At 46.1% G+C, this 139216-nt stretch overlaps 8 protein-coding genes across 16 annotated transcripts; 4 read left to right on the top strand and 4 right to left on the bottom strand.

Annotated features, from left to right (window-relative positions):
• The first annotated feature begins 11071 nt into the window (after positions 1 to 11071).
• On the top strand, positions 11072 to 20400 carry ZNF394 (zinc finger protein 394). Its single transcript, XM_090276678.1, has 3 exons — positions 11072 to 11764; positions 14067 to 14187; positions 19315 to 20400. Exons 1-3 carry the CDS (start codon positions 11312 to 11314, stop codon positions 20388 to 20390), a joined length of 1650 nt encoding a protein of 549 aa, XP_090132804.1. The 5' UTR covers positions 11072 to 11311; the 3' UTR covers positions 20391 to 20400.
• A 12970-nt stretch (positions 20401 to 33370) lies between these two features.
• Positions 33371 to 53161, bottom strand: ZNF789 (zinc finger protein 789). Of its 4 annotated transcripts, XM_090276660.1 has the most exons (4): positions 52907 to 53161; positions 43833 to 43959; positions 35599 to 35712; positions 33371 to 34467 (listed from the first exon to the last, which is right to left on the bottom strand). In XM_090276660.1, the coding sequence occupies exons 1-4, from the start codon at positions 52955 to 52957 to the stop codon at positions 33455 to 33457; spliced, it is 1305 nt and encodes a 434-aa protein (XP_090132786.1). In that variant the 5' UTR covers positions 52958 to 53161; the 3' UTR covers positions 33371 to 33454. The 4 variants fall into 4 exon arrangements, with proteins under 4 accessions (XP_090132786.1, XP_090132787.1, XP_090132789.1 ...); XM_090276661.1 differs by lacking the exon at positions 35599 to 35712; XM_090276663.1 differs by lacking the exon at positions 52907 to 53161.
• Positions 53162 to 55416: 2255 nt separating this feature from the next.
• ATP5MF (ATP synthase membrane subunit f) lies at positions 55417 to 64501 on the top strand. Of its 2 annotated transcripts, XM_090276670.1 has the most exons (4): positions 55417 to 55501; positions 62155 to 62262; positions 63528 to 63644; positions 64359 to 64501. In XM_090276670.1, exons 1-4 carry the CDS (start codon positions 55489 to 55491, stop codon positions 64385 to 64387), a joined length of 267 nt encoding a protein of 88 aa, XP_090132796.1. In that variant the 5' UTR covers positions 55417 to 55488; the 3' UTR covers positions 64388 to 64501. The 2 variants fall into 2 exon arrangements, with proteins under 2 accessions (XP_090132796.1, XP_090132797.1); XM_090276671.1 differs by lacking the exon at positions 63528 to 63644.
• Positions 64502 to 65948: 1447 nt separating this feature from the next.
• On the bottom strand, positions 65949 to 78486 carry CPSF4 (cleavage and polyadenylation specific factor 4). Of its 3 annotated transcripts, none has more exons than XM_090276666.1 (8): positions 78179 to 78486; positions 76745 to 76795; positions 74956 to 75108; positions 72491 to 72586; positions 72019 to 72112; positions 70769 to 70841; positions 69078 to 69248; positions 65949 to 66232 (listed from the first exon to the last, which is right to left on the bottom strand). In XM_090276666.1, the coding sequence occupies exons 1-8, from the start codon at positions 78279 to 78281 to the stop codon at positions 66164 to 66166; spliced, it is 810 nt and encodes a 269-aa protein (XP_090132792.1). In that variant the 5' UTR covers positions 78282 to 78486; the 3' UTR covers positions 65949 to 66163. The 3 variants fall into 3 exon arrangements, with proteins under 3 accessions (XP_090132792.1, XP_090132793.1, XP_090132794.1); XM_090276667.1 differs by having other exon boundaries at positions 69078 to 69173; positions 78179 to 78483; XM_090276668.1 differs by having other exon boundaries at positions 69078 to 69170; positions 78179 to 78483.
• An 86-nt stretch (positions 78487 to 78572) lies between these two features.
• PTCD1 (pentatricopeptide repeat domain 1) lies at positions 78573 to 98406 on the top strand. Of its 3 annotated transcripts, none has more exons than XM_090276657.1 (8): positions 78575 to 78757; positions 80625 to 81123; positions 88807 to 89025; positions 91154 to 91255; positions 93234 to 93941; positions 95040 to 95156; positions 95889 to 96071; positions 97758 to 98406. In XM_090276657.1, exons 2-8 carry the CDS (start codon positions 80647 to 80649, stop codon positions 97938 to 97940), a joined length of 1989 nt encoding a protein of 662 aa, XP_090132783.1. In that variant the 5' UTR covers positions 78575 to 78757; positions 80625 to 80646; the 3' UTR covers positions 97941 to 98406. The 3 variants fall into 3 exon arrangements, with proteins under 3 accessions (XP_090132784.1, XP_090132783.1, XP_090132785.1); XM_090276659.1 differs by lacking the exon at positions 78575 to 78757 and adding an exon at positions 85982 to 86122 and having other exon boundaries at positions 80635 to 81123; XM_090276658.1 differs by lacking the exon at positions 95889 to 96071 and having other exon boundaries at positions 78573 to 78757.
• Positions 98407 to 98408: 2 nt separating this feature from the next.
• BUD31 (BUD31 spliceosome associated protein) lies at positions 98409 to 109654 on the bottom strand. Its single transcript, XM_090276669.1, has 6 exons — positions 109563 to 109654; positions 108356 to 108488; positions 107831 to 107953; positions 100486 to 100608; positions 100087 to 100253; positions 98409 to 98611 (listed from the first exon to the last, which is right to left on the bottom strand). Exons 3-6 carry the CDS (start codon positions 107922 to 107924, stop codon positions 98561 to 98563), a joined length of 435 nt encoding a protein of 144 aa, XP_090132795.1. The 5' UTR covers positions 107925 to 107953; positions 108356 to 108488; positions 109563 to 109654; the 3' UTR covers positions 98409 to 98560.
• Positions 109655 to 110057: 403 nt separating this feature from the next.
• On the top strand, positions 110058 to 120597 carry PDAP1 (PDGFA associated protein 1). Its single transcript, XM_090276672.1, has 6 exons — positions 110058 to 110163; positions 113625 to 113716; positions 114982 to 115092; positions 117029 to 117150; positions 119125 to 119276; positions 120364 to 120597. The coding sequence occupies exons 1-6, from the start codon at positions 110151 to 110153 to the stop codon at positions 120420 to 120422; spliced, it is 549 nt and encodes a 182-aa protein (XP_090132798.1). The 5' UTR covers positions 110058 to 110150; the 3' UTR covers positions 120423 to 120597.
• A 1606-nt stretch (positions 120598 to 122203) lies between these two features.
• On the bottom strand, positions 122204 to 134722 carry ARPC1B (actin related protein 2/3 complex subunit 1B). Its single transcript, XM_090276664.1, has 10 exons — positions 134641 to 134722; positions 128814 to 128890; positions 127952 to 128056; positions 127281 to 127503; positions 126435 to 126542; positions 125124 to 125330; positions 124964 to 125039; positions 123849 to 124051; positions 122816 to 122906; positions 122204 to 122502 (listed from the first exon to the last, which is right to left on the bottom strand). The coding sequence occupies exons 2-10, from the start codon at positions 128875 to 128877 to the stop codon at positions 122464 to 122466; spliced, it is 1116 nt and encodes a 371-aa protein (XP_090132790.1). The 5' UTR covers positions 128878 to 128890; positions 134641 to 134722; the 3' UTR covers positions 122204 to 122463.
• Between the last annotated feature and the right edge of the window lie 4494 nt (positions 134723 to 139216).

The following is a 139216-nucleotide window of genomic DNA, read 5'->3' as shown; positions in this document are numbered from 1 at the left end:
CGGGAGCTCATATAATGCCTGTGTAAGCTGCTGAGCCAGATGCAGAGCCCAGGATGGACAGATACAACGTGTGCCTGTGCATGGCTGGGAAACTCTTGCCCTTACTAAAAATGGCAGCGAAAAGAAGGTCAAAGTCACTGGGGAGCTGACAAAAATGGTGGACACTGATGCACCATAGGAAAAACTGGGCACTCCCACTGGTGTCCTGCCCATGTGGGATTTTTGGAGGGCCTTTTTAAAAAGAAAAAGAGAAGAGAAGCTGGCTCACTCTCGCTCTCATGGTTCGTATGGGTGCTTGGTATGGAGAAGTCACTCTCTTGCTTTGGAGCCTGGTGCAGGCTCTCTCTGAGCTTTTGGCATTTGGACATTCTGGGCCTCTGACTCTGCTCCCCACACAGACATGAACACTTGTGGGACCAGGAGATGCCAGGTCCTCCAGGGTCTGCAGAAGATGGGAGCCCACTCCTGGAGGCAGGGTTCCACACTGGAATGTGTGCCTGCCTACATGGGCTCCAGGATCTGGGACACCATGGTCCAGTGTAGCCTGGCACATGTTTCCAAGACTGCTACACGGAGACTGAGAGCCGTGCAGACCAGATCCTGAAAAAGAGAGCTGCTGTGAGAAGGTGGCAACTCTGAAACCCATAAGTGCACATTTCAGAGTGCATGGAGATCTGTTTGCATGACTGGCTTAAGGACAGATAAGGAAATGGGGAACTTCTGGGCATGCTTTTGGCCTGTAGTCTTTTGGGGAGAAAGAGAAGTTCTGGGTCTTGTGGGAGAGAGGAGGGCTCAGAGCAGGAGTGCTCTCAGCACCCCCAGTATTGGAATACTGTTAATACCTTCAATATTGAGCGTCGGCCTGCGAGCTAAGTGTCGCTGGTTCGATCTTCCAGTCAGGGCACATCAGAGAAGGAAAACTCTGATTCCAAAAAACCTCCGCTGCCTTGCGGCATACCTCTTCAGGGGAAAGGCTAAGGGAGTAAACCCCGACAGAAAATCCGGAGCCAGAGTCCCTAAGGCGGTTTGACGTTGTAGTCAAACACCGGCAACTCCTGCGGCGCACCTGAAGCCAAGCTGTATTGACTCCGTCTTTCCCTTGGATCCTTCAGCTGCGAAGAGGGGGGGGGGTCTGCTGCATGGGCAACAGCAGACCCTCCATATCACCCTGCCCAGGCTCTGTAGCTTCAGCTTCACTGGAGAGGACACTCCAGCGTCATCGCAAGATGTCGATTCAACACGGGAGGAGACAGATGCCGTGTCACTCCCGAGTCGGACTGCACAGCCATTCTCGGCGGTGCAGATAGACTCTTAAGAAGCTACACCATCGTCTCTCGAGGCTTTGTAGCTTCAGCTTCACTGGAGAGGACACTCCAGCGTCATCGCAAGATGTCGATTCAACACGGGAGGAGACAGATACCGTGTCACTCCCGAGTCGGACTGCACAACCATTCTCGGCGGTGCAGATACTCTTAAGAAGCTACACCATCGTCTCTCGAGATGGACGGCTGCCGACAACGACGACGACATCACTGAGTCATATATAAAGGTGCCAAGCAGTCAAAATGCAATTTGCATGGTTACACTACAGATAAAGGGAAAAGGGAAAAGCTACATTATAGGAGAAAGGGAAATAAGAGCTGAGAAAAACAGTATATCATGATTAGAGTATATAACACAACCCAGCAACAGACTGATAAGCAGCTGGTGAGCAGACAGAATCAACAGCTTCTCGTGCTGGGAGGAAATGAAAAATGCATGTACTGCCCTCAGTATTTGGTATACTCTCCTAGATTCTGTAATTATTTATACAGGCAGGTATTTTCTGGATTTAGGTTTGTCTGTACTGTGAAAGTTTCTCTTATTTATGGATGTTCATTCTGCCTTTAATTTCTTTGCCTGTTCTTGACCACTTAGTTGAAGCCTTGTGCAGTACAAGAAAAATAACTTGTCCTGCCAAATTATGATAGCATCACCACACAGATGAATAAGTAGACCTCTGCTAAGTTTCTGCCCTCCAGGGACTTTCAAGCCACTTGGAGAGATCAGATATAAACATATGACAAGATATGTCATTAAATTATTACATGTTGCTCCACATTTTTAGAATGACAAATATGAGCCTTGAGAATTGTGAATTTGTTTCTCTGGAAGTTTATTTGCCACAAAAAAAAAAAAAATGAATCCTGAAAAAATCTGCCTTGGCCTATTTCATGTTTTGTTGATGTCTAATTAAAACAGATCAAAACTCTTCCGGCCAAGATGGAGGCCTAGATAGACACGCTGTGCCTCCCTCCACAACTAAGAAGGAATACAACTACCTCAAAACTATAAACAACCAGATGTTCCAGAAAATCAAACTGCATGGAAGTCCAGCAAACAAAGATATAAAGAAGAAATATTCATCCAGACAAGTAGGAGGGGAAGAATTGGGGCAGAAAGAATTCGGTGTGGTGGGGGCAGCTGTGGGCCAGCGAAAAGCACAGTCACACATTTTAAAAAGTAGGGAGGGGCATCTGGGGAGCGCTCCCAGCACCAGACCACACGCACAGCTTATGGTTCCAGCACAGGGGAAAATAAAGCCTCATTGCTTCTGACTGTGAAAGCCAGTGGGGGTTGGGGAAGAGGAAGAAACTGCTGGTCTCTCTGTAGAGTCTGCTTGTTTAAAAACTCCCACACACACCCCGGTCCCAGAACGTCCACAGACCAACCTACTCTGGGAATGACAGCCAGGGCAACAACTAGAGAGATGCCAGTCCCATAAAGAAGTGGGAGAAGTGCTGGAAAAGGGACAAATGCTGAACAAGCGGCATTGTTCTCCCTCAGACCCCTCCCCCACATACAGCACCACAACATGGTGAAACAGGTCCCATACTGACGAATACCTAAGGCTCTGCCCCTTACAACATAGCAGGTGTTACAGCTCTACCTAAGACATAGAGGCAAACAAACACAGGAGCCTGTCATGATGAGGAGACAGAGAAGTATGGCCCAAAAGAGGAAACAGATCTAGGCTCCAGTGGGAGAACTAAGTGACAAGGAGATAGCTAGCCTAACAAACATGGAGTTCAAAACACTGGTGATAAAGGTGCTCACAGGCTTTACAAATATGCTTAAGTATGACAAATGCATAGGGGAAGAAGTGAAGGCTATGCTAAATAAAATGAAGGAAAATCCACACAAAACCAATATTGAAGGGAAGGAAACCAACCTTCAAATCAAGGAAGAAAAAACCTGTTGACCAGTACAAAATGAGGCAACAAGAATTGAAAAAAATGAGGAGAGGCTTAGGAATCTCTGGGACAACTTTACACGTGCCAACATCCAAATTATAGTGGTGCCAGAAGGAAAAGAGGAAGGGCAAGAAATTGAAAAATTATTTGAAGAAATAATGAAGGAAATTTTCCTAATTTGGTGAAGAAAATAAACATATAAGTTCAGAAAGCACAGAGTCCCAAACAAGGTGGACCCAAAGAGGATCCCACCAAGACACATCATAATTAAAATGTCAAAGGTGCAAGATAAAGAGGGAATCTTAAAAGCAGCAAGAGAAAAGCAGAGAATTACCTACAAAGGGCTACCTACAGGACCATCAGGTGATTTCTCAAAAGAAACTTTTTTAAAATATGCTTTATTGATTATGTTGTTACAGTTGTCCCAATTTCTTTTCCCTTTGTTCCCCACCACACAGTGACTCCCCTTCCTCCAGTTGTCCTCCCCACTTAGTTCATGCCCATTGGCTGTGCATATAGTTCTTCTCAATATCTTCCTGTCTACTCCACACCCTCCTACTATGCTTCTTAATTCTTGTACCATCTCTCTCCCTCCCCCACTCTTCCCCACTGACCTCTACCCAAAATGTTCCCCATACCTATAATTCATTTCCCACTCTCGTTGCCTTCTTAGTTTGCCTTTTTTTGATTCCCTAGCTTCTGTTGTTGGTGGTTGTGATATAGTTTTCATTTTAATGTTCATAGTTTTGATCCTCTTTCTCCTAAACAAGTCCTTTTAACATTTCATATAACAGCGGTTTGGATCTAATGAACTCCTTCAGTTTTACTTTGTCCTGGAAGCACTTTCTCTGCCCTTCTTTTCTGAGTGACAGCTTTGCTGGGTAGAGTATTTGTGGTTGTAGGTTTTTGCTTTTCATAACTTTGAATATTTCTTGCCAGTCCTTCCTTGCCTGCAGAGTTTTTTTTGAGAAATCAGCTGATAGTCTAATTGGGACCCCTTTGTACGTAATTCCCTTCTTCTCTCTTGCTGCTTTTAAGATTCTCTCTTTATCCTTAATTTTTGACATTTTGATTATAATGTGTCTTGGTGTGGTTCTCTCGGGGTCCAGTTTTTTTGGAACTCTCTGCACTTCCTGGACCTGTAACTCTATTTCCTTCCCCAAGTTAGGGAGGTTCTGCTTCATTATTTTTTCACATAATTTGTCAATTTCCAGTTCTTCTTCTTCACCTTCTGGCAACCCTATAATTTGGATGTTCAAGCTCTTATTGCTGTCCCAGAGGTTTCTGAGCCTCTCCTCATTTTCCTCACTTTTCATTTCCTCTTTCTGCACTGGTTGACTGTTTGTTCCTTCCCTGTGTTCCGATTTGTTGATTTGATCCCCGGTTTTCTTTCCCTCACCACCAGTTTCATATGTGTTTTCAATCATTTCAGCAGGACTAGCCTTCATTCCTTCTCTGTCTTGTTTAAGATCTGCTGTTAGGTCTGTAAGCACTCGTATAAGCAAAGCTTTGAACTGTGCCTCAAAGATTTCCTACCTGCTGATAGGTTAAATTAGATATTTGCTGTCTGGTCAGCTGCATCACTGGGATCTCTATCATGATCTGTGTCATCCTAACAGTTTTGTGTTTACGTTTACTTCCTGTGCAGGGCTGTCACACCACCTACACTACAGGGGGTGGAGCACCATGCACTCATCACTACTGGGCGACCCTTCTCACCACACTGTAGCATTTTGTGTGTGGGGGCAGGGGTCCAAGATGGATTCCTGCTGTTCACTCTCCATTAAGAGACCGGGAGCCTCCTCCTCCGTCCCCACCCCCTGTGGCTCTCACAGTCTGAGGCAATGGGAATCTGCCTTCCCTGGCATTGGAATCGTGAGCTGACGGGTCTGGTCTGCAGCCAGGGGTGCTCCCCAGGCACTTCTCACCTCCCTTCAAATACAGGTGTCTGCGCTCACCGCCGTCCTGCCGCCGCCACTGCAGCTGCCTCTGCCAGCACAGCTTGACGTCTCCGCCCCAGCTTCACTTCTCCTATCTGTCTGGATGAGCACCACTTCTTTATAACTTCATATGTTGGACTTCCATGTAGCTTTATTTTCTGGAACTTCTGGTTATTTTTGGTTTTGCGGTAATTGTATTCCTTCTTAGTTGTGGAGGGAGACAGAACGTGTCAGGCTAGGCCTCCATCTTGGCCGGAAGTTTCAAAGAAACTTTTCAGGCAAGAAGTGACTGGCAAGAAGTATTCAATGTGATGAAAAGCAAGGACTTACAACCAAGATTATTCTATCCAACAAAGCTATCATTTAGAATGGAAGTGCAGATAAAGTGCTTCCCAGACAAGGTAAAGCTAAAGGAGTTCATCATCACCAATCCATTATTATATGAAATGTTAAAGGGACTTATTTAAGAAAAAGATCAGCCCTGGCTGGTGTGGCTCAGTGGTTGAGCATAGGCCTGCAAACTGAAAGCTTGCAGGTTCGATGCCCAGTCAGTCACATACCTGGGTTGCAGACAAGGTCCCCAGTAGGGGGCGCATGAGAGACAACCAAACCATGTATCTCTGGCACATTGATGTTTCTCTCCATCCCTTCCCTCTCTCTAAAAATAAAACTTAAAAAAAACTTAAAAAAAAAAAAAAGACAAAGAAGATCAATACTATGAACATTAAAGTGATAGCAAACTCACAAATATCAACAACTGAACCTAAAAAATAAAAACAAAATTCAGCTAAGTAAACCAGAACAGGAACAGAATCATAGGTATGGGGATCATTTGGAGGATTATCAGCTGGTAGGGAAAATGGGGAGAAAGGGGGAAATGGTGCAGGGATTATGAAGCATAATAGGTTGGTACAAAATAGACAGGGGGGAGTTCAGAATACTATAAGAAAGGGTGAAGCCAAAGAACTTATATGCATGACCGATGGACATGAACTAAGGGGGGTGGGATTGCTGGAGGGAAGGGGGGTATTGGGTGGAGAGGAGCAAAAGGCAAAATAAGTGGGACTACTGTAACAACATAATCAATAAAATGTACTTTAAAAAATGAAAGGAAAACAGATCACAACAAAGTAGTACAACACTTAGCTGCTAAAACCTAAAGTAAGGTTGACTACCTGTGGTTTTGCACAACTTTTGGATAAATCATTAGTTTATAAGTTAAAGTTTAGGCCGTAAAGATGTCATATGGAATTCTTACCCTGCCTGAGACTTTGCATTTATAAATCATGACATTAATTTTACTCATTTAAATAAATAAATTTTAAAAATGAATTTATCTATAACAAATCACTTTGATAACTCTTGTTAAGTCATCGTCGGCAGCCGTCCGTCTCGAGAGACGATGGTGTAGCTTTTTTTTTTTTTTTTTAAATGATTTAATGTGTTTTATTGATTAAATTATTACATTTGTGCCAATTTCCCTTCCCTCTGGGTGTAGCTTCTTAAGAGTCTATCTGCACCGCCGAGAATGGCTGTGCAGTCTGACTCGGGAGTGACACGGTATCTGTCTCCTCCCGTGTTGAATCGACATCTTGCGATGACGCTGGAGTGTCCTCTCCAGTGGAGCTGAAGCTACAGAGCCTGGGCAGGGTGATATGGAGGGTCTGCTGTTGCCCATGCAGCAGACCCCCCCTCTCTTCGCAGCTGAAGGATCCAAGGGAAAGACGGAGTCAATACAGCTTGGCTTCAGGTGCGCCGCAGGAGTTGCCGGTGTTGACTACAACGTCAAACCGCCTTAGGGACTCCGGCTCCGGATTTTCTGTCGGGGTTTACTCCCTTAGCCTTTCCCCTGAAGAGGTATGCCGCAAGGCAGCGGAGGTTTTTTGGAATCAGAGTTTTCCTTCTCTGTCTTGTTAAGTAATGTAGGTGATTTAATGTAAATGTTAAATTAATGGAAAGTATTCTTCATTTCAACTACATGATTTGTTTTTCTGAACATTCTTGTATACAAATGAATCTAAAACATGTAAATGATTATTGTACTTTTATTATGTATTCTGGTTCTTGAAGCAAGGGAAAAAACACTGAAAAAATCTTTCACTATTAGCTAGATTATTATCTGCTGACTTTTATGACTAAATGGGATCCAAAGGTTCACTTATTTCCATGATACTTAAAATAAGTATTTGGTATTTTGTATACTTTCAACCATCTTATAATTAAGAGTTTTAGTCATGTATAATAGTGTCCTAGGGTTAAAACCAAACCATCATAATTATTTTTTTAATTTATTGATATTTAGAGGGAAGGAGAAACATAAATTTATTGTTACACTTGTTTTTGCATTCATTGGTTTCTTCTTATATGAGCTTTTATTTTATCCTCGCCCGAAGATATTTTTTTTTATTGCTTTTAAAGAGAGAGGACGAGAGGGAGGGAAAGAGGGAAAGAGGGAGAGAAACATAGATGTAAGAGAGAAACATCGATCAGTTGTCTCCATACATGCCTTGACTGAGAATCAAACCTGAAACTTTTCAGTGTATGGGACAAGGCTCCAACCAACAGAGACACACTGGCCAGGGCAGAATGCAACTTTTTAAATATTTTATTTTACTTTTCAATTACAGTTCACAGTCAATGTTATTTTGTATTTTAGTTTCAGGTGTACAGCATAATACCTTACAAAGTATTCCCCTCAATATTTCCAGTATTCACCTGGTACCATACTGAGTTATTACAATATTATTGACTATATTCTCTATGCTGTACCTTATATCCCTGTGACTATTGTGTAACTGCCATTTTGCTTCTTAATCCTTTCACTTTTTTCATTCAGTTCCCCAACTCCCCTACCCTTGGGCATCCATAGGGATGTAAATTTTTAAAAGAATAAACTATTATTTGAAACAAAATGTTATAACACAAAATAATCTGGATGTTTTTCCTATCTGCTTTTTACCTCCAAGTTCTTCAGATAGTGATTTATTTGTATATTCAAGCTTAGGCTACAAAAAAATGTAATATTGGGTTGACCAAAAAGTTTGTTTTTTTCTGTAATATGGCTCTAATAGTGCTTAGTTGTCTTTAACTTCATTTGAAGTAATTTTGTTTGATGGTATTGTGACAGCTGTCATATCGGCGAGCATTTTTAAAAAACTTATCAAAATTGGGGAATTTTTGTGTAGCCATTTTTTATATGTTCAAACCTGTAGAGAATTTTTTAAAAAAGATTTTATGTATTTGCTGAGAGGGTGAAGGGAGGGAAAGAAACATTGATGTGAGAGAGGAACATCAGTTGGCTACCTCTCGCAGGCCCCCAACCAGAGACCTGGCCCGCAACCCAGGCATGTGCCCTGACTGGGAATTGAACTAGTGACCTTTCAGTTCACAGTCGAGCACTCCATCCACTGAGCCACACCAGCCAGGGCTAGCCATTTTAATATTGAAGATGGAAGAAAATATGCAACATTTTTGGCATATTATGCTTTATTATTTCAAGAAAGGTAAAAATGGAACTGAAATGCAAAAAAAAAAATTGTGCAGTGTATGGAGAAGGTGCTGTGACTGATCAAATGTATCAAAAATAGTTTGCAAAGTTTCATGCTGGAGATTTATTACTGGATGATGGTCCATTGTCAGGTAGACCAGTTGAAGTTGATAGCGATCAAATCAAGACACTAATTGAGAACAATCAATGTTATACCACACAAGAAATAGCTGACATACTGAAAATATCCAAATCAATAAAGTTATTGATGAAAATAAAAAATATGTCTTTTATTTTATGGAAAAAACTAAACAGACTTCTTGCCAACCCAATAGAAACCATGGAAGCATAGAAAGGAGGAAAGAGGTGGGATGGCAGTGTCCATATTGATAATTAAACATGAGGGTGAGGGAGCTCTTTTTTGTGGTGAGTTGGAGGTGGCTGGCTACTTTGGGATGAAACTAAACATTTCTTTCCCAGCCACTGGCTTCCAGAAACTCATTGAAGTGGATGATGAATGAAAGCTTCTACTTTTTATGAAAAGTTTATGGCCACGGAAGTTGTGCTGATGATCTGGGTGAAGAATGGATGGGTTATGTGGTTTGAATCAGTGGTGGAAACAACAAACAAGGTTTCCCCATGAAGCAGGGTGTCTTGACCTATGGCCATGTCCTCCTGTTACTGAGTAAGGGGGCATTCCTGTTATAGACCAAGGAAAACTGCAGAAAGAAAATGCAAATTTGTTCCAGGTTTCATTGTGGATGCCAATCTGAATATTCTCAACTTGGTCATTTTTTAAAAATGGAAGAAAGATATTTTTATTTCACTGATACTACTTACTGTTTCGTTGCCTGGGAACCAAAAGGGCTGTCAGAATCTGCAAGCTACTCAATCTCTCTAAAGCAGATGATGTTTGTCAGTATGTTGTGAGAAAGCCCCTAAACAAAGCAGGTAAGAAACCTAGGAGCAAAGCTCCTAAGATTCAGTGTCTTGTTACTCCACAAATCCTCCCAAACAAAAGGTGGTGTATTGCTTTGAAGAAAGAGCATACTAAGAAAAATAAGGAATAGGCTGCAGAATATGCTAAATTTTTGGCCAAGAGAATGAAGGAGGTCAAAGAAAAAAATGCCAGGAACAGATTGCCAAGAGAGATAGGCTGTTCTCTCTAAGAGCTACCATCTCTAAGTCTGAGTCTAGTCAAAAATGAGATTTTCTAAGTAACAAATAAATAAGATCAAATATATATTTTAATGCAGGAGAGGGAGTAAATGATAAAACAAGGAGTTGAGCTTAGACTAGCAAAAAATCTTTGGCAGCTATGATGCTGAGTGTGAAGGACTGCAAAGGAGCTGGTAGAGACTAATGCCGGGTGCTATGGATTTGTTGCCTATAAATTTATCTACACCATGTTTTAATTTAAATATGTTTTCAGTCCACTTAGACTTTTTAAGCTTTAATCTCACCTGTGAAGTTTTTCACTGTACTCAACACCCTCCCCCCAACCAGATATGGTGTATTATATCTACCTCTGGTTGTACAAATGTACACTTGAAAGTATTGCATTTACCACACTCTCCTGTAAAGATTAAAGTGTCTGTCTCAGGACACTGAGCAACTTGAGGACAAGGACTTTGTCTTCACCAGTTCTGTAATAATATCCATGGTGCCAAAATGGTGCCTTGGTATGTATTGGTAAAAGATACTCTACAAACCTTCCTTGTATAAACGAAGACCACATGCTTCAATGATTTGTTATCCAGTCATTGTACAGCTGGATCTTTAACTTTTCCTAATGTTAGGTTCAGCAGAGTGAGAGGAGACAGGACAGGAGAACAGGAAATAAGTTTATAAGATTTATTTGGCCAGCTGCAAACAGGTGGGCTGAGATCAAAAAGGTGTCAGTCCCCAACAGCAGCAAAGTAGGGGGTTCTTAAATGGGCGCAGGAGTTGGGGGACCTCCTGCAGATGGTCCAATGGGGGAGTTGATTAAGAGCAGGGTTGGTTCTGAGAACAGAGAAGTTGCTAAATTACTGTCTGCAGATAAGGATATCTTTGAAGGACATAGGCAGTCACTGGTGAAAACAGGTACTGCGGGGGCAGCAGATTTATTCAGGGGTAGCCTAAATATTCACCTGAATTCCTGGAACCCAGGTCTTATGCCTAAGACCTAAAACAAAACTTACAAACTTTATTCACAATGTGTTAAAGAATAACATTCAAGCTTTAAAAGAAGCATATCATTTAGTTCTGGACCCTGAAGGACTATAATTTCCCAAAAGTAAGGTACGTATACGTGCCTGGAAGGTGCGAGAGGGCAAACAACAAAGACTCATGTAAGTCCTCCAGGGCTCCTAGAGAGCCCCCGGAAATGAAAGGGCGGTTCGTGCCCCGCCGGATGTCGGTGGCGCACTTCCGGCTTGGGTTACTAGGTTTGCGGATGTTTTTGTTATGTTTTTAAACCTTTTTTTGTCACGAGACGAGGCGGGTACTAGGTGGCATAGCTGCAGGTAGGAGCACTCCTGCAGAGGACCGGGTGGGGTGAGCCCCTGTTTAAGGAGGGACTATGAGTTACATGGTTTTTTGCAGGGTTTGATCTTTTCTCGCCTGAAGGCAAAACTACAGGAAAGTGGGCACCTGCGGTCTGGAGAACTATGAGTTCGAACTCAGTCGCAAGTCAAGGCAGTGACGCTGAGACGGGGGCCCGGACGGTGGCTGCGGGGGCCAGGGTCGCCGCGCTTCCCCAGCATGATGGACTTTTGATAGTGAAAGTGGAGGAAGACTCACCCGGAGGTCGGGAATCCAACCCGCCCGTGGAGTGTCTGGATGCCGAAACTTGTGGACAGCGTTTTTGGCGGTTCCGTTATCAGGAAGAGGCCGGACCTGAAGAAGCGCTGAGACGGCTCAGGGAACTTTGTCGTCGTTGGCTGAGGCCTGAGATGCACTCCAAGGAGCAGATCCTGGAGCTGCTGGTGCTGGAGCAGTTCCTGACCGTCCTGCCCCCGGAGCTCCAAGACGGTGTGCGGAAGCACCACCCCGAGAGCGGGGATGAGGCTGCAGCCCTAGTGCGGGCTCTTCAGAGAGCGCTGGATGGGACCTCATTCCAGGTGAGGAGTGAGTGTGCTGGTGGGTGGAAGTGTAGGGAATGGGGTGTATAGGGTGCTGTGAATTTCAGAAGTGTTTTTCTTCCTTATTACGTTTTGTATAAGCTTAAGATGTATAAAACTTTTTTTTTCGGGTGTGGAACTGGCAAGCTAGGTATGTGTCCAGACCGGGAATCGAACCCTAACCCTTTCATATAAAGGGAGAAGCACCAACCAACTGAGCCTCCTGGCCGGGTTGCATAAAACTTTTTCCCTTCCGTAGGAAAAAGTGACAAATCCATTCAAGAAACGATCCTTGAGTTTATAAGACCTCCCAGCACAAAACCTGCATGGGAGTATTGTTTACCCCTTGTGAGATAGGTTTTGTCTAACTAGATTATTGGGGAAAGAAAGATGTCAGGATACTAGAAGAACAATTCCCCACCACTTTGAATGTTAAGATCCCTTTTTACTTTTTAACGGTTTGGTGACTCCCTCCTCTAAACAATTGATAATAGTACTCCAGAGAGGAGAGAGAGGTTGGAAGTGGAGTTAATTTTTTATCATACCTATGTGATTAAGCCTCCATAAAATTTCCAATTTTATGGGGTTCAAGGAGCTTCCAGGTTGGTAAGCACACCCACTTGTTGGGAGAGCAACACATCCCAGTGCCATGGCGACAGAAGCATGTGAGCGTGGGACCTTCCCAGACCTTGCCCCGTGCATTGCTTCCATCTCTTTGTTTCTGACTTATAACCTTTTATAATAGACTGGTACTGTAGTAGGTAGATTGTTCTCCTGAGTTCTGTTCTGGAGCTGCTCTAGGAAATTAATTTTGAACTCAAAGAGGGTCGATGGAACCTCTGATCTAAAGCTGGTCAGAAGTAGGTCATGGACTTGCAGTTCGCGGCTGAAGTTGGGGAGGGGGCAGTCTTGTAGGACTGGCCCCTTAACCTGTGAGATCAGGGCCCATCTCCAGGTAGGTAGCTTCAGAATTGAGTTAAACCGTAGGATGCAGCTGGTGTTGGAGAATTGCTTGACGTGTGGAAACACACATATCTGGTATTAGAAGTGAAGTAGAGTTAGAGTGAAGTATTATTCAGAGTATTAAGAGTAGAGGAGACATACAGGAGTGTGGTTTTTCTTTATATAAAGACAGAGGAGTGGCTCCGGGGGAGGGGGGGTGTACTACAATCAGGTGGTGGAGACAGGAGGCACAGAACCTCATGAGAAAGTCCCCAGGGTCGTCAGGAGGCAGATCACAGAAGCTAGGGGAAAGTTTCAGCCAGACCCTAAATTGGAGTTTCAAAGGAAAAGGAAAGGCTTGGCAAGGTAAACAATAGGATTGGTTAGTTTAAATAATTTCAGTCAGCTGTAAATTAGAGCATTGGTTCCTAGTTGCCTGGTACCGAGCCTTGGGATGATTAAGGCGAAGGAATCTTGCCTCCTGGAATGCACAGGCCAGACAGGGAAGGTATGGGTCTGGTTTAACCAGTCTCAGCAGAGCCTTTTGCTCTCAGAATTGGGTGGCTCCATGAGGGGCAGTCTCCCCAGACAGGAAGTTTATTTTGTTTGTTTGTTTTTTAAGATGTCAAAACATGGCAAAATATAACAAAACATAACTGGAAAAAAAAAACAAAACATTTCCCTTCCCTGTTATTAAGTGAGGGATAGTTGGAGTCTCATTGTGAGTCATCCCTGGAACCTAGACAACCATCTCCCTGCACCAGTTTTAGATCCTTCCCTTTCTAAGAACTGTAGCTTTACCTTCTGTGAATAGTCAACTTACATTTAGATAGGCCATCTCAAAAGATCATCTTGTTGGGTAATCATCTTATTGTACAGTGGTCAAGGAAGGAAAAGGAAATTTTACTGAGTACCTGCTGTTGGCGAAGTACCTTCATCTTCTTAAGACAAATGTTTGTATCCATTTTACACACGAGGAAACTGTTTCAGAGCCAGCATTGGAATTTAGGACTTTGGTTATCTGTACATTTTTAATCTGTATAAGATTTCCATTTTGAAAAATCATAGTGATGAAACTCAAGTGAATGTTTTGCTCTCATCCCAAATAGTGTAGACAGCCCGCAGAATGGCTTTTTGGGATTACAAGGGAACGGCAGCCTCTGTCTTGGTCACTTTTAAACTCCCCCATCTGTACAAAATTTACTGGTAAAGACTTAACGGGCTATGTTTGTTACTTCGTTCTCAGGGCTTCCTCCTCAGTACTAGCTAACTCCTCTCTGGAGTCTGACCTCATCCTAAGACTAGTGGTAAGGCTCTCCCTGGACAGCAGGTGCTGATGGGAGGTCTCCTTTTGTTTCAGGACTTGGTGAAGGTGAAGGATGTGTCTCTAACCTTGGAGGAGTGGGAGCATTTGGACCCAGTTCAGAGGGACTTCTACAGGGAGAACATGCTGAAGGATTATGGGAACACTGTCTCACCAAGTAAGTGTTGTGATTTTGCTTGCTTCTAGCAGTGTGTCATTTGTTAAAGACTTACTTCGGTCTGATCACTGAGCCAGTCTGCCACTCACAGACATGGGTTGAGAGCCTTAGAGTCTCCTTTGTGACTTAACAATGCCTTCTTTTTTAAAAAAGATTTTATGTGTTTACTTTTAAAGAGAAGGGAAGGGTGGGAGAAAGGGAGAGAAACATCAGTGTGAGAGAGAAACATTGATGGATTGCCTCTACACCCCTAACCAGGGACCTGGCCTGCAACCCAGGCATATGCCCTAACTGGGAACTGAACTGGCATCCTTTTGGTTCATAGGCCTGAGCTCATTTCACTGAGCCACACCAGCCAGTGCAAGACCTTTCTTTTCTGTATTGTTAGGTGATAGATTTGGCTTCTTGTTTTGATTCATTTTTTAATAAAATACATCGAGAAAAGTATAAAAAAAATTAATGGGAAGCTGTGTGTCTGTGACCCAGGTTTATCAGATTTTAATATCAGACATATTGGCTTCATATTTTTAAAAATAAATACTATGTTATAGCTATAGGTGAAGCCCTGTTTACCCTCCATGAAAGCTGTTTCCCTCACTCCTTCCAGAGGTAACCAATATCCTGCTGCGGTATTTATCATATCCATGCATGTTTTATATTCTTTTATATGTTTATGTAGTCTATATATGTATGCAAACATGTATATAAAAACTATATAAACATGTGAACATATAAACATGAACATACATATTATTTTTACAAATTTTATGGTATATAAATTGTATCACTGTATGATTCTTTTGCACCTTGCCTTTTCCCCATTACATTTTTGAGATTCATCCATGTTGATACATGTCATTCTAGTTTATTTATTTTAACATCCATATAGTCATTGTAGGATATTCCAAAATTAATTTATCCATTCTCCTGTCATTGGACATTAAGGCTTCTAATTTTTCACCATTACATACAGTATTATACTGAACATTCTTGTATCTTCTTTCCTATGGTCATATGTAGGAGTTTCTGAAGAGAATGTACTTAGAGATATTTGCCTATCTTGCTGTCTAAAAGTATACCAGCAGTGTAATAAGAATTCTTCTTTCTCCTCATCCTTGTCAACATTTGGTGTCCAGTTGATGGCATGATGTCTTAACACAGTAGTCCAAGTATTCCTTTTAAAACAAGAAGAAAAAAATTAAAAATATGGACAGTAAAATGGCAAAAAATATATATCAACAACGAATCTAAAAAAACAAATGAACAAGCAAAACAGAAACAGACTTATAGGTACAGAGAACATTTTGACAGTTGTCAGATGGGAGAGGTGGTTGGAGGAGTCGGTGAAAAAGGTGAAGGGATTAGGAAACAGGTTGGTTGTTACAGAATAGTCATGGATGTAAAGTACAGCACAGGGAATATAGTCAGTAACATAGGGACTATAGTCAGTAACATTCCTGTAACTGTAGGATATCAGATGGGTCCGAGATACTGGGATGATCACTTAGAAGTTATAAAATGTCTAATCACTGGGGTGTACACCTGAAACTAATGTAATATTGTATGTCAGCTGTAATTGAAAAATAAAAAATGATTTTATATTTAAAGAAATTTTTAGATTATGTCATACCTCTGCTCCTCATTTCACACAGAGTAAAAGCCTGTGATGCCTAATGTGACATAATGTGACATGGCTCTGTGACCTTGCCAGCCCATCTCCTACTCTCTCCTTCACTGTTCCAGCTCCACTAACCTTGCTGCTCTTTGATCGTGGCTGGCAGCCTGCTTCATGGTCTTTGCTCTAATTTATTGCTCTGCATGGAATATTCTTCCTCCAGATCTCCACTAAGAAAATTCCTCAACCTGTTTCAAGCTTTGCCCAAAGTGCACTTTTCATGGGGAGGTCTGACCTGACCATCATGTTTAATACTGCAGTTTGCCTACCACTGTCGTCTCCCACACTGCTGACTGATCCCTTGCTTTGCTTGACTTTATTTGTAACATTTATTACCCTGTAACATCCTATATAATTTACTTTATTGTCTGACCACCCTATTTGGAATGTAAACTCAACAAAAGGAAAGATTTTTGACTGTTTCGTTTATATTAACTCCCAGTGCCTAGAATAGTGCCCGGCATAGAGTAAGGTGCTCAATAATACAATTTAGATTAATTAATGAGTGGTATCCAGTGGTTTTAACTTGCCTTATGCTGATTTCTACTGGGTTAAATACTTTTCAGCTATATTTCGGACTCTCTGGTTTCCTCTCCTGTGAGTTGCCTATTTATATCCTTATCTCCACTCCTTCCCTCGATTATTTTTTTAAAAAATTGCTTTCTGGTTGTTCTGTGTATATTTTGATATGAATCCTTTGTTATTTTTATTGGTTATATAGGTGGCTTGTATTTTCATCATTGCATTTTTTGATATATAAATTTGAAAAAAAATTTTTTCAGTTTTTTTAAATCTTTTATGATTTATGTTTTTCAGATCTTAGGAAAATATCAGGCCCTTCTCAATCCTCTTTCCAATTTTGCAGACACAACAACTTAAAAATTTTTTAAACTCTTTCCAGTGGTGTTTATTTTTATATTTCTAAATGAGATACTTATTCTGTTATTTCCCCCAGTTTCAATTATTATCTCTTAACTGCCTACCAGGGAAGACAAGAGTTCTGTCCCCTCAACATGCACACAAATAGCAATTCGAAATTCTCTCATTATAGATAAATCAGTCTTTTGTTCATTAATATAGTTTCGGTATTATGCCTATATAAATACTATCTATATTCACCAATATATTGAGTAACTTTCTTTTATAGCTTCTATACTTTTTTAAAAATAGTTTTCCCTGGAATTAAAAAGTGCCTCATTCTGTGTGTGCCTACTTTTCTAACTCCTGAACACTAGTTCATCCACAAGCTTTCTGTTAGAAATGTAAAACTCCTCTCAGTGTGTTCATACATATCAGATACGCCATCATTTTCCTATGTCCTTGTAGAGATTCCCCTGAAGCTTTCCCTGCTCAGTGTGAACAGGCTTCTTCTCCAGACCTATTACACAACTGTTGTCCTACAACTTTCCTTCACTATCACCTTGGGAATTTCTTTTTTCTTTCCTGGATCCCATACCATTTTCTTCCTTGATTTTACCTCTACGATTTGATGGAAAACATCTTCTTGTGTGTTCCAGAGAATGTATACTTAGGAGCTAAGTTTTTTTAAACTTTGTGAATGTCAAAAAATATATCCTCTCTCACATTTGTATTATAGTGTGGCTGGATAATAGCATTCCATGTTATAAATAATTTTGCCTTTGAATTTGGAAGACAATTTTCTAGCTAGCTTGCCATGTTGCTATTGAGAAATCTGATGTTACTGTGATATTTTATCCTTGTACAATCTGTTTGTTCTATTAGAAGCCTTTAGAAGCTTCTCTTTAGTTTTGCTAATGTGAAATTTCACAATGATATGGCTTAGTATGAGGTTTTTTCCTCTTTTTTATTCATTGTTGTGAGTAGTTGGTAGGCCCTTATAGTATAGACATTCATATCTTTTGAGTTGCAAGGCATTTTTGTAGTATTATTTTATCTATCTATTTTTATCTTATTTTTACTATGTTGTTCTTGTGATTTCTTTCAGTTGGATGTTGGAACTCATGCACTGATTCTATAAAGTTTCCCAATCCCCTTCCCATTTCTTTATCTTTTGCTTCACTTTCTGTATCTTAGCTTTATTTTCCAACTCTTACACTGAAATATTTTTGCTCTCATTAATATTTTCAAGACCTTTTTTTTCTTTAAATATTCCTTTTCTCATAGCCTTCTTGTTCCTTGTATGCAGTATCTTGTTTATCTGAGTATTAATTATAGGTTCTTAAATTTTTTCATTTTATTCATTGCATGTTTCACTGGCATTTCTATTAGATTTCTTGAAATTTGGTAATCTTTCACTTTCTGTTTGTATTTAATAGTCAAACATAAGAATTCTGACTGGACTCTGTTGGGGTAGGACTTATGAACTGGGGTGGCCTTCAGTATAGGGTTGGCCATCTAGGTGCTGTTATACTTGAGAATTCCCTTACGTCAGTGTCTCTAGGTCTTTTGACGTGGGCTGGTAAGTTTTACTATAGAGAGATTATTCACTGTCTGCAGTAAGGCAGGTGCTATTCTAGATGTGGATATAGCCTGTGAAATCCGATATAAAAATTTCTGCCCTTGCTGAAAGCCTGGAGTATATTAGCTTTGGAACCAATAGTTTGAGCCTGAGAAGAGGACAGTACATTGAGCTTCTCAACCAATTAGTGTGTCAGTTTATGCTTGATTGTCTTGATATGATACTGGTACCTGTCACCTGTTCTTAGCTGTGCGTGATGTGCCTGATGCAGAATTTATCTGGTTTAGCCTTCCTGGAGAGTTAAACTGTAAGAATTTTGGATTGGGGGTGGGAGTGGAATCCAGTGTCTTGACTGTTTGTTCCTTTATAGGCTTTTATTTTAAGTCAGTCCTAGATTTATCTCCCCCATGGACCCTTGTCTTCAGACATTGGAGGCACTTGGTATATTTACTACTGTAACTCATCACTTGAATAGAATTTCTCCTGTTTTCTTGTTCTGATTTTTTAAAAAATTTATTGACTTGAAAGAGAAACATTGATTTGTTGTTCCACTTATTTATGCAGTCATTGGTTGATTCTTGTATGCGTCCTGACTGAAGATCAAACCCTCAACGTTGGTGTATCAGGACAATGCTCTAACCAACTGAGTTACCAAGCCAAGACCTAGAATTTTTTTTGTTAAACCATCCATCAGACATAGGATAAAAGCTATACCACCTCTACTGACAACCCTTCCGAATTTGCCTGTTATAATATGATGATTCATACAACAATGGAGTGGGGCGGCGGATAAGAGACAGATTGGTGGGTGCAGGTGCAATTATAAAAGCAAAAAAATAGGGATTGTACAGGAAAGTGTGAGCATATCTGACAGGTTAACTAAGGCAATTTAACTTTAGGAATGGTTTAATGGATATTTAAAAGGTTATTGGGGACTGTTTTTCTGCTAGTACTTATTTATTTCACTCTTGCACAGGATGAAATGCCAGCAATTTGTATTTTAATGTTTCAGGTTTGGAAACCAGAACTGAGAACAAAGAGTTGATTCCAAAGCAAGAAATTCTAGAAGTAGAGCCACAGATGCAGCTACAAGAAGAGTTCCAGGGGAAGGCTCCCCTGTTATCCAAATGTGGTGATACCCATGAGGACAGGGTAGAAAAGCAGTCAGGAAACCCCTCATTGCTGAAACTTGAATATTCTGAAGAGCAAGGACTCACCAGCATCTCAGATCTCAAGAACGGTCCCACAGAAAAGGGAGACTCCAAAAATAATGAATTTGGGAATAGTGCCAGAAGTTCAACCTTGGTTCTTCATCAGCATGGCCTGGCAGTAGAGAGGTCCATTAATAGTGATAAAGGTGGCAACAAGTGCAGGCAGAGTTTAGATATGGTGAAAATTCAAGTGGTGAAACCTCACAAATCTGTTGACAGTGAAAAAAAGTTCCATACTTCAGGCCCTTTTAAGAACCAGAGGCAGCTCCGTGAAGAAAGACCTTATAAATGTGATAACTGTGAGAAGAGTTTCAAGCAGCGTTCTGACCTCTTGAAACACCAGAGAATCCACACTGGTGAGAAACCCTATGAATGCCAAGAATGTGGGAAGAGCTTCAGTCAGAGTGCTGCCCTAATTAAACACCAGTGGACACATACAGGGGAAAAGCCATACACATGTCCCAAATGTGGGGACAGCTTCAGACAGAGCTCACATCTCAATCGGCATCAACAAATCCACATAGGAGAGAAACACTATAAATGTACTGAGTGTGGGGAAACCTGCCGTATATCCAACCGTTTTAGACATCAGAGAATCCATAAAGGGGAGAGACCCTATACGTGTGAAGAATGTGAGAAGAGTTTCAAACGATGCTCTGACCTCTCTAAACATCAGAGAATCCACACCGGGGAGAAGCCGTATGGATGTTCTGTCTGTGGGAAACGCTTCAGTCAGAGTACAACCCTCATTATACACCAGAGAACTCACACTGGAGAAAAACCTTATAAATGTCTTGAATGTGGGGAAAGCTTTAGACAGAGTTCACACCTTATCCGACACCAAAGGATCCATAGAAATAAAATTCCATCATTTTGACAAGCTTCTACATGAGCTGTTTTATTTCTTTTTCTTCTTCCAGTGCCCGGAAACTACATTTTCTGGCTTTGGAGTATTTCACTCATATGCGGATTGTATTTCCTTGGTCATCACACCCAACATAGATTTGGTCTGACTTAAGTCTCAAGACATATATGTTCATAGAGTATTGCTATGAAGGAGAAAGATGTAAGTTGGGAACCCCTTCTGCAGAGGAGGCTTCTGAAAAGCATGAGGGCTGACATGTGACAGAGTTCTGTTCTTATCTCTTTACTCTTCCTGCCTTTGCTGCTCTTGAACCAAATCTTGTGCACTCCAATTACTTCCCTAAGAATTCGTTTTAGTCAGTTAGAATTGACTTTCTATTTAGATGATAAGAGGGTATTTCAAATACTTTATCATTCAAAACACCTTATACAGTTCGGTGCATACAAGACCCACCCTGTATTTTGACTTCTAAAATACTTAATTTTACAGACTCCCTCTCCTTTCCCACTTTTTTCCCTATTGTGTTAAACTGTAGGCACAACTAAAAACTTCGATTAGAGCCTAAATCTTATTTTTCTCTGCTTTTCTGTACACTGGTAACATGTATTGCATCTAAATTCTTTCTGAACCATTTTTTAAATTGAGATATAAGCACATTATTGGATATTTGGGAAAACAATGAGAAAGAAAATCACCCATACTTCCACACTTGATCTGTTATTGGCATTTATAGTTGACCTTTGAACAATGTGGTGGTGAGGAGCGCCAACACCCTGCGCAGTCGAAAATCCATGCAGTATTCCCTCACTTATCGTGGGTATTACATTCTAGATGCCCCTGCAAAGTAGGAACCTTCCATTTATTCTATACTCTTAAACCTACGTAACTTTAACAACATACATGTACAGTACCACAAAATCCTGCGATATAGCGAAAAATCAGCGATAAATAAATATATTTTAAAAAATCCTGCGATACAGTGAGGCTGCGATAAGTGAACTGCAATATAGAAGGACTACTGTATAACTTTTGACTCACCCAATATTTAGGTCATCCCTAGGTATCTGTGGGGATTGGTTTCAGGACCCCTGCAGATATGAAAATCTGCATATGCGGAAGTGTGCCTTACATAAAATGGTGTAGAAAAATGCATATGCTCAGCCTTCTATGTTCGCAGCTTTCCAACCATAGGTTGAAAATACTGTCTTCGTCCGCAGTTGGTTGAATCCACGGATGTGAGACCTATGGATACAGAGGGCCAACTATAGATCTATTGAAAAAAACCCTGTGTGTAAGTGGACTTGCACAGTTTAAACCTGTGCTGTTCAAGGGTCAACTGTATTCCCTTCTGATCTTTTTCTCTGCGTATTTTTGTGTAATTGCAGCTTTTATATTTCATATATTTAAAATTAGGTATTAAGGATTTTATATGGTTTTCATAATCTTTATGCTTAATGGCTGCATCATATTCTGTCAAGTGGATGTAAAATTGAGCCTTTTTTCTTTTACTGGAAGTGGCAGGCATTTCTTATTTTTTATTGTTACAGGCAGTACTATAGTGAATATCAATGTAATTTTAGTATAATTTGTATTAATATTTAGAATCTAAGACTATGTTCTTGGGTGGAATTCTCTGGTCAATGTGTGTGCTCTTTTTGGCTTTTAATTCCCAGTTATATTCTGAGAATTCTACTCTAGCCTTGTTACCTTACCTTGCATCAATTTTTTCCTTAAGTGTACAAATACTGAAACCCAATGAATCACCTTTCAGAACCCACCTCCTTTACCTTGGATGTGGTTGAATAGTATTGCATGCTTTCTTCTTTGACGCTCATTGTAACCATTGGAGGGACTCTGAGGGCTGGCCTAGGTGCCTTCAGATTGTTGGGGTGTCATGTGGAGTATTTAATTTTTATTTAAATGAGATGTAATACTAAGAGAACTGGGCCGAGGGTGAGGTGATGGTAAAAGTTGAAGCAGGCCATGAGCTGTATCACACTGGTTTTTTTCTGAGCTTATTAAGGTTATTACATAGCTAGTAAGTCATGTACAGGGTGGGGCAAAATAGATTTACAGTTGTGAATAAGCAAAACAGTTTATTTTTGTATTATTTTAATTATTTTCCACATGAACAACTGAAAACCTACTTTTGTCCACCCTATATATAACCTGGTACAGGTTCTAATTCTAGTGTTCTTTTTACTATAGAAAATCTACAGATTTAAAATAGACTGTCCTCTCTCCAGCTGTAGTTTTCTTCCATTCTTTTCTATCTTCTAGAGACATTTACTGCTACCTATATGTTAAAGGGTATTTCTTAGATGTCCAGCCAGTAGGGTAATTAGCTGAACTTGGGTCCCAGGAACCAGACCCCTGCGGTTGCATGCTCTGACCAAGCAGAACAAGGAACTTGACCTAACTGTTATTCCTTTGAGCAGCAACCTATTCCTTTGAGCAATGACTTGGGGAATAGCAGTGACCTATTCCTTTGAGCAATGACCTGGGGAATAGTGGAAAATTTTTGTCTATACAAGCTGTATTTCTGTCCCAAGTTTTTGCCCCTGCAGGAACAGAAATGCACCTGAAATGCTTTATAAACCCCCCAATCCCTAAGGTTGGGGCTGTCCACCTAAGTCCGGCTTGTGGACAGGTGTGCAGTCGTTGGCCAGCTAATAAAGGCTCCTTAAATTCTAATTTAGTTGTCTCCGACCGTTTGGTTCTCGCACTTGGTCCACAACATTTGGAGGCCCCAGCGAGATACCCAGCCTTGGCTGGGCACGGGTCGTGAGACGGGCCAGCCACCAGACCCATCTCAGGGGGAGATCTCCGAGAGACGTTCCTCAGTCCCGAGTGGGACACTGGCTGGCGGGTGCCCTCCCTATCCTGATTGACTACATAGAGCCATTCGGATTCCTACCGGTAAGAACTCAGGTAGGGCCTCATACATAGAGGGAAAGGTATATGTGGATGGGCCCAGGGCAGGTGCACCAGGGAGCCCACGGGAAGGCTGGACTCAGCATTACTTCCAGGGCTCGGGCGAACTACACGATGGTGGGTTCGGCCCATAGGTTTTGTGTTCTGTGTTCTGTGTCTTGTTTAGTGTCTGTCTTGTTGTATGTCTTTTCCTAAGTGGCATGAGGTAGTCGTCGTCGTCGTCTTTGTCGTGTTTGCCCCTTCAATGTTTTCTTAAGAATTTCCAGGATTTCTGGAGGCGGGCCTCCTTCTATGGGATGCCTGTCACTCCCGGACAGTTGTTTTTGTGAATTGGAATGGCCGACCTTCCCAGGGGTCTTTTGGCCCTCTGATGGGTCTTTTGATCTTCGAACAGCCTACGGGGTCCGCCAGGTTTGTACCAGGAGGCCTGGGCACCCCGACCAAATTCCATACATTCAAGTTTGGATTGACATTTTGGAAGACAAACCTAAGTAGTTAAAAACCTGTCAGAAGAAGGCTGCTGTTTTAGTGGCCTCCAAACCAAAGGATGGCCCCACTTCAGGCCCCCCTCCGGTTCTCCTGGACTCACAGGAAAGTCCCCTTCCTGTGAGACCCCCCACCGTATCCCCATGCCTCCCAAGATTCGTCTGGGACTGGCAGAGATCCGCCTTTCAGTTCCCCTCATACCTGCTCGGGTGGGGACTACCATCCCCCTCCTGACTCGGGATGGGCCTACACCTCTTTTGCCCTTGCGGGAGGCTTCAGCCCCCGCCGAGGAAACTGGGCGCCCCTTCATGGTATATATCCCTTTCTCCACCAGTGATTTATATTATTGGAAGAATCAGAACCCCTCCTTCTCCCAAAACACCACTGGCATGATTTCTTTGTTAGAATCTATCTTCTTGACCCACTGTAATGCCTTTATAAAGCAGTGCTGCCTTCGGTTAACCCCTGGGGTTTCGTGCGGTCCCTTGTGTCTAGCTGATGTGTGGCAGGACAGTGGCCGCAAGTTCCAGTTCGGAGCAATTCCCTGCACCATCTGGGGACACTTGGGAACTGCTGGAAGCCCTGACGGCCCAGTCTGGAGTAAGCAAAAGACAGCGGACAGCCTCGGCGGCAGGTGAGTGGCAACCCATTTAGGCAGTGGGCTTGGGCCACTTACCATTGAGACTTGGTAAAGCTCTTCTGGTTTGGTTCTGGGTTGTGCTGCCTGTAGCCGATGCTGTTCATCTAATCTCAGAGGCCTAGGTGGGGTTTTGGTGGAATTATTTAACCTCTGAGTGAATGTGTAAGTGAATGTTATTTCCTCCTTTTGTGTGACTCCACGGACTTTGGTCTATGGAGTCTGGGTGGGCTTTAGCCTCTCAAGAGGAAAGGCCAAGTGGGTATTTGTTTGGCCTCCTTTGGGAGCTCCCAGCCCGTGTTTGTCTGCACCATGAGGGGGACATTGCTCCCATGCCCTGTGTTCCCGCCCCTGATTGTAATCCAAATTAAGTGCATGTTTGTAGCAATCACCTTAGCCAACATAAGGGAACATGAAAACCAAGGCTACCAATATAGGCAGTACACTTCATTGTCACAGAAAAGCCTAGGACCCTCTGTGCTGTCTCCTGCCGCCTTGTAGCCCTGGCCAGCCGGTGACCAACCGGGCAGAGGCACTGGGAACAGACAGTACAGAGGGATCAGGCCACTTAAAATTTTTCCCAGAGAAATTTTTTGCTGCATTTCTTTCCACCCCAGGTAACTTCTAGCAATTTAATTTGCATCTGAATACTCCCTGCTGGAGCTGCAAGGAGAGGCAATATTAAATTTGCTAGCCAGACAGCCGTCTAATCCCCTTGCTAAAGGTTACAGAAACAGCAGGGTGTCTGTCTCTCCAACAGGGAAAGAGAAAAAAAAGTGACACTTTTAAAACTCAGGCCGCTTTTCTTCAAAATGGTGCAAGCGGCAGCAGTGGCATCTTGGCTGCCAATCAACAACACCTCTAAAGCTGTAACTAAAGGGCCCTCAATCTCCTTGCTACTTCAGCAAGGGGGAACATGCCTATAGCTTAAGGAAAAGTGTTGTTACACATGAATAAAACTAATGTCCATTCTAAACATCCTTTTCAATAGGAAAGGAAAAGAAATAATCATGTAGGCTGCTATAAAAATATGAAAAAAGCAGAAATCCTCCCTGTCAGGGAATTGTACTGGCCTAACAAAAGTTTCCCAGAATAGACCTTGAATAACAGGCCGAAGAATAGGGCTCAAATAAGAAACCTTAAAAGTCTCATCATCAGGGGAATCAAGGAGTCCTTCCCCAAGCACAGAATGTCTCCAAGGCATTCAAAATACAGCTCCATCAGCATTCTTACAGAAACTTGGGACCGAATAAGAAAGTATTCTGGTCTAAATTCAAAGAATACTGTAGGACAGGGACTCTTAAAAGTCACTGTTGTAACAGAAACTGCCCAAATATATGTAAGAAATTGCAAAAGGTAAATAAATGGGCCAAATAGAACAATTGAAAAACTCCTCAGGAAAGCTCAAAAGTGTAAGTTAAAAAAAGCAGGAACTTCAAAAAGCTATAAAATAATCTGCAAATCTAGGAACTTTTAGCTGCCAAATCCTAAGTTTAAGTATAGTCCTTCACCGTATAGAAAAGAACAAATATTAAAAGCATATTATAGTTAAATCTAAAAGTGTAAAGGGTATTTAAAAAGTTTATAAATGTTGCAGAAGGTCTATAAAAAGTCATAATAATAAAATGGAAAGTTATGGAAGTTTTAAACCTAGGAAAAGGAAACCTCAGCTGCTTGTGTTCTGATTTTATAAAGGTGTACTTTCGTCTATTTTGCTGTGGAATTCTCTGTATCTGTTTTTGACCAATAAGACCTAGAAAAAGGTTGTCTGTAAACCAGTTGGCAAAAATCCCTTTTGCCACACAGGACCCAGGAAGGGTCATTCAGGGCTGCTAAGTGCTCCAGCCTGGGCAAGTGAATATGTCTCTGCCAAGGGCATGTCTCTCTAGGAGTCCAGTGGACATACTGAAAAGAGAAGGCCTAGCTATCTGTGTTTTAAATTATTGCTCTGTTTAAGCTCTGAAAGGAAATATTGAGGTTTCCCAGGGAAATTTAAAACTTCACATAAAAAGGGAACCAGAAAAAAATGGAAAACATAAAAATAAAGATTTGTGAAAACTATATACAAAGTTTGTTAAAAGTTTGTAAAAGTTCTAAATATTGTATAGTTTTAATAACAAAAAGTATAATAAATAAAAATGCAGTTTTAAAGGACAAGGATTTTCCTTCACACTTTTATATTTTTCTCCTTACCTGAACTCTCCAGTATTTATAATTCTAAAGAAGTAAAAAGTGATATAAGGTTCCTTTGCATAAAACTAATAAGACCAGTTGCTAATAGTGGTTTTGTCAGCCGAGGCTTTGACTAGGATGTCATACCTGAAGAAGGCATGCTTAGGCTCTGGTTGTTACCAGAAAGCCCTAAGGAACTAAACTTGACTTTTAAAGCTAAGAAAAGCCAAGAAAGAAAAAGCCTGGCACCTTGGTTAGTTGTGCAGTTCATAACAATCTTTCCAGGGAAGAAACGAAGGTTGCTTTCCTGAAAGATACCTAGTAGGAGCCTTAAGACACAATGAAAAATCCAGAAGACTTGGAAAAGCAGGTGTTTACAGGCAAGGCTGAATGGCAGGTATGTGGCTCAGCTTCTGTGCCCTGATGGGCAGACTAACAGTCAACATGAAAGTTCCTTCTGTTAGTTCCAGCAAAGCAGACTTAAAAGATCATATATAATCAATCACTGCCCTTGTTGTGTTTATGCAAATAAACAGGCTAAATTAACAAGGAGGGGTAATCTTGAGAAAAATCATGACTCAAGGAAAATCACAATGCTCAGTAATAAATTATAAACTAGTACAGCTAACTGTCTATAAAGTTTGTTTTCATTTAAAAGTTAAACCAGGTCTGTGACATTATCAGAAATGCTTAATTTACAGGCAAGAAAAATGTCAAGTGCCTTACAACTAAATATCTTCCCAATAAGACAGCATCTTAAATTTAGAGACTGGTTTGTGAGTTGTGTTGTATAAATTAACATGTGTGTTCTTTCTGTTTTCATAGGGTGTAAGCCTATGATCTCATTACCCGAGTAATTGTCTGTACATATAGGCCTCACTCAAGAAGCCCATCTGCATTGCCACCTCCTAAGACTCAACAGTTTGGCTGAACTAAGTGGTTGGGTTGGTAAAGTATGGGGTGGTCTACAGGCTTCACTTTAAAACTGGTCTCTCTTTTCTATCCCAATAGCTTAGACAAAAAGGGCCCAAAGGTCTGAGAGGGGGGAAGTCCTAAAATATTCCCCTCAGCCCTAGCTAAGTATAGTAGGTAAAAGGGTTTTGGACAGGTGTGACATGCCCTGCACACCTTCCTCCAAAGAAGCCATTTCTTTTCCTAATGTGGGACATTAAAAAATTAATCCCTGCCTTTTGTCATGGTGGTTGTAGGTTAAATTATGCCTTTTAATTCTGTTGCCAAATCTGTTGCCCCCAGAATACGACAAGGATGCCAGCTTGTCCAACAGTGCCAGCCCTTGGAAACCGAGCATGCTACTGCCCGGGGACGGCCAACTGACCTGGACTCTGCAAAATCCTTCCCCATGAGGGAGGGCCACACTCCCCTCCACACCCACTCTTATTCGAAATTCCTAGACCCAAGGGTAGGTAGGACAACGACCATGTTCAGCTTGAAGCAGCTAGAAAAGCATGAGACCTTCACCGATTGTCCTCTATAAAATTAAGGGTCTTAAGTCTGAGAAGGGGAGTTATACAGGGGCTTCATTTCATAAGGGCCTAGAAATTTTTGGTCCTAAGGTCACAATATTGCCCTTTAAACACCCAGGACTCAAGGATTTGAATCCCCAAATAAAACCAGTGGGGAATGTTAAAGGGTATTTCTTAGATGTCCAGCCAGTAGGGTAATCAGCTGAACTTGGGTCCCAGGAACCAGACCCCCGCGGTTGCATGCTCTGACCAAGCAGAACAAGGAACTTGACCTAACTGTTCCTCCTTTGAGCAGCAACCTATTCCTTTGAGCAATGACTTGGGGAATAGCAGTGACTTATTCCTTTGAGCAATGACCTGGGGAATAGTGGAAATTTTTTGTCTATACAAGCTGTATTTCTGTCCAAGTTTTTGCCCCTGCAGGAACAGGAATGCACCTGAAATGCTTTATAAACCCCCCAATCCCTAAGGTTGGGGCTGTCTACCTAAGTCTGGCTTGTGGACGGGTATGCAGTCGTTGGCCAGCTAATAAAGGCTCTTTAAATTCTAATTTGGTTGTCTCCGACTGCTTGGTTCTCGCACTTGCTCCACAACACTGTATGCTACTTGAATTGCCCACATGTGTGTCTTTGGTCAAGATACTTCCTCTGCTTTTAATCCCAGCTCCCTTTTCTCAGCCCCTAAATCATAATTAACAAAGAAAAAACTCCACTCTCATAAAACAATTTAAAAATTTTGCTTCTTAATGATCCTTTCCCCAAGTATTTCCCTAATACTACCTGTAGGTTTTATTTGTCATTTACCATGCAAACTACTATATATACAGTAAGTTAATGTGTATATGCCATCTCTGATCCCTAGATGATAAAGGGTGAGTGTCTCAGTCTGCTCTGATGCCATAAGAAAATACCAGTCTGGGTTGATAAATAACAAATTTATTTTCTCACAGTTCTAGAGGATGGAAGTCCAAGATCAAGGTGCCCTCAGGGTTGGTATTTTTTGATGCCTCTTCCTGTCTTGTAAACAGGTGCCTTCTCATTGTGTCCTCACATGACCTTTCCTCTCTGTGGTGGGCAGAAACAACCCTGCTATCTGTTCCTCATATAAAGACACTAGTCCTATCAATTGGAGCCTCACACCTATGATCTCACCTTAATTGGCTTCTTCAAGGCCCTATCTCCAAATATGGTGACATTAAGGGTTAGGACTTAAGCACACCAGTGAGGAACCATCTGAATCCTCTGTATTCTCCCATAGCAATGAGCACAGCATTCACCAAAATGGTAAATCTAGATTTTTGCTAACAAAGTAATAGAAGATATGATTGAAGCTGGGAGTTATAAAGTCATTAAAATCTATGTTCTTAACAATGTCTTTGTTTTAACATACTCAAATTCTGTTCTGAAAGGTCCTGTGCCCTGCTTGGGATTTAAGGGGTCTCCAGGGCAGTGGAAGAGTTAAAAGGGAAGCTCTCGGAGCCCCCTGGCGGGAACTTCAGGAACAGGGCTCTGACCTGAGTGAGGTACCAGTGTCTGAAAGCACCCTGGGTTTCCAGAGGATGCACAGGGCAGAGCTACCAGGCACATGCATTGGGGCATGCCAAGGCTAAGCAGGTGAGTCCCTGCATCGCACATCTGGCAGGATTCTGCAGTCTTTAGCAACCATTGTTAACTCAGCATATGTCATAATGGAATATGGGGTCATTGGATGATCACAGCATGGCTTGGGGGACTCTGGCTACCCATCTTGACTGCCCAGAGTCACATTGTCACTTAAGCTGATTAGACTACAGAATTTATTTTGGTGCTCCTATTCCCTTTAGAATCCAATGCTGGATTCTTTTGGTGGGCAAAAGGGCTTATAATGTTGATTATTTTTAATTGTCCAAGGCTCACTTGCTAGACTAGGTTTAGCTGTTGGCATGTCCCTAGCTCTTCTATAGCTAAATGTACCGCTTGCAATGAAGTCTTCTGTCAGGCTGTACTGCTGATTTGCACATCAGTTCTCATCCACACAACCAAGAGCTGCCATCAGGAAACCAAATTGCCAATTTTTCCTTTATCAGAGAGTTTTATGGCTTCTGCTTGGCAGAAGGGGAAAGTCCTTGGAGGGGGTAATTGTCAGTCTAATATTAGTGCTGCTGCTCTTTACTGATTTGAAATGCATCCCTCTAAAGGACTTTGTTTTGGAGGTGGATGGGAGGTAAATGTTAGCTCCAAGATCTCCACTATGCATAGGTCCAAAATCCTTGATCTAAAGCCCTGGGGCCGACTACAGGTTTTTTAAACTGAATTATTCAGTTTTTAGAAAGGTATGGTATTTACATAATATCACATAGGGGTTTGAGTCAATACTCCATAATCTAACATTAATATTTCTGGAACAAAATGTGTGAATACAAATATGCCAATTGGGACTATATGTAGTCTCTTTTGCCACCAGATGAGTTCAGGTAAGGTCAGGCTTGGTAACTAAATGGATCATGACAAAATAGGCATCGGATATTTATATCAGTCTACATAAAATTTTAGGTACAAATTTAGAAAAACACAAGGCCCAACTGTAAGGACAAAGGGTCCTTACCAGCAAGACCTGTTGGCTTAATTCTCCAGCATTAGGTCTCTGTAGCTAGCCTTCTAAGCCAAGTTCAAGTCCTGCCACTTCTCTCTAGTGGAATACACAGCCACTTCCTCAAATGACAGCAACTCCTGAAGAATTAGGAAATAATTAAAATTCTTGTTAAGTACTAAAATTAAAGGCTACAGGCATCTTAAAAGATTGTAATCTTTGGAAGTGTTTTACATTGCATCACTAGACTCTTCAGATTTTTAAAAAATTTTTAATGAGGTACAATTTACAAAATAAAAGAATCAGGTGAATTTTCATGAACTTAACATACCATTAACAAGTATCCAGATCAATAAACTAAATATTACCAGCCCCCATAAGTCCCTCCACCTTGTGCTTCATTCTAATCAGTCTCCTAACCAAAGGCATTATCTTGTCTTTAAGCAACATAGATTAGTTTTACCTGTTTTTGTAGTTTATATAAATGGAATCACCCAGTATACACATATTTTTAAATTTTATCCATATTATTGATATAGGTGTAGGCACTTGTTATTGACTAAAGTTTTGTGTCCCCCTAAAATTCATATACTGAAGCCCTAACTCTCTGTGTAGCTGTGTTTGGAGATGGAGTCTCTAAAGTTAAGTGAGATTATAAATTGGGGTCCTGACGCAATGGGAATATTGTTCTTCTAAGAAGAGACACCAGAAAGCTTGCTCTCTCCCCACACATACAGCAAGGAAAGACCATGTGAGGACACAGCAGCTGTCTGTTAGCCAGGCCACTGGAGTCCTCACCAGAAACCAAATAAGCTGGAACAGAAATTTATTTTCTCACAATTTGAAACTCCCAGATCAGGATGTTGGCAGGGTTGGTTCCTTCTGAGACCTCTTTCCTTGGATTATAAATGGCTGTTGTCTCCCTGTGTTTTCACATGGTCTTCCTTTTGTATAATAGATCTGTATCCAAATTTCCTCTTTTTATAAGGACACCAGTCAGATTAGATTGCAGCCCACCTTAGTGACTTCATTTTAACTTAATCACCTCCCTAAAGGCCCTTTCTCCAAATACATTCACATTCTGGGGCACTGGGGTCTAGGACTTCAATATATATTTTGGGGGTGAATACACAACTAAACCCATAACAGATGGAAACTCCTAAAAGATGAAGCTTAGTTATTTGTTCAAGAATTCATTTGGTTTTTGTTTTTTTTTTTACAATAGTAACACAAGTAATTAGCCATAAATTTATTTTTACAAATCCAAGAACTTAACCTGGAAATTTATTTTGCCACGAAGTCATCTATTTCTATTTATTTTAAAATTTATTTTAGAATTTTATGTAGTATTTTTGCTTTATATTTGCTTGCATCTGGTTTCCCCTCTTAATTCCCACCAGCTTATAAATGAGAAATGGAGAAGCCACTTTGATGAAGCTACAGCTGAGAATAAACATGAAAAAAGTAATTACTATAAAAAAAAGAAACATTTGTACATTCTTAGACTTGAATTTTGATAAAAGCCCCTTTTCATGATTGGCTAGGTTTCTCCTGTTTTACACAATTTGGAATTGATAAACTTTTTTTTTTCCCTACAAAAAAGAATGTGCTTGGAATAATGGAATAAAAAGGATATGGCTCCTCAAGAACTGTAGTCAACACTTTCTGAGAACAAGCCATTTTACTTGTGAGTAGAGGTGCCAAAACACTGGTAGGGGAGTGAAGAGACACAGGGAAGGAAGACAGCTAATAAAACAGCTGCCATGATGAATGTGTGTAATCCCTTGGAAACATCTGAAAACAGTGTTCGCATATGCTTCAGAGATACTCTACCCAAAGAGGAGAGAGATCTGGTTTATATCACATACCCATCAAGCACTGGGTAAGGCCTGCTCCCAGGATGTTACAGTTAGCCCTGAAGAGCAGTGGCCTTTCACGGTTTTAGAAAAAGCCCGCAGGGCAAGAGATGAAGATAGTGCAAGGCAGGTGAAACACATAGAAGGGGTAAGGCCAGAGGGGCAGAAGCAGGGCACCAAAGCATCTGCTATAAACATTGACTTAGAACTCCCAGTAGAATGTAGGAGCGCAGCGATTTTCAACCCGTGTGCTGTGGCACACTGCTGTGCTGCAAGTATTTTTAAAACATGCAATACCTGACTATTAGGGGCACAAGCCTCATTTCCCTTAGACTGCCAATTTAACACAACACAATACCTGTCTAGTGTGACTACATCAAAAGTTATACCTATTTTTTGTCAAATCAGCAAAAACCAATTTTTGGTGTGCCACAAAATTTTAGTAATTAGTTTATGTGTGTCATGAAATGAATAAGGTTGAAAATTGCTGTAGTAGCACACTAATTTTATAAATAAGTTTTAGTAATTCTTAATACTGTACTTCACTAGCTACTAGGAAGTAGCACTTACTTTTAAACAGCCTATCAATATCAGATAATTTTTGTATGTGAAACCAAGAAAGGCATTCTTAACTCATTCAAGATCTATTAAATGGTATCCAGCCTGGGGGACCACAGAGCAGCTACTACACCTCCCTTCTGCCTTGACTTGAGGGGACAGAAGTATAGAGACCCAATGCAAACTGGATACAACAAGGTATCACATTTTCTATTAAGTAATTCATTTTGTAGGCTTGTTTTGTAGGCTACAAAATGAGGGCCCCAAAGGAAAAAAAAAACAAAAACAGTTCGGCTATTAATTTTCATAAAATAATCTAATTATACATATTTGCAATAGTGGTAAGTTCTGGTCTTTAAATGACAGCTGTTCTGACGAGTATCACATAGATACCTGCTCTCTGTGAGTACCCTGATGCTTAATAAAACTTGTGTGCCAACTGAAAGATTTCCCACATTTGTCACATCTATAGGGTCTCTCTCCATTATGAATGACCTCATGTCGATGAAGATTTGACTTAAAACTAAAAGTTTTTCCACATTCTCTACATTCAAATAATTTTCCCTTAGTATGGGTCCTTTGATGCTGAATGAAATCTCTATTCCGACCAAAGGACTCTCCACATTCATTGCATTTGTGAGTGTTCTGTTTATTGTGCATCTGTTGATGGCTCTTAAGGGTTGAATTCCGAACAAAGGCTTTTCCACATTCAAGGCATTTATGGGGTTTTTCTCCACTGTGGATTACCTGATGTCGAATTAGGGTTGAATTCTGACTAAATGTTCTTTCACATTCACTACATTTATAGGGTTTTTCTTTGGTATGAATCCTTTTATGTTCCACAAGATATGCCATCTGACGAAAAAATTTTCCACACTCATGACATTTATATGGTTTTTCTTGAGGGTGACACTGTTTATGGACAGTAAGAGCAGACTTCTGTTTAAAAGCTTGTCCACATATGTTACACTCAAAGGGATCCTCTGAGGTGTGAATTCTCTGATGTCGAACAAAATTTGCCTGACGCTTGAAGACTCTTCCACATTCACTGCATTCATAAGATTTTACATCTGTAAGAATTTGCTTATGCCTCAAAAGCAATGATCTCTGATTGAAGAGTTTTCCATACTCATCATGTTTGCCCTGCTTCTCACTTGTTTGAGCATTCTGTTCTTGAAAAAGGTTGAGGTTTTGAAGGAAGTCCTGGTTGCATTCATTACCAACAGTAGGGAGTGCAACTCTGTAAATGTCCATAAATTTGTTACATTTAAGTAACTTTTCTGATGGTGTCATGGCTATCTTCTGCTTTACCACTGATATCTTATATGACTCTAAATCTTCAGAAATTTTCTGCTTTAAAGTTCGCTTTATCATCTGGTGTCTGGTTTCAGAACCTAGTGAAATAAAAAGAAAATATATAAATGACTTGTCAATCACAGAAGGAAAAGGGAAAAGAAGCCAACTGTTTGTGATGTAAAACACTCAAATGAAGCTAAGAAATGTTCACTTAGTTACATCATCATACTATAGAAGTCAAAATTTTGGTTTTCATAGCACTCAGTTTTTATAACTCCTGAAAGAGCTCTGGACATCAACTAACCAACTGAAAAACGCACAAGAGTGTTAGAGAATGTGAGAACTGAATGAACCCATTACCATTACTGAAAAAAACAACTTACTATAGGTACTCAGTAGTATCACATAAATGTGAGAGAGACTCTTATACCATCTAGATAAGCATGCTTGTAATAATTCTGGGAGAAATAGCTCCTTAAAAATGGAGAACATATAAGATAAGAATAGAAAAGTAGGTATAAAAGCCAACAAAATGAAGTAGTTCTCAACCAGGGGTGGTTTTATTTCCTAAGGGACATTTGACAATATCTGGAGACATTTTTGGTTGTCACAACTGAGTGGTGCTATTGGAATCTAATGGGTAGAAACCAAGAATGCTGCTCAACATCCTACAATGCATAGGACAGCTCTCCTACCACAAAGAATTACTAGCCCAAAATGTCAGAATGCCTCAACTGAGAAACCTTGAAGTAGAGGGATGTGGAAAAGGGTAGAAGCAACAACAGAACACAGTAAGTAGGAAAAATGAGGTATATCAAGAGACACCAAGAAACATGAAAAACAAAATGAAAGCAAGGGAACAAGAGAAAGTAGAGAGAAAGGATAAGTAATGAGGGTAGAATAAAGCAGTAGCTAGGATGGCATAAGAGCTGTCAGAAAACACCAGACCAGTTGCTTCAGAAAGTACTTTATTGCAAAAGAGAATGAGCTTTGCCAACTTGAAATCAAATCCCAACTAGCAATCTTCTGTGTGATAGATATCTTAATCTATTAGTTTCTTCATCTGGAAAGTGGGGCTGATGGTATTACTACCACCTTCAGAGAGCAGTAGGGATAAAGAAGTGGGAAAATATATGCTACATGCCTGGTTCTATATTTGGGACACAAGGGGGTTCATTAATATGACTTCCCTTCCTATGAATTCTGCTTGACTGGGTCTTCTCACCCACCTGGGCAAACACTACTAGAAGCCCTCCTGGTCCCAGCTCTTGGTCGATCCAGGATCCATGGGTCTTCCCATTGCTCCAGCTGACTGATCACCTCAGGTTTAGGAATCTGAAATCCTACTCATGGGGAAGTAAATGGGATGTGGTGGTTAGTGAGTTACAGAGAGATGTCCTAGAGCTCAGTTTAATACCTCTGGGTCTATGGTGGCAAGGAGAGACAGGGACCATAGTCAAAAGGGTGCCCTGACTGGCTTAGTTGGCTGGATATTGTTTTGCAAAAGCTAAAGGTTGCTGGTTCAATTCCCTGTCAGGACACATGCCTGGGTTGTGGGTTTGGTCCCCAGATGGGGCACATATGAAAGGCAACCAATTGCTGTATTAATGTTTCTCTCTCACCATCAATGTTTCTCTTCCTTTCCTTCTTGCTCCCTTCCCCTCTAAAAATAAATAAATAGAATCTTTAAAAAAAAAAAAAAAAGCTCCCAAGAATAGAAGTCCGCACAATCTTTGTGAAAATATAGCAATCTCTGTTGATGGCCTAAATGATAGTCACATCCTTAGATGTGGTAATATCACTCTTAGAAATATAGCCTAAGGAAAAATTAATGTTCCAGAGATGTTCAGCAGAACTGTAACAATGCAAGACTAGAAACAAGTTAAATGTTAATAGGGGAATAATTAAAGTATAGCGCATTAATATAATGAAGGAAAAAAGTATTAGGCACATATGAAAAATCCACATGTTCAAAAACAGCAAAGTGCTCCCTCTGCATTTTTAAAGAATACAAAACTCATGTAAACTATGATCCAAATTTTGTGTTTTAAAACTCTATATATATAAGTATATGCATACGTGGAAAGACTAGGAAAAAGTAAACCAAAATGTTAACAAGTTATTTCTGAGCAGTGGGCCTGCAGATGACTTATTTTCTACTCTATTATTGAAAAATCATTAAATAAGAAGTATATATTAAGAGATTTAAAAGTGCCATAACCTTTAACTCCAAAATTCCAGTCCTAGGAATATATCTTGGGGAATAATCAGAAATTCACATAAAGATTTATAGTTAGAAATATTCATTGGAATCTTTATAAAAAATGATAAACACATAAGTGTAAGAACAGTGTCGCTCAGAGTACCACGAGGAGGCAATGAGCAGACACAAAGAAGTTAATTGAGGGAATTAGTAAGCAGGGAGGAAGCCCTGCTGCGAATGGCCCGACTCTGGGGTCCTAGGGAAGGAGGGGCTGTTTTATAGAGGGGAGAAAAAAGAAACTATTGAATTCAGTCGTTATCTCGCAGCTGTGAGTCTAGGGCTCATCAAGGCCAAACGGAGCTCGGGTTGATGTGCCCCAGTATCATGGGAAACTCCCAGGCAGCTGCAGGGGGGCGGGGAGTGGGGGTGGGGTGGGGGGGATGGCTTGGGAACCAAGGTTGTCTGTCATTCTAGCCTTTTTGTTTTAATAAAAAGAGGTGAGAGGTGGGTTGTGTTTTTTGGGGGGTGGCAGAGAGCGGTTGGGAGAGGGGTTGTCGAATCTCTGTTCTTCTATAATGAGTCCTGCTGAGTTAGGGGTGATGAGAGGAGATTGATTGCCAGCTTGGGGTTATTTCTTGCCAGGGGTTGATATCTGAAAGATCTTAATAAGAGTATATTATGGACGGTAGAGGGTGTTATGGATTGGACCGTTTTCTGAATAAAGTTAACTAGCAATTTGAGGAAGCAAGGGCCAAGGGCAAGGAATAATAGGCGGAGAAGCAGTGGGGTTATGAGAGGCATTAGGATCACTTTGAAGGGAGAGAAGTATGAGAGGTAGTTTTTAAATTAGGATTTTTCATATGCCTGTTTCCTAGCTTGGGCAACAATGTTAATGTGCTTTTTATGTGTAAATGTATGGTGTGATGGGTATATTTGGAGTTAGTGTATATAGCGATATGATGATTTTTTGTAAGGGCCAAGGCCTACATTAGGGTAATAAGTTATGCCTGTTGGGAAGAGGTATTGGAGGGCAAGTGTCCCGACTTAATGATGGAGGTGAGGGTAGTGATGGCATATTGTGCTCCTTTTGGGTCAACCTTGTAGGAGCTTTCTATCTATAAACGAGGATTTTACCTGGAGTAGAGGGGTGTCTTGTATGTTGGGGAAGGGGTGTGAAAGGAGGAGAGATGTTGAGTGCAGTCGTGGGTATGGGTGTGGGAGTTGGGGAGGGGAAGTGATGAGGCAGGGTTGAGGGGGAGAGCCGATTTATGTAGGGAGATTTTGAGGATTTTGAAGTAGCTGGGCGTGTAAGAACTGAATTCTGAAAGAGGAGGTTGCAGCGATGGCCTGATGGGTTAGTAGCCCAGAAATAGTATGAGAGGAGTGGACTGTTACCTGGGCAAAGGGAACTAACTTAAGGGTTTTTTTTGAGTGAGAATTGCTGCTGCTGCTAAGGTGCAGAAGCAGGCTGGCTACCCTAAGAAGGGGGAATCAAGTGGTTTGGAAAAATAGGCTATAACCCGTTGGTCTGGTTTATATTGCTGTGCTAACAGCTCGAGAGTAGAGCTATTTTTTGTGTCAGTGGAAAGGTTTTTGTGGGTTTGGAAGGGTTAAGGCTGGGGCTTGACCAAGTGCTATTTTGAGTGTGGTGATAGGTTTTAAGGAGGGCTTGAGAGTTTTCTAGGAGTTTAGACAAGTCTCCAGCTGTTGCCTGATATAAAGGTTTGGCTAGGGATTTAAAATTAGGTATCCAAGTTTTGAAAAGTTGGTGAGGCCTAAAAATGATAGGAGTTCCTGTTTAGTATGGGGCAGGGGGAAGGTAGTTATTAGGTTTTGTCTTTCTGGAGTTAGGTGATTAAAGTGGGGGTGATGGAGAGTCCGAGATATGTGACCTGAGTTCGAGAGAATTGGCCTTTGCCTTGTGACACGCGGTTTCTCCAACTGACAAGAAAGTTTAGGAGCTGGGCAGTGTGGAGATGAGAAAGGTTTTCAGATGGACTACAGAGGAGGAGATCGTCCATGTACTGTAAGAGGACGCTTGGGGAAAGGTTAAGCTGCTGTAAGTCGGCTGCTAGGGCTTGACTGAAGAGGTGGGGACTATTTTGAAACCCTTGAGGCAGGACCGTTTGCGTTAGTTGCTGGGTTATTTTTGTGGTTGGGTTGGTCCAGGTGAAGGTAAAGAGGTCTTGGGAGGCTGGGGAGAGTGGGATAGTGAAGAAGGCATCTTTGAGGTCTAGGATGGTAAAAGGGGACGTTTGGGGTGGGGTGAGCAGCAAGAGGGAATAAGGGCTGGGGACGATGGGATTGATAGAGATGATGGCCTTATTGATTGTACATAGATTTTGGACAAGACGGTGAGTTCCATTGGGTTTTTTACTGCTAGGATGGGGGAATTGGTGGGAGAGGTGGCAGGTCAGAGCAGACCTGTTTCTAGTAGGCGGTTTATAATAGGCTTCAGACCGTTTATGGCCAAGGCTTGTTGGAAATAGTGTGAAGGGACTGCTTTAAAATCAGAAGAAGAATGAGAGGGGTGGGATTATCTGGTGGGGATATAGAGTCAAAACAACTAAGAGACATAGATGTGTGCAGTTTGGTTAGAATATCGTGTCCGAGAAGTGGGGTTGGGCAGTGCAGCAGAACTAGAAAGGCGTGGGTGTGTGCCTGATGGCCAATGATACAGGTTGGGGAGGGGTATTTATGGGTTGAGTCGCCTTGTCATCTATTCCTACAACCGATATGGCAGAGGGAGTCAGGAGCCCTAAATATTTGGGCAGGACAGAATACATAGGTCCATATCAAGGATAAAGGAGACAAGCTTACCTGCCACCAATGTTTACCCTGGGTTCTGCAGCCATGATGGTAAAAGGCGCGGCTCTGGAACCCGGGCCCCATCAGGCGGTGGAAAGTCCGAGGAGGTCTGGGACTGAGAGGCCCACGTCCAGATCCACTGCCAGGGTATAGGCGGGCTAGTCCCCCGGTTAGACCTGTCTTTTGACAAGGGCAGGGACCGAGAGGGGGTAAGCGGGGGTTTGGACAGAGCTTTGTCCAATGTCTCTCCTGACTGCACTGGAAACAGGGACCCAGAGGCTGCCTGACGGTGGAGGCTTTGCTTTTAGGCTTATTTTAATTTTTTTCCTTGGAGGAATTTTTTAGGGCATTAGCTAGGAAAAGACAGTGCTTCTATTTCCGTTTTCGTGGCTCCTTTTCCCTATTTTATTGCTGGTTTTATGTTTGGAAGGCGATTTGAATAAGTGTATTTTGTGGGGGCTGGTTAGGAGGACTAGATGTGGGCCGCACCACCAGGGAGTGAGAGCTTTAGGTGTAAGGGTTTTAAGATAGATATAGTCTTCTGGTGTAACGGGGAATTCCTGATGATTAGTCGATGGGGTGGGTAGGACTGAATGGGTCTGGCTTTGGAGGGTGGATCTCAGGTGTGAGAGGGGAGGTAGAAAATTTGAAGTGTTGGTATGATTGTGAATTTGGGCTAATATGTAAGGATGAATAAGAATTTTTGGTCGACTGTTACAGTGTATGAAGGCCAGGTCTAGGGTATGGTTGTAGAGAAGGGAAGGGTTGAATGCGCCTAAGGAGCAAGGCTGAAAGTGGGTGTCGTTGACATGTCTGAAGCAGATGCAGAGAGCGGCAGGACCTATAGTATGAGTGACGGTGGCTATAGTGGGGAGTGGAGACTAGAGGGTAGAGGGGCGATGTTTATCGGAGGGTGGGAGGAACTTCGGGAAGGGGAGGCAGGAATGGGCCTGGGGGATTGGCTGCAGAAGGTGGTAGCCGCGGTGTCTGCGGCCGCAGGGAGGGTGACCTGGCTGCCTGTGGGATGGGGAGTCCCAGGCCCCCAGCCTCTGGCAGTGGGGCCTGACCTTGATTTCCATTGGCCTAGCAGGTCCAATCTGGCAACGGTGGCGGGGGCCGCAGGGGGCCGAGGAGCCCGGTGAGATGGAGCGGAAGAGGTGGGAGGTGGGAGTGCTTAGCGCTTCCGCAGGGCTGGGAGAGGGAAGAACTGTCCAGAAGGTCAGGGCTGCCCGCTGGCTATAGGGATGTGTTTTATTATAGGTAAATGAATGTGCAGGCCGGATGGGGCCCTAATGAGCGCGTTCCAGTGGCCTCCGTGGCAGCCTGGGCCCCGCGCGCTTGTGCGTCCTGCATGTGTACCGGCGCACGGAGGGGCATGGGTGGGAGCTGTGAGGAGTTCGGAGACAGGTTTTGAAGGCGGTGGAAGGAGGTTTTCTCCGTGGGCTGGGGCCGGACACCCAGGGGGCCTGTGGCGCGCTGCGGGTAGCCCAGCAGATGCAGGCATGCATGCACGCTCAGGGGCCGGCAGGGTGCGTCACTGGGAGATTTGGCACCAGTGGCCCGAGAAGCACGCGGGGATGGAAGGCGAACCGGAAGGGGCTCTCGTTTCTGGTGGCAAGCGCCTGGTGGCCCTGGTGCGGGTCGGGCAGTGCAGGAGCGAGAGCGAAAGTGTTTAAATGTAAGAAGCTTTTAGACTAGTGGAAAAATATTTAGCAGTAAAGGGCAAATGTAATTAGAGGGGCTTCTTTGAGCCAGAGTTAACAATATTAGCATTAGAAAAGGGGCTTTCCACGTCTCAATACAAATGCCTCTGAGAACAGGACATCCGATTGAAGGAGAGGATGTTCATTACTAAATCTTGGGAAATGAGAAAGTGCAGCTAGGCAGCTCCCTTGGTCCTTGGCTGTGTCCAGAGCTGCTGGTTTGTGAATAAATGTTTTGGTTTTTGCTAAAGATCTGTGTTTTGGTGTTTTATTGTAATTAATTGTGTGTGTGTGTGTGTGTGTGTGTGTGTAAGGGAGAAGGAGTTAAAGGGGGTGCAGAAGGTCGACAGGAAGGTGGTTTTTTTCAGATAAGGAAAGTTTGGTGGACAGTGAGCTGTTTGCAGAGAGTGGTCTGAAGCGTTTAGAAAGCCTGAGCACAGGGAAATTTTTTGACCGCCTGTCCAACTGCCAGAGAAAGTTATGGAAGTCTGTGAGAACTCTGAAGTGACGTTTTTTAATTTTTGGCTACTGACTTTGGTTATTTAGGGGATATTGGGGTTACGCGACAGTGCCTTGACCTCTCCATTTAGTTGGCGAGGTCTGAGATTATAGGCAAAACACTCCAGAGGGGTATTTTTGGGTGGGAGGGACTGGCTGAGTCCCATGGCGACGGTTACAATTATCGTGGGTCCGCGAAGGAAGGAGAGGTGGAGGGCGAGTTCAGGCCGTTTCTGGCTCTGCATTCTATTGAGACGAGCGTCCCCGTTTCGACCAGAGTGTGGAGGACCAAAGGCCCAGAGAAGGGGCGCTGATTTATTCCAGGCGTCCCTGGGATTATCAGGCTCTGGAGAGAGGAGTCCAGACTGACACCAAGGAGTTAGACTCCGAGAGTGGTTCCAACTGAGTGGTCAGATTTAGGGCTGGACTGCCTGGAATGGCCTCGGATTAGACCAGGAAATAGAATCACGGAGGAAACGGAGGCAGAGAACTCACCCATAAATCCAAGGGCTGGTGTTGACTGGAAGTAGATGACAGTTGGGGAAGGGGCCAGCAAGCCAGAGGGGAAGCTCCAGCCATAAGCCAGAGGGGGAGCTCGAGCTGCTGACCTATGGAGATCTGAGCCACTCCAGGTCCAAGGATTGGGGCCGGCTGGGGCACGAGTTCGACTCGGGAGTCCTGATTGAGCCGGTGTCCCAATCCCAGGTTTCAGCACCATAATGTAAGAACAGTGTCGCTCAGAGAACCATGAGGAGGCAGCAAGCAGACACAAAGAAGTTTATTGAGGGAACTAGCAAGCGCGGAGGAAGCCATGCCGCGAATAGCCCGACTCCAGGGTCCTAGGAAAGGAGGGGCTGTTCTATAGGGGGAAGAAAAAAAAACTATTGAATTCAGTCATTATCTCTCAGCTGTGAGTCTAGGGCTCATTGAGGCCAAACGGAGCTCAGATTGATGTGCCCCACTATCATGGGAAGCTCCCGGACAGCTGCAGGCAGGCGTGGAGCGGGGGTGGTGGTTTGGGAACAAAGGCTGTCAATAAGCAAACCAACAAGCAAAAACAAAGCCAAGCTTAACATCCCTAAATGGGAAAATGATTAAATATTATGGATTATACAATAGATTTACATTAAGATCACTTACTGTATTTATGGGGGCTTTTAATAACATAAGAAAAATGCTGATGCTATAAGGCTAAGTTTTAAAGAGACTACAGAATTATACAAGGAACATGCTCAGCTACATTTTCAAAAGCATAGTGGATAAAAAAGAAAACTGAAAGGAAGTACTCCAAAATATTAAGTGTTGTCCTTGAGTGTTATCCCCTTCCCTTCATACTCTCCTATACCTTCCATGTATTCAAGTATGCTCTTGTAATTTTTAAAAGAAATATAAACAAACAAAAAGATGTCCTCATTACAATATTAGAAACCTAAAATAAATTTTAAAAAACATTAAAAAATCTAGAGTTGGATAGGTAATCCTATGACACGTACTGTGCCAAGAGTGTCAGTTTGGGAGTCAGACATGTATACCCAAAAAGAAAACTACCCAGGAAACAAACACCCACAGTGGGATACTTTGCATTGGGTTAAGAGAAAGGCTGGCTCCTGGGAAGAAAAAAGCAGTGAAGGTTCAGAAATGAAGTCAGTTAAGAATCATTTCCTGGGCAACTAATGATGTTGCAAACAAGGAAGGAACCCATTTCCACAGAAAAGAAATAGGATATTTTAAGAGAGTCAGAAGCTAACCTTTGGGATCCAATCGCCCACAACTTTTCAATTCCAATAAGGTTTATAGCTGTGGAGGAGGCCAGTGGTGGTGGGAAATTAACTCAAACTAAAGAAAACTTCCGCATCCACAATACCTTATCTGAATGAAACCTTGAGGCCAGATGAGTTTTCGGACTCAGAATTTTTACAGATTTTAGAAAGGTTTGCTTTCTATTGTCTACTACCCCAAACTGCAACAGGGTTTGGAGTTGTACCTTTAATCAAACGCATGGATATTTCTGATACTAAATATACAGATACAAATTTCAAATGGAAAAAATAAGGATGATAAATAGCTTCCTGTAGGAGTAAGTCAGATTTGGCTACCAGATGACTTCAAGTTGGATCATGTAGCCAAATGAGTTATAAAAACATTTCTGGTTTTCAGAGCTTTTTCTGATTTTGGAATTGCAGAAAAGGGATTGAGGATTTGTGTAGACATGCAAAGCACTCAAAGGCAAATCTTTAAGCTGAGTCATTACCCAACAAAATCATGTTTCTGTAATTCTCCAGCATCACATCTCTGTAGAGGTCCTTTTGAACCCAGTCAAGTTTGTTCCACTCTTCTCTGGTGAAGTACATAGCCACATCCTCAAAGGACAGCAACTCCTGAAAACACAATGACTAATTATAGCTTCAATTCTGACAATAATTTTGCGAGCTATTACTATTACTCTATAGGTCAGATGTGATGAGATAAAGTGACTTGGCCAACCTCATTCAATTAGTAAGTAGATCCAGGGGTAAACATTAGTCTTCCCACCCTCAAACCAGACATGTCCTTTTTTTTTTTCTCCCTATACTAGAGTCAACAAACTTTTTCTTTAGAGAACCAGATGGTAAATATTTGAGGCTTCTCAGGCCCTTTGTTCTCTGCTGCAATTATTCAGCTCTGCTACTGTAGCACAAAAGAAAGCCATGGAAAACAAATGGGCATGACTGTGTTCTAATAAAACTTTACTACCAGGTATAGGTCAGCTTTTGCTGACCCCTGCTCTATACAGCACTACTGTTTACAAATGATATATTTCTTCTGCCTGGGTTCACAAAGGGAAGAGATAGCCCACGCAAATGAGGTCATTAAGGATAGCTTAGTGTGCAGACTACTCACAAAAGAATGAACAGGCTTCCAACAGAGCCTGCTGAAGCATGGAGGGGCTGGCTATGCTAGGGAACCATTACCCACTAGGTCTGAGGGGAAAGGCAGGGGAGGGGTTATTAGAGTTCAGAAAGTTGTTGGAAACAAGGCTCAAACCAGGGCCTTAAAGAAATGCAACCACTGTCACCTGTAGCCCAGCATCAAGGAAGCTGTGGGAATAAGAACCCAACATTAATTTCCTCCAAGACCCTGGTCCCCTGACTCCCAGCATCCCATTGCCAAAAGCCAGCCAGAAGCCAGAGGGCAAAGGAGCCCACTGATGGTAAATATAAAGGTCAGCCTTCCAGGGCACAAACCAAAGTGGGAAAGAGGGGAGAGTATATCCAAAGGGATAGTGTTTGACACCACATAAAATGCATTAGAAGTTTCTATTTGCAAATATGTGTTCAGTTCATGTGTGCCAAGAACAGAAGGCATCTCTCCTATGCTGTTGCAGTCCTTGTAGCAGAGGTCTGGTTGTCTGCCCACCACACTCTTACAAGCCACTGTGTGGGTTCAGGGGCTATCTGTGTAGAACAAAGGTTCTCAGTAATAGGTAATATCCACCCCCATCCTGGGAAGCTTCCATAGCCCACCTTTGGAGACAGACATCAGAATCTCCCAAATTACATGACCTTCCTTACCTCCCTATCAAACCTTACCCCATAAAGCCCTCTCTCACCACCATCCTGAATCTCCCTCCTTTTGTGGTCTCCTCAATCTGACCAACTCAGCCATCCACATTCTCTGCATCTATGTGAAGGTTAACAACACTGGAGGATGAAACAGTTTAATCTCCCATGGCCCCTAATGATCCTCAGCGGCTCTTGCTCTCATATTCCCCACCAGTGGTACTCTACATCACTCTTTTTCCTTCAAGAAACATTTACTGAGCACCAATAAGTTGTTAGCCTTCATGCCAGTAATACAAAAAAAGGCTACAATTCAGGCTGTGTACTGCTCAACTCTAAGGACACCACTCACATCACAGCTGTGTGAGGGGTCCCCCTACAGTTGCTAAGTGCACAACTGTACAACCGCAAAGCAGCCCTGGTCCCTGCTTCAAGGTAAATAATCTAGTGGCAGAAGATGGAGAAATCAACATGGTAATGATCCAGTGGTCAACACCCCGTGGGAGGCAGACAGAGGGGGCTGTGAGGACAGGTAGCTCACCTTCCCTTTCAGAAGGTGCTGCCAGTTATGTCCCAGAAAACAGCCCATGGGGCACATCCTCTTTAACTCCTCTCACACCCCATCAACTCCCCCAGACATTACCTACATTTTAAAAAATAGTTCATTTTTTATTTTATTTTTTCCATTATCATTTATCCCCTCCATACCCTCTTCCATCTTCACCCACCCCATTCCCCCGTAATCATCACACTATCGTTCGTGTCCATGAGTTCTTTTTCTGTTTTGCTTGATCCTTCCACCCCTCTGCAACTACATTTTTACTCATCCCTCTTCTCCCTCAGAGGAAGAGGTTGCCCTTCTAGTAACCCCACATCCTCTGCTGTTGACTCGATTCTCTCTTATTTTCTCCAGGGTCTGAATCCAATGATAATGGGTCTTCTTTTTTGGATATCTTTGCCTTCTTTGCCCTTGTGATATTGTGATTTACAATTTAAAAATGTGTATTTGGCCCTGGCTGGTGTGGCTCAATGGATTGAGTTCCAGCCTGTGAACCAGAAGGTCACTGGTTTCAGTCCCAGTCAGGGCACATGCCTGAACTGCAGGCCAGGTCCCCAGTTGGGGGTGTGCGAGAGGCAACCACACATCGATGTTTCTCTCCCTCTCTTTCTCCCTCCCTCCCTCCCTCTTTCTCTAAAAATGAATAAATAAAACCTTTAAACAAAAACAAAAAATGTGTATTTGGTTTTCATTTCTGTTTATCACACAGAACTCCTAAATCCCTGGAACTTCCTAAAGGAATAAGAGCAATGAGCATCTTTTAATATTTTGTCTTTTGTCCTTGGTTTCTGAGACAGCCATAAAAGTGAAAGGAATGTTGTTACTCATAATAAATTTCTTCCATCACGCCTGAACTTATGTTAATGAGATGACCTTCAGAAAGCCCCTAAAAAATGTGAGAACCAAGGAATTAAAGGGTTAGAAATTTCAGTCCCCTCCTGTCCCCAGCTAAGAGAAGGAAGGAGCTGAAGACTGAACCTATCATCAAAAACCAATGAGTTAATCAATAAAACTTACATAATGAACCTCCATTAAACACCCCCAAATAGGTTGTTGAAACTCCTGGAGATGCTTGGGAGGGTGGTATGCCTGGAGAGAGTACAGAAGTTCTGCACCTCTTCCCACATATGCCCTGTGCTCTCTTCTATCTGACCATTCCTAACTTATATTCTTTTAGAATAGACGAGTAATCTAGGTAAACTGTTTTCCTGAGTCTTTGAGCCACTGCAGCATATTAATGCTACGCAAGGAGGGGGTCATGGGAACCTCCAATTTATAACCAGTTGTTCAGAAGCACAGGTGACAAACTAGTGATTAGTGTCTGAAGTAGAGGGCAGTCTTGTGGGACTGAGGTCTTAACCTGTAAGGTCCTATGCTAAGTCCAAGTAGGATGTCAGAATTTAATTACATTGCAGGGCTCTTAGCTGGTGTCACAAACTGTTTGATATGTAGAAAACCCCCACATGTCTGGTATCAGAAGTGAAGCATGAAAGTAGAGAAACACAGGAGTGTTCTTTCCTAAACACTCACTCCTCTACTAACTTCTTCCTCTTAGCCAACAAAAACACTAAAATCTCTCCTATCCTGGAAAAGATGTGCCTTGTGCCTTGCTTTCCCTCTGATTTCCACTCTTTCTCATTCCCTACTGGACCAGCCTCTGTAAGAAAAAACTCTACACACTCACCTGCAATCACTCCACAACCCACCATCTGGATTAGGCCTCCGCAGCTCCTCTGAAAACGTTCTTCTACACTGCCACCTTCCCCACCCCAGCTCCTGCCCATGAGTGCTTACTCGGAAACACAGGGAAGAGGATGTAGTTAATGTAGGAAGCCAGAGAGGTTTTCGCAGACAAGATGACTTTTTTTTTCTCTTATCCTCACCCAAGGACATGCTTATTGGCTTATGATTTTTTTTTTTTTTTTTTAGAGGCAAAGGGAGGGAGACAGAGAGGGAGAGAAATCAATGTGAGACAGAAATATCGATCAGTTGCCTATTGTCCCTCTTGTACATGCCACGATCAGGATCAAACCCGAAACCTAGGCATGTACCCTGACCAAGAATCAAACCTGTGACTTTTTGGTTTATGCAACGATGCCCAACCAACTAAGCCACACTGGCTAGGGTGAGAAGATGATTTCTGAGTTGACTTTTAAAATATGAATAAGTGAATTAGCCTGTGGACAGTGAGAACAGAAAATACAAAAGAATGGAGGAACAGAAGAGCACTTGTGTACAGATTCTCTGGTTGTGGGGGAAGGCTGGAGTTAAAGCTGAGAAGGCAGGCAGAGTTTCAAGATCCCTTAGAAAATGCAGACACAATGGAGCAATATTGTCCATCTGCTATAACTTGGACTCCCGCCCTCCTGATGAAGACTTCTTCCAACTTGTTGCAATGGCTTCTCACCGTGTCCCTTATTTTAAACTCAGTTTCTTATAATCACCAGCCATAATGTTACAAATTCAATAACTAAGCTTCCATTACATCCTTTAATACTAACAGATCAGAATTTACCCTTGTGTTATGAAAATTTACATATTCACCTTTCCAAATATAATATCTGGTATACAATAGGTATACAATAATGCTCATTAACAAGAACAATAAACAACTTTAGTAACAATAACTAAAACTTACAGAGTACTTAAAATGTAATTAGATACTATGCAAAGTATTCCACATGTCTCATTTCATTTAATCCTCACAATTCTTTGCTATAGGTACTACATTATTCCATTTTACACATAAAGAAACTGGCCCAGAGAGCTTATGTAACTTGCTGAAAGTAACACATCTAAAACAGAACATGGATTTGAATCTGTCTGAACTCCAGAGTTTAAAGTCTTTACATCACCTTCCAAGAAGGAAAAATCCCCAAACTGATAAAGATGGCTCAACTTGAACAAAGGAGTTAGAGCCATGTCAAAGCACATCTCCTAGCTGCAGGGATTATATTGAGGATATGGAGGAGAACCCAGCTCACCTTCCATGGGGCTGCCAGGAACACAGCTTCCATGGCCTGGTTTCTATAATGGGGCAGGATCCTGGCCACCAGGCTAGGCTGAAGGAGAAAAAAAGATAACGAATAAGGCCAGCCCAAATTTGAACCTCTCTCACTAGGCAAATCTGGGACAGGGAATTCCAACAGAGCCAACACACCTCAGCTAATATGAAGTCACACTCTGTTTGATGTTGGAATATGTGATAAAATGAAAGCCAATAGAATAGTATTTTTAGCAATTTCTGAGGCTACATCATTTTCAAAGCAATAGCCAATAGAACCTGTGGCCCTGCCCTCCTCTTTTCCCTAGAATATGTTCTGCGGTACCTCATTATAAAAATAGCACTTTGAAGACTTCCAGCCAAGATGGAGGCCCAGACTGACACGCTCTATCTCTCTCCACAACTAAGAAGGACTACAACTACCACAAAACCAGAAATAACCAGAAGTTCCAGAAAATAAAGCTACATAGAGGTCCAACGTATGAACTTATAAACAAGTGGTGCTCATCCGGATGGGTAGGAGGGGTGAAGCCAGGGTGGAGAGATCAAGCTGTGCTGGAGGTGACAGCTGCAGCGACGAGCGGCGGGACAGCAGTAAGCACAGACACCGTATTTAAGGGGAGGCGAAAGCACCTGGGGAGCACCCCTAGCTGCAGACCAAACCTGTCAGCTTGCAATTCCAACGCCGGGAAGGCAGATCCCCATTGTCTCGAACTGTGAGGGCCGGAGGATGTGGGGCCGGAGGAGGAGGCTCCCATTCTCTCAGTGGAAAGTGAATGGTAGAAATCCATCTTAGACCCCCACCCCCACACAAAGTGCCACAGTGTGGTGAGAAAGGTCACCTGGTAGTGATTAGTGCATGGGACTCCACTCCCTATAGCGTAGGGGGTGTGATAGCCCCGCCCAAGAAGGAAAGGTAAACTGAAAACTGCCAGGATGGCAGAAATAATGAAAGAGATCCCAATCACGCAGCTGACCAGAAAGCAAATACACGAATTAACGGGTGAAGAGATAGATAATCTTTCTGAGGCTCAGTTCAGAGCTATAGTTGTAAGACAGCATACAGAAATAACAGCGGGACTTAATCAAGACTAGGAAGGAATGAAGACTAGTCCTACTGAAACAAATGAAAACACATATGAAACAAGTGGTGAGGGAAGGAAAACCAGGGATCAAATCAACAAATCGGAACATAGGGAAGGAACAAATAGTCAACCAGTGCAGAAAGAGGAAACAAAAAGTGAGGAAAATGAGGAGAGGCTCAGAAACCTCTGGGACAGCAATAAGAGCTTGAACATCCGAATTATAGGGTTGCCAGAAGGTGAAGAAGAACTAAAAATTGAAAAATTATGTGAAAAAATAATGAAGCAGAACTTCCCTAACTTGGGGAAGGAAATAGACTTACAGGTCCAGGAAGCACAGAGAGTTCCAATGAAACTGGACCCAGGGAGAACCACACCAAGACACATTATAATCAAAATGTCAAAAATTAGAGATAAAGAGAGAATCTTAAACGCAGCAAGAGAGAAGAAGAGAATTATGTACAAAGGAGTCCCAATTAGACTATCAGCTGATTTCTCAAAGGAGACTCTGCAGGCAAGAAGGAACTGGCAAGAAATATTCAAAGTAATGAAAAGCAAAAACCTACACCCACAATTACTCTATCCAGTGAAGCTGTCATTCAGAAAAGAAGGGCAGAGAAAGTGCTTCCAGGACAAAGTAAAACTGAAGGAGTTCATCAGATCCAAACCACTGTTATATGAGAAGTTAAAGGGAGTGGTTTAGAAGAAGGAGGATCAAAACTATGAACATTAAAATGAAAACTATCACAACAACCAACAACAGAAGCTAGGGAATCAAAACAAAGGCAAACTAAGTAGGCAACGAAAGTGGAAAAAAAATTATAGGTATGGGGAACATATAGGGGGGAGGTCGGCAGGAAGGGGGTTAGGGTGGAAAGGGAGGGAGATGGTACAGGAATTAAGAAGCATAGTAGGAGGGAGTGGAGTAGACAGGAAGATGTTGAGAAGAACTATATGCACAACCAGTGGGCATGGACTAAGGGGGGGACAACTGGAGGGAGGGCGGCCACTGGGTGGAGGGGAGCAGAGGGAAAAGAAATTGGGACAACTGTAATAGCATAATCAATAAAACATATAAAAAATAAAAATATACACATACAAAGAAAAAAAAAATAGCACTTTGACCTGTAACCTGCAACAACCAGCCCAGAACTCAAACCACAATCAATGCAGCAACAGGCCCCAAATCAGAACTTGGTCAACAACTGCCACCATATCCCTAATATTTACGCCCCTCCGTCAACAGAGAAGGACAAAGAGAAAGCCAAACATGCTTCCTGCTGCGCAATCACATAGGGTGTCCCACTTCTATTAATTTAATCTACTTCCAGTTTCTCAAGCCCAAAACCTCCAGACTGGATATATTTCAGCTTTCCCTTTTTTCGATTATTAAGTGGTGGTGGCTGACTCCCTTGCTATAGCATGCTCTGAATAAAAAGCCTTTGCTTGTTCTCATTTGGGTTGTCTTTGTTTATTTCTACATGATACAGAATCAGCTCAGAGAGTATGAAAATTATTTTAGGGCAATTATCAGAGATTTCAGGTTACATATTACATACGAAGAGGTAATTATTGTCAAAAAGAAATTCAGCTTTACTTGATATGGATATTTTATTGAACAAAAAACAAGCTGCAAACAAGGATACTCCAAAACCCAAAGTGTTAAGAAACTGGACTCTCGGCAGTTACTGCTCAGTTTATAAAGCATGTGAGAAGTAGAATATACCACCCCAAAATATGCTCCTTTGAAATATTATTTTGAGCTGCAGGCACTTTAAAAACAGCAAATGCAGAGAGGCTATCTATGAACTCCCTTAATCTGCCTAAAAACAGATTCTCCCAAAGGAACAAAACTGTCATAAATCCCTCCCAGGGAGTTTCATTAACCAGGGAAGATTGACCCTCATCACAGACCAGACTAGAAGTTAATACCACACCCAGAAAAACTTTGACACAAACCATCAGATCTCCCATCTATTCTTCTAAGCATCCATTCATCTTTCCTAAAGATTTTTTTACTCTCCTCTAAGAGGCCTACATCCTGAATTCTGGAACAGTCCAGGAGTTGCTCATTTTTCCCTGGGTATCTCCTGTATATTCATGAGGTACTCATGTTAATAAACTTGTCTTTTTTTAAATATCTTTTATTGCAGTGGTTTCAGCTAAGAATTCAGAAAGTTAGAGAGAAAATTATTTTTCTACCCGCCCCAGACATGAAGTACCTTGTTTTCTATTGTGATTGGTTACTAGAAACTTACATTACTTTTATAGTAGTAGTAATGTACAGGTTTACTTCTTTGTAGCTGACTGACTAAGAAGATGCAAGGTCACCCCAACATGAAGAAAGCAAACTTTCATTTAAGGGCAGAGTTAGCATTTTGGGGAAAATTAGGACAGTTTAAATTTGGGTTCCCCAGTTTGGGTGGTTGGCCTAGGGTTATACCCAAACTGTGGCCTCCATTTTAGCTTTTCTTTAACATTATAAATTCAATATTGTTACTCTCAGCAAGTACACATGCGATGGGGTACATGTGATTTTCATTTTTTTCTTGTGCTTTTCTGACTGCCGGTGAATCTTGCTTTTTGCGTGTTTATTTTGAAGAAAGCCCCTCACACACCATTCACGGTCTCTAAAAACATTGTGCAAGAAGATTCTCTGCAAGAAGGCACTCCAAAAAATGTCCTGATAATCGATCCAACGTTGGGGAAGGGGCCTCAACCTTTTCATTATCTACTGTGAACATTGTATATCTGGAACTCAGAATCTAACACGCCACTTCACAATAATGTGAGCCCCTTAAAACTTTTAATCATATCTCACTTTCCCGTATAACAAAACCAGACTGAACAGTATCAACCAGGCAATCAATCACCAGACTTAATGCTGAAGAAGTGACAACGCGGAACACACTCAAAAGCCGGCGTCTTGAACACACTCAAAAGCCGGCGTCTTCAAGAAGACGCTCGGTAAATGCCCTGTGACTTTCCCAGAAGGCCAAAAGACGAGGAGGTGGTGGCTGGGGGTGTGGGGGTGGGGTGTTGGAGAGACTCCCGAGCCCGGACACTCCGTGGTGGAGGAGCCACCGTGGCTTCCTCGCGGCACCCAACCCTCCCATCCCACTAGCTTCTTCCTTCCCAAACCTGCTCGGGGCCTGCTCCAGGAAGTCCTAAGTGTTCCTGAGCAGCGACCATGTGGACACGGCGGGCCTCCTGAGATTCCGGGTCAGCCCTGGGAGCTGCTCTGCCACTCCATTAATCCTCTGTTGAGGGCGCTAAAGCGGAATATCCTGCACCTCTCTCTTGCCCACTCTCTTGTGTGTATCTTCTGGGAACCGCGGAGGCTTTGCAACTCTATTGTCTGGTTAATTGTGCAGCAGGCTCGTCACAGATACTGTCTGGCCGGGCCAATCAACTTGACTTTTAGGCCCCGCCCCTAGGCCGTCAGGAAACTCTAAGCACAATCAGCTGAGGGGGCTCATAAAATTCGAAGACCCACCCCTTTCACATCACTTGTATAAGAATGATCTAGGCATGGGCCCTTGTGCAACTGGTATTTTTAAAAGCTCTTCTTGTGAGTCTAATGTAGAGTCACTATTTATTTGAGTTTTAGAGAAGGGAAGGAGAAAGAGAGGGAGATAAACATCACTGTGTGGTTGCCTCTCACGGGCCCCCAATTGGGGACCTAACGTGCAACCTAGTCATGTGCCCTGACTGGGAAGCTAACCAGCGACACTTGGTTCGCAGGCCTACACTCAATCCACTGAGCCACAGCAGCCAGGGCTCCCTTCTTTTCTTGATGGACATTTGTATTATTTCTGTGTTTTTGCTGTTATGAATTAAGAACAAATGTTTCTTGCAGCATGTGTCTTAATTTCTATTGTAAATACTTAGGAATGAAATTGCTGGGTCAAAGGGCACGTGTGTAAATTTATTTAAAATATGACCAACCCTGACTGGTGTGGCTCAGTTGGTTGGGTGTTGTTATGCAAAGCAAAAGGCCGCTAGTTCGATTCCCAGTCAGGACACATGCCTGGGTTGTGGGTTTGGTCCTTGGTAGGGGCGCATATGAGGCAACTGATCGATGTTTCTCTCTCACATCAATGTTTCTCTCCCTCTTCCTCCCTCCCTCCCCCTCTAAAAATAAGTAAAATCTTTTCTTAAAAAAAAGACCAAACAGTTTTTCAAAATGCTGTACTACTTTATACTCACCAGCAATATGTAAGACTACCAGTTTTTCTTCAACCTTACCAACATTTGTATTTTTAAAACTATTTTATTGTTTATGCTATTATAGTTGTCCCAATTTTCCCCTTTGCCCCTTCCACCCAGGGCCCCCAAGATTTGTATTTTTAATTTTACTTTTTATTTTTTTAATTGTTGAGGTGTGTATGTGTATCTCAATGTGATTTTAATTTGCATCTCCTTGATGACTAATACTGCTGAGCACTTCTTCATGGACTTCTTAAATGTTTATATATTTTCTTCTGTGAAACTCTACTCTCTTGCTCATTCTCTTAATGGCTTAAAAGAAAAGCAAACATTTTAAAGCTGCATTAGGTCTAATTGGTTATTGCTTCTTTGTTCTATGAAATCTTTGTATATCACCAGGTCATAATGGCAATCCCCTATGCTTGGTGTGCCCTTGGACACTTGGTTCACTTAACAACTTCCTCTTCATTTTTTCAAAAGCCAGCCCAAATAAGCTCCTCTTCTCTGAAGTACTCCCAGACGTTCCCCTCACTAAGAAGTCCATATAGCCTCTTGCTGTGCACACATCTATAGCTGTGCTCACACCAGTCTACACATGTATTTTCTGCACAATACCCGATCCTAGAGCTCAGAGACCATATCTGATTGATTTTTATGTCCCTAGTGCCCAGTAATACCAGTATGGGTTTGGTGAGTGAATAAATGGCTGATAAAAATTTTCGAACTCCCCCATGTCACTTTCGCAATGAAGCTATCTGTTTACTGGTCCAATTCCTACTATCCACCCAGTTTAGTCCTTTATTTTCACACACATTGTTTCATTTAACTCCTACCACAAAGATGCCAGGTAAGCATTACATCCCTATTTTACAGAGAAGGAAACTGAGATTCAGGGAATCAAAGCATCATGCCCAAGTCAGTATTGCTTAACCAGCAATGGTTAACGTAGCCTTTCCACAGAAAATAAGAATGTGGTCAGGTGTCATTGTTCCTGAAAAAGAACTGGCAAAAAGAAGGGCTGAAATTGTGAACGCCTAGGGTCTTGCATACCTCTGTACTTAGAACCCAGCCCAGAGCTGGGACACATAGGTACTCTTGAATCGAACCTACTTGGAACCTAAGCCTGGGCACAGCTTTTCCTGGTGGCTGTGAATTCCTTGAGAGAAGGAATTAACCTCCCATCCAGCACAGTTGGGTGGAAGGATCTTGACGTGCTCCTGCAAGTTTTTAGAACAAATTTAAGGTGACAGAGTAAGAAAGCCAGTATACTTTTTCCTTCTTAGAATGGGGAACCCAGGCTGAACCCTACTCCTACCCCTGTCCCCAACTGAGAGGGACCCGGGATTTTCTCCTCTAGAGACTTCGCTCTTCGCCTTGTTCACCTGCAGCCCCAGGTGAGAGCAACAGACGCGACCTGCTTCCCGTGAGCCTCTGCTCTTCGCGACCTCGGGGCGCGTGCGCCCTACCCAGCAGTCCTAGCGCGACCCTGCAGAAGGGACACCCCGGACTCCAAGATGGCGTCAGTCGGTGAGTACCGAGAACCGCTTAGAGCCGGTGAGGTTAGAAGCAGGAACCGGGTTAGGGCTCAGAGACGCAGTGGGAGGGGAGGGAGCTGCGGAGCTGCCTGTCTTTCGTTGAAGACTCGCCGCCACCTCACCCAAGTCGCACCGAACCCTTTGCCAAATGTCCTGCGCCTGCCGATCTTTTTCTGCACTCCAGGCCCCTCCGCGGGCTTGGGACTGCGCCGCTTCGGGACTCCCACCCTCTTCCCGCTCAGGAATAGCTGCTCTCGTCCCCGCCGCGACCCAGGAGCTTTGCACTAGAACCATACGTGCAGATTGTGCCCTTTCCAAAGTTGAAGTTCAAATTAAGCTTCAGGAGAAGTGTAATGCCTAGGACAGTGCCTGAGACAACGAAAGGACGCATGTATGTTGACTGCGCCGAATAGGCAGGCTTTGAGAGGTGAAGTGACCTATTCAAGGTCACACTAGTGAGAGGGCCGAGCTGGGATTCAAAGCTAGGAGTTTGCGGCCCTGTGGTAAACAATTGGAATTACAAGGATGATCTTAGGACTAGCAGGCGTTTTGGTGACATGTCTGTATAAATCTCTACAGTCATCGAACTGTACACAGTGACTTATTTAAAAATATGATTTTTATTTATTTTTTTTACTTTTAGAGAGAGGATAAGGGAGGGAAAAAGGGAGAGAAACATCGATCGGTTGACCCTCTCACACCTCCAACCCGCGGACCTGGACTGCAACCCAGGCATGTGCCCTATGGGGATCAAACCGGTGACCTTTCGGTTTGCAGGCTAGCACTCAAATCTACTGAGCCACACCAGCCAGGGCTGACTTGAATTTAATTTAATTTTTTTTATATACAATGCGGAAACCACGTATAACACCCAGATCCTCAGTAGCCTTGTCAAGAAGTCAGTACCGCTTGTTGATCCCATAATAAAGATGAGGAAAATAACGTTTGGCGATGTGGTGTGGTCTGCCTGAGATCACCCAGCATGATAGTGGCAGAGTTTTGATTAACCTAAGGTGTGTCTTACACCAATTTTTGTATTCTTAATTTCAGCCTGGATAAGTGAAAAGGGGAATAGAAAAGATGAGAATGGTGCTGTTCCCCTCTGTAAAAATGGGCATGAGACTATCCATAGGTGGTTGTGTTTAAATAAGAAAACGTGAAAAGGAAGCATTGAGACTTGGCATCTTATTTAAGCAGAGGGCTGTGAAGAGCACTATGGACTAAGGATTTAACACCTTAGTACAAGTAAGGTACTTGGAATGCTGCCTTACGCTTAAACTCTGACCTTTGGGCATGGTCATGTCACATTGGCACATACAGCATCATTCAAGGAGAGGGAATAGGAGTCCAAGTCTCTTAAGTACTGCTGATCTTGTAGATGATGTCTGTTGCCAGAGCATAACGCCAGTAGTTATTAGTAAATAGTGTGATGAAAATATGAACTAATAGCAATAGGTTAGTTAGATCAGGGGTTGGCAGACTATGGTCAATAGGCTGGATTTCCTGAGGCCTATTTTGTCTGTGAGCTAAGGATAGTTTTTATGTTTTTATAAAAAATTGCCCAGAAAAAAAAGACTATTACAGAGGCCTTGTGTGGCCTGCAAATCCTAAACTCTTTACTATCTGGCAAACTGCTGGGTTGCATATGCTTCTTGAGGTCATAAAATGAGACCATACTTGTGGTATTTCCACAATCTTCACTGAAAGTCTGCCATGACCAGGAATTGTGTATGTGGGTGTACCTACCTTCAGATATCTCATAGAAAGACAAATAATAGTAATTCCCATTTATACAGTACCTGAAGCTAAGTACCAAAGTGGGTACTATTCTTACCTTTATTTTACAAAGGAGAAAACTGAGGCACAGAGAGGGCAGTAACTTGCCCAAGGGCACACAGCTACAAAGTAGCACAAAACTCAGAATACTGGACTCTAGAGACTGCTCTGTTATCACTGCACTCCACTGGTGTGAACCAGAGACTTGCAGAGGGCTGTGCAGCACTGGAGGAGTGCTGAGGGAGGGTTCCAGTATGGCTGTCAAGCACTGAGTTCTTTGTCTTCCACTAAAAGAGAAATTCTGGAATAAATGTAGAAGTATCTCTAATGGATCTGATTGCCCCTTGGAGTTTTGTGATGGTGTTGTACTTGTTCTTCTTAAAACTAATGTGATTTTTTTCTGTGCTCATAAATTTCTTAATTTTGATTAAGGAAACTTCTCTTCATAGTACAGAGATACAAATGTATAGAAAATGATTGTTGGCTTTTTCTCCTCTGATATGCCAAGCCACACCATGCCATCTTCTGAATGTGATCATGAGAATGCAAAATATGTTTTTATAGTTTTTGTGAATGTGAAAAAGCTTCAGCGGACCCAGAAGTGGCCTGATTTTTTTTTTTTTTTTTTGACTCACCCGCCTTATATCAGTCAAAAATATTTTGATATAAACTACTGTTCTCGTTTTGCATATTTCCTCCAATATAGTTCTGTTTTCAAAAGCACTTTAAAACTTTTATTATGGAAGATTTAAAATAACAAGGAAACAGAATAATGTAATGAGTGCTTTGTACTTATTACCCAATGTCAGCAGTTAGCAACATTGTGCTATTCTAGTTCCATCTATTCCTTCATAACCACTCCCCACCACAATGCCATATTTAAAGCCAGAGTTGGTTTTAGAATGACATGTTTGCCCTCCTTACAGCATGCAAGAAGGTTTTGAGAGTGTAGCAAAGGTATTACTATATATGTTCTTATTCAAGAATAAATGTGGCGCCCTGGCTGGTGTGGCTCAGTGGATCAAACCAAAGGGTCACCCGTTCGATTACCAGTCAGGGCACATGCCTGGGTTGTGGGCCGGGTCCTCAGTTGGGTGGGCGCCTGAGGCAACCACATATTGATGTTTCTCTCCCTCTCTTTCTCCCTCCCTTTCCCTCTCTCTAAAAATAAATAAATAAAATCTTTAAAAAAAAGGAATAAATGTGGTGTACTAATCCTTGGACTAAAAGTCTGCTGATTCAAATGAAGACAAACCTGGAATATAAAATATGTACTTATTAAATAAAATTAACAAATGGCATGGGCAACGTGATAGAGAAGGTATAGGTCATTTTCGGAGGACACTGTTTGGTGTTGAGCTTAATATCGTTTGACACTAAGCTCTCCAACAGAGAGATTTTGAACATATCTTAAAATTCATTTGAGAATATCTGACATTTCAGAAATATTACCAGTCACAGATTTCTGTTTGTAAAAGAACTAAAGGGTGAGATTAATCCCTGAAGTCCTATGTGGTTAAAATGTCCTAAAGTATGGTTTATGTGCTCCCCTCCCCCTCTGCACTTTACTCCTTAAAAAAGTTTCACATAAACCTTAATGAAATTTCAATAATAATAATAGCAGTTTACAATTCTGAGTACTGTTCCAAATGCTTTTAACAAATTCTCATTCAAGCCTTGGAATAAACCATTTTACAGAAAAAGAAATGAGCTCACAGGTTCTATAGAAGGGAGTGCAGGCACGCACTTCAGAAGGGAAGGAGGCCTTTTAGGAGATGATGTCAAAGTTGAGATAATCTTATGAGGAACCTGGGGCACTCAGGTGAAAATAATTCTGTTGCATATGAGAAACAGAAAGGTTTTTGGCTCAACTGTGGTGAACCCAGGAGGATGAGTGGATATGTTGTCTTCCCTGATAGAATGTTGGCTTCTGAAAGCAAGGTTCCCATTTGCAGTCACTGCTGTATCCACAGTTCTTGGCGTTCTGCTTGGCACACAGTAGGTGCTCCATATTTGTTGGATGAATCTAGATGGAAGGTTGGGGCAGTTTGTTTGGGACAGGCAGCCTAAACCATGACCCTTAAACCATGTATGCAAGTCATAGGCTTATGCCTCCACCTGTCACTTGTGGCCTGCTGTGACAAGCACTCAGTCTGGTTCATCAAGGCCAGGGGTCTGGCTTTTCAGACAAGGTGTAGCAGATTAGAAGCTGCTGTTAGTCTTGCATTTCTCTTTATGGCTTGACAGTCCTTGCCCTTAAGGGTTGGGAGATGTCAGGAAACCTTTGGGGTTTCCCTTAGTGGATTCTTGAGACTAGTCTTCAGGGGGATAGTGTTTCCTTGGATCCCCAAAATGGAAAAGAAATCTTGGGGTGAGTCAGTCTGGTTCCTCCTGTGGCTGGTCATCTTTAAGAAGGGACTTTAGGCCTTGATTTCTTGCCCTGAAGAGGGTACCTGCTAAGCAGCTTTTTAATGTTGACCTCTTGGGGAGGACAGGGGAAGGGAGACCATTCTCTCATGAGCATCTGGATACTCACAGCTCTACCCCTACTCAGGCTCTCCTTCCTGTTTTATGCCCAGAGATGAGTACAGTATGGCCTCAACTAGGAGCCCTTCCTCTTCAGCCCTCAGACTTTCATTGAAATATAATCTGGGGCCCACTGAGTCATTTGGAGTAGTTTTTACTGTCATTTGACATCTGTTGTCCCAGTAGGATTCTTTTTTTTTTAAGTATATTTTATTGATTCTGTTGTTACAGTAGTCCCAACTTTTTTCCCTTTGCTCCCTTCTGCCCAGTACCCCGCTTCTCTCTAGCAGCCCCCCCCCCCCTTAGTTCATGTCCATGGGTTGTGCATATAAGTTCTATGGCTTCACCTTTCCTATATTATTCTTAACTTTCCCCTGTCTATTTTGTACCAAACAATTAAGCTTCTTAAATTCCTGCACCATTTCCTCATTTCTCCCCCTTCCCCCTCCCAGCTGATAACCTTCCAAATGATCCCCTACCTGTGATTCTGTTCCTATTCTGGTTTGCTTAGTTGGGTTTTGTTTTTATTTTTTAGATTCAGTTGTTGATAGTTGTGAGTTTGTTGTCATTTTAAAGTTTGTAATTTTGATCTTTTAAGTAAGTCCCTTTGACATTTCATATAATAGTAGCTTGGTGATGATGAGCTTTACCTTGTCTGGAAAACACTTTATCTGCCCTTCCGTTCTAAATGAAAGCTTTGCTGAATAGAGTAATCTTGGTTGTTGGTCCTTGCTTTTCATCATATTGAATACTTCTTGCCAGTCCCTTCTTGCCTGCAAAGTTTCTTTTGAGAAATCAGCTGACAGTCTCATAGGCACCCCTTTTTAGGTAACTCCCTGCTTTTCTCTTGCTGCTTTTAAGATTCTCTCTTTGTCTTTAACCTTTGGCATTTTAATTATGATGTGTCTTGGTGTGTTCCTTTTTGGATCTAGATTGTTTGGGACTCTCTCTGCTTCCTGGACTTGTATGTCTATTTCCTTCGCAAAATTTGGGGAGTTTTCCTTCATTATTTTTTCACATAAATTTTCAATTTCTTGCTCTTCCTCTTTTCTTTCTGGCTCCCTTATGGTTTGGATGTTGGCACATTTAAAGTTGTCCCAGAGGTTCCTAATCCTCTCCTCATTTTTTTCAAGTCCTGTTTCCTCATTCTTTAGTGGTTATTTCTTCCTTATGTTCCAAATCATTGATTTGAACCCTAGTTTCCTTCCCTTCACCATTGGTTTTGTGTGGATTTTCCTTCGTTATTTTTTAGCATAGCCTTCACTTCTTCCCTTATGCGTTGTCTGTACTTAAGCATATCTGTCAGCCAGTGAGCATCTTTATCACCAGTGTTTTGAACTCTGCGTCTGTGAGGTTCACTATCTCCTTGTCGCTTAGTTCTCCCACTGGAACCTTGATCCGTTTCCCCTTTTGGGCCATACTTCTCTGTCTCCTCATCTTGATGGCTCCAGTGTTTGTTTGCCTCTGTGTCTTAGATAGTAGAGCTCTCGCACCTGTTATGTTGTAAGAGGCAGAACCTTACGTATTTGTCAGTATAGGGCAACCTGTTTCACCACCAGTAGGATTCTTGAAGTAGAAATCAGATTGGCTTCAGGAGCATGGGGACCAGACCTGAGGTTGAATCCTGCCTCCACTGCCTGCGTGCTGTGTGACTTTGGCCAAGTTGTCCAACTTCTGTGAGCCTACCCGCCCCCTTATAAAGGCATCAACTACTTGCTTCAAAGATTAAATAAAATGGGGGCGGGGGGGAATGGGACAACTGTAATAGAATAGCAATAAAAAAAAATTGAAGGCAAAAAAGATTAAATGAGCTAATATATGTAAATACTAGTTTTGCAGTAATCTGTTCTGCCCTCCACTTTATTACTTTCTTCTTCATGGCCCTTAGTTCTCTTTTTAGTTATTTTCAGCAAGCTGTTAATTAAAATCCTGTTTTTAACTAATCTGTCACTACAGCAGTTCTACCATTATAGAGACTCTGGATTAAAATAGTGAATTAGCTACACCTGGCAGGTGTAGCTCGTTTGGAGCGTCGTCCTGTACACCGAAAGGTTGTGGGTTCGATTCCCCAGTTGGTGTGTGTTCGAGAGGCAACCAATTGATGTTCCCCTACGCCTACTTCCTCTCTAAAAGCAATAAAAAATGTCCTCTGGTGAGCATTAAAAAATAGTGAATTTGGTATGACATATTTATTCATGTTGCTTATGTCCAGCTTCTTTGTAGTGATGTTATTGAATGCCTCCTTATTGAATGAAATGAATGACACAAAACGATGCCATTTGTTATTGGGAGATTTTTCAATGTGTGTTTTTTTTTGTTTTTGTTTTTGCTTTTCCTAATCAGTACCATTGAAGGAGAAGAGACTCATGGATGTCAAACTAGGGGAGCTGCCAAGCTGGATACTGATGCGGGATTTCACTCCTAAAGGCATTGCTGGAGCATTTCAAAGAGGTCAGAGCCTTATGGATATGTGTAAACAAAAACAGATCTCTGGTTCTTCAGGTTTCTTTTTTTCTCTGAGTTACTTTGTGTAGTAAAGGCCTTGTCTCAGACCAGTAAGTTATATAGAGGACAGGGAGAGTTTGTTAGCTCTTGAATTTCCATTTGTGGTCCTTTCAAAGACTGGCTGTGAGATACTTTAGCCAAGAAAGTGTATTCTGTTGTTTGGAATCAGTAGTTTCCTTGATCTTAGAGAAGTATCTATGAGCACTTTCACATCATAAGACTTCTTTAGGAGAAAAATGAGTGAAGCATAGTAGATATCAGACTAAAGTATAACGCTCATCTTCCTACCAGGCAAAACATCCACAATGAATATTTGAAATGACCTGTCCTTTAGGTCCGTGCATTTTAAAGTTCAGGGCTAGTCAGATAGTCCTGTGGAACCTATGTTATGTTCAAAGAATAAAGACCCACCTCCTCCCTTGGGGGCCCGCATGGTCTCCAGCCTCCTCAGGGCTCCCCTCCTGTGTGTTCTAATTCTGGCCTCCCTGTGGCTCTCTTGTGTGCCATCTTTCCTCCTGCTCTGAGTGTCTTCAGATTAGACTTTTCCCCACACTTGGTTACATTAGTCCCTGACTCAGTGGAGATGAAAGTGGCTTGTTCATACCCACAGCTCCCTGCAGTGCTCCTTCAAGGCATCCCTCACTATTGTAAACTATGTCCTTCTATGACTATTTCATTCTTTTTCTATCTACTAGCCATTGAGCCCCAAGAGGGCAGACATTGTTTTCTCACTGGTGGGGATACCTAACAAAAACGCACAAAGCCTTCCTCCTCACCGAGTGGCCCTTATTGAGGTTTGGATTCTGTCGGATTTAGAGTAAGCTGCTGGCAGACAGGTTCTGGGTCATTTCATGAATGGAATTCTCAGGATGGCTTTATGTAATTTTAGCCTGATGTTCTCCCTCTCAACCTTTCCCAGGCTGGAGGTGCGGGTGAGGTAGAAACAAAGACTGAGGAGCTGAGCCAAGTCTACAAGATCAAGGCCAAAGGGTGGGGGCAGAATCAATGTGGGCTCAAGATGGGGCTTCACCTGGGCTTGTGGGGACACAAGATGCTATGGGGCATTTGTACTTTAACCTTTATCAGTGTTTGAATGTAGGATCATTGGCCTAAAGAGCCAGAGCAAGACTGGTTCTCTGAATGTAAGCCAGACTCGACCTTGTGAAGCATTCACAGCAAAGCAGGACAGTGACCTCCTCTCTTGTTTGCAGGTTACTACCGGTATTACAACAAGTATATCAATGTGAAGAAAGGGGGTGTTGCTGGGATTTCTATGGTGCTGGCAGCTTATGTGCTTTTTAACTACTGCCGTTCTTATAAGGAACTCAGTAAGTGTCCCTTGCATTTCCTTGCTTTCAGTAGGGTTTCTCATGGGAGGGTGGCATTGGTTCACTGTCAGATTTAGAAGTTCATCATTTTACTGACAGCTGAAGAAGTGGAGGGACTTGTCAGAATATAGTATTTAGGATATTAAGTGAGAAAATTGTGGCAAAGAGAACAAACAGGAAAAATAAGACGAGGCTGGGGTAAAGATAATACTTAGTAAGCATTCTCTAAGATATTGCAAGCTTTGCCAAAGGCTGATGGAAGTTTTGGCTTCATTTTCTTAGCAGCCCTTGCAAAGAGGGAAGTGGTATAGTCTGGTGTCTGTGCAGTGCTCTGGAAAAGCATAACTGTTTCTGTCCTGAGACCCAGGAGGAGCTTGTCCAATAGGTTCCAGAAAGTGTCATTAGTGGCCACTGACTGGGTTTATGGCTGTTTCTGACAGCACCCAGCCCTGCCATCCTGTGGCATTTGGTGTGATGCAGGTTCTTGGGAGCTATTTGTCTGAGTGAGTGTGTGTTCTTTCTGGGAAGGAATAGGCTGACCAGGGGATAGATGAGCACCTCAGGTGCCTACTTGTCCCCACGTCAGCGATTGGGTTCTGGGTAATTTCCTGAAAGGAATTCTCAGGATGGCTTTATGTGATTGTAGCCTGTTCTTCTCTCATCTTGTGCTTTCACTGTACATTTTAACTTACCATTTTGCCTTTCTAACTTCAGAACATGAGCGGCGGCGCAAGTACCACTGAAGAGGACCCAGTGTGGATTCCGTATCCCTGACCATTATCTTTGCACAGTACCCCTGAATCCTTTCATATTGTAATTAACACCTAATAAAAGATGGCTGGTACTGGGTCGCTTCACTGGTTTGGCCTTTTCCCTGTACTCCAGGAGGTCCCCTTGCACAAGGTTGGATGAGACTGCTTTCCCACTCCCAAAGGGGGACTGTTCAACAGCCCTGGGTTTTAAGCCATGAAGCCTTGGGCACCTGCATTACTTGTCAGCTCAGTGGGTGGGTGGTCACTTAGCACTACCCTTTCAGGTGTTTTCCTGCCCTTTGCCTTGAGTGTCCTAAACACTTTTGGCCTTTTGTCACCTGACACTATTACTGTATAAAACAGAAGCCCTGACTTCCAGTACCTTTCCCAGCATCTTCTACATTACCCCGGAGTATATGTCTGAGGGAAGCTCAATGGAATGATCCAGGGGAGGAAAAGCACAGGTCCTGATAGCTCTATCTGGTACTCTTACCTGCCTCCATCAAAGGAAGGTCTTTAGTGAAGTGACATGAAGGCCAGAACTGGTTTCTTATTGATGGGTGTATGGTGAGCCTATATCACACTTGGAGTATAAGAGGGTGAGAAGCTATGACTAATCATCTTCTAGAACAGATGAATTTGAGTAAATATCCAACATTTGAGATAAGACCTGTGAGGTGGCTATTACTAAATCCAAGCTTCCAGACTTTTCTGTCAGTAAAAGGCCTTTCACTGGCAGTATCACTTCCCTTCCGGAGATTCATTTGCTGAAAGGGAACAAGCAGGCACCAACATCAAAGTTTTGTGCCAGGCAGCTAGTGCAGCCACTAGCAAGAGATCCTCTTCTTGGCACAGAGTGTCTTAAGTAATGAGACCCAGCTTAAAAAACAAGCTTTAATCAATCTCATAAAAATGTTCTTATAATTGAACTTGGATGGGCCCCCTTGCCCAGCAGGTTCCAGGTGGTTTCACATTTCCAGGCTCAGGGTGGTCTCCATAAGCCAAAGGTGTCCAAGTGACAGTACCAACACTTGATGGGGCAGGAGGTAGGTGCAAAGGTGGACTGTGTCATCTATTTAAAGACTTGTCTGCAGTTCCAGTTTAAGATACCTTAAACACTGTCAAGCATGTGTCCCAAGAAAATAAGCCCAGAGGAAAAAGACCCTCACTTTTGAGAGCCCTGCACCCCTCCTCTCAATTGCTCCCACCTTGGAACAGGACCAGACTGAGGCAACAAGCCCACTTGAGTTTGCCCTGAAGGGCTGCCTCATTCAAATCACATTGATAGGCACAGCTTCTGATTTCAGCAGGACATGGAGGAAGCAGGCATGACCTAGCTGCAGTTTTAATGATTCACCAGTCCCTGGGGTCGCCAAGAACTGGTGTTTAATGAGGCCCAAGGGGAAGGGCCGTCTTTCATACAGAACTGCTTAGCACAAGCTCTTCCCTGCCACTTCCTCCCCTCTCCAGAGGGCAGTGTTCAGGAAGTCCCAGACAGGAGGTGTTGATGCCTAGACAAACATGATTCTGACTTGAGGGACAGAAATGGAGCACATGTCCCCCTTTAAAAAAAATACAGCAAAATGATAGGGAAACTGACAGACATAGTCCCTTATACTGATAATCCCTAGTGTGCCTGCCTGCCAGCTCCAGCCAGAGTTGCACTAACACTGGCATTGAACAGTTAAATGCACACTCCCAAGGATGGCCCAGAGTGGTCCCCAAAATGGGGCTCCTTGGGCTGTTCTGAGCTGTCTCCAGCTGCTGTCACTGTCCACTGAGAAAGGCCAAATGCCCTTTGGTGCATCTGTTGGCGTAGTGTCCTTTTTCACCACACTGGGAATAGCAAGAAGGGAAGAAAACAAAACAAAGTCTCAAATGCATTTTCAAGTAAGGCAGCACCCACCAAATACCAAGTTGGGAACGGGGACTCTGAAATTCTCAGTGGTACGGATTTTCATTCAAATACAAGGGAAGGGGAACTACAGAAGGTATGTGGATCAGAGACTGCAGCCAAAAACTTGTCAGGTGAAGAGAGATTTCTGCAGCCAGAGGATGATCTGAGAGCACATAGGGAGCTCTTTCAGCCAGCTGGGCACATGCGGCCTGCCCACAGAAGGGCTCTCATGGTGGGTGGCAGGATGAAGAGAAGCCCACGGCTCCAGAGCTCCTGCACCTGTCCGGGAATCAAGCTCTTCTGCATGGCTGATCAGTCACTTACCTCTGAGGCACCATTCCGGGGCTCCCTGGAGATGGGAAGGAACAAGGAGAGAAGCCACCTGGCTCCTCCCCCAGTGCAGGGAGGGATTCATTGCTGTGGACATTGAGTGTGGGCTGCACCCAGATTTTCCTTCCTAACATCAGCCTAAGCTACCCACGGGGACAGGCTTTGGTCACAGGATCAGAGATGGGACAATGATCAGACTTGGGTGAACAAACCTGGTAAAATCATCTCAAAAGTCTAGCAGGGACCCTGATTTGTCCCAGCTCTAATGATCTAGTCCCTGCCTTAAAACTTCCCTTCATTCAATCTTGTTGCTCCTCAAAAGCAGAATTCTAAGAAAGGAAGTGAATGGCAGACTCAAGCTGCAAATAAGGAAGGGGTGCAGAGGTGGTAGGGGGATCCACTCTGCACTAACCTAACCAGGGCCCTTCCAGTCCCTGCTTCCTCAGCTTGGATTGTGAAGCTGTACTTGGTCATCACTACTACCCAGAATTCTTGGCTGCTCTATTCCCCTGAGCCCATCATCTTCATGTTTTTTAAGTCTGTCTTATCTACATATGACCTGTGTGGTAGAGTGGCCTATGCAGCTGCCAGTTACTCCTTTGGCTGATGAGATGACAAGACCAGAGGGAGGGAATACGTGGGCCCATTCATAGCACTTAGCATGTCTATCGGCTTCTGCAGCTGATCCTGGGTAATCTAGGATTCCCACATGGTGTCTTTAATATTACTTGCAAAGTGCCCCTAGTAAGAAGTTGGCAGGTCCCCACCCCAGCTTTCTCAGATTCTAGGACTTAGGAGACCTTGCTTCATAGAAGCTCTGCTGAAGAGTCCTGCAGAGAGGCAAGATGACAGCTACACTGCTTCAGGACACCTGAGTTTCCTCACTATACTTGATAACTGACTGGTGGAAGCCACTCCACACAGGGCAGGGGCCCCCATTCACCTCACCTTCACATCCTCCTCTGTACTCTCCTCACCTGTTAGGGCTCAGAATCAGAAATCTAAGGCCTTCCTCTCCCCTGAGAACAAAAACCCCTCCTGGGAAAGAGCAGTCTTTGTTTCCTCAGCAGAGCTGGCACAGAGCAAGTGCTCAGTGAGCGTCTGATGGCTGTGAGAAGTGCCCAGGAGCTGGCTTTTCTATGAACATTTTAAATTTATGCCTTTTGACTTGGGCCTTCTACTTACAGGCATGGATGCTCCTGACATCATCAGACAAGAGCTCACAAATATCTAAGTATCATATTCACTGTTTTTAGCTGCAAAAATTGTAACAATTGTCTACCAACAGAAAACTGGTAAATTATGGTTATGTTATACAGTCACTGAAAAAGATAAGATTTACATATACTGATATAGATCTACAATATAATATAAAGAAACAACAACAAAAAAGAGTATAGAACATTATACATATTAGGGCCCCATTTATATTAAAATACATACTATCCTGGTGCTTGTGGGAATAAAAGTTTAGAAGGGAAGATCTCCAGGTGGGGTCCAGGGGTCACTGGTGAGAGTCCCCCTCATGAGTTTTGGGATGTAAAGGGATACCAAAGCCAAAAAACACAAGAACAGAATATACTGAATAAAATGGCTGTTTTAGAAAAGGTGGGAATAAGGGACAACACTCACTCTGTATCCTAAACACTTCTATGTCATCAATAGGTTTTGTAAAAAAGCTTGTATTAACTTTGTATTTCTTCTAACAATTCCCACTCTTTGTAAGTCTGGTTCAATTATTGGTTGTTTTTACTGATGCCTTTTTTCCTTCTATGTTTTGTGATTTTTAATTGTAAACTCATTCTTTGTAACTCCAGTTGTGGTAATTCTGTGTGGCCTGGGTTGAGAATAAATTCCTCAAAGAGCCAAGTGCCAGAAGCCAATCTGGGGCTGTTTTAGATTAGAAAATTAGCTTTTTAGCTCTCACCAGTGACTATAAACTCTCAAAGGACTCCCCCGAACCCCTTTCCATTCAGAGACAAGAATGACAAGTTTCCTATTGGGGTTTTAAAAAGTTTACTCTTTCCCCGAGTGTCCTATTTTATGCATGTGTGTGTATGTAGGGGGTGAGAAGGGGGTGCTGATTTCTCTGTGTGGGCCTAAAGTTTTGAACCATTCTCTTGAACATACCCATGTGGGATGAGTACAGCCTGAGGCTCCAGGGCTCATTCTCATCCCTGAATTCCTGCTTCTACTTTGTTCCTAGCCTCTGAGAGATTTCTCTCCTATTTTTACAAGTACATGCCATTCATTGAACAGTGTCCGTTTAATCATTCAACTAGTCTTGGTGTGTTGTGGAAGTAGGATGGCCTACAGCCCACCACAGTGGCCTACTTTTACTTTTATAGTGAGCAAAAACAAAGATTTCTCATTTCTCAAAATTAACTATTTGGGGAGTGAGGGAATGGCCACTGACTGTGAAGCCCCTCCCTGTCCCCCAAACCCAAGACTCACCTTGTAACAGGTGACCTGCTCCAACGGCCGGGGTCCCCGGTTGCCTGCACTGCTGTTTTGACTCTGCATGACCCCGATGACCTGTGGGGCTCGCTGCTGATTGGGAGAAGAGTTCTGACTCGTTAACTGGATCAAGGAGGACGACCTTTGTAATGGCGGATTGTTACTTTGCTGGAAAGAGTTACACAACACGGTTTTACTGCGGAAAACACGTGCACGCAGACTACCAATGGGGACAGGAAAAAAAGAGGGCGGGACTGCTCCCGCATGACCAGCTTCTGTAGTGGCCCCGCTCAGGAGAGCAGGCAGAAAAGAAACATCTGGTGATGATGGCAGGAGCTGCTGCCCGAAAAATACCATGCAGACACACAGAAACGAAAAATAAAAGTAGAAAACAAAACACCAAAGAGACGAGGTCTCTGGGGCAGTGGGGCGAGGGCATGAGCAGGCCTTACTTTTGTTTCTGAGGTTCTAGCTTCAGGTCAGGATGAACGCTTGGTTCAGCCAGATGTTTAGCAGCCTACACGGCGAGCGACAGTCACAGAAAAACAGTTGGAGGCTGACATGCTGACCTGCGGTCTAGGGGCTGAGAGGGCCCTCCACTAGGGAGTCACGTGAGCAAGAGGCATGAGGACTCCTGGGGTGGGGACTGGACAGCAAGGCCACTTTCCAACCAAGTGGTTTCTGGCTCTGGCCTTCAGAAATGCAGGAACCCAGAGCTATAACACCCAGGCTGTCAAGGCTGCACCCACATGAAGGAATTCCCACCTTTGCTGATAAGGAATTCTATCTGATCTTCCCCATAACCTCTTGAGGGTGGGGGGTCAGTGTAGCAAGTGCAGATGTTTCTTCTGGCTGCTCACCCTCCAGCACTGAGGAGGACCTGGTGGGACTTTGGCAAGTTTCAGAGTCCAGCCAGGTAAGAGGTAAGCCTCAAGATTGGTGGGTGGGTTTACTCAGCCTGTTGAGACCCTGCCTAGCGCACTGGCCAACCCTTCCTCTGGGTTCCCACCTCCCCCACTCCAGGAACAAAACCCAGGGTGCCCCTGGTTTGGGGGAGGCTGCTGCAGGTCCCATTTGGCCATGGCAGTTTCCCTCTTTCCTTCTGCTTGAGCGGAATCAGCCAACTGCTGGGTTATAGGACCCTCCCTTTCCTAGACAACTGGAGTCAGCTGGTCCTTCGGCCCTCTATTTCCAACCTTCCCCGTAGTTGGGAACATCCACACAGAGGGATCACAGCACTGGCCAGAGAACTAGCCAGCCTTGGTTCTGCTCCCAGATCTGCTCCTGCCCAGCTGTGGTACCTCAGGCAAGCCCCTCCCTCTACTGCAAGAGTGGCAGACATGTGGCGTTCATGCTGCCTTCCACTCTGGCTCCCAAGGCAGGCTCAAGGAGGGTACTGCTGAGCCGCCAGCTGTCAGGCAAGGGAAGAGAAACCAAGTGGGCATTCAGCTCCAGCAGACAACCCTCCATCTCTACAGGCAGATGCAAACTGCTTTGCTCACCGAATTTTCTGCTGGAACTCAGGGTGACCCCCCGCTCCTGTCCTATCTCCTCTTAAACCCTCTCACAAAATCTCCAGCTGGGTCTGTGACAGACCGTGCATCGATGCAGGCACCAAGTTCTCTGCTGCAAGAGCACTACTAGGGCCCGCAGTGCCACAGGGCCGAGGAGGGGCCAGGACACGGTACCTTTGTTGGAGGCTGCGTCTGCTGCGGCAGTGGGGGCTGCTCGGTGGTTCCCATTGGCAGTTCAAATCGAGGGCTAGTCACCCAACAGCCAGAGGGGACGAGAACAAGAAAAGAAGAGATGGAAGAGGAGCTAGGTCAGGCATTGTTCTTAAATTCTGGCCAAGGGGCTATCCTGGTCACTCTCTACCCAAGCACAGAACACAAACCACTTGGACTCAGCTCTGCCCCTGAGGCCACAGGGCATTGAAAAGAACAGCGTTGAGTGCCTGGGCCCAGACCCAGCTCTGCTTATACTTGGCTGAGACCTGGGGTAAGTGCTGCTCAGAGAAATGAATGAAATAGCTGTTGGTATCATCAGAAGGCACTAGCCTGCTCCATGAGGAGCTGTGAGCATGGGAACCCGTTCTAATACATACCCTTCGCTGCAGGGTCTTTCTCTGACAACACTGGCTCCTGGGGGGACATGCCTGCCTGACCCACAAGCAGGAACCCCTGGATGACCTGTGGGCTCCTGGGCTCGCATCTAAGGAGTAGGACCAAATCAACAGCACTGGCCACCTGCCCACCATGTGGCAGCAAACAGGACACAGCTCCTGCACAGGTGGCAGTTGTGCAGATGGAGGCAGCACAGGAGGGGGAGACTAATCTGTATCCCCTCAACCACTGAAAGTGATAGGTGCACTGAGGCCCAGTAGAGGAGCACTGAGCCTGCTGGGCAAGAACTTGGCTTTGGAGGCCTGCACACCTGCCTTTGAGCAGGCACCACCTCCTACCATGCAACTCTGGCCAATGGCTGAGCTGCCTCAGTGTTCTCATGTGTGAAATAGGACATTCTCTTTCACACTTGTGAGAGTTACATGAACTAGTGTATGTGAAACCCTAAGCTCAGTATCTCCATACATAGGCCCTGACACTGTAAAGTTCCCTTCCTCTAGGGCACAGGCTCTTAACCTGAGGGCCCTAAATAACATGCAAGGCTATGTGTGCATAAGTTCTTTTGGAGCACAGGGCCCATAGCTTTCATCAGATTCCCTGATGGCTGTGACCAATAAAGGTTAAGTGCTGATCTAGGCAGAGCCAATTCTGGGCTCAGGAAGAAGCAAGGGTCCCTCCCCAACCTCCCACCCCTGTCCCAGGCAGGCACTGTGCTAACACCACCCAGTGACCAAAGCCCAGCTGAATCCAGGAAAGATGTACAGGGCAGCACAAGAGCAGTGCGGGAGTTAGGGGAACAGGGGCTGGCTACTCACTGCATGAATTTACACGAGGGCCCCTCTGGGCAGAATCCCACGAGGTAATTCACACAGATAACTCTCCGTGTGTGCCGGTGCCTACACAGGGGACCTGTGGAGCCAAGCGTCAGGTCACTCAGAGCATCCCCTCCTTAGGGGACACCCTCATGCCCCTCTGCCAGTCAGAGCCCTGCCCAGACCACCATGTGGGGTGCAGAGAGCAAGAGCAGGGATTCGAATGCCAGCTTTGCCTCTCATTCATAGGGGACAGTGGGCAGGACAAGCAACCTCCCAAACAGTAGTTTCCTTATCGAAAAAGCAGTCCGCATAGGAGCTCTGGGAGGTTCAAGTAAGCTGAGGGTGTAAAAAAGCGTCACTAGCCCCTAAATGCCTAACACTGTATTTTGCTGGAATAGGCAGGAAAGGTCATGTGAGCAGAAGAAAAGATGACTAGCCTCTTGCGAGGGGGCCCAGCCACTCCGACACCTACCATGCTTGCAGAAGCCACGGTCGTACCAAGGGCAGTCCTTGATCTTGGACTCAGGGTCGATGTGCAGAAAGGGGCACTCCTTGTTGCTACACTCCCCTGCAGGGAAATCCAGACATGCGTCCACCCGGGGCAGCCCTGGGAGAGCTGGACCCAAACCCACCTTGGTTTCTCCCAAGGCCAGGGCCCACTGTGTGACAGAGGGACAGGTGGTTCTGGAGTCTGGTCCCAGCCTGGTGAACCTTTAGACTTGGGAGAGTGCCTCAGCACCTCAGTTTCCTGACCCCTATGTGTGCTGTGAAGGTCCTCCCATCGTATGTGTCCATGCTGCCACAAGGGTCAATGACATTGACAGAGCTGGGCACAGGGTATACACTTATCAAGTCAAATAACTCATGGCTCCATCCCTTACCCAAAGCGGGTGTCCTGGGCACTGTTGTGTGCCCAGATATGCAAACGTGTCAGTTGAGGCCAGGAAATTACTGTTTTACTCTGATCAGCTTTTCACATGTACTAGCTGGAACAGGGGGAAGGTCTGAGTCGTCTATCTTTTAGGATAAACGTAGGGAAGATTTGGAAACTAAAGGCTGGGTCCCTGTGGTAAAAGGCAATGAAGCCTTTATGAGAAGAGCTATCTCAGGAGTAATTCGCTGACTACCACCAGCATCTTTCACCCAGCTATGGTTCAGCCAACTCCATGCTTACCCTTCCTTTCCAATCTATGTTACACATGAAAGGCCAATCCGGAAAAATGCTACTCCTTCCCAGACTCACAAGTCCCGAAGTGGTTTCGCCCACCCCTCCCGTCTCCTCTTCCTCTCCAGCCATACTGGCCCCCTGGCTGGTCTAAGAGAGTCCTCTGCCAGGACTGGCTCCTGCTTAGCCTTCAGATCCCAGCTCAGGTCTCACTTCCTCAGAAAGGCCTTCCTGGCCATTCTACCTAAAGGAAATTCATCCTGTGGTTCCACCCATGTTTATTTCCTTCAGAGCACTTATTGTGCACAATTCTCTTCTTCATCTGTCATAATGGCATAAAAGCTGCCTCTTCCCTGGGCTACTAGAGCAAAAGCACCATGGGCTAGGGAATGGGCCTGTCTTCTTCACCACTGTCTCTTCAGGAATTAGAAGGGGGACCCTCACCTGTGTCACAGGTGAAAGGAGCTGCAGACAATATGTCTGCACCAGGTCAGGCTCTGCAGGGGAATGGTGGGCAGGGATTTGTTATGGAGGTGGGCACTTGGAGGGGTGCTGGGCTCAGGATCATCAGCAGGGAAGTAGGGAACCCAGGCCAGCCTGCAGAGGCACCCTTGAGAGTCTGCCCATGAGGGCTGGCTCCTGCCTTTGGGGCCGGATGAGAGAAGGCTCCCATGGAGAAGCCGCTGCTTCCTTCCATGCTGGTTCCAGTGCTGCTGGGAAGGGAAGGCAGGGGGAGGGGGTGAGCTGGGAAGCCTGAGTCCTATTTCTGTCTGTTTGTGCTTTGACTTTTCAGCTTGTGCTGCCTCTTAAAAAAAAAAAAAGCAGCCACAATTGTAATTACTAAGCCAGTAGGCCAAGCCTATTGGGCTGCTGAAATAATTAGCGCCTCACCTGACGACAGTGCTTTGAAAGCATGATCTAGCACACTTCCTGGCCCACCACAAAGAGTATAAGAGGCTCCCAGCCTCCCACCGGGCCACTGCACAGGGCCTGGGGCTGGCAGTGCTGAGGCCAGAACTAGCTCTTGTCCTGACCAGCAAGGCCTTTTCCTGGTCAACATCGCACAGAGCAGAGAGCCAGGAGATCCTAGTTCCATCAGAGAGCACAAAAGCCTTGGCGAGCCCTATGCCAACCCCACCCCTCCATGGATTTCACCCAGGACAGCTTAGGCCACATGTTCTCTAAGCAGGGATATCAAGGCAATCTCAGTTTCAAGATGAAGAGTAGGGCTCTTTGCCACCAGATTATAATCCTCCCAAACTTGCTATTCTTAAGGGGCATTTAGGATAGACAAGCTACTCCTTGGGGCCACATGCCCAGAGAGAAAACAAACTTTGGCCTGGCGGCGCCACAAAGAATCTGTTCCCACACAGTAAGAAGCAGCTGATTTAAAGGAGAAGGTTGACTTGAGCAGAAACAAGGCTTTCAGCCAGCTGCACTGTTCACCCACCCACCGGGAGACCCTGATTAGTCTCAAATTCCCAAAGTACCTGAAAGTGCTCAAAAAACAGAAGCACTTCAAAGACATAGGGCTTATTAGAGAATAGTAACTTCCCATGACTAACAGGCCAACTCAGGTTGGAAGGCAGTACCTAAGGTTCTTATCTGAAACTGGAAAGATGGGACACGGTAGATACTGTGGGTTCCTAAGCAGCTGCTTAAGTCCTCTGGGTCTTGGTTCTTGGTGGAGCCTCCCCAGGGCTACCGATGCTGGGCGGGGGTGTTTGGGTGGAGGGAGGGGCCTGGCCACACACCTCACAGGGCTGCCTTACCAAACTTCGAGTAGAAGTAGCACTCAGGCATCTTGGTCATGTCATACTCATGCAGGAACTCACACTGGTCCCCCTTCTTGCACAGCCCCCGAAGCCAGTGTTTGCATACCACTGTCTTCTCGCCACTGATGTGGCGAAATGGGCACATGCCCCCTGTGGAGAAAGACAGAGAGATGTGGCCCTGAGCCCAGGTGTACTGGGTCTGGGGGAGCCAAGGTGCCTTCTCACCATACCTCCCTGAAGCACCTGAAAGCAGCATGTCCCAGAAGGTGCTGGTTGCCCCTGGCAGAAGGTAATGTGATTTTAGGCAGTACATGGGCACACACTTTAAGTTTAAATAGTAATGTATCTTATTTTAGTGTGTTTCAATAAAACCTAACTAAAACATCATGATTTCACAGAGTTTACTGTAAGATGGAGACTTGACAAGCCCAATAGTGGTATGGGGGAGGAGTGAGTTGATTTCTTTATTTAATTAAAGGATAGTTCCATGATACACGAACATGGCAAAAATTGTAGGGGTAGTGAAAGAAAGACTGGGGTTTGGGAAACACAGCCCTAAAAGATAGAAGGTAAAGAGGACCATGAGCAGGTAGCCCGAACTTCACGCTCCATCTTTGGTTAAAATTGCATCCAATAACTAAGATTAAGTACAGAATTGAAGAAAAGCACTGCATAGAAGCTGAGGGAGGTCTGTTTTCTGTAGTAGGACTGAAGCGATCATCCAGACAGGACAAAGCCATACCCTGAGAAAGTCAGAATTCTAAATAGTGGCCTGGTAGGACTACTGGGAAGGCCGAACCAGAATGAGGCTGTGACTAGGAAAGATCTAGGCCAGCCCTATTAGAAAGAACTTTCTGCAATGATGGGAGTGTTCTATATTTATGCTGTCCAATATGGCAGTCAGTAGCCCCATGTGGCTATTAAACACTTGAAATAATACTAGTATCATTGAGGAACTGCATTTAAAAATTTTAACTGGTTTAAATTTGAATAGCTGCATGTGGCTAGTGGCCACTGTATTAGTTAACAGAGACAGTCATAGTGCTAACAGATGGTGGCAGGTCCAAAAGACAAAAGTACTGAGCAAGGACATGGGAATAAGTCCAGGAGCAATGATGTTCCAACTAGCTAGCTGGAGTGGTAAATGACTGAGTTATAGAGCCAAAACTTGCCAAAATCAGTCATTAAAACCAACCTTGCTCTAATTGTGTGCTCCCTATTCAAGCTTGTGATTAAAATTTACTTTCCAAGTAGATTTGCCTATAGAAAGAAAAATGGCCAGACCTACCCATAGTATGTAAGGTCCCGCCCAGCCAAGGTATCTCCTTATGAACTGTCTGGCTCAGGTAGCAGCTGTGGGGGCCGGGCTAGTATGAACAAGACTCCATGAGACAGACTACTGTGGGGTTTTTTTGATGCGAGGACACAGAGGACAGTGAGCCTGTGCAGACTTTAGTGGGCTCAGCCACTCACTAACTCTTTGACCTTGAGAAAGTTCCCAGACATCTCAGTGCTTAGAGCCTCTGTTCATGTCAGGTGTCAGCTTGTGGCCTCAAGGAAAACGAGGTAAGAAGGCTGATTCAGAGCTTGGTTAAGTCCAGTGTTTTAGATTTTAGGCAGAACACCCCATCATGTTTCTAGCCTATTCAAACCAGTTTCATCTTGGGACACTGTTAATGTGAAGAAAGCAATGTAACTCAGAGACCTGATGGCCTACAAGTCTTCTAGGGGGCAGAATGGTGGAAGTCACTTCAGGAGGAACATAAAGGAACCAGCAGTCTCTTACCTTTGCCACAGGCAGCTTTCAAAAAGAATTCACAGACAGCAGCCCCTGACTCTGTAGAAGGAGAGAAAAGGAGAGGGGTCAAACACAGCAAGGTACAATTGCTACTGGTGACTTTTGAAGACAGAGAGGAAATGCTCCTGGCCTTTGACCTCTGAAGGGTTCATGATACAGGAAATATGAGTGGCAAAAAATTGCAAAACCAGAGGAAGCAAAGAAAAAAGAAAGTTGCTTATTTCAGTCATTCCCTGCAAAAGAGACATATATGTTGAGACCAGTCATTATTCAGGGCTTTCTGAGAGCCTCCTTTAATAAAGATGCTCTTAAAGAGTTAGGAGTCAGTGGGGGAAGGAAGAATGGAGCACAAGAACCACCAAAATTAATTACCTGGTGCTTGGGCCTTTGAAAGGGCTAATGTGAGGCAGAGAGAGGGAACAACCTCATAGGAAACACAAGTGAATGGGGAATCTAAGGAGGAGCAGACTCCAGAGAGAGAGGCTATAGGGAGAGGAAAGCATAATTAAAGACACAGAAGCAGGATTGCTCTTAATATGCAACGCCAACACAATTATTAAAGGAGCAGTCTTTTGCTTCTACATATGCAGCTGGTTCAGGTGAAGGGAGCAAGAGAAGATAGGCTGAGTGCATGCGGTATAAGTCAGCTGGCTTAGAATAAGCTGTTCTAATGAGGCCAGTAATTCACCGGCCATGGCTACGAGAATAAATCTCCTGATTTCACAAAGTTTTCTCTATTAGCATGCATTCGGAATTGCTGAAAACCCACAGACAGCATCTCTGAAGGCCACTTTCGTGCCACTACTTGCTAACTTGCAAGGGATTCCCTGGCTTCTGGGGAGCAGGCAGATTTTGCTAGGACAGACTTAAAGTGGTTAAACTGGGAATCCCAACGGTGTCAGTCGTTTGCGTTTCAAAAAGTCTGAAAAGGGAGCTCAGGCAGATGCCTGGGTGTGTGGAAAAGATCCAGAGCTGGAGTTCAAAAACAAGTGAGAGACAGGCTCCCAGGAGTGTGAATCCTAGAAGAATGGAGCTTGAAAGTCTAATTGGGGGTCTTCTGAGCGGGAAGTGGTCCTTTTCTCGGCCAGACTCCTCCAACGGCTCAGTTTTGATGAAAGCAAGAAAAGGAGATCGCAGTGGGGGCTGGATGTGGGGAAGGGGGTTATATAGCACTTTCCTGTAGTTGGGGAGTGTGTAGGGGTGGGGGTAGGTTTTTCAACCCAGGATACCCGCCTTCATTCAATAATTACTTGGACAGCCGGACATGGTCTTGACCTCCTGAAGATTGTCCTAAATTAGACCCAGGGGATCAAAGATCCGAGGAAGGTGGGTTCCCGAGTCTCAGTCCCAGGACCGAGGGAGAGGGGTCCCGGGTCTGAGTCGGTTGCGCCCCTCGCCCGCCGACCCCGGCCCCACGCTCACTGTCCATGCCGGGGAAGGGCAGCGGCTGTGCCCCGAGCTGCTGCTCCACCGCGATCTCCAAGTCGAACTTGATGTGGTCCACGCTGGCGATGATTTCCTGCATGGCGGCGGCGGCGGCCCCACCGGCCAGGCTACCCCTCAGTATCTTGCCACCCTCACACCTCTACCTGCCACCTTCCGCCGCACACAGCACTTCTCCGCCTCGCCTCGCTTAACCTGGCCGCCGCCGCCGCCGCCGCCACCGTTGCCCCCGCCACCGTTGGCCCTGCCGCCGCCGCCACCGCGCGAAGTATGCCGGGAGCTCCCGGAGCCCGCGCCAGCCTTCCGCCTGTTCAGACCCAGGCAATCGAACGCGGAGTACGGGACGCTCCGCCAGGCCCAGCTATCTGCCAGCCGAGCGTCAGTCTAACTTGCAATCACGCGCGGGGAGTTTGCGACGCAGACTGCATCTGCACGAGGTCGACTGGGGCGCGCTCGGGGAGGGTGGAGGGGAAGGAAAGCTGGGTTCACGGCGCTGCGAGGCGAGGCGGACGCGGGCCCGGGCGGGATCGACGCGGGCACCCACTGGCTGGACTCGGAGTGAGTTTCTGTTTGACCCTCACAGGAGTCTGGGATCCGAGTGGGGACAGGCCAGAGGGACAGCGAAGGTCGCAGCCAGCGTCGAGTCGGGGACGTGCGGCGAGGAAACCGAGGCTTTAAAGGCCCGTGTGGAGGGGTCGGGTTGGTTTAAGGCCCTGGAGGAGCGTCTGTGGAGGAGGGGTGGTTCCTCCGAGAGAACACAGAGACTGTGTATTTATAATTCAGGAGTTATTAGCCTGGGCAGGTTAAAGAACTTGGGTAGGAAGAAAAGTACACCTTTATTGCCGCTGTGAAATTGAGCATTTCCTTCCCTGACTGACGAGTAGCGTTAGCACTGCCCAAAACTAAGTCGTGATTTCAAGTGGGGATGAGTGTAAATGATAAAGTATCTGCAACTACTACAAGTCACCATTTCCACACATCACTCTTTGACATGATGACAGGATCTTGTTTTTAGTGTGTTGAAAAGAAGCATATATACTAGTATAGCATAAGTTTGGTTTTAAAATATTTGATACCTATTTTTTTATATATTTTTGTAATCCCATGTATTTCATTGGATGTAGGTAAACACTTTATTTAATGTGGCCACTTGAAAATTTAAAATTACCTATGTGCTCACGTTTTGTTTCTGTTGGAGTTGCAGGCTTTACCAGACACGGAATGGTAAAGGTCCTCTGCACTAATGTCACTAGCATGCTGGTCAAGAGAGGCTATCCGTGGCCTGGCATCAACTCCAGCCCATTTCCACAGCTGACCAGTCTGGCCCACAGCACTGCTGCAGGGCCTCCAGCAAGTCACTCTCCTCCCTGGGCCTCCATTATTAATCTGTTCAATCTGTCATCACCTCTGAGGTCTTTCTGACAGTCATCTGGTATAACTAGACCTTAAAATATTTTTATGGTGGTTATTCTGATTTTTTTTATGAAAGGGTTTCAAGTATGCAGAGCAGGACTTCTGGCCTAGCACTATCCAATGGCAGTATAGTGAGAGCATGTTTGTAATTTTAAATTTTCAAGTAGCCTCATTAAGTAAAGAGAAATTGTGAAATTAATGTTAAGTTTTCTTTAGCTCATAGTATCTAAAATGTTATCATTTCAGCATGTAAAATAATTGTGTATTTTACATTTTTTTGTATGAGGTCTAATCTGGTGTGATTTCCACATTTCACGTGCTCAGCAGCAACATGTGGCCAGCGGCTACTGTATTGGACACCACAGCTCTAGCGCATTTGTGCACAGCTTTTTGCAGAAAAGATGTGCTTGAATTAGCTTTCCTGGGCAGAGGCCCAATATACCAACATTTTTTCCTAATAATAAATTATAATAGCTGCAATATTTGAATACCTATTAAATACCAGGCATTGAGCTAAAACACCTCATTTAATCCTTATAACACTCTGGTGAGGTGAGTGGGATTACCCTCATTTTAAGCTGAAGAAATTCATGCACAGAAAGGTCTAGTAATGGTTATGTTCACACATCTCCGGTCAAGTCTCAAACTCGGCTCTCATTTCAGCACCCCGGCTTTTAGATGATGGCCTGATAATATCACTAGCTTATATCTATTGAGTGCCTACTGTTCCAGTACTGTACTGCACGCTATATATCTGAGACCTCATTCAATCATTGCTTCATTAAAACAGTGCTGTGTGGGTGATGTTATTTTAGCCCCAGTTTACAGGTGAGGAGATCGAGGCCAGAGCAGTGAGTGCCCAGGGACAGGTGGATGGTTGTTTGGCAGAGCTGAAGTCAGACCTAGGCTTTCTAACCTAAGGGCTCATGCTTGTAACCACCTCTCTGTCTTCTTTTTGCCTTTTTGGACTATGAACATAAGTTGACTTCATTATTTTTCTGACCTATGCCAGGCCTTGGAAGTAAAAGCCAGAGATGGACCTGGTGAGACTTGCCCGGCTCTTTTCCAGCCCCCGCCCCCTGGGACTGTCCATCCTGCAACACCTTGACCCTCTCAGAGCCAGGAGGGCAGGAGGTATGGAGGGGCCTGCATGGCCGAGGTCCATGGGACTGACTAGGCCAACACCAGCAGCCATCAGCAGCTCCCTCTCTCAGCTGCCTCTCTGGCAGGGGACCCAGAAGAACACACGCAGCCTTAGCTCTGACCCGAGCAAGCTTAGCCCCATGGCCAAACAGGAGGAAGAGGAGGAAGAGAACTTTGGGACTTTCTCTGATAAATACTCCTCCCGGAGAGTGTACCGCAAATCGACGGCCCAGTTGTACAACCTACGGCTCAAGGAACAAGATGAAGAAGATGAGGAAAGGGAGCTGGAGCCAAAATCATGGCAGGGCCAGAGAAACAGCCCTTACTGGTACTTCTTCCAGTGCAAACACCTGATCAAGGAAGGAAAGGTGAGAGAACCTTTGGGTTCTGCTGTTCCTGGCTCCTACATCCCTGGTAGCTCAGTACTTTGTGAGGGGCTGCCCTACCTTTTTAGTGTCTAAAGATGGGGATGCTCAGGGCTCTTCCCAGTCTTCACTCACCCTGGGTGCTATACTCGGTGACCTGCCAGCCTCCTGGCTTTCAGTGCCCCTTCCTCACTGTAGCTCGTATTTGAATCTCCAGCCTGGACTTCCTGTGGTCTCCTGATCTGTTATGTCCAGCTCTCTTGCATTTAATATTTGTGGGAAGAGCCACTGAGATTAAGTCCAGCAAGCAGGATGAGTGGCCAGCAACGAACAGAGGGCTATAACTCTTTCTGGTTATCAGCGATTGTTCACAGCCCTACCATTCCTTTTATTGAGTTGCAGAAAAGATTTTTTTAAAGTAAAACTAAATAGAAACTAAAAAAGCTTACATAGTAACAAACATTCTTTCCACTAAAAGGGATATACATTAACCTATAGAGCTACAGAACTAAAAAGCTTCCGTGATCCCACTAAGAGGGATAAACATTAACCTATAGGGCTACAAAGCTAAAAGGCTTACATGATTCCACTAAGAGGGACAAACATTAACCTATAGGGCTACAGAGCAAAGCGGTAAATCACAAAAAGTCCAAGGGTCTGTTCCACATCCGATATAGTTGCTATGAGAGAGGAAACACTAATTTTCAAGCTTCTTTGTTTTTAGAGACTTGTAAACCGGCCCCCAAGAATTGTGTGCAGGTAAGGGTCCAAGGGTCTGCACCATTCGATGTTATCACTATGGGAAAGAGGCTTAGGTCTTCAGCCCGCTTTGTTCCCTGGCTTCCGTGACTCAGTCACCGGGAGCTGCGTGCAGCTGCTGGCATCAGCAAGACTTGCTTGCAAGTTCTTGCAGGCTGAGATCACAGGACACCTGGGTAGGGGGGCCTGCTTGCAGGCCCCCCAGCAGAGGGCTTGTGACTTTTGCCTACACAGCTCCTTGCTCACCATTTCCCATATACTTACTTACATGGACTTGAAATTTTTGTTCCCAACTTTGCCTACTTTCTTCATCTCATTAAATGGCAACCCCATTATTTCATCTGCCCAGGCCAAAGGCCTTCAGATCATTCCTAACTCTTCTCTTCCTCTTACCAGCTCTAACTTCAAAATATTGTCAGCCCTAACACTTCTCAAACCCCACTGCTGTACACCGAGACCTAGTTTCCTTACACCCTTCAGCTATAACACTTGTCACAGGGCTCCCCACTGCTCTTGCCACCTTTTGCCTGGATGTCGGCTCACAGCACAAAGCTGTTCTATTAAAGCAGATAGTGTTAGTCTTTCCTCCAAAACTCCTACTGTATTCAATGACATTGAAGATGTTCACCTTCTTAGGTATCAATAATGACATTTGTTTATGTTTAAAATTCTCTTTAGAAGATTTTATAAATGAAATGATAGGATGTCTGGAATTTGCTTTTAAAAATTCTGTTTAGAGGGGAAGTGCAAGGTATAGATGAAACGAGATTGGCCAAACATTAATAGTCATTATAGTTAACACTGTTCTCTCCACTTTTGCGTATTTTTGAAATTTTTCATAATGAAGGTTGAGAGAGAGACACAAGTCCTTACAATGGCTTACAAAGTCAGTAAGATCTGCCACCACCACCCCTCCACCCTCCATGCTCCCCGTTACCTCACCACCCTCATCCCTCCACTTACCCTCTTGCATCCACCCTAACCTCCTCTTTGCTTCTCCAACTCCAGGCGTACTCCTGCCTCGGGGCCTTTGCATTGACTGTTCCCTCAGATAGCCATTGGGCTTCTTCCCTCACCTCCTTCAGATCTTTGTTCACCTGTCACCTTCTGAGGCCCTGCTTGGCTGTTGTTTCTAAAACTGAATTGCCCACACCCTTCTTCTAGCACTTAATTGCTTCATTTGAGTACATAGCACCTATCACCACTTGACATACTATATGTTTTTCTTTTTAAAAAATATATTTTATTGATTTTGCTGTTATAGTTGTCCCAATATTTTTTCCCTTTGCTCTCCTTCACCCAGGACCCCCCTTCCCTTTAGCAGTCCCACCCCCCCCTTAGTTCATGTCCATGGGTCGTGCATATAAGTTCTTTGGCTTCACCCTTTCCTATATTATTCTTAACATCTCCCTGTCTATTTTGTACCAACCATTTATGCTTCTTAACTCCTGCACCTTTTCCCCCCATTCTCTCCCTTCCCCCTCCCAGCTGATAACCCTCCAAATGATCCCCATACCTATGATTCTGTTCCTATTCTGGTTGTTTGCTTATTCTTTTTGTTTTTATTTTTTAGATTCTGTTGCTGGTAGTTGTGAGTTTGTTTTCATTTTTACTGTTCATAGTTTTGATCTTCTTTTTCTTAAATAAGTCCCTTTAACATTTCATATAATAAGGGCTTGATGATGACGAGCTCCTTTAGCTTTACCTTGTCTGGGAAGCACTTTATCTGCCCTTCCAGTCTAAATGATAGCTTTGCTGGATAGAGCTATCTTGGTTGTATGTCCTTGCTTTTCATCACTTTGAAAACTTCTTTCCAGCCCCTTCTTGCCTGCAGTTTTCTTTTTGAGAAATCAGCTGATTGTCTTACAGGATCTCATCTGTAGGTAACTCTCTTCTTTTCTCTTGCTGCTTTTAAGATTCTCTCTTTATCTTGAAACTTTAACATTTTAATCATGATTTGTCTTGGTGTGATCCTCTTTGGGTCTAGCTTGTTTGGGACTCTCTGTGCTTCCTGGACTTATATGTCTTATTTTCTTCATCAAATTATGTAAGTTCCCTTCATTATTTTTTCACATAACTTTTCAATTTCTTGCTCTTGCTCTTCTCTTTCTGGCACCGCTATGATTTGGATGTTGGCACATTTAAAGTTGTCCCAGAGGTTCCTATGCCTCTTCTTGTTTTTTTCCAATTCTTCTTTCTTCATTCTATACTGGTTGACTGTTTATTTCTTCCTTATGTTCCAAATCATTGATTTGAACCCCATCTCCCCTCCCTTCACCTTTGGTTTTGTGTGGATTTTCCTTTGTTTCACTTAGCATAGCCTTCACTTCTTCCCTTCTGCATTTGCTGTACTCAAGCATGTCTGTCAAGTCTGTGGGCATCTTTATCACCAGTGTTTTGAACTCTGCTTTTGTTAGGTTAGCTATCTTCTCGTTGCTTTGTTCTCCCACTGGAACCTTGATATGTTCCCTCTTCTGGGCCATACTTCTCCGCCTCCTCAACTTGACAGGCTCCTGTGTTTGCCTCTGTGTCTTAGGTTGAGCTGTTGTACCTGTTATGTTGTAAGGGGCAGAGCCTTAGGTATTTATCAGTGTGGGTCAACCCATTTCACCACGTTGTGGTGCTGTATGTGGGAGAAGAGTAAGAGAGGGAACAATGCTTCTTGCTCAGGACTCACCCCCTTTCCAGGCACTTCTCCTGCTTCCTGTATGGGACTGGCAGCCCTCTAGCTGTTGCTCTGATTGTGGCTCCCAGAGTGGATGGGTTTGTGTACGTTCTAGGACCCTGGGGGCCTATAAACAAACCACTCTGCTGAGAGACCAGCAGTTCCTTCTATCTCCCCAACCCCCACTGGTTTTCAAGGTTAGAAGCAATGAGGCTTTATTTTCCCTGGTGCTGGTACCGTGAGCTGCATGGTGTGGTCTGGGGCTGGGATCACTCTCCAGGTGTCCCTCCCGACTTTTATAATGTGTGGCCGTGCTTTCCACCGGCCAGCCACAGCCACTGCCTTGCTGGTGTTGCTGCCACTACCACTGCTGTCGCCACACCGTGTCCTCTCCGCCTTGGCTCCACCCCTCCTACCTGTCTGGATAAGTATTTATTCTTTATATCTTTGTTTGTTGGACTTCCATATGGTTTGATTTTCTGGTAGTTCTAGTTGTTTTTAGTTTTGAGGTAGTTGTATTTCTTCTTATGGTTGTGGAGGGTGCGAAGCATGTCTACCTATGCCTCCATCTTGGCCAGAAGTCTATATTTTTTTCTTAGTTATCTCATTTGGTGTCTGTCTTTCCCAACTAGAAGATGAGTTTCATGAGAGAGCTCCCTCTTATTTTTAGCTGTATCCCCAGCAAATACATCTTGCCTGCCACATACATAGTAGGACTCAGTAACTACTGGTTGAATGAATGGATGAAAAAATAAGGAGTAAAAGAGTGACCAAGGATTTAAAGGGGAATGGTTTAGAGTGGAGGCAAAGACAGCTGTGGGCCTAGGAAGCTTGGAACTGGAAGAAGCTAGTCGCCCAGGGCTGCTCTCCTACACCATCTCGGGATGCTGTCGCTGTGAATGGCCCATTGTGATTGTGCAGTACAGTGGCTCTGAGCATGCTCACCAAACTGACTAGAACCCAGCCTCCCATCCAGCTCAGACCCAGGGGGTAGGCACTGTGAATGGGGTCACCAAGGAAGCAGGGGCAAAACTGGTCTTGAGATCCATGGAAGTAACATTTTCTGAAAACTTAATGAGTGCCAGGCCTTGCCTCCACAGTAGAGTAGGCCCATGGAGATGCCAAGACCTTTTTGGCCCCTGCTCTCAAGGAGTTCAGCTTGTGGCTAGAGGGAAGGTGACTATGGCAGTGGGATTGAGACCTCCCATAGGTAGTGGGAGCCCAGTGCGCTTTCCTTCCTGATTACCACAAAGCTCCCCTGCTTCAGAGCACAGGGACCAAGAAGCTGATGGCAGAGTCCCAGGGTGGGTGTTGGGCTCCTGGGCAGGTCTGGTCTTAGGCTTGGGTAAGGTCACTCAATCTCAAACTCCCTCCCTCTGCTGAGGGTCTCTGAGGCCACCCTGAGCCTGCTCCATTGTTTGCTCCTTCCTTCCCCAGCTGGCAGAGGCCCTGGACCTGTTTGAGAGGCAGATGCTGAAGGAAGAGCGGCTCCAGCCCCTTGAGTGCAACTACACGGTGCTGATTGGGGGCTGTGGGCGGGCCGGCTACCTGAAGAAGGCTTTCAGGCTCTACAATGACGTGAGTCAGGGGCACAGCGGTGGCAGGGGCAAAGGATCTAAAGAGCATGGGTGCCAATCCTGAATGTGTCACCTGCTAGTACCTGACTCTGGGCAGATGATTTAACCTCCCTGGCCTCAGTTTTGCCGTCTATAAAATGGAAGTGATCTTGGATAATTACATGAGATGACCTGGGAAGTTCTATAGCATCTGCCTGGACCATGGCAGGTCCCACCCACCCCCTTCTTTTTTCACTGTTATTCCTAGTTTTTCTTTTCTCTTATCCGTATCCTCACCCCCACACATGGACACACACCTTTCTCCCAGAGTTGGTCCTTGGAAAAATGGCTTTTATTTCTCTTGGAAGATGGTTTTACTTTACATTCACCCACCACTGGGGTGTGTTGTATTTGTTATTCTCAGAATCAAGAAGGTATTTCCTTTGTGAGTGAGGAAAGAGCTATGGACTCTAGCAGAAATGATCCCATCTTCTTTAGCCAGAAGCTGGGATGTCCTTTACTCCAGCAAGGATTCTTGGAAGCCTTAGTTTTGTCATTTGGGATACACCTATGCCACGCCCAATAATCTCTAGCTGGAGGCAAGGGTAGAGAATTGTACTTACAAATGATATAGTAGCATATTCTTTAAAAGACCTAGTTATATGTCATGGCATAGGAAAACAGGAGGCTGCCCTGATCCCCTGGCCAGCAGAAAAGCATTCAGGTGCTAATTGGAAGGGGCTGTGTGTGTGTGTGTGTGTGTGTGTGTGTGGCATATTTATTGTGGCTCTTGGTTGAGTTCTTAGCAGCACTTCCTTACATTTGGAGGATCCCATACGGCACCTCCTCAGAGAAGCCCAGGCCAATCTATTTAACCTTAGTTATTTTCTATTACTTTGCTGCTTTCTTTTTTCCAATAAACTTTTTATTTTAGAATAATTTTAGACTTATAGAAAAATTACAAAGATAGTATAGAAAGTTACCGAATACTCCCATCTCCCGGTCTCCCATGTTAACATCTTGCGTTACGATGATACATTTGTCGAAACAGAAACCATGTTAGGTCATTACTGTTAACAAAACTTCAGACTGTATTTGGATTTCGGCAGTTTTCCACTGATATCCCCCTTTCTATTCCTGTATCCGATCCAGGTTCCCATATTGGCTTCTCCAATCTGTGACATTTTCTGAGATTCCTTGTTTTTCATGGTCTTGACAATTTTGAGTAGTATTGGTCGGGTTTTGTAGTGTCCTTCATTTGCGAACTTGTCCATTTCTCGTGGTGAGACTGAGGTTATAGTTTGGGGAAAAAGTGTCACAGAGTGAAGTGCCCTTCTTATACAAGGGTTTCACAACATCAGTGTGACTTATCACAGGTGACATTTACCTTGGTCACTTGGTTAAGTGGTATTTGCCAGGTTTCTCCACCATGAAGTTACTATTTCTCTTTTCCTTTTTTTTTTAAATTTTAAAATATTTTATTTATTTTCAGAGAGAGGGGAAGGGAGGGAGAAAAAGAGGGAGAGAAACATCAACATGGGAGAGAAACATCGATGGGTTGCTTTTCACACACGCCTTGACTGAGGACTGAACCCGCACCCCAGTCATGTGCCCTGACCGGGAATTGAACCGACAGCCCTTCGCCCTGTGGAACAATGTCCATCCAAGCCACACTGGTCAGGGTGGTACTGTTTTTAATCTTTCTAGCCTGTGTTCTGTGGGTGTCCTTACAACACTTACTACCGTTGTTGGTTACTTATTATCTGTTGTGTGTGTCACTTGCTAGAGTGCAGGCTCAGTGAGACAGGCTGTAGCTGTCCTAGTAGCCACTGTTGGCCAGTGCCTGACTTGTAGGAAGTACTTAGTACACATCTGTTTAATGTGTGAATACATACATAGTGTCCATCATTCTTGAAGTTGGGATCACCATCTTCCTTTTTCAGGTGAGGAAACAGACCTGGAAAGATGAAGTGCTTTGTCCAAGGTTACCTCTGGGGTTGGGATTTGAACCTAAAGCGGTCTGGCCAGGGCTCTTTGCACTCACTCTTCCACAGCAGCTATTGGCTGCTCTTGGCCAGGTGGCCCTTCTCTGGGAAACAGTGAGCACTTGGCTTTATCAGGATCTCAGTCACCCAGAGGGCTGGACCCAGCCTGGGGTTTGTGTCACTGAAGGGTGCAGGGCCTTGAGATGTGTTGCAGTCACATGCTTCTGGCTACTGCTGGTCTGGGGGCCACTCTTCTTCCCTACCCTTGCAATGGCCTTTTAGGGTGTCAGTATTATTCCTGTTTTTTTCAGTGAGGAGCTAACTTGCCCACCATTGTTCAGTTAGTAAACATTGGAGCTGGACTTTCATTGTTGCCTCCCACCCTTTCTCAGACCAGATCCACCCCAGGGCCAGGGGGTGAGAGCATCAGGAAGACCCTGCATAAAGCACCTCAGGGCCAGGGTGAGCTTATGAGCGCTATGGGGAGGGTGGTTTCTTGCTTGGTGAAATGGGTGTAAGATCAGTTTTCTGAGTCCCTCTGGCTGAGTCAGCTTTGGAAAGCTGACCTCTAATGTGTCACTCAGCTCTGCCTCAGTGCAGGCCCTGCTCCCAGGCCTGTTGAATGCAGTAACGGAGTCCTTTCTAGCTTTCTTGGGGTGGCTGTCACCTGTGTGTCCAGCTGATCCTGAAGCTACCTCCAAGTTTCTCCCCATCTCCACAGATGAAAAAGCGGGACCTGGAGCCCTCAGATGCCACCTATACAGCCCTGTTCAATGTCTGTGCCGAGTCCCCCTGGAAGGACTCTGCTCTGCAGCATGCACTGAAGCTACGGCAGCAGCTCCAGGCCAGAAACTTCCAGCTCAACCTGAAAACATACCACGCCCTGCTGAAGATGGCTGCCAGGTGTGCAGACCTTAGGATGTGCCTCGATGTGTTCAAGGTAGGGATGCCATTCCTTCCTGCCTCCCTCTTGGGATCTGTCCCATGTAGTAGTGTGAGGCTGTGGCCATCTATTCCCTCACACAGGAAGGCTCAGACGCCAATGGGACAGGCCCCGTGCTGGGCTCTGGGGTTCACAGATGAATCTGATGAGACCCTGCTCTCAGAGGCCTTGGTCTGACAGACAGAGGCCCCTAACCCCATGAGGACAGTGGGCTTTGTGCACTGCTGTGTGCTGTGACATGCTGTGTGGGGCTCAGTGGGGCTATGGAGGAAGGCGGCCTCACAACAGTAAAGATGATCAGGAGGGGAAGGCCTCCTGTTTAGAAGGAACAGTAGGAGCCAAAGCCGTGGCATCCTGGGAGCTACGGAGTCTGGCCATTTGGTGTGTCAGGTTTGAGGGAAACAGGCAAGTGCAAGGCACTGAACGTGGATCTGTCTGTGTAAGGGCTTTGGCCTGTAGCTTCTTATACTCCTCAGTGGCCCCTTAAGAAGGTTTTATTTAAATTAAAAAAATTTTTTTAATCCTCACCCGAAGGTATGTTTTATTATTAAAAAAGAGATTTTGTTTATTTATTTTTAGAGAGACGGGAAAGGAGGGAGAAAGGGAGAGAAATATTGATGTGTAAGAGAAGGATTGACTGACCAGTTGCCTCTTGTGCACCCCTAACTGGGGACGTGGCCCACAACCCAGGCATGTGTCCTGATTGGGAATCGAACCCACAACCTTTTGTTGTACAAGATGATACTCCAACCAGCTGAACCACCTGGCCAGGACCCTGTAAGGTTTTTTATTCCTAGTTTACAGAGGAGACCAGGAGGGGTTTTGAGCAGGGAGCACCATGAGTGGGGTGGTGGTTCTGCTTTCTTAGGTTGCAAGGAAGTGAGACAGATGTGAGTTAACACTGAAACAAAGGCTTATGGGAAGCAGGGCTGCCACAGCCAAACCTTAGGAGAACCAGGACCGTGTCCAGGCTCAGTATGCCCTTGGTGGCCTTGTCCTCATACTCTTCCTTTAAGCATTTCTCTCTCTGTTCTTACCTTCTACCTAGAGTGACTTGACTACTTTATTTCTCAATCCTTACATCACTGACTGACACTTTTCCTCACCGTGTGTAGCGAGGTCCCACCTGCTCATCCCAGGAGAGAGGACCTGATGGACTGTCCAGGCACCACGTGGCTTTGGCCAGTGCCTGGTTGGTTACCTTGAGTGGGCCTGCCCTGCTAGAGAGGGAGGACCATGGGGTCTTGAGCCTAGAGACCTCCCTGTGGGGGGCAGATCCCTCCAGAGGGTGCTGTGAGCGAGGCCAGTACCTGAAGCATCTGAAAGAAGTGTGGCTGATAGGCCTCTGGCTTGACCTGTGCAAAGCTGTCATATTGGTATTTTAGGCAGGTTACGCTGGCTGGTGGGTAAGGGATCAGTTAAGAGATAGTTATGATTGCACACGAGAGAGCACAGGCTAAAACCTCACTGAGGTGGATGGGTTGGCAATGGGGAGGTAGGAAAATGGCAACAGTGGGGGGTGGGAGCACCTATGCTGACAAGAGACAGAGGAAGACAGCTCGAGGAGGAGATCCTGAGGTGCCGAGATTTAGAAGGGGTGTCTCAAGAATGCTGTGGCCAACCCCAACTGGCTGCAGAGAGACCAGTGGTAACTAGTGCCATGAGCACGTGCTGTGTGCAGTCACCACACTTTTATGTGGTTGTTCCAAAGGTCCTCTAAGGCAAATCCTGCCTGTGATCCTACTTCATAGCTGAGGAAAGAGACCGGGGAGCCTTGCCACTCTCCCACAGCTGGGACTTGATGCTGGCTCTGCAATTCCAAAGCTTCGAGTACAGGGGCTAAAAGTGATCACTGGGTGGTCTTTGCAGAGGGGCTGCATAGAAGTGATAGGAGCAGCTGGGAAGAGAGGCCTGGGAAAGAGAAGGGGAGGAAGCTCAGGCAGCAGTTGGACAGCTTTGCTCAGGAAATGGTTCGGAGCTGGCCCCAGAGCCAGATTCGGCTCCCCCTCTTCATGGTGTGTGGAGCTGGGCCTTCCCCAGGAGTGTCTGCCCCGCGGCAGACCCATCAGGCGGGTCTGGGCTCTGCCACAGGTTCCCAACAGGACCTCTTCATTCCCTCACCCAGGAGATCGTTCATAAAGGGCACGTGGTCACAGAGGAGACCTTCAGTTTCCTGCTAATGGGCTGCATCCAGGACAAGAAGACAGGCTTCCGATATGCCCTACAGGTCTGTCTCTCCTGTCTCTGCCTTCCTGTTTTTCTCGTCTTCATCCCCCCAACCCCCCACCCATGCACCCATGTCTGGGTCCAAATGATGATCCTGTGTGCATTTCTGGAGCTCTTCTTCTGCCCTGGGCTGGGTGTTTTTATATTTGCAATATTTTGGCCTTCCCAGAGCACAGTGCTCCCCTGTGCCACCTTATTTTACCCACGGGGAAAGGAGGCCCCCAGAGGTGGTCTGGAGGCATGCTGCCCTGAGAATGAGGGCACGGCCAGCTCACGCTCTCCTACTCTGCTCATCAGACTTCTGTGCAGTCAGCCTGCATCCTCTGAGCTTATGGTTCCTGAATGCCTGCAGCACACCCACCTGGGGTACTTGCTCACCCATTCCTCTACAGGTCCTCCCCCCAGTATCTCTGCAGGGGACCCCCAGGGGTGGCATGAAGTCCTGGGAGAGTCTCACAGACATCCAAGTCAAGACCTGCTTCTCTAATCCCGCCTTAGATTCCTAGGAAGGACTCCACTCATCAAGTGGGTAGGCAGTATTAGCAGTGGTACGACCGCTGTTCTAGCTCTTCAGAGTGGAAAAGTCCCCACAGCTCACTTAGAGCCCCCCTACTTCAGCGGTAGCCCACAGACTAGCAGCATCAACCTCACCTGGGCCTTGCCAGGGTATCAGACCCCACCACCCAGCCCCCTCTGCATTCAGATCCGCATTTCAGCAGGATCCCAGGTAGCTGGCTCACATAGAATTCAAGCCCCAGTAATCTGGGATAGCTCCGGACCAAATGCTTGTCTGCCCTATGCAGACTTCCTAGAAGGAGTGGCCACTGGCCATCGGCAAGCTTTTTAAAAACCGGCTGAGACCTAGTTCTTCCTTCTTGGTCTAGATCTGTTCTAGTTAGAAACAGTCTGTAACACTAGCAGCTGTGCAGTGTCTTGTATTTATTAAACTGCTTGATCTAGGCACCATTAGCCTCATTTTACAGATAAGGAAACTGAGGCTTCCAGAGGTTAAGTAACTTGCCTAAGATTCCACAGCCACTAAGCAGTAGAGCTGGGATTTGAACTGAAGTTCATCTGACTCTAAAGTCAGAATCCCTGTCACCATGGGATAAGGTCTGTGTCCCTGGTAAAAGTCAGTTTTGTCAGCGTTCCATGTGGAGGTACCTGCCAAGACCCTTGCCCTCCTCAAGACCCTGTCCGGTGGATAGCAGTCTTCTTGCTAGTTGTGCCCACCTGGGCCTTACCAGCCTCTGCCTTACCTGTTCACTGGTCCCTCTTGAGGGCAGGAAATCAGAGCTCTAGGCCCACTGAGTGTGGCCTTCTGTTGAGCACAGAGACAAAGAGGAACAAGTGATACCTTGATCCCATGTGGTGCTGCCTTGATGTCAGTCACCCAGACGTGATCAGAGCAGAGCTTTTTGGAGAACACACAGAACGGGCTAGGCACTGTGCTGTGGGGATGAAAGTGATCTCATCTCATGAGGAAATGGGCTGCCTATGACCACAACCTGGCTGAGTCCCTCTCCACCCACACCAACCTTGTACTCTCAAGCATGAGAAGGCTGCTTGGGGGAGGGTGCAGAGCAGGCACTCAGGGAGTGCAGCTGAATCCAATCCTTAATTTGGCTTAGACTCTTCCAGAACCTAGCCTCTCTGGCCATTAATCCCCAGGGGAATAGAGAGGTGGGCAGGGACCTGGGGCAAAGCCTGTTCCTTGTTACAGGGGCCATGAGAAAGAGCAGAGGGATGAAACTGAGAAGTTTTGGGGTGAGCTAAAGGGAGGAAAGAAGTGATAACCCCCTGAAGTTTCCCATAGTTTCCAGATTCTTATGATTCTTAGTTCCCCAGAGCCTGGTGTAGGGTCAGATACTCTCTGGGTTCTTCCTGTACCCTTTGTGTTTGTCAGCTGGTTGCTGACTTTCAGGGCTTGCTCCCTCCTTAGAGGGAACCTGGAGCTGAGGCTTGTTTCTCCCTGGCAGGTGTGGAGGCAAATGCTGAGTCTTGGGCTCCAGCCAAGCCGACATGGTTATAATCTACTGTTGGCGGCAGCTCGGGACTGCGGCCTGGGGGACCCAGAAGTGGCCTCAGCGCTGCTCCTGAGGCCCAGGGAAGAGGCGGTGCCACTCCAGCCCCCAGCACGTGGACAGTGGGCAAAGAGGAAAGCCCAGACTGGGACAGTTGACAGTGTATCTGCCAGGCTGCATGTGGAGGCCCTGGAGAGGCAGCTGTTTCTGGAACCTTCTCAGGCACTTGAGAGGCTTCCAGAGCCTCAGGAGGCCAAAGTCCCCCGCAAGACCCAGCCCGAGATGGAAACCAAGGTGGACCCTGACCACACTGTGGCCCTTGCGTCTATGGCTTCAGAGCTGCCTCTGTGGGGGCTGGAGGCCAACCTCCTTACTCTTGGGGCGGTCTCCCCGGCTGTGGTCTCCTTTGGGACTGTGACCACCCCAGCTGACAGGCTGGCCTTGATGGGGGGCTTGGCAGGCTTCCTGGGCAAGATGGCAGAGCATGGGCTCCGGCCTGATGTCAAAACCCTCACGCTGCTGGCTGAGGTGGTAGATCCCGGTAGCCCTTCAGAGTCCTCACTGCTGACCATCCTGGACACACACCAGGTAGAGGCCGATGTGACATTCTTCAACACTCTGATGAGGAAGAAGAGCAAGCTGGGTGATCTGGAGGGAGCAAAGGTGAGCATGGAGGCAGGATCCCCTTCTTTCCCTTCCTCCTTTGATTCTCTGACTGCGGGACCTGGCTTCCTGCCAGGTATGTCATCTCTTTCCACAGTTAGTGGGCAGACTGTCCAGAGACCCTGTTCTGGGCCTGGGTTTGGGTGAGAAGCTGGGAGTTGAGCAAGCTGCACTCCCTGCCCTCTTCAAGGAGCTCACAGATTGTTGGGAGGCAGACACCAAACATATCCTCACATTGACAAGGGCCATGGGAGCCATGGGGACATGTGACCTGAGAGGCTGGTGGCTCCTGAGTATCCCTACCCTTCAGCCACCTCCCCTCGCCCCCCCTTAACAACGTCCCACTTACTCTGCTAGATGCTGTTCTAAGACCTCCACATCCATTTGTTTCTTTATTGACCGCACCTGGAGGCAGTGCTGGTATGTGGCTTTCCCTACTTCAGAGATGGGGACACCAGGGCTCTCATGGGATTTTGTCTATTCCTATCACATGTTTTTGTGTGATGCTTTTTTTGCCAGAGCACTAGCCTGGGCACTTGTGAACACCAAAGATGACAAAGATACAGCCTCTGCCTTCAGGCCTATAGTACAGAGAGCTTATCTCTAGATAAGCTAAATATGGTAGCGCCCTCCCTGGGGCCCTCCCTGACCCAGCCAGGCTGAGAGGTATCCTCTGTCCTCTTCCTTACTTCCTGCCAGGCTCCTTAGCCAGCACTTATCACCTGATTGTTGGTGTCTCTTGCCCTGGACCGTGGGATGTGAGCCCCTGAGGCCCCGAGTGCTCCATGGACATTGAAGGCCCAAGTGCAGGGATGGTTGGCCAACAGAGGAGTAGAGAGGTACAGGAATATGAAAGGCATTCAGGGAGAAGGGATAGCATGTTGGAGATGGGCAAGCTGGAAGGCAAGGTATACTTACAGAGCGGCTGAATTCTGGGGAGCTGGCTGGACAGGACCCTGGGCCCTTGAATACTGGGCTGAGGCCAGTTGCCAATTTAGCCATCAGAGGGAGCCTGTGGCCTTGGAGCAGAGCTGTGCCCCTGGGGTCTCCAGCTTGGATGGGTTACAGCTTATGGTGATGCCATGTCTGTTTCCACAGGCGCTGCTGCCAGTCCTGGCAAAGAGGGGAATCGTCCCCAACCTCCAGACATTCTGCAATTTGGCTATTGGGTGCCATAGGCCACAGGATGGTCTGCAGTTGCTGGCAGACATGAAGGTGAGCGGGGCCCAGGCCTGGGCAGGACCCATGGTGCTGAGGAGCACTGTGTGGATGCTCAGGAAGAAATATGGGTCAGGGGAAGAGGGATCCTTCCAAACTCCCCAAGCCTCTGCACCAAGACAGGATAAATTGTGTTGGGGGTGGGTGACAAGAGCAGGGAGAGTGGGGTCACTCTAGCTTCAAGTATAGAATGATCATTGGCCCAATCTGGGAGAAGGTAGACCCTGGTGAGCTGCTGCAGGATTGGGCATTGAGAGCAGGGATGTTGCAATCTTAGAGATGTTGGCAGTGGGGTGAGATTGAGGAGTGGAGGCAAGTCTTGGCCCCAACACTCAGGAGGGACAAAGGGTAAACTAGAGCAGGGATATATCAGATTTTTGGAGGGCAGGCAGGGGGTGCAGTAAACCCACAGCCAAGAACCAAGGAGGTGGTCTCCTGCCTCTGGTTTACTGCCTGAGTCAATCTCTGAGAGCAAGATTCTCTCTCCAAATTCTTGAGGACCGAGAAGGTGAGGTTCTCAGCCATATGGGATGGACCCAGAGTGGGGCACCTGGCCTTTCCTTTTGGAGGGAGCAGTGAAGCCCATTGTTGCTACGAGATTCTGCCTGTCTTGTCCCTGTTTGCTGGTCTGCAGAGCAGACTTGACTCGCAGACTTAGTGATATGCTGCAGCAGGCCTTGCCCTAGCAACCTCCATCTTCTTGCTGATTGTATATCTGTGATATTCCAGAAATCCCAGATGACCCCCAACACCCACATCTACAGCACCCTCATCAACGCGGCCCTCAAGAAGCTGGACTATACCTATCTCATCAACATCCTGAAGGACATGAAGCAGAACAGAGTCCCAGTGAATGAAGTGGTCATCCGCCAACTGGAGTTTGCGGCCCAGTACCCACCCACCTTTGACCGGGTGTGTGCACCAAGCTCTAATGTGCCCACTGTCTCCTTAGCCTGTTCCACCTCCATCCCCGGTGCTGGCCTTCTGGGATTAGCATTCCCTTGCTTTAAATTGTCAGTAGCTTCCCTTGGGAGAGAAAAATCCCAGCCTCCTTAGACCACAGTTTGCAAATCCTTGTCCACATAGCTTTCATCTCAGGCCACTCTTCCCTGTTAACTCTGTCAGTCCCTTTGGATTTCTGTCTTTTTTAGGTAACATCAGCCTTTTTCCTGCCTCAGGCTTTTTGCATTCTCTCTGCCTTGACTAGGCTCCCCCTGCTTTTTTACATAACTGGCTCCTTTTCTTCCTGTAGGTCTCAGCTTAAATGGTTCTTTCTCAGCAGATACCCATCTGGCTGCCTCCCTTCCCATTACGTACAGCACTATTCCTTTTCTTCATGTTTCACAGCCTGTACTTACATGTGTATGTGTGACTTGCTTTCATGAAATTGTAAACTCCTCGAGGTGGAGACTGCCTGCCTTGCTCACCTGGATCCCTGGTGCCTGCCCACTGCCTGTAACCAGTACAACTCTTGTCAAGTGAAAGGGGATGGTAGTAGGGCAGTGACAGAATGTTCTCTAATGGCCACTTTTTCCATGCTGTTCTGAGGACATCAGCCTCGGGGGTTCAGTTTTTAGGTCTACTGAGTCAGACCCTGTGCTGACTCCAGAGCAGCTGTGGCTTGGAGGAGCACCATCTGATGGGTGGGGAGACAAGTGGGCAAGGACACACCAGGTTATGGGGTCAGGGACAGCTGTGCAGGTGTGCTTGAGTGCCATTTTAGGCTTAGTAAGAATGAGACAGCAGTGCGAGGGTGCAAGGCAGAGGGCATAGCTGGCCATCTTTGAGCAGTTGTTTGTTAGTCCTATTGATTCTGCAGGGATTTTATATATTCCGGATACTAGTCTTGTGGTTGCATGTTGCAAGTATGTACTAGTTAGTAGATTGTCTCATTCTGTGATGTACAGCCCACTAAGGGTCTTCTCAGGTTGTCAGCAGTCCCCAGACTAACGAAGTACTTACAGCTTATTGTATTCAAATCATACATCCTCCCTTGAGAGTGGGGTTATTCTTTTTGTGGTTGTGAGGGTTTTGCTTTGTGTACTTTCAGGCTACACTAGATACATATAAGAACTGTTAAATCTTTTGAATAGATCCTTTTATCATCATGCAGTCTTTCTCTCTGATACTCTTGTTTTTTCTATTATTCCTCTACCAGCTTTCTTTTGGTATCTGCCTGGTGCAGCTGTGTCCTCCTTTTCTTTCCGCCTCTCCGCAGAGACCACGGCAGCAGTGCTGAGACGGCGGTCAGAAGGGAGACAGTGGCCGTGCCGAGGTGGAGGCACTCGGCAGACTGTAGAGGCACAGGTGGTGGGGCCCAGTGAGTCCAGCTCGGGGGACTATGGGGACTTCCCTGGGCACAGGAGCAGAACACCACAGTATTTAGGAAGGGCTGTTAACAGATGGGAATCTGGATCTGCCTCATGGTGTAGCAACTTGGCTTTTCTATAGGATACTCAGCTTTGGCGCCCTGTCCCTTTTCCACAGCTTCTGAGGCCTGAGCCAGCAGCTGTGGTTTGGGATTAGCTGTAAGTAGTGTGCTGTGATTCTAATTGTGGCTCCTCTGAACCCCTGAATTCCATACTTTTCCAATTACAGTTCAAAGGGAAAAACACCTACTTGGAGAAGATCGATGGCTTTCGAGCTTATTATAAGCAGTGGCTGAAAATGATGCCAGCAGAGGAAACCCCCCACCCATGGCAGAAGTTCCAGACCAAGCCCAAGGGGGACCAAGACACTGTCGCTGAGGCTGATGTGGACAGAGGACTCAGGGGCAGGTGATGGGGAGGCCCCAGAGGACCTCCAGCAGAGCTGGAACTAAGTACACAGCCTTCACAGTACTTTGTGGGACTCTGGAAGACCCTTTCATATTAAAGACACAACATGAACATACTGGTGTAGCCTCAAGCATGAGCACAAGATCTGGCAAGAGTGAGAGCTGCAGCATTTTGTGGGCAATAGTATAAAGACAAACGCTGAGCCCAGGGTGCCAAATTCATGGCAGGTCCCAGCATAGCTTGGGACACCTTGGAATGTCACCCCAAGCCACCCTCACCTGAGAGGTTGACAACCCCATCACTTATGAGGAAAGTGAACTTGGTCACGGTCACATGGCACCTATGGGGTGGAGTAAGGATTGAGTCTCAAGGGCCTGGAACTCTTCCACTGGGCTCCACAAACTGCTGGCTCTGTGAAAGAACAAATGCAGGGCTCGAGGTTTCCAAGTTTTATTTCTACAAATTACAGCTGATGAACAACAATGCCTTCACACATAAGAGACTGTGCTCCCACTTGGGCCTCGGGCATTGCTCTATGAGGAGAGCTGCTCTTAGGAAAGAGGTGACAGGACAGGCCTGTGATGTCCAAAATCCTGGGTGGAGAGGGGTGAGGGCTTGAGGGTCTTAGCCAGAGCAGCCCCGGCAGCCACAGTGCGTGCACTCGATAATCCGGCCCTGCAACAGAAGTCAGGTGAAACGCTGCGCCCTGACCACATGCCACGCCCCCGCCCCCCGCTAATCCTCCAAGGAGGTTTGTAATAGGACACTCCTCAGAAACTCCTCTGTGACAGTTTTGGAGGACAATTGAGTTCCCTCATGAAAATGGAAACAGCTACTGTTGACACTTAAATTACATCTCTATGTGCATTTAATGTATGCACATTAAACTTTTTTACCCCCAAAAGGGGGAAAAAAATCTGTGATTCTTGCTGTTCTGCAGAGTGAACATAACATACCCTGCTATGACCTGGGGGGGAGGGTGTCTTTCACTGCTCGGGACCTCCTCTGGGCTGGGGAACCTTCCAGTGAGGGCACGGGGGAAGAACGGTGGGCACCTGAATCTGTATGAGAGCAGAACAGTCTCATTCCCCAGACCAGGTGTGGCCTGATGTCTGGCCAGGGGCCTGCCCAGCAGACAGAAGACCCTAGAGCAATAGTTCCTGTATTTTTCTTTTTTCCTCTTTTTTGGAGTAAAACTCTTGTCTAAGCAACCAAGATCTGATGGTGAAACCCAACTAAATCCAAAGCAGGCTCTGTTCTGGCTTGGGGCAGTCAGTACCCACAACCAGATGCTGCCATGGAATCCTGGTGCTTTTATAGAAGAGGGGCTGCTGCTGCTCCGCCCCCAGAAAACCCCCAGAACCTTCCCTTTGGGGTGCCAGTCCTCATTCTTTTTCCACTGCTCAGAATGCCTGTCCTAAGCCCTTGGCTCAGTTAATACTCTACAAACTAATTGGTCTGCAAAGTACAGGGTCCCCGTGATGACTGTGTGAAAGGCCAAGCCAGAAGATTGAAAATCTGGTCTAAGCTGCCAACTGGATCCACAGCAGTCAGCCAAGCGGCTGCACTCAAAAGCTAATGGCCAACATCCCAGTAACTTCTCTGCCTCCTGCAGTTCCATTTCAGAGAGGCTTGTTCCCTCAGCTCAGCTACTGCATACCCAGCACATTGCTGAGCTGCCCAGCCTAGTTTGGAACAGAAAGTTCTGACAGAAGAAACACAGTGTAATTAAAGTGTCAAATTGAGGAAAAGGAGGCCTGGAAAAAAGGGCAGCTGAAGGGTGAGCACTGTTGACTCGCTTCCCCTTCCTTCCTTGACTTAGTCCTCACAACCACCTTAGGGATGTGTGCTGTTACCCCCATTTTGTAAATGAGGCATGGAGTTCAATAATTTGCCCAAAGGTAGAGTTGAGATTGGCCCCCAGACATAGCAAATACAATGACTGCTAAAGTGCCTAGCATGCCTTCCTGAACAGAGGGACTCACTTCTGGGCTGGGTGGAGGGGGGTGGTGGCCAGCAGGACCTCCATCAACCAAATTATTTCCAGTCCCAAAAGAGTATAAATTCCCTTGATGTCAACTAGGACAGACTTCTTAAGTAAAAGTAACATCAAACTTAATTGTCAAACGTGATAGGGATAGAGTCATTACCACTTCAAGCTTGCTTTTGGGGACCCGGCAAATGCAGTTTGTCCCAAAATTGGTGTCCCGTGTCTGAATGCACCGCAGGCAGCATAAGTTCTCATATCCCTGCTTTTTCCATTTTGCAATTAGGTTTTTGTCAGCATAGCCTTCTTTAATACAGTATTCATACAGTTCTGTCAAAAAGATGGGGAAAGGGCATCAGGCTATGATGTAACAAAGCTTGCCCCACACCTAGCCCGTCGCTACTATCCATTAAAAGAGTATCCAACATTGGCCCCCTTTCTCTTTTTTTCAGTGGTAAGAAAAATCGTGCAGCTTGCTGAGGTTGCAAGAATAGAGCCATTATTTAAACAAATCTCAAAGCTACTAAAGTTGGAAAGGCCAGGAGAGAATCTAGCCAGCTACCTCTGCTTATGGCTTTCCGCTTGTAGAAAAGGTCAAAAATATATCGCGTCTTCTGGTGGTGGATCCTGAAGATAGGCCACAGAGATTCCACTTTCCTCTTTCCCTCATGAGGTTCAGTTTCAGCTGCGGAGAAAAAGGTGTGCGTTCGTTTTTTGTTTTGGCAGGTAGGGTTACTCTGCACAGGATGTAATATTTTTTTTGTAATAACCAGGAATAAACAAATAATTCCTACTTTATACCCACCAAGGCAGCTACAATCACAATGACAAAAAAAAAAAAAAAGACAATAACTAGTAGTGAGGATGTGGAGAAATAGAACCCTCATATGCTGCTGGTGGGAATGTAAAATAGGGCAGCTGCTGTGGAAAAGTCTGGCAGTTCTTCAGGAAGCTGAAGAGTTATCATATGACTTAGCAATTTTATTCCAGGGTATAGTATCCAAGAGAATTGGAAACACACATGCACAGAGAGTAGAAACAACCCAGTGTCCATCAACTGATAAACTGAAGAAATGTAAACTAGCCATATGATGGAATATACTTAGGTCATAAAGAGGAATGAAGTACTGATACATGCTACAACATGAACCTTGAAAACATTATGCTAAATGAAAGAAACTAGTCCCCAAAGCTCACCTACTGTATGGTTCTATGTCTTTAGAGACAGAAAGCAGGTTACTGATTGCTGAGAAGTAGGAGATGTGGAGGGGGAGGATGTCCACAAAAGGGTATGCATTTTTAATTTCTGGGATGATGAAGTGTAAAATTGATTGTAACGGTTGCCAAACTCTGTGAATATACTAAACATCCCTTAGTCTAACACTTTGAAAGGGCAAATTTTACATTATGTAAGCCACATGATTTAAATATAACTTTTAATTTTAAAATGCCTTTTTAATTAGATAAATTAGAAATCAAAGATTTTGAAAAATAACTCAAAGATAACCACTATTAACAGCCTGGTCTTTATCCTTCCAGGCCTATTTTTCAACATAATTCTGGGCCCACTCATGGGCATCCTAATCATCTTTAAGGTACCTCTAACTTCATTTCTTAACCAAAGTCCTTTAGAAATAAGGGAAAAAAACTGGACAAGTCTGAAAGTTCATAGCACGGCAGGCCTGCAGGAAATAACTGCTCCATCAATATACATATAGGATCAGGAAGCAGCTTGCATCTGCCACAGGCAATTTAGCAGTTCCAAGTTGATCTTTGCCTACCACCTCCTTAGGGCAGAGAAGAAAGGTGAGGAATGATAAAACAAATTATATTTCTCCAACTTTGAGGCCATTTCATTATCTAGGATTTATAATTCAGCTCAACAAACAGGTTTCTGTGATTCAGTCAAAAGGCAGGTGTTGAGGATGTAGCAAGTTAAGTGTGCCCGCTGTGGGCGAGGCCCTGCTCCGGGAGCCTAAGATACAGTTGTGGGGAAGACAGCTGTCCCAGAGCTATGTTCCAGGGGAGGGAAGGAGATCAACACCTGCTGGTAAGTCCTAACAGCCACAGAGAAAAAGAAAATGGGAGGAGATGGCAAGTGGGGAAAGGAGGGACTGACATTTTATATGAGTGATGAAAAAAAGCACAAAGGAGACATCTAATCAGAGACCTTAAGAAACAAGGGGTGTGGGTGGGCTGGGAGGTGGGCAAAATCTGTGAAGGTGGTCAAAATGTTCTAGCTGTAAGTCCTGAGGATGTAATGTGCAGCATGGTGACTGTAGTTAACAATACTGTATTGTACATTTGAAAGCTGCTAAGAGAGTTGATCTCAAATGTTCTCATCACACACACACAAAAATGTAACTATGTAAAGCAATGGATATTTATTAATACTAAACTTATTTTGGTAATCATTTTGCAATATAGGTATACATATAACAAATCATTATGCTGTATACCCCAACCAATGTTTTAAGCCAATAATATTTCAATTAGAAAAAGAAAAGAAAAATGAGGGGCAAATATGCTTGAGAGGCAGAGCCAACAGCAATGCAAAGTCCGTGAGGCAGGACTGTACCTGGGGATCAAAGAACAGCAGAGTGGCTGGGGGTTGGGGAGGTAAGGGAGGGAGAGAGGTAGGTATGGAGCTCAGGAGCTGGGGGTGAGAGTAGGTTTGCCCTGGAAGGCTACAGGACTTTGGTTTTGCCCTGATGGGGAGGTGAACCACTGGAGGGTCCTGAGCAGACAGTGATATAATCTGACTTATGACTTAAAATCCTCATCCCAGCTGCCCTGTGGAGAAGACTGTAGGGAGAGAAGTAGGCGGCTATGACAGTAATCCAGATGAGAGGTGAGGATAGCTTGAACCAGGTGGTGGGGGTAGATGGGATCAAAGGAGTCAGATTTTAGATACATGAATTTTCTAAGGTTTCACTATTAGTAATTTCAAATATACACGAGAAAACAGTTGTTTGAACTCCAATTACCTATCACTCAGCTTCAAGAATTACTAACAGCTAGTTTAATTTTGTCCTGTTCTCCCCATTTTCTTTAAAAAGATATGTTGAGGATTTTTTAATATTAAAAACATAGATTTTTATTTATTTATTTTTAGAGAAAGGGGAAGGGAGAGAAACATCAATCAGTTGTCTCTTGCATGCCCCCAATGAGGGACCTGGCCCCAACCCAGGCATGTGCCCTCACCAGGAATCAAATTGGCAACCTTTTGGTATGCGGGGTGATGCCCAACTCACTGAGCCACACCAGTCAGGGTCTGTTCTCTCCACTTTTGAGAGTTGGGGGATAGGAGCATTTAAAAATGAATCTCAAACATCAAACATAACATTCATAAATGCTTTAGTACATATCTCTACACATTAAAGACTTTAAAAAAAAATCTGTAATGCCAATATCCCACCCAACAAAATCATTATTCCTTATTAGGATCCCATATTCAGCTCACGTTCAATTTTCACTGATTGCCACAAAAATACCTGTTGACAACTGTGTGCCTGAATTAAGATCTAAACAACGTCCAGGTGTTTTATTTGGTTGATTTGTCTTGAGTCTTATTTATCTGTAACAATTTTCCCAATCTGTTCTGCCATCCTTTGTAGGAATCTGGATGTCTTTGATGCTTGGATAGGATAAAAGAAAGAGGGGAGTTAAGGACAGCTTCACAGTTTGTGGCCTCAGAATGGAAGCACCTTTGGGGTGCTTAGAGATGTTTTTAGGTCTCTAAATGGGGCCATCCGATAGGCAGTTGGTATAAAGTCTAGTGTGGAGTCAAGGCTGGAGAAGTCATTTGGTCACTTGGGTAGAGTGTGTGGAAAGCAATGTGGCTACATGAGAACATTGAGGGAAAGGCAAGGGCATGGAGCTCCTTAAGATGCCATCCTGGAAGAGGAACATTCTTGAGTCTTCTCCCAATCTTTTAATCATAGCATCACACATTTCAAAAATCCCCTTTTGGACCCATTTTCATAAGATCTTGTGAACATTCTTGGATATCATTTTGTATAGGTTCACACAAAAGTAGAAGACAGCTTTCAGTGGGTGATGCAAAGTCCTGTCACTATGAGGATATGGAAAGAGGCCAGAGGTAAGGGATATTGTGCTACAGTCTAGACTTAGGATTCTGCCTCTTTGCTAATGCCAAAAACTGCCTATTAACTTCAAAACCTGGGCAACAAGCCCTGACCAGCGTGGCTCAGTTTGATTATGTGTCATCCAGCGAAGTGCAGGGTCACCAGTTCAATTTCAAGTCAGGGCACATGCCTGGGTTGCCGGTTCAGTCCCTAGTCAGCACATGTATTGAGAGGCAACCAATTGGTGTTTTACTTTCACATCAATATTTCTCTCTTTCTCTGTCCCTTCCCCTCTAAAAACAAACAAACAAACAAGAACAATTCTTTTAAAGTTTTATTCTTAAAAAGTCTAATTAAATGCTTATTATGCAAGTGTTGATTATGATCAATTTTCACATAGTTTATAATTTTTTTAATCCTTACCTGAGAATATGTTTTTATTAATTTTTGTTTTTAAGAGAAAAAGGAAGGGAGTGGGCGGGGGGAGAGAGAGAAACATCTATTGGTTGCCTCCTGTATGTGCTTCGACAAGGGATCAAACCCACAACCTTTTGGTGTATGAGATGCTGCTCCAACCAACTGAGCCACCTGGCAAGGGCGCCCCCAGATTCTTAGAAGATTCAATACATTAGATTATTAGAGAGAGAGAGAGAGAGAGAGAGAGAGAGAGGAGGAGAGGAGAGGAGAGGTGGGAGGGGAGAGAGGGGAGAGAGGGGAGAGAGAGAAGAAACATCAATTAGTTGCCTCCCATATGCGCCTGACCAGGAATCAAACCCACAACATTTGGTGTACAAGATGATGTTCCAATCAACCGAGCCTCCAGCTAGGGCTTCAACTAGTTTAAAGTCCTTATAAAAACAAACTTATTTACAAGTCCTGGTTACAGTCCAAAGAGACAATGCCTTTGTCAATCCCCATAAAACCCTCTGCCACACATAATTTCCCCATCTCTGCCCTTCAGTCCCTATTATCAGGCCATCTTTGGAGGGACCTATAGGGCAACAGTGGCTACACAAAAACTTAATGAGCTAATAGACATATCAAGAGCTGAGAAGTTGTGCTGACATCTTCTTTCCTAAGATAACAGTGCCAACTGTTTCAGCACACGTGAATTGTTCTATACGTGGCCTTCAGATCAAGAGAACAGGCCTGGTAATCCCACTGGCTTTGGGCCTCTCTCTGGCAAAGGCCACAAAGGCCACACAGTGGTCTTTGATGGCCTTAAAAGGATGACCACAGATTCCACAGGCAAAACTTGCACTGGATGCCCTGACTGGTGTGACTCGAGTGCTGGCCTGCGAACAGAAGGGTCACCAGTTTGGTTCCTGGTCGGGGCACATGCCTGGGTTGTGGGCCAGGTCCCTGGTTGGGGGCTTGAGAGAGGCAACTGATTGAAGCTTCTCTAGCACATCAGTGTTTCTCTTCTTCCCTTCCCCTCTCTGAAAATAAATAAGTAAAATTAAAAAATAAATTGTTAAAAAAAAACAAAACTTGCACTGGAGGCTACAAACTGGAAGCTGACAGCTCCAGTTCAGGCTAAAGGTAGGCTTTGTTTGGCTGCTCCTACAAAACCTTTTAAGTTTGAATTTTATATCAAAAGAGTTCACATAAAACATCTGATTTCCTACTTCCCTTAGGGAAAATAAATTTAGCAAATTGGGCAATGCTCAGGTTATATTCAATATGGTAAAATGGGCTCAGAAAGAGCAGCTTCTGCCCCTCTCCTGTCTGCCACATCCCCAGAGCTCCCTATGGTTCCCAACACCGAAGCCAAGTCTGATACCACCTACAACCCACTGTTTTCTTTATAGTGGAAGTGTTATAGAAACAGGGGAGTCCAAAAACAAACCCCAGAGTTTGCGGCTGGGAGATAGGGAGCGGGAAGCAGCTTTCAGGATGTCCTTGCATGCCTGGGGCTAGTGGCTGGATACATTGTTGCAAAGATCCGCTTTACTTCCAAGACTCAGAAAGATGGGACAGATCTTGGACTGTGGGCTGGTAGGGAAGAAGCAGACAGAGCCTACTTAGGGTTCTGTGAATGGTCAGAACTCTTTGCAACACCGACTGCCTGAGAGGACACAGGGAGAGAGGTGGCAGGGAGAAAAGAGAAGCAGCTGCAGACATTTTGGGCTGGCTCTGGCTCTAGGAGGCTCTCTCTCAGGCTCTCTCTGGCCCTCACGCCCTCACTCTCTGGCTCTTGTGGGCTCCCTCCATCTGGCTTGGAGAAGGGCTCTCCAGGCGGCTTTAAGAAGAGGCTCTCGCCATGCGGTTTTGAGAAGGAGAGGAGATCCATGCGGTTTGCAGGAAGAAGGCAGTTTACAAGGAGGCTGAGAACCCAGGTGGTCCTGCATTGAGAGCTGGAGGGCACCACAGCACAGAAAGGACCTCCCCAATCAGAACTGAGTGATTGGCAGCTACTGGTAAAGCTGAACTGTGCCTAGGAAGTAGGGAAACGGTGTTTCTGACTTTCCTAAGACTGGCCAGGTCTGGGAGGGGGAGGCAGGACTATGTGTAAATAAACAATTCTTTTTCTTTTCACTAAACTCTGGTATTCAGAGTTATAATTCTGGTGGCGGGCAATCGGGCCCCTAACTAAACAGCCCATGGGTTCTGTTTGAATCGTTGCAGCCCAAGGGTTCTGTTACAGAGGAGTGAACTAGGAAAGCAAAGAAATGCTGAAGGACTACATGTTTAAATAAAAATGGGAGAAAGAATACTTCTTTGGAGGTAAAAAAGATCATATATACCTAAATACTCTCTCCCAAAGTCATCCCTTGAAAAAGGAAGATTTATTTTCAAGGACACACAAAATCTCACCTTTACAGTACTCTCCAAGTCCCTTTACTTCAAATACAAGATCTGTTTGTGGAAGAAATCTTTCAGTTCAAAATGATCTTGATTACTTTAAGTTCTGGGTATTTAATAGAGGTTTTGAAAAAAGGGGGAAAGTATATTAACACTGACTTAGTAATTACTGCTGGCAGTATAACTCCATAGTAACAAGGGTTAGTTACCTCAAACTTAAAGGAATTTAGACACTTGCATAATGGCTCACTGGTTGGAGGGTTGCCTCGTACACTGAAAGGTTGTGGGTTCAATTCCCGGTCAGGGTGCAGTCAGGGTGTGTATAGGAGGCAAATGATCAATGTTTCTATCTCACATTGATGATTCTCCCACCCCACCCCCCACTTCTCTCTCTAAAATCAATAAATATATCCTTGGGTGAGGATTAAAAAAAATAAAAGAAAAAAAAAGCAATTTAGTAAATGGTTATACTGTGATCATATAAGGCCAACAGATGCTTGTGGCCTCTAATAAAATTTCCCAAAACAGTACACTTCATTGATTCAAAAGTGCAGGGTCATACATTTAGAGGGACGTGAAGATGGTGCATTTTGGAAAACTGGCAGATGATGCAGAAACGAAGATAATGAAAACAGTGTCAGAAATCTGTAAGAAAAGTCTGAATAAAAATGTTTCAGAAAAAAGGAAAAAGAACAGGACTTTCCAAGTAAATATATTTTGTGTGATTTTAAACATACATCCAACGAAAATAATAATTACAGGCAAACTATTTGCTCTATATTCCCTAAAGCTTTTTATATGTAAATTGGACCCAAAATATTCTTGAGGCCCTTTCATTAGTGTTATCTTACTTTCTGACACTTATTATATTACTATGAATTAATAAGCAACAAAATATGTCAGTGCCAGAAAGCCAGAGTGGTGCCCCGTTTCTCTGCATTTATACTTGCATTTATGCCTGGTCCATAGAGGCATCTAAGCTGGTGACCCTTGGACAGGAAATCCCCTACTCACCTTCTCTCATCTTTTGATCTAATTCATCCAGTGTCGGTTCGATCAACTCCCAGCCATCTGGGGGAGCTTTCCGGCTTCTTTTGACTTTAGGCATTTTCCCCCCACAAGATAATTTGCAAAGATCTGAGAGGAAAAATTAAGTAAATTAGTTTCTGAACCTCAGATACCAAAAAGCCTTCACCAGCCTCCATTGTGGTGCACATTGACTTCTCTCTGTTAATTGCATCTGTAAAATGGGGATATAGAACCAGTTACAGGATCATTGTGAAGACACAACTATAATTGTATATAACGGCCTGGCTTTTAATGGGAGCTTAATAGGTTTTTGCTGTTATCGTTAACACCAACTATTATTGGGAACATAGAACAAAGACTAAGATACAACCTCTGTCCCTGAGAAGGTGACAGTCTAGGAAGGAGATAGAAAGTAAAAAGGCAATTACAATACAATGTGCAAATTATGATTGGGGGGAGCTGAGAGGATAAGCATTTAAAAAGGAAAAAGACCATGTAAAACCAAAGTACCTTAGGGCTGTTTCCAAGACTTTAACTGAAATATCTCTGGTCTCTTCAGTTACAGGCTCAGGTTCTTTTGCAGCTCTACCAATTACTCTGTGATTTTGGGAAGTCACATTCTCTCTCTGGTCCCCAGTCTCATCTGTAAAAATGAGGGTGGTGAATTAGCTGGATTGCCAAGGTCTCTTTTTAGTTTTTTTTTAATCCTCACCCAAGGATATGCTTTCATTGATTTTAGAAATACGGGAAAAAGAGAAACATTGATTGCCTCTCATACATGCTCCGTAGGAAATTGAACCTGAAACCTAGGTATATATACCCAAACCGGAATCAATGCTGCAATCTTTTTGGTGCATGGGACAACGTCTCAACCAACTGAGCAACATGGTCAGTGTGCCAAGGTCTCTTTTTAAAATCAACAAACATACTGCCTAGAGGCAAGTCATGTGAAGGTCGTATAATAGTCTAGCCCTAAAGTAAATAGCAAAGGATTTTTTTTCAAACCTCATAACATTTCCTAGTTGGCAAAGAGTACTCTTACCTTTAAGCATAGCAGATTCCTCTGTCCCAAATTCATTCAGCCCCCACTTTTCTGTAAGGGTGCATGACGGTTTACAAAGTCCTCCCCCCACCCCACCCCACAGCCTCCTTGCATGAATCCTTCGTAAAAACCATGCAGATGAGGAATTAAACTCCAAAAAGTAAAGTCAAGGTCGCACAGCTGGGAACTGGCAGCGTCTTACTCTTGACTGGGGGCTCCTGACTCCAAAATCAGTGGTCCTTGCACTTGTCTCCCCTACATTAAAGGTGCTCAAGGAGTGGGAGAACAGACAGGAGAGTAACAGGGCCCTGGCCCAGCCTTGGAGTCAGAGGAGACGTTCTAGGGGAGGTACAGGTAAGAGGTAAACTAGATCAAGAAGTTGTCGGAGATATGGGAGGTAGTAGCGCTCGGCAGAGGCGGAGAGTGAAAAGGCTTTCGGAGGAAAAGAGGGAAGACGTTATATCCGAGACTGACTGGAGTAAAGGCTCGTAAAGAGGACGGCATCTGAGCCGAACTTAGAAGAACAAGCGGTTTTTACATAGAATACATTCTCGGCAGAGAAAACAGCGCGCGCGTTTGTGTGTGTGTGGGGGTGGGGTGGGGGGGTAGAAACAAATCTCCCATTCCCTCGGCAGAAAGAGCGAGGCGCCTCCTGGTCCAGAGGGACGAACCCACCCAGTCCAGCCGCTCAGATCGCCCTCTGGACCAGTGCAGACCTCCGCTATCTGGCTCCAGCCTTTACCAAAGTACTCGAGAACAGATCAGACACCCACCGGAACCTTTAGCGCCGTCGGCCGCCGCTTCTTTCTTTACTGCTTCCGCTTCCCAGGTGATTACTTCAGAATGAGGTCCTTGTGGAGCCACGCCCCAGTACGCGCAAATATTGCGTCACCTTAGGTGTCCACGTCTCCGCCTGTATGGAATACCAGAACCATTGTTGCCTTTTTGTCCTCATTTTTCGAGTTTGACCAGCCGACTTACGCCTCTCCCCAGGCGAGGAGACAGGATGTGCTGTTTCCTGGCAGCACGCGTGCGAGGCTTAAATCAGGCGGCGCGCGGGACAGCCCAGCTTCGTGCGCCGGCCTGCCTGTGGTGCTCAGTCCTGGCGGCGGCAGCGGCAACAGCGGCGGCGGCGGCGGCGGCGGCGGCGGCACGCTGAGGTAACTGGGCTGGGCGGTAGAAGCCGAACCCGAGGTATTTCCGGTTCCGGTGTCAGTGCAAGGCGCCGCCGCTGCCGCCGCCGCTGCCGCCGCCGCAGCCGTGATGCCTAAAGGAGGTGAGGGACAGGCGCGCGTGGCCGGCGGGCCTCGAGGGGCGTCCCGAGTCCGGCTCCTGCTGTTTATTCACACGCCGTCGTCTCGGAGAGCGGCGCAGAGGGAGGATGTCCGTTCCGGCTGAGGGCCAGGATTGGGCCTCGACGCCGAATTGTCTCGATGGGCAAATTGAGGACCATAGTGGCCTCGAGCCACTCCGTCGGGGGTCTGAGGGGACTCTGGATTTTCACCGACACAGAAGGCCAGATGGAGGGCGCGCTTCTCCTGGCCTGGGGGGTTTGGAGCTTTCTTCATTCTAGACTCTCCGGGGACTGAGTCACCGCGTCCAGCGCCTGTGCAGGGCGCGCCTGCCTCGCGTGTAAAACGTGGGCCCTGTCGGACTCTGGGCGAGCCAGGCCCGCCGAATGAGCAATAAGTTGATGCTTTTGAGCCTTGCAGACTCAGCTTTGACTACCGTATTCAGCATCGGCTTGACGTGTGCCTTTGAGCCAGTCGCTTAATCTCCCTGTGTCCCGGCTTTCTCATTTGCAAGTCGGGGTTATGATTGCACTTACCTCATAGTACTGATGATATGCTTTAAACTAGGTAATCCGCGTGGAGCGCGCAATACAGTGCTGGGCAATCAGGTGCCTAGTAAGCGTAAGCTCTCGTTATTAGTAACACTTTTTAAGTTCCTTAGCCAAGAAGGTAAGGAATCCATGGCTTCCCAGTACATTGTCGACCCTCCTCTCGTAAGAGTCAGTAGTTCTCGATTTGAAGCCTATCCTGTGGCTTTGACAAATTATTTAACTTCTTCCAGCATATTTTCCTCATCTGGAACACCCGGCTGTTAAACCATAGGTTGGAGAGTTGGCGTTTGCGGTGATAGCGCTTCAGTGCCTGGCTAGTGCCTGGCACAGAACAGATAGATGTTCAGTTAATGTTGGTAGATCATGTGTCATGGTGGTTGAGATGTATCTGCCCACAGGAAAATGTACTTGGTTTACAAACCTAAATGACTTTTTGACTCTACTTCCAGACTTTACAGAGCTGAGTCCATTTAAATCTAGCTATCTACTCTTTTATTCTGTGGTAGAAAGAGCCATGTCTCTCCTTTATGTTCCTTAGTCTTTTGCACAAAGAGGATGCTAAGTGATCCCTTACTGACTCCAGAATTATGGCTCTAGGAGATACTTTGAGTCAAGGTTGGAGTTTAGTTAGAAAGTCCTAAAAGTGAATTCTTGGTTAAATGATGTGGCCTTTTGACTTGTGAAAAGCTTTATATGTAAACAAGATTTATATTTCTTGCTTGTGTAATTTGCTTCAAAAGTAAAAGAAAACATGAATATGTTAAGGTAGCAAATTCCCCATGAGAAAAAGATTAACTTTTTTTCCCCATTATATAACTGTGAAACATTTTTAAAGACATGGAAAGCTTCTGATAAAAGTTACTGTAGACTAAACTAAGGTCAGTATCCCATAGCCAAGTGTGCAGGATGGGAGCCTGTAGTAGCCAATTTTGAGTTGTTACTATTGCGTGGAACATTAAGGGGCCATGAAAGGGTGTTGGTTTCTCGTAATGGCAAGCTTGATCTTTCACAATAGGACTTCATGAGCGTAGACTGAGACACTCCTGGGAACCCAGGTAGTCATTAAAAATGGGTGGTATACTTTGTAGCAGCCCAATTATGGCTCTGCAGATGCTGTCTAGGAAATCGGGGGAGGCCAGTATCTCTTGCTGTCTTTGGAGTTAAGAGCAGCTCTGGCTGTCTTAATAGAGATTCTCTGCTATCAGTGAGAGATGCACTGGAAGTCAGATGGGCCACAGCTTTCAGGAAAGGTGGGGATGGGTCAAGGCCACAGCCATCCCAGTGTCCTCTGGGACCAACAGAAGGGGTGCCACCTTGCTATAAAACTGACCGATGGCTTTAGTAGGGGGGGTCAATCTATAAAACTGATACTCCCAGATGAACTTTAATTGCTAGTCATATTTTTAACCTTCTTAACTCTTAGATGGTAGTCAGGTTTATTTTCAACTTTATGTTTCTTACTCCAAGCACAAGAAAGTTTTCTTCTATAGGTTTTAAGTTTTCTTTTTCTATCATACCACTTAGGTGAACATGAAGTATTCGGTTGGCCAAAAGTTTGTTTAGTTTTTTCCATACATTGACTCTAGTAGTGCTTAGCTGTCTTTAACTTCATTTGAAACAATTTTGTTAGATTGTATTGTGATAGTTGTCATATCAGTGTGCATTAAAAAACATTAAAATTGATGAATTCTGTGCAGCCATTTTAATATTGAAGATGGAAAAAGATACGCAACATTTTCGGCGTATTATGGTTTGTTATTTCAAGAAAGGTAAAAAACAACTGAAATGCAAAAAAAGATTTGTGTAGTATATGGAGAAGGGGTGTGATTGATTGAACATGTCAAAGTGGTTTGTGAAGTTTCTTGGTACTATTGATGTTTTGGCCAAGTAATTCTTTGCTGTGGGGCTGTCTTACACATTGGAAGATGCTTAGCAGCACCCCTGGCCTCTACCCACTAGAAGCAAATAGTGGGAAGATAGCTGACATACTCAAAATATCCAAGTCAATAAAGTTATTCGCGATAATGAAAAATGTGTCTTTTATTTTATGGAAAAAAACTAAATGGACTTTTTGGCTGACCTAATACTTTACATTCCCTGATGTGTATAGTAAATTACCCACATGGCTTTGTTTCCTCCACTCACCCCAAATACTGTATAGAGAGATAAGTGACAATCACAGCAAACGTTTTCGTAGTGTTTAACTCATGCCAGGCCGTGTTCCAACAGCTTTACGTATGTTAAACCCATCTTCATGACAACCCTATGAGGCAGGGACACAGATGAAAAAGCTGAGAGTCTTTAGAGGTTAAGTACCTGCCTACTTCACAAAGCTAGTAAGTGGTAGAGCTGGGATTTGAACCCTAGGATCAGACTGCAACATTTGTGTTCCTCACTGCTTTGTTTTGATTTTAAGTCTGCTTGTCTATAAAATGGGACCATCTGTGACTTTCATGCACCATAAATTTGTTCTGAGAATCAAATGAGGCCATGGCTGTGACAGAACATTTCAAGTAAAAACTAGTGACAGCATGGGTGTGTTCCATGTTCTCATGATTGCATCTGAATCTGCTGTTTGGATTCTGAGGGACCAGGGGATCTAGCCAGTCACTACAGGCAGTATGCTCTCCCCTGTATCGTTCCCTCAGGTCTTGTTTGTGGGAGCCTGCATCCAGCACATAGTTTAATGCTGCATTAGATGGACACATGTTGCCTCTTTTGCCTCTTTGTACATGTGAGGGGGGAGGTTATATGTTTGGCTGGTGCTTGGTGAAGGGTAAGTGAGGTCTGCAACCTCTGATGAGAGTGCCTCAAGCAGAACACAGCCCTCTGGGGCTCAACAATCAAGGAAGGTAATTCCTGCCTGCCTTCCTAAACTGCCAATCCTCCTGCAGGTAGAAAGGGAGGCCACAAAGGCCGGGCACGTCAATACACGAGCCCCGAGGAGATTGATGCACAGCTCCAAGCTGAAAAGCAGAAGGCCAGGGTGAGTATGTGCCTATCTAGGTCATTCCAGTGTCCCAGGGTGGCACCTGTCTCTGGCACCCAGAGAGACCAGGCAAGGATCACTCATTCTCAGGAAGAGTCCTACACCTGGAGTTTGGGAGAACACCAAAGAATAGGCAGGAGTTTCAGAACAACCAATGTCAACCATCCTCTGATTGGATCAATCAGAGCTTTGTTCACGTAGAAATGGTTGCCTTAATGTGTCTCTGTTCTTGTTCCTGTGTTCCTACCTTCCAGGGGCTCTCCCACTTCCAGGCTCTGCTTATCCCCAGGTTGTGCTCCCAGCACCACCCCTTGTCTGCTCTAGCCATGCAGGACTGTTTGCCAAACCCAGCATAACATGATGCACTGCCTTTTCCACACCCCTATCAGACAAAGTAACATTTGTTCTCCCCAGGCCTTGCTCAGTGTCACCTCTTATATGACTCTTGCTGGTGGTATCCACCCTTCCCCCTCCAGTGCAAGCTTAGTAGTTGCTTCTACTTTGTTTCCACAGTGCTTTTTCCATCCCACTGTCAGGAAACAAAATATGTTTCTGTCATTGTTGGTGTTCATGGCCCCTACCATACCATTAGATCCTCATCTGCACTAAGGCCGAAGGGAACATAGTCAGGCTGGGGTAGAGGGGCTGGGTAGCGGGAAGGAGGGCCTGCCTGGTAGTGCTGGCAGCTGAGCAGGCTCTTGGAGAATGTGTGGGCTAGTGCTAAAGTGGGAAGGATGTATAGTTTTTGTAAGAGAACTCTTTGGTGTAGAGGCAAGAAAGGTGGAGGGAAGTGGTGTGCCGGGGTATTTTCTTAGGAAGCCAGTGTAGCAGGGCATCTGCGTGGGCAGATTGGAGGGACTAGTCTGCCACTGATCATGGGAGTGGAAAGTGGAGGAGGACTTGCCCAAGAAAGTGAGTACAATTTGACATCTGCATATGGCAGCTGAGGAAGCAGGAGGGGAGCTGAGTAGGACTATGATTTCTAGCCTCAAAACTGAATCCTTCTGACCCTGGGAGATGTACCTGCCTGAGAAGGGGAACAGGGCTTGTATGGCTGTGTGAGGAGCTTGCTGGATTGTAGGAATGGTTTCTAGGCTGCGGAGTCAAATGAATAGGCTGCCAGGGTCTTGGAGTAGGACCGTTGTTTTCCTTGGTCCCCACCTTTTCAAGGTCCATAGTCTGGAGGTCATTGGGGCAGGGGTCACAGTCTTCGGGGTTTGTTTTGCATTTTTAATTCTGCAGGTTGTCCATTTCTGAAACAGGAAGAAGAGGAACAAGGAGAAGAAAGTGGAGATGGGGCTTCAGGTGACCCCAAAAAGGAGAAGAAATCACTAGATTCAGATGAGAGTGAGGATGAAGAAGATGATTACCAGGTACTGAGTTTTGTGGGGGCCTGGGACCTGGACTTACTCATTCAACAAACATTTATCAAGTGTCTGTTGATTACCAGTGCCAGTTGTAGATGCACACAGAGTCCTTGCTCTTAAGGGTTTACATTTCAGTAGGAGATATTGTCATACACTGCATAATGGTGTTTTCATCAGTCATGGACCACATCATTGGTCTCATAAGATTATGATGGAACTGAAAATTTCCTGTCACCTAGTGATGTCATAGCCGTTGTAACATTGTGTTGGTGATGCTGGTGTAAGCAGACCTACTGTACTGTCAGTCATATAAAATTATATATAGCACATACAATTACAGTAGTGAGCTGTACCATCTAGGTTTGTGTAAGTATATCCTGTAATGTTCAAACAACAATGAAATCGTCTAATGATGCATTTCTCAGAATGTTGTTAAGGGGCACATGATTGTATAGACAATAAGGAATTAGATGAACAGTATAATTTCAAGTAGTGGCCTGTGATCAAGGGTACATAGAGTAGTGTGTTGTGAGGAGGTGACTTTTAAACTGAGATCTCAAAAACAAGATGGAGCCAGCCATACAGAGCAGTCAAGGCAGCCAGATTAGCAAGTGCGGAGGTCCTGGGGTGGAAACACCGTGAGCATGTTTAAGGAACGGAGAGGTTGGTGAGGCTGTGACTTGGTTGGTAAGGAGTAGAGTGGCTACGGATGAAGGAAGAGAGGCAAAGGCAGCTCCTACATGGCTGTTGAAGGGCTTTGGGTTTCACTGAAGGTAAGCAGTGGGTGGCTGGTGGAGGTCTTGGAGTTGGAAAGAGAGATGACCAGATTTGCTTTTAAAAGATTGTTTTGGCCTTTCTGCAAAGTGAATTGAAGGGTATTAAGAGTAGGAAGCAGGAAGATGTTGACAGGTATCCAGACAGGAATTTGTGACTTACATTAGGGTGGTGGTAATAGCAATGCAGAAAAGTGGACCATATTTTAGAGACTTAGTGGGGTTTGCTGAGGGTTGGGTGAGGGGGCTGAGGGAAGAAGGAATAAGGCCATGCTGAGGGTTGGGAGGAACAGGGTGGGTTGAGGGTGAATCTGAAGTTCTGTTTTAGACACATTAATTTTGTGATGTCAGATATCCAAGTTGAGATGTATATATGCATCCGGATTAGATATAGGTGTCTGCAGCTCTGTATAGTGGTCAGATTGGTGTTTAGAAGCCATCTTTCTGGTCACTTTATTAACAAGATGGAGTTGACACGGTCTGAAACTTGGACCATATCTGCTACGTTGAGAACTTGTGCTCTCATTTCTTTTTGAGCTTCTCCAGGGGTGTGGGAGGTGCAGGCTCCAGGTTCTTGGGCCAGCTCTCAAAATCTGTAGATTGTGATCTGATGGCTGGAGTTGTATTTCCTTCCTGTGAACTTAGATGGCTAGGAATTAGAATTGGTCCTGAGACCATTGTTGGTCCACCCTACTCTGGGGATCCAGCATTGCTTGTTGCAATCAGGCATGAGATTCCAAGGAAAACAGCTCTTGGAGGCAGAGCTTAAGGTGGTGGAGTAGTGAGTGTTCTGTGCTGGGAGCCTTTGTGTTGGGCTTAGATTCACATCTCATTTATTGTCTACTTACTGTTTGGGTTTAGGCATGTTATTGAATCCTGTGCCTCCTTCTGTTATCTTTGAAAATGGGATAATAATCCCTGGCTGCTGGGATTTAGCATAGGTTGGGCTCTCGTCACATGTGCTTGCTCTCCTTGCACCTCCCAGACTGGTGAAGACACTCCCTAGTGCTATTCCCACTGTGAGGCTTTGGGCCAAGCATAGTGTTGAACTGGGGGTGGAATAGGAGTTTGTCCCCATCCAGATGGGCTGTTGGAGACGTTGGGAGTGGCCTGCAGGGGCTCTGCAGGATCTGAACTTCTCCAACGGCCAGCTTCTTGTCCTTCCTTAGCAAAAGCGCAAAGGTGTGGAAGGCCTTATCGACATCGAGAACCCCAACCGCGTGGCACAGACAACCAAAAAGGTCACACAACTGGACCTGGATGGGCCCAAGGAGCTTTCAAGGAGAGAACGGTAACCTCTGCTGCTGGGCCTGGTGACGTGGGCATGCAGGCCAGTGACCTGTAGGGGGTTGAGGCATTCACCTCCTCTGAGGTTCTCACTTCCTGGGCTCTGAGGTCCTCAGTGGTTAGGGCGGGGCTTCAGCTACAGTGTTGATTTCTGTTTCATCTCATTTCCTAAAGGATCTATAAAAACTTCTTCAAAAAATAAAATGAAAATCAGAATTTTTAAATTCACCAATAGAAACAGAAGAGCAGATTCAGACCTGAACGTTGCACTTGAAGTGATCCCCAGGGTTACAGAGGGTTATGCTGCAGCTCCTGCCTCCATAGCAGGGACACTCCCTTATCCAGCCTGATACCATCATTCCTGGCTTTCATCCATCTGTAATGTCATGGCCACAGAGACTGTGAGGGGATTTGGGGCTTGTGGAGTCCAGAAGGCAGCACAATGTGGGAGATCCACTGGCTGCCCCAGCCCTCTTCAAGTCCTAGGTGAAAATAGAGCTGCAGATAGCTTCATCATAGTTGTGTGAGGATCACAGTTGAGTAACAGTGTCCTGCACATGGCCAGTTGTCCACAAGTAGTGCCCTGACTTGATGGACACCAGTTGACATCAGGGCCTAACAAGAAGTTGAAGGTCACTGGGGAAAGTGGCCATTTTCTCTCCTGGACTGGGCTATTAAGATTTAAATTCACCTTCCAGTGCTGGCTCCATGATAGGGTCTGTGAAAACCCCACAAGATCTATGAAAACCCACGAGGAAGGCTCATGAGCTTGGGGTGTGATTGGAAGTTGTGATGGACAGTCTCCCTTCAGTAACTTCTTTCTTACCAGTGAGAAAGGCATCCTATTGCTACTCCTGCGTTTTGGGTTGCAGAGGGAAAGGCCCGCACCCTTTCTGGCACTTAGCTTTCACTGAGGGGGCCTTGCAGAGCCTTCAGGAAGCTTTGCTTAGCATTCTGGATGCCTCCGTGCCCTCCTCCTCCCTCCCAGAGTAGGATCTGCTGGGCTGACAGTTATTCCCGTCTCATATTTGTAGTGTCTTGTCCAGAGTCATCTGGGTGAGACCTCTGTTCATCCGACTTCGGTCACTGGGTTTCTTTCCCTCTCCCCACTGGCCAGGTTCCATGCCTTGTTTTTCATTACTCCCCAGCCCTGTGTGCTGTGAGGTCTCTGGATGCCAAGTCTTTCCTTTCCCCAAGCTCCTGCCAGGCAGGACTTCCCTGCCACCTCAAAAATGAGCTCTCCTAAGAACCTGGTGTAAGTAAAGACATGCTAATTTCACACCATGAAGGGTGCTCACTCTATTTCAGAATCTCAGGCTTGGGAAGAAGATCCTAAAAGGGAAACTAATGACCCTCACCTCTCTGTACTTGGTGGCTCTCACCTTTGTTCCATGGAACTCAGCTCTTATTCACATCCTCATCCATGAGGGCTCACTCCTTTGGTGGCAGCTTCATGAACATCTGAGCTGCACTGATTGAGAATGTGCTGTCTGGTTCCCATCTGTGGCCACTGGGTTCACTCCTTATAGAGTGTGTTTTCTATTGCCTTCTTCCTCCCAGTTATCTTCTCTGGACACACGGTTCACTTGGTTTTGGTTCTTCTCGGTGTGGACACCGGATCCTCGTTAGCCACACGCTACCCATCCCCTCACCACCTCACGGTCCACCCTGTGCTAAGGCTTTTCAAAGGTCACAGGTGCTGAGCTCACCCCTATTCTGGGTTTTCCACTGAGGAAGCTGAGTACACCGCTTGAACTTCCCCCAGCCCCTTGAGCCTGTTGTGCAGAGGTCAGGCCTGTCCCTCTGTTCAGTGAATGTCCATCAAGGAGGGGAAACATGGAGCCAGGGCCCCTCCATTAGCTAGGGTGCTCTCCACTACTTGTGCCCTAGGCCTGAGTACTTGGCCTTTATTCTGGCTCCCATATCCAGCTGATAATGGTAGGGAGATGACTCCTGTGACACCATTTTATTCAAACAGAGAAGAAATTGAGAAGCAGAAAGCAAAAGAGCGCTACATGAAAATGCATTTAGCTGGGAAGACAGAGCAAGCCAAGGCTGACCTTGCCCGGCTGGCAATCATCCGAAAACAGCGGGAGGAGGCCGCTAGGAAGAAAGAAGAGGAGAGGAAAGGTAAGTCCTGAGTCACTGGAGCGTTGCCTGACTCTGGCTCTGGGCACCAAACCCTGTACTTCACTGTCCTGGTTGTGAAATGGCATAGGGTCAGATTGTTTGGTAGAGGCCTACCCTGTATGTATGTACCTTCCTCACTGTCAGGGGGAAGTGTGTGTTCCTGCCCCCTTCCCCTTAGGGTACTGGGAGGGTCCAGCAGCAGCAGTGCTTGAACCTCAGCACTGTCCATGGCATCTGAGGGAAGCCTCAGGATATACCAAGCACAGGCCTTCAAGTCTGAAAAGTCCCACCAAGGTCTGGTGCTTGTGTGGCTGGGAGAGCTGTCTGGGGGCTTGGGAAGGTGGTGCAGTGTGCTGGATTTCATGGTGCAAACTCAGGTGAAATCTGGCCCAACTGTCTTTCTTCCCCCATGTCCTCCTCCAGTGGGCCAAAGGCAGTAGAGGACTCTTGTAGGCCGGGTTGACTGTGGGATTTGGTCTGGTTTATAGGACCATTTGACGCATGTCTTTGTTTCCTGGTCTCATGCACTGCCCGCGTGTGGGACCATGAGAGCCCTTAGGGATCCTGCTGTCTGCCTCCTTACCAAATTGCAAGGAAACTGAGGCCTAGAAATGGGAAACCAGTTGCCCAGGGGCATTGTTACCACATGAGATATCTGGTTATCCCAACTCCCTGCTAGCAGCTCTTGCTTCCCAAATCCCAAGCAGGAAAGGACTTTCCATGTAACTATTTGAACACTTGCTGATTTTAGAGAATTCAGAACCCACTGGGAGATTGGAATTACTGGGTTCTGCAGGAGCAGGGGGTGTTAAAGAGTTTCTGTTTGTGTTGTAGATTGTATGTTGGTGGGCCTTTATGGAGTGGGCCCCAAACTCAGAATGTCCGGACAGCTGGGTTCTGTGGCTTCAGAAATCATCTCCCTCTGGAGGGCATCGGGCAGGCCGCCTCCAGTCCTTTCATCTCCCTACTGAGTCAATTGTACAAGTGTCTGAGGCCTTTCAGACTTAGTTTTATGATTCTGGGAGCGGGGTTGTATATGTGGACGGGTTGTTTTAATTTTACCCTTTCCTTCCCTTTCCACCCTCAGCAAAAGATGATGCAACTTTGTCAGGAAAACGAATGCAGTCGCTCTCCCTGAATAAGTAGTGTGGCCTGAGGGAGGAGATACCAGGGAACTGGGCCATGGCGGCCAGGACTGCTGCTGTGTCTCGCCCACCCTGTGCCCTGGCGCCGCTGCAGCAGCCCCTCAAGACAAGGAGTCCCCCACGGCCTGGGGCTTCCTCTTCATCTTGGCACAGAAATCGTTTGGGGGATGGTGGGTGGGGGGCTGGGGGGAGGGGGCAGCTGCTATCTTTGAGACAGAAAGATGCAGGACAGCATTTCATATGTAACCATTTGAATGTTTTTGCTGTTTTTAGAATTCAGAACCCTTATTGGGGGTGCTTGGGAGGTGGGGCAAGAAGAGCTTCCATTTGTCCAGTAGATTGCACGGTAAGGGGTACTGGTGAGTTTTTGACAACCAGCCCATCTGTGTTGCCTGGGTGTTCATTCAGGGTCTGTCACCTGGGAGCCTGTATCCCTGGGTCCCTGAGGATCATGGGTTGTCCCATGGCCTCCTCTATGCCCTTCTCTGCCCCATTCCCACCCTTCTGGCCAGGGCCTGTTCTTAACCCTCTCCATGGATCATTTCAAGAAACCTCTGTTTACTGTGCAGCACCCAGGCAAAACATGTTCTACAAATCCAACTTGTATATTTGGCAGATTAAACTTGACATTATCGTAAATCCTTGTTCCATTATCCATCTTTGGGTCCCTGTGCCTGGGTCATTTTCACTCAGCAGGGCATGTTGTGACTCTCAAGGTAGACCTGCCCCACAAGGTTCAGCTGGCACTGAACAGGGTTTGGGAACTGGGCCCCAGGCATCTAAACTGGAAAGACCTCAGGGAACAGGAGTCAGCCCCCCTCCCTTTAACCAAGTAGGGCTCTTAGGCAAGAGTGGCCAGGGACCTGTCCATGTCCACAACAGGTTGATGTCAGTACTGGACCTCTCAGTCCTGTCCTCCAGGTGCTCCCTGGTGGTAACAGCCTTAGGATTTCAGTCCTGGGAGGAAGCATCCCAATAGCTGATACCCAGCATGACTGCTGGGCAATACACCATTCAGTCCTCACTACCCAGCCTGATGGGGAAGGCAGCAGGGACACTGGGGCTTAGCACAATCACATGGGTTGCCTGCATGCTCGGCCACAGTGGCAGTCCTGCCTTGTGAACATCAGCATTCTTTGCTTTGCACATGGTCCTCAGAGATCAGTGACTCGGTGCCAAGCAAGGGATTTGGCCTGAGGTCAGACAGAAGGATTTAGTAGCAGAGATGGAATTAAGCCCCTGACTCCCATTGATCTCTTCCACACCCCTGGACTTGACCATGCTGGAGGTCAAATGCCTTGGGCACCTCAGGAGGGATACCACAGCTGCCAGCATTTGCAGCTTACCGTAGCCTACAGAAAACTCATTACTAGGTTAAAAGAAAAAAAATCATGATTAAAAAAATCATGATTATATAAGTAGGTAGCTAAAAAGTATGTGATTAAACAAAAATGACCTGCTGAATAAAATGATAGAGGGAAAGATGTCTTTAAAAATAATGAGCATTTACCAGAAACCCACTGCAAACATCAAATAGAGTAAAAATAAAATTTACATAAAAGCTCAGAACCAGCCTGGAATTTACAATCACTAGTCTAAAGAATCTGACTACTGAATGAATGACAAGACAGACACCTGGGCCTGGTAGCTTCCAGGCTGGACTGCAGTGGCAAAAGAACCATTTGGGGGAAGGCTCTGGTTTAAGGACCAATTTTACTGGCAGCAAAAATAAGCTACCTGTGTCCATACAACAAGCTAACTCCTTCCAAACAGACAAGCATGTCTATAATAGTATTTTTATTACCTCCACATTTTGAAGCAATTCATGACCAGCAGAGTGCTTTGGGGACATTTTTTACAATAAATGAAAAATATTTAAGAAAAAGGCACGTATGTGTTCCTTCAAATAGGTTAGAAAAGCTTTCTACCCATCCCCTCCTTTTCCCTGTGGGGACCCACACTGGTACCCTAGAAACATCCAGCAAAGCGAGCTTTAGCTTCCCTGATCCTAGCAGCTAGGATGAGGCCAACATTTTCACAGGTCATTTGATCTTGAGGTCCTTCAAGGCTGATTCCAAGCTCTGGAAGAAGATGAGCAGAACAGGTTGGTTCTCAGCTGTCCTGCAGCTATCCTACCTGCAGGGACCTGGCCCATGCATGCCCCAGCCCCAGCCTGGCAGAGGACAGAAAACTTGGTCTTTGGAGTCCAGCAGGCCTGGCTTTGAACCCAAGCCCTAAAAAGGACATGCCCCAGAGTTGACAGGGCCCAGATGTTAAGGGGTTGCCTCTCATCCCCCACATTCCACCGAAGTGCCTTTCTCCTGCAGGAATGGAGGACTGGACATCCAGGGTGGTTGCCAGGGAGAAGGGGGGGTGGGTCGGGGGAAGCCTCACCTTCACATCCCAGATGCTCATGCCGCCATCCATGCCAGTAGTGCAGAACTGTGAACACTTGGCCTTGCCCCCACTGAGCACCGAGATCTGGCTGCAGAGGATGAGAGCTTTATGGATCCCAGCCTGGGCCTGTGCTGGACTCAAGTCCACCCTGCCCTCTAGGAGCTGCTAGGGGTGCTGACCAGGGAGAAGTGCTGGGGTGTGGCTCAGGGAGAGCCTGGGAGGCAGGCTGCAGGATGACAGACTGGGGCTCACAAGTCTGCTTTAGGAACAGCAGTAGTGTGAAAGGTGCAAACTGGCAACTGGAACAGGACACACAAAGGCCTGGGCAGGGCATGAGGGGCACATATCTGGGGAATTCGTGTAGTGATGGTAGGGTGGCAGAATGGGGAAAAGTAAAATATGAGGCTGGGAGGGCAAGGAGCTAGTTCTGAAGAGCTTTGAAAGCCAGGCAAAGGTGTTTATTCTGAAGGCAACACTGGCTTGGCAGCCAGAGGAGGGTTTAACTGGCTAGGTTAGAAAGTCTCGCCACAATTCTCTCTTTGCCACGGGCAGACACCTGTGGCTGGTAGGATTTGGAAGTTTTGGAAGGTCTTCCCCCTTGTCCTACCCTAGTTCCTTAAGGAGGCTGTATGTAGCCTGACCCTTAGTTCTGCCACCAGTTGACTAGTTTCGAGCACTAGACCCACTTCAGTTATGGCCCGGCCCATAAGCCGGCTGGTCACTGCCTGGCCACCGCCAGAGAACTACAGGCCCCACCCCTATGATGGTCCCCATACAAAGGCAGAGAGGCCGACTCCTCCACCCTCACCTGATGGTATTTTTATGCAACCTTAAGAGGTCGATGTGGGTCCCTAAATCAGGGCTCACACCTTCCTGGTGCTGGGATGAGTCCAGATCGGCAACTCCTAGGCCCACCCCCTCCAGGCCCCTTCCTGCTTCTTGGGCCCCGCCCTCACCTGCCTCTATTTTGTGCAGTGAACCCAGGCCCCGCCCCAAGCCTTTCTAGGCCTCGCCCCAGGCCCACCCTCACCTGACGCTGTTCTTGTGCAGCGAGTCTAGCGCCCCGCCTGCGACTCCAACCTCGGAGCTTGCCTTCTTGTCCAGGTTCTGGAAGCGCTCGCGGGCTGTCAAGCCGCGCTGCGAGCTTTGCTTGGGCACGTCCAGCCGCCCACCGAAGCTCAGCGTCCCCGAGGGGCCGTCGTAGGTAAAAAGCACTGGGAAGCAGTCGTGGCCCTGCGGTGGGGGGTGGGTGCTATATGAGCATAGGCCGAGGGCAGGGGCAGCGCCCCCATTTTCCGCACCGGGAAGATGAGGCTGGATGCGGGATTTGGGTGGAGGAGCTATGCGGAAGCTGATACCCGCACGCAGACACAGCCAGGCCAACCCCAGGTAGAGGGGTCAGATGTTGGGGTGAGCATACAGGAGGAGCAGCTCCTACCTCAGCAAGGCCAGCAACTACATAAGAAGCCTTGTTTGGGACTCCTCTGGGAGCTCATGCGCCTTCTGTCCTAACCAGCAGGTTACACCTGCTCTGGAAGAGACCCCCACAGCTGTAGCTTCTCTATGTCAAACAACTCTCATCTCCCTCTGGGACCCGCGTTATGTTTGCTGAGAGGTGAAAAGGGACAGGTGGGCCGAAGGAGCAAGAACAGTACTGCCCTCTGGACACATGGTAGAATTGCACTCCCCCGACATACCCACTCTTGAGTTAGGTGTGGCCCTGTCATGTCTACTGGCCAATAAAATAAGCAGAGATGTTAGTATCGATCCAGGGTGTGTTCTCCACTTCCCTCTTCTCCCTCCATGGCAGTAGGGGGGAGCATGTTAGTGACAAAGCCTCTATCTGCACTGAGGAGAACTCCCCTCACAACATCCACACGGGACATATAAAGCAAGCAAGTAAGCCCCTGCATTTGGGGATTTTTGTTACCGCAGCATAATGCAGCCTATTTTGATCAATACAGATATATGGATGAAAGGAAGAGTAGATGGATGGATGAAAGGAAGTGGGGTAGGAAGGGCGGGAGGGGGAAAGAGAGCGAAGGGAGGAAGGGAAGGAGAGAACAGGTTGATATAACTGCCTGGGCATCTCTGGGTTCACAGGGAGACCTGCTCTAAAGGGCCACTGCTTCCCTCCTTCCTTACCGCGGCCACCAGACTGTTTTCTGTGATGAAGGTCACGGCCAGCAGTGGCAGCGTTTCAGAGGCCAGAGTTGCGACTCTGAGTGAGAGAGAGATATCAGCCACACTGGCCCCTTCCTGCTGTATGTCTTGGTTGTCCTCCCCTTGGGTGGCCTGTACTCACGCCATCTTCTTGTCAGCATCGGCCAGGCACACAGTGCTGTCGTGGCTGACCCAGGCCACACGGCTGCCACTGGCTGAAAAGCAGACACCGTGCACCCAGCCGCAGCTACTGCTGGACTCGAACATCAGCTCCCCGAAGGGCATCTTGGAGCCCCATGGTGTGGGTGCTGGTCGCTCCTCCACCTCCTTTATGTAGGCTGAGAAGATCCTGTCCACAGAGGCAAAAAAGGTTGACTGGGGGAGTCTGAAAGGGGCCCCAACAAGAAACACTGTTTCTCAAATAAGCCTGGTAAGGTCAGAGCAAATGGCTAGGTGCTCCTGGGACCAGAGCAAGCTTTTCATGACCTGCATCTCCACACATGGTCGAGTCTGGGCCTTAGTGCCCTCATTGTGCAGTGGAGTGGGGCCAGGAGGTCACCCAGCTCAGTCCTGTGAACTTCTGGGGCCCCCGAGGTCCTTACCTGAGGACTGACCATCCATTGGTGACATGTCACCAAGGGGTGTCCTGGTCTCCATCATGCTGGCCACTACTCCACAGCCAGCCCCTAGGTACACTTCCTCCCTTTTACTCTGCACCTTGAACCAATCCTGTCCCTTGTTCCACCAGCTCGACCCGGCACACTGCTGCTCTCTCACACATGAATCCTTCTCTACATTCCAGGGGCAGCATGGGGTCAACTGACAGATCAGGGAGCTAACAAACGAGCTCCCTATCCACCAGTAGAGCCTAATCATCCTCCCTGTGCCCAGGGCCTCCAAAGGGACCTCTGGAGCCTACAATAGCCTCATTTCCTAGATTTAGAGACCCAGGCCATCTGCCTGGAGCTGGGAGTTAGAGGCCTTGCGAGATTTGGGGCTGCTGAACCCAGAAATAAAAAAACAGCCAATGGCTACTGGAGACTACATTGTAGGCCAAAAGGTAATGAGGCAGGGTTTGCCCCAGCTTATCGGTCATTTATACCTCAGTATGAAAGAGTACACCCAACTCATTTTCCTTCAGACAGAAGCAGAGAAACTGAAAAGGTGGGAGGTTCTAATGAAGCAGGAGAGGAAGGCCCAGGAAATAAACCTTGCTGACATTAAGAGGTAGAAAGAGGCTAAAACTCTCCAAGGACTGGAGACAGGACCCACTGATGATCCCTGAAAGATCAAAACCTCACAGATGATCGACTGAGGCCCCAGGTCACCCTGCTGGCAGCAACTTGGTCTGCAGCTGGCCTGGAAGGCAGGGTGTGGGGGCAGCCAGGAGGGGACTCCCCTTTTACCTTCCAATCCCTGTTCCTGCATTGATGTCAGGGCCCCACCCTCTCACCGGCACTTGAAGTCGCAGGAGCCTGCGGCCAGGAGCACGTTGTTGGGGTGCCAGTCCAGGCTGAGGACAGTGGAGCGAATGGGCTTCTTGATGTGCTTGCACACCCACCTGGGTACAGCAGTCAGACAGGTAGGGGGAGAGAGGGACAGATAGGTGGGCCACCCACCAGCCTATGTGCCCCAGGAACTCTAGGCTCCCACTGGGTCCTGCAGACCACTGAGGTCCCAAGAGGAAGAGGCCTGGGCACTGTTAGCCCATGGGCTTGTCAGGGACAAGTTCAGGCCAGTAATGTATAGGAACCCTATCCCTGGTCTCTTTTAAACCTCACAACCTGGACAGGCTCAGCAAAGCTGCTAACTGGCTAGAGTGGGATTTGAACTTGGGTCTCCCAGACTCCAGCCTGAGCTCCTGCCTGGCCTGTGCCCTCAGAGACCCAGGGGAGAAGATTGTGATGTGGCTGGAAGCTTGTGTCTGAGTACCTTGGGCAAGTGACTTTGCCTCAGGGCCTTACTTTACTCATCTGTGAAGTATGAACAACAACAGATGCCCAGTCCAGGGGGCTGTGGGGAAGTCAAGGCCAATACATATGCAGGGTTTAATCTGATCACCACAGAGGTGGCTTGGAGTGGTCTGTGCCCTTTACTGAGATAGGGCTGTGGGAGCCCCCAGTGGTGTGCAGAGCCACTTGCCTCACCTACGGTCCAGAGAGGACATACTTCCCCAGGGTCATGTGAACCTGGGGCCCAACACCCCATCTGGTGCTTTTTGGGACACTCTAGTCCCACCACCTGTTGGCTTGCAGCCCAGGGTACCTCACAGCCCACTGAGGCCCTGCCCAGCACCCACCAGTCATTTTCCTGCTCAAAATAGCAGATGGAGATGACTCGGGAGCCGCTGCCCACAGCAAACTTGTTCTCGTTGGGGGCCCAGCGCACACAGCGAGCAGCCCGGTTGATCCGCAGGATGACGAGCGTGGGCTTCCATGTGCGGCCCTTCAGGGTCCACACGTAAGCATTGCGGTCTGTGCCGCAGGTCACAATGCGGTTACTCTCAGGAGCCCAGTCAATGCCTGTGGGGTGGGGAGGGGGCACTAGGTTGAAGTGAACCAAGTTGAAGTGAAGAGGTAGCCAACTTCTACAGTGTCCATGTAGGAGGGGTCCAGAGGTCACAATCTGAGTGAAAGCTGCTCTGGGGGATGCTACTAGAGCTTATTGGGGCTATTACAGCTCCCACAACTATCACCAATCATGCTGGAAGGTCAAGCCAAAAGTCAGAAAGGAAATGCATCTGTGGTGATGCTGAGCGGTTGGACTGAACCTTTCCTGAAGCCCACAGACTTTTAGTTTTACAGTAACACGGGTCAACATAGTCCTTTTATGTCTTAAGCCACTTTGAATCAGGGTTGTGTTACAACCCAAACTATCCTTACCAAAACGGTGAGTGGATGGAAGGCCCTGGTTGGCCACGCCAACACCCTGCCTCCTTCCAGGAGGGTGGTCCCAGCCAGCCTGACCCACCTGTCACCTGCCCGTTGTGCTCCTTGAGCTCATGCACCTTGACCCATTTGGCTCCGCTTTTTTCATAGATGTGCACCTCATGGTTGTTGGGGCAGATGGCAATCTCTGCAGGAAAGATGAGCAGGGTGTGGGGAGTTGGAGGGTGTGTGCATGCCCAGGTTCCCTCCTGCGCTCATCAGGAACGCCCTTCGGAGACCACCTGGGCAACACTGTATCCTTTGAGACTGGGACTCTTCTGCCTCTAAGGGTCTCCTGAAGCCCCTCAGGCCCTGAAGCTGCCCTCGTGACATTTCCCCAGGGACAGGCCACCTTTCACCTGTACCACCCTGGTCTCATGACCTCTGGGAACTTCTCCTGGTCCTCCATGACTGCCCTCTGCTCTCAACTCCAGCCACAGTCTCCTTGCTGTCCCACCTCAGGGCCTCTGCACCTGCTCCTCCCTGCCCTCCTTTAGGTTCTTTGTACAAATGTCACCTCCTTCAAAAGGCCTTCCCTGGCCACCTTTTCTAAACCAGCACCTCCGCTCCCACTGCTTTCCCTTACCCCATGTGTTGTTCTTCATAGCTCATTTCACTACCTGCCATTACAGGTTATGTCTGCGGTTCTCACCTCAGCCCCTCCCCCAGCCTGGGAGCCCCTGCACCTACAGCCCTGCCTGCGCCAGGTCCTGCTCTCACCTCCACCCCTCAACGCCCACTCACCTGGCTGCCCCTGCTTGTCCTGGAGCTGCTCATCCCTTCCCTCCTAAACACTCAGGACTGGGGATGAAGGAGAGGGACAGCTGGCCCTCACAGAGCCCACAACCCAGGGTGTCTGGCTGCTTCAATACCCACGTGTGCTCCAGGGGACAGAGGGCACTCACGTGTGCAGTCCTTGTTCCAGGCGTGGCAGCTGATAGGCTCCACCAGGAAGCTGTGGTAGGCCATGGCTTCTCAGCTCCTGTGCCCAAGAGGGGGAGAACCCAAGTCAGCCCTGTCCCTGCCCCAGACCAGGCCGCAACTGACCTCACGGGAGGACAGCTGGGCCACCCTGCCTCCCAACTCTGGCCTGGTGCCTTGCTTCACTCTCATGGGATGTCTCTGAGGCTCCAGGGAACAAAGGATGGCATGGGGAGTGCGGGATATGGGTGTGTGGGTGAAGTGGCTACCGCAAGAAGGGTGTTCTGGGACCCTGTGCCAGACAGGCTCTCACCCATCATCTCCCTGTGCCTCAGTTTTCTCATAGATAGAGCTCACTCCCAGAAGAATGGGTTGAAGATGAAATGAAACAATCTCAAAATCTGAGACAGGTGCCTTCCACATCCAGAACCCTGGTCTTCCCCACCCTCCTCCGGATGGGGAGAGGACAATAGAGGAGGGGAGGCGGTGGGTCTGTAGGCATCTGTGGGGGTACACAGGAGGACAGACAGACAAGATCCCATTCTCATCAAGAAAACCCATTTGCTGCTCCAGAGGCTAGGAGGATGAAGTGGGTGGTGAGGTCTTTGGAGCCCCGGAGTGGCCTGGATGTGAGGTGAAGGAGAGTCCAGAGGGCAGCTAGGTGCCTGGAGGAGAGGGACTGGGCCCACAACTGAAGGTTCAGGCCTGGCAGCAGCAGTCACTGGACCTCCCACCAAGAGAGGGGCCAGAGCACCCCCTGCCCCCCACTCTCCGCCCAGCTCAGTCCCTGCACATCTACAGCCTCCTCCCGCCTGAGCTGCAGGGGAGCTGGCTGGGCCTGTGGAAGGGTGGTGCCCACACCTAGATGGGTCATTCACAGCCTCCCTTTGCTCTCACCCCTCCTCACCCAGCTCTGCACATTTCTGCCCTGGACTGGCTGGCTCCTCCCAGCAACTGCCCTCTCAGGCCACCCCCTCACTCCTGGCTGTTAGGGCAGGTGAGGCCCCCCTGCCGGTTCCTCATGCCAAGCTTGCTGCCCTCAGCCATCTCTGTGCCTGCAGCATGCAGAACTAACCTTCACATATGCAGTTCCCTCTGCAGGGAAAGCTGCTTCCCGGGAAGCACCTCATGTGCCTTCAAGGCCTGTTCTGTCTACATTTCACACCTGTGAGCCATTCTCTCCAGCCACTCAATGCCCATCCCTGTTCTATTGAGCAAAGTCCTACTCATCCATCAAGACCAATGTGAACATCACTTCCTCAGCAGCCCAGGCTCAGGCCACAAATACTCATATATATTCAGCCTTGCACACACAAAAGCACACTGATCCCACAATGGCTGCCTCCCCAGCCTCTCTCCTTATAAGGCCTCTTTGTGTAGAGCAAAGCCCCGGAAGTGGCGACCGAGCTGTCAGCCCAGGTCAGCAGGCCTGATGGGGAATTCCCCCAAGCTTCCAGTGCATCTGGACTGGACCAGTGTTGGCATCCAGTTTTGCTGTTGCAGGGGGTCATCACTGTCTACACTACAGATGATGACTCCGGAGTGGGGGCACCAGGCCTGTCTGACTGCTAAATTGTGCTAATCTGCCTAGCCCCATTTCCCAAGGTCGCCGACAGGGCAGGGGCAGGGCTAAGGCCAGAACTCACTTTCAAACCCCTGGACTCCAGTGGAGGCCAACCACCCCTGACCCCTTCGGTCCCAGGAGGCCCAGAAGGAAGAAGCCTTGTGCTGCAGCCAGGGTGAGGATGAGGGGCCTGGACCCGATTCAGGCTCAAGCTGGTCAGCAGAACCCAACTTCCCAGCTCCAATTGTCACAGATTCACCGGTGGCCAGGCATTTCTGCCCCTTGCAAGGTCTTGGCAAGAGAGTCCAGTTATGTAAAAGCCTGTGTAGCATGATGTTCCAGAGTCCCAGGCTGTGAAGATGGAAGTCTGGGTCAGCCGAGGGCAGTGGCCTCCATACTAGCAAGCCATGTAGCTGAGAGGACTTGAGGAGCCCTCACCACTTTTTCTTGGGACCCAAGTTTGGGAAAGTGAGGGGCTGGCAAAGACGGCCACATGCATAATGGGACAGGCAGAGGAGGGAGGTTCAGACTACACCCATCAGCAGTCGCCCTTTAGCATGAATTCAGTCAGAAATATTTCCTAGTTCACTGAACCAGCACCTTAGGGTACAGATGAAAGCAGTGGGAGAGGGGAAGATGCATTTCCCTTTTTTCTTAATTTTTTTCATAACTTCTGCAAAGCAACTGAAACCAGCAGGGCAATGACTCCCAACCCCCACTTACAAACGAGGAAGTGAGAGCCCAGGGAGGGGAGGGGCTTCTCTAGCCACTGTGGCCTCAGGGCTGTAGCCTCCTAGCTCAGGAATCATTGGATTGTCCCTGAGGTCAGACCCAGGGAAGCAGCCTTCACACTGGGCCACGTGCCTCGGAAACTTGGGACTTAATCATTCCCAGGAAAACCTCTACCCTACAAAGGTGGGGAGATGGGCTCACTGCCAGTCGACCTCCTTCTGAGGAAAATGCTGTCAGGGCTGCTTTGCCCAAGTGTGTTGCCTCAGCAATGGCTCCTGGTGGAGACAAAGGCAGGCTGAGGCCGTGGCTTCTGGGACAACCACCCACTTGTCACATGGCTCTCTGAGCCAGCACCCTGTGGGCTCATTTGACTGTTAAGGACAAGGAGAGGAGGGGGCCCTGGGGATGGCATTGGGACTTGGAGTCCACAACCAGTGCTCTGTGCCCCCCGGCCCCCATCACCTCTGAAACTGAATGGGACTAGGGGAACATGAGCCAAACCCTAAAAGAATCTCTGCTCTCCCCTAGCCTGGAGCCAAGATCTCTCTGTGGTCCCAGCAGCACTTCCCCCACATCCACATGCAGCAGATGCTCAGTGTGCATGGACTCAGGAGCACCCATGGCTGGTGGTGTGAGGGCAAAGAGTGACATGAGGGCAAGGAGGGGTTATGGGTCTCCAAGGTGGTGTACGGGTTTCCATCCGGGAGGGGCCAAAGACCACACACTGGGGTGTGGACATAAGCCCCACAGGGTATTTGTTCACTGACATATCCCCAGCACCGGTTAGAGTACCTGGCAAATAGTAGGTGCTCAATTAATAGTTCTTGAATGTGGTTGAATGAATGAATCACGTCCTTTCGTGTCTGTCTTAGGGGATGGTTTATAAGGAATATGCCATATTACTTCAGTGGCACATGGATGCAATTTGTAAATATTTACTAGAGAGCATGTGCTCAAATTTCTTTTCCTGATAGGATTAATGATCAGAACAGCTTGGAAACCTGCAATCTAGAGGGCCTTCTGAGGGCTTGGGGAGAATATAGCTCCTCTCTGAGGCAAAAAAAGCCAGTTGAAGAGTCAGGCTGCCCTGCGAAGGGTCTCAGGCCTCAGTGCTCCTTCCTTAAAGTGCCGGGTTCAAATTCTGGCTCTGTGCATACTGGCTGGATGCCCTCAGACAATGCTTTCCTCACATCTCCAACCAAAAAAGGCTCGAGCTGGACAAGCCACCCACTGTAGGTTTTTTCTTACTTTCAGAGAAGCTTGCCAGCCTTCTCTAAATCCAGACATTTGGCTGTACTTGAGGCCAATCCAGGCAAGAGCAGCCTGGAGCAAGGATCGCAGCTCTACAGGCACTTAGGGAAGTCCCCACCCAGCTCGGATGGAGGCTGGCTGGAGAGAGCTGCCCGCAAGCCATTTTGCAGCATGCTAAGTAATTACTCAACTTCCTGTTGTGTATGGAGCAGCCCTTGCCACACCAAACAGGCCAGCCAATCCCTTCTCTCCAACTCTGCTCTTGAAGTCTTACAAATCAGGCAAAGAAAGTTAAGTCAAGAAACATAAATGAAAACAATCATATGGCACCATAAAGCCCCAGTTAATGTAACCCAAACAAAACAAAAAATCAAAACCACATAAAACTCAATGCTGGCAGGGATGTAGAGAAATTCTCATTTGTTGCTAATTTGTTCAGTCTTTCTGAAGAGCAATGTGATAACGCTTAATTCAACAGCTGGGTAGGAACAAACAGACCAGAATGACGTGAACAGGAAATTAAAGATTGTTAATAACACTCTTGTCCTGATCAGTTGGTTGGGTGTTTCCCACAAAGCAAATGGTTGCCCCATTCAGCTCCTGGTCAGGGCACAAACCTGGGTTGCATGTTCTGTCCCTGGTCTGGCACATATGAGGCAACTGATTGATGTTTCTCTCTCACATTGATGTTTTTCTCCCTTTTTTTCTCCCTCCCTCTAAAAATAAATAAAATCTTTTAAAAAGGCTTTAAAAAACGATTAACACTCTTTGGTGACATAGATTCATTTTGTTGCTACGAGAGTAGCCACTGACTTTTTTTTTTTTAAAGCAAACATGTTCTTAATAACCCTCTTAGCAATGGGGACAGTGTAGAAAAATCCAGACGACTGCAGATACGGAATGAGAACATGTGATATTAACACGGATTCTACTGAACTATTATAAACACATAGTAAGAAACTAACTTTACTTGCCATCTCTAAATGCCCAGGATTTCCCAGAACTTTTACACATTCCATTCTCTTTTACCTGAAGCAAGCCTAATAAAAAAATAAAATAAAATTATGAGGTCCCACTTACATTTTCGAACAACAAATAAAGCCTAAGAAGTCTTTTTTTTTTAACCTTCATTTTGCACAGAAGGAAACTGAGACTCAGACAAAAGCCAAGATTTGCTCAAAGTCACACAGCTCTTACAAGGCACAGCAGATTCTGACCCAAATCTCAGGTTAGGTTCATCTGGACACAGACTTGGATAAATGTGGGCAGGCCTTATAATGGCAGCAACAATAGCAGCACACATGTATACTTTGTGGTGCCTAGCACATTGGCAACAGCCTTACACACATAATCATACTTATGCCTCATGACTTGAAAGGTCCCCATTTTTCAGACAAGGCAAGTTGAGGCCCAGAGAGGTTAGGTGGCTTGCTAAAGGTCATCAGCCAGTGAAGGAAGAAGCTGGCCCTCTTACTTAGGCCCCTGAGACCTCATAGGTAATGTGACCTTATCCATTGGGTAGTACTGACCTCCAGGTGAGAGGAGCCCGGGGACAGCCTGGAGTAACCTGTGGGGAGGGCCAGCTCTCCTGCTGCTTCACACTAGTCATTATTGTATTACTGTCACTGCTCGAGGTCCTGGCCCCGCCCCGCCCCGCCTGTGTGGCCTGGCTATTCACTCTGCATCGGGCAAAGGAGGGGCCGATCAGATCTGTTGGGGTCTGGCTCCGCCAGAAGGGACCTCTTGGACCTGGCCCCAGGGGCAGAGGGCAGGCTAGGGTTGGGGGCGTCGGGAGGAGGGAGGGGCCGGGCGGGCGGGGTCGCCAGCTCATTTCCCGCTGGAGCAACCCGGAAGGCTGGAGGATGGAGGGGAAGTGACTGGGCGTGGGTCCCTCGGCGATCAAAATAACGGGGGACACCGACCGTGGGGCAAAATCGGCGAGATGAGAAAGCGGGTAAGGGGAGCATGAGCGGACCCACAGACTGGGGGCTCGGCTACCCCGAGGGCGCCGGGTGCTTGGAGCCCTGCGTTGTCCACCCTTGGCCGGGCCCAACACTCGCACCCCTGCGCCCCCGTACTCTCTCACCACCGGGCGCCCCTTCACCTCTGGGCGCCCCCATATCTCCGGGTAGGTCCCCAACTCACCTCCAATAGCCCCCTCCCCACGCCCCACTCATCTCCGCGTCCCATCAAGCGCCCCTCATCTCCAGGAGGCCCCAAAGACCCCCCCTTTTGGGGGGCACCAACGCCCCTCGGCCCCTCACCTCGGAGCTCCTGGCCGCGGACTCTGGGCAGTCGACGCGCCGAACCGGCTCTGGGACCCGCAGCTACTTCCTCGTGGGCGGGGGGCGGGGCCTGGCAGTCTCAGCGCCTCGGGGGCGGGGGGGTGGGGATCCGGGCTGCGGTCTGGAGGTCAAAGGCCCCGCCCACCTCTCTGGGTTTGGGGGCCGCAAGGGCCCAGGGAACCCAGAAACTGTCCGCGAGCGCTTCTCACCACTTTATGGATAGAGAAACTGAGGCTCAGAGAGGGGAGCGCAGCCTGAGCACCAAGCTGGCGGGAACCCGGAGCCTGGTAGGGCGCGTGTGCTCCCACCACACCAAGAGCGGGCCGGGCTCTGGGTTCACACCAACGGTGACCCAGTAACTTAGGGAGCCCGCCGGGACCGCCCTTTCCTTCACCAACTGATACCCGCTGGGCGCCCTAAGTGCAGTAGGGCGTCGCCGAGGCAGCCAGCTCCGCCCCCGCCTCCCAGTGTCAGCCTCCACACTGCGAAGCTGGGGGGTGAGGGCGGAGTGCACACTGGCGTCTGTGCTGACTCTGGCTGGCCCAACATTTTCTCTCAGCGCCGACTTCTTGCACCTCTGTACCACCTCAGTCTGTTTCACTCCTTTTGCAGCCACCTGAATTGGGGTCTTGGGCCATGTGGTCCCCAGGGGTCTTTCCATTTCTATCCTGTCTCATCATTGGAGATGTGGCCAGGTGGCCTGACAGAAGGAAACCCCGGTGAAAACCCTGCACCCTCTCAATTCAGGCCCCTCTCCCTAGAATTGACTCATTTCACCCAAAGGCAGCCAGGCAGCAACCAGCAGCTGGGGGGTGCCGTGGGGCGTGGGGTCATCATGGTCTCTGGAGGTCCAGATCTAGGGACTTTGACAGGTGCCGTTCTTTCTCCCTAGAACACTTTCCCACCCTGTCCTCACCTGACCTACTTCAGTTTATCCTGCAGACCTGGCTGAGTATCTTAGATCACGTTGACCCTGGCACCTCCCCATTCGAGGTGTCCACTGGACTCCCAACAGGATCCTGTGCTCACCAGTCCCGGCTCCTATTGCACTGAATTCCACTCCTGCAGGATTGAATGTATCTAAACATGGAGCACTTCTAGTAGGGAGCAGAGTGCTCAGTAAACTTTAGCTAAGATTTGTAAGATCCTGACTGAGCCTTCCTAGCTCTGAGGCGACACTGAGGGGCAGTTTCCAGGGCCCCTGATCTAGCCTCGTCAAATCCTGGTGATGGCTTTAGTCTAACCAGAAAAGTTTCACATGGTCTGTACCACAACCCCTTACAGTGAGGACAAGTGCAGATGTGTGGGAACACCATTAGATACCTGTGGCAACTCTGGCTTCCATTCCACTCCTCCACAGCTTTGTATATTCTCAGGAAATTACCCTAGGAGGGACTGACACCCACCTCTGGCATGGGCACTGAGTGTTCTAACCCAATCAGTTCTTGGTATTCCCTGTCCTGGACTTGTGACCTCAGGTGGCCAGGTCAAAGCAAAGCCAAGCCCAGGACTTTGGATAACGATGGAGGGGAAAGAAGCCACTTCTGGGTGAGCTGCTCAAATCTGGACACAAAAGTGGAAGAGCCATAAAGGAAGCCAGATGACCCAGTTAGATAGAGCACAGATGGAGAGAATCTCAGAGAAAGGACAAGAGCCCTGGTCAACGTCTGATCATCCTGAACCAACCTGCTCCATCCAGAGGTTTCATATACATGAGCTAAGGAGTCTATTTCTTAAGCTGGTTTGAGCTGAGTTTTTCTGTTATTCATCACTTAAAGCATCCTGACAAATATGCATACTCAGACTCCCTTTTTCTTATTGTGAAAAGTGAACTGAGGCACCCTGATTTGATGAAAAGATGACTCATAAGCTTCGTGCACGCTGAAACCATGTTGATACTGCTCACTCTGCTCTCCCTGGTGCCTAGAATGGCACCTGGCATATAAGTGGCACTCTGTGCATGTCTGTTGAATGAGTGAATGTATGAATGAACAAGTGGTGTTAGAAAATTGAACCCAGTCCTGGCTCTGCCACTTCACCTGTAGTACAGCTTCAGGCAAATAACTTTCCTTCAGTGTCTTGGTTTCTGCATCTGTAAAGTGAGGCTGACTCATAACTCGCACTGCTGTCCCCCTCACAGGCCTGCAGTCTCTGTGAGAGGGAAGACCCAGTGGGTGAGAGAGCACAGCTCAAACTGGGAAGTGGTGGAAGTGTTATTTGAAATGGCTCCATTGGGGGACAAAGTTTGCTAAGTCTGAAAAGTGAAGCCACTTCTTGGGTGAGGGGAGCCTGGGGATGGAAGAATTTCATCTGGAGTTCTGAGAACAAGGCTAGAGCTTTCTGTTCCTTCCTGGAAGTTGCCTTCCCCAGTGGTGTCCAGGGGCAACTGGCTGCACCCCTTCTCTTCTGCCTTCTCAGGTGTCCAAGGAGTGCAGATGCACACCAAGGCTGCAGGGCTAGCTGACTCGGAGGAGGGCAGCCAGTCAGGGGCTGGAGCAATGTCTCTGGGTCATCAGGGTTCTTTGACTTTCTGCTCCTTCCTCCTCACTGCACTGACCTTACTGCTTCTTGTCAGAGGACAGCCATGCTCCAGATTCAGGATGCAGTGGGCTGACAAGGCAGTGGGACATGAGGGACAAGACCTTTCCCAGAAGAGCCCAGCATGTTCTTCTGTCTCAATGTGTGTCCATTCCTGAATGTGGACTATGGGTCTCTTTCCCTGAGATAAAGGGATTGCCCCCGATTCTTGTGAGCAGAAGGGACGAGGGGAAACCCTGTGCCTCCTTCCCCAGACCACACATACGTGTGAGGTGGCTAAAGCCTGGGAGGGCAGATGTCCACCATGGCTGAGGCTCAGAACACATTCATCATTCCACATCCCTGGCCATTCTGGCAGGCAGGCCTTCTGATAGGGCTGGCATCCTGTTACACACCCTCTTCCAAGCCACAGATTTATGTGGCAGTTCAATTGAGAAACTCGCGTCTACAGTGAAACCCCACAAGCAATCATCAGAGGGGTCCTCCCCCATCAGTTCCAGTGACATCCCTGGTGCTCCTGAGCATGGGTGAGCTGAACTGGGCTTGGTCACTGCTGTGCCTCCACTCCCTGCCCTCACCCAGTAGGGCGCATGCTTAGCACTTACGGCTGGGGCTCTGGGGATTGTCATGGTTCAGACATACGCTGTCACTCCCCCTCTGGACTTGAGTCTTGTCATCTTTAAAATGTGGCAGTAGCAGTTCCAACGCTACAGGGTTGTTGTGAGCAGTGAATACCTACCAATTACTTACCTTAGTGCCTGACAGTTAGCTCTTCTTGCAGTGATGCATCAAGGCGTGGCTAAAGCTCCCTTCCTCATGAACCCCCCAGCTGACTGAATGATTATTGCCTCAGTTACACTGCACACACCTGGGAGAACCCTGGGACTTCACATCATCGCTTCTAGAGCTGGGCACACATGGGAACTACACCACTTGCGATGACTGTTGGGCCAAACTGAAGAGTTATCCCTAAGCAATTAATCTGGGTTCTGAGGCTGACCCGTTTTCTAAGCATAATATTCTGGAAAGAACTATTCAATTTTTTGTTGTTGTTGGCAAAATCCTTCATATACTGTTTCCCAGGCCTACTAAGGGTCTCCGGGCCTACTATAGGGCCAGTGCTAAACCTGAAAGCAAACCCCAGCTTTGCTAACAGGAATTACTAATCCTGTATTACCATTTTATGGGTAGGGAGGCTAAGGTTCAGAAATGTTAACTATCCCTCAAAGTTATATAACTTGGCAGAACTATAATTTGACATTAAATCCCGCAGCTTCGAATCAAAGGGCTTTGGTGGTCGCCTGGAAGACCTTCATGTGGTAGTCATTGTGGACCCAGGCCTGGCCTGAGTCTCAAAGGTAGGGAGAGAGGAAGGAGCTTCCACAATCTTGATCCCAGCTGCCATGACTGACAGGAGCTCTTCCATGGGTGAGAAATGACCCAAGTTACAGAAAGAAAAAAAAGACTACTCTCTGGCTTTCAAGTTCTTGGTGACAAAGTCCATAAATTGTTTTTTGTTGGTGCTGTTTCTTTCGTGGAATACAATGTTTCTTTAAAAACCTCTGGGCTTGCTAATTAACTTTTGGTCTGCTTTTGTCTTTCCTCTCTCTGTGAGGACAGCCTTGCTGATGGGCAAACATGTAGATGCAAAGGAGCTCCTGCCATCAGGTCCTGAGAGAACATGGCAGCAAACAGGGAGGAGGCAGGCCCACCAGCTGGCACCTCAGGGGCTAGATTCTCCTGGAGGGGAGTAATGTGTCCACCAGTCACCAAAAGGGCAAAATAACTCTTCAGAGAATATCATGACATACTCTGAGAAACACTGTTTCCAGAGTCCTAACACTAGAGTTGGGTTTCATTCACTGCTCTATTTCTCCTGGGCCAGTGAGGTCAAGAGTATGGCCATGCTCAAGGCTACTCTGTATTTCTTTACATTGTTGTTCATTTATACTTGCATCTCTTGAGAGTCTGAGCCTTGGAATGTCAAACTCCATGTTTAATTATGATGAAAATAACT

The sequence above is a fragment of the Furipterus horrens genome, unplaced genomic scaffold (genome assembly GCF_987537825.1).
Source record: "Furipterus horrens unplaced genomic scaffold, mFurHor1.1.pri manual_scaffold_5, whole genome shotgun sequence".
NCBI lineage: Eukaryota > Metazoa > Chordata > Mammalia > Chiroptera > Furipteridae > Furipterus > Furipterus horrens.
Note: the sequence above shows the minus strand (reverse complement) of the source record. Positions and strands in the feature narration are given on the sequence as shown.

Bases quoted from the DNA above. Each gene is read 5' to 3' on its own strand.
- ATP5MF (XM_090276670.1), top strand. The intron at 62,263-63,527 runs GTCAGAGCCTTA...TCTTGTTTGCAG, and splicing joins TGCTGGAGCATTTCAAAGAG to GTTACTACCGGTATTACAAC. The intron at 63,645-64,358 runs GTAAGTGTCCCT...TTCTAACTTCAG, and splicing joins CCGTTCTTATAAGGAACTCA to AACATGAGCGGCGGCGCAAG.
- ZNF789 (XM_090276660.1), bottom strand. From the start codon at position 52,957: ATGGTCGCTGCTCAGGAACACTTAGGACTTCCTGGAGCAGGCCCCGAG. The intron at 35,713-43,832 runs GTAATGACTCAG...CCCCATGAGTAG, and splicing joins CAGAAACATGATTTTGTTGG to GATTTCAGATTCCTAAACCT. The intron at 34,468-35,598 runs GTGGGTGAGAAG...TTATTTCACTAG, and splicing joins TTCTAGTAGTGTTTGCCCAG to GTTCTGAAACCAGACACCAG.
- ZNF394 (XM_090276678.1), top strand. From the start codon at position 11,312: ATGAGTTCGAACTCAGTCGCAAGTCAAGGCAGTGACGCTGAGACGGGG. The intron at 11,765-14,066 runs GTGAGGAGTGAG...CTTTTGTTTCAG, and splicing joins TGGATGGGACCTCATTCCAG to GACTTGGTGAAGGTGAAGGA. The intron at 14,188-19,314 runs GTAAGTGTTGTG...TTAATGTTTCAG, and splicing joins TGGGAACACTGTCTCACCAA to GTTTGGAAACCAGAACTGAG.
- BUD31 (XM_090276669.1), bottom strand. From the start codon at position 107,924: ATGCCTAAAGTCAAAAGAAGCCGGAAAGCTCCCCCAGATGGCTGGGAG. The intron at 100,609-107,830 runs GTGAGTAGGGGA...TTTTCTCCGCAG, and splicing joins AGATCAAAAGATGAGAGAAG to CTGAAACTGAACCTCATGAG. The intron at 100,254-100,485 runs GTAGCTGGCTAG...TCTTTTTGACAG, and splicing joins GCGGAAAGCCATAAGCAGAG to AACTGTATGAATACTGTATT.
- PDAP1 (XM_090276672.1), top strand. The intron at 115,093-117,028 runs GTACTGAGTTTT...GTCCTTCCTTAG, and splicing joins ATGAAGAAGATGATTACCAG to CAAAAGCGCAAAGGTGTGGA. The intron at 117,151-119,124 runs GTAACCTCTGCT...TTATTCAAACAG, and splicing joins GAGCTTTCAAGGAGAGAACG to AGAAGAAATTGAGAAGCAGA.
- PTCD1 (XM_090276659.1), top strand. From the start codon at position 80,647: ATGGACCTGGTGAGACTTGCCCGGCTCTTTTCCAGCCCCCGCCCCCTG. The intron at 86,123-88,806 runs GTGAGTCAGGGG...CCATCTCCACAG, and splicing joins CTTTCAGGCTCTACAATGAC to ATGAAAAAGCGGGACCTGGA. The intron at 96,072-97,757 runs GTGTGTGCACCA...TTCCAATTACAG, and splicing joins ACCCACCCACCTTTGACCGG to TTCAAAGGGAAAAACACCTA.
- CPSF4 (XM_090276666.1), bottom strand. From the start codon at position 78,281: ATGCAGGAAATCATCGCCAGCGTGGACCACATCAAGTTCGACTTGGAG. The intron at 72,587-74,955 runs GTAAGGCAGCCC...ATTTCCCTGCAG, and splicing joins CTACTTCTACTCGAAGTTTG to GGGAGTGTAGCAACAAGGAG. The intron at 72,113-72,490 runs GTAGGTGTCGGA...TTGGCTCCACAG, and splicing joins CCGTGGCTTCTGCAAGCATG to GTCCCCTGTGTAGGCACCGG.
- ARPC1B (XM_090276664.1), bottom strand. From the start codon at position 128,877: ATGGCCTACCACAGCTTCCTGGTGGAGCCTATCAGCTGCCACGCCTGG. The intron at 126,543-127,280 runs GTGGGTGCTGGG...TGCTGTACCCAG, and splicing joins TTTGAGCAGGAAAATGACTG to GTGGGTGTGCAAGCACATCA. The intron at 122,907-123,848 runs GTGAGGGTGGGC...CATCCTCTGCAG, and splicing joins CTGCACAAGAACAGCGTCAG to CCAGATCTCGGTGCTCAGTG.